General features: G+C 41.6%; 6 protein-coding genes across 7 annotated transcripts; 5 read left to right on the forward strand and 1 right to left on the reverse strand.

Annotated features, from left to right (window-relative positions):
- The first annotated feature begins 4,971 nt into the window (after window positions 1-4,971).
- Window positions 4,972-24,797, forward strand: LOC138214862 (oxysterol-binding protein-related protein 3-like). Its single transcript, XM_069176702.1, has 22 exons — window positions 4,972-5,055; window positions 12,290-12,459; window positions 12,935-13,051; window positions 13,859-13,912; window positions 14,001-14,114; window positions 14,299-14,451; window positions 14,596-14,686; window positions 14,887-14,990; window positions 15,177-15,266; window positions 15,377-15,536; window positions 15,668-15,792; window positions 15,891-16,022; window positions 16,846-16,939; window positions 17,814-18,049; window positions 18,850-18,987; window positions 19,531-19,594; window positions 20,777-20,855; window positions 21,053-21,197; window positions 21,739-21,883; window positions 22,014-22,140; window positions 23,524-23,646; window positions 23,971-24,797. Exons 2-22 carry the CDS (start codon window positions 12,397-12,399, stop codon window positions 24,065-24,067), a joined length of 2,451 nt encoding a protein of 816 aa, XP_069032803.1. The 5' UTR covers window positions 4,972-5,055; window positions 12,290-12,396; the 3' UTR covers window positions 24,068-24,797.
- Window positions 24,798-28,145: 3,348 nt separating this feature from the next.
- Window positions 28,146-37,121, forward strand: LOC138214540 (gasdermin-E-like). The gene is made up of 10 exons (XM_069176247.1): window positions 28,146-28,411; window positions 29,984-30,236; window positions 30,439-30,631; window positions 30,826-31,003; window positions 31,150-31,270; window positions 31,949-32,098; window positions 32,820-32,941; window positions 33,229-33,385; window positions 35,205-35,275; window positions 35,803-37,121. Exons 2-10 carry the CDS (start codon window positions 30,026-30,028, stop codon window positions 36,034-36,036), a joined length of 1,437 nt encoding a protein of 478 aa, XP_069032348.1. The 5' UTR covers window positions 28,146-28,411; window positions 29,984-30,025; the 3' UTR covers window positions 36,037-37,121.
- A 2,383-nt stretch (window positions 37,122-39,504) lies between these two features.
- Window positions 39,505-42,934, forward strand: nup42 (nucleoporin 42). Its single transcript, XM_069176789.1, has 7 exons — window positions 39,505-39,774; window positions 40,379-40,805; window positions 40,917-41,005; window positions 41,109-41,185; window positions 41,446-41,532; window positions 41,703-41,805; window positions 42,210-42,934. Exons 1-7 carry the CDS (start codon window positions 39,621-39,623, stop codon window positions 42,686-42,688), a joined length of 1,416 nt encoding a protein of 471 aa, XP_069032890.1. The 5' UTR covers window positions 39,505-39,620; the 3' UTR covers window positions 42,689-42,934.
- Window positions 42,935-46,595: 3,661 nt separating this feature from the next.
- rims3 (regulating synaptic membrane exocytosis 3) lies at window positions 46,596-88,295 on the forward strand. Of its 2 annotated transcripts, none has more exons than XM_069175723.1 (7): window positions 46,596-46,787; window positions 60,003-60,313; window positions 80,159-80,300; window positions 80,415-80,527; window positions 81,121-81,222; window positions 81,332-81,471; window positions 82,414-88,295. In XM_069175723.1, exons 2-7 carry the CDS (start codon window positions 60,049-60,051, stop codon window positions 82,624-82,626), a joined length of 975 nt encoding a protein of 324 aa, XP_069031824.1. In that variant the 5' UTR covers window positions 46,596-46,787; window positions 60,003-60,048; the 3' UTR covers window positions 82,627-88,295. The 2 variants fall into 2 exon arrangements, with proteins under 2 accessions (XP_069031824.1, XP_069031823.1); XM_069175722.1 differs by having other exon boundaries at window positions 46,597-46,794.
- Window positions 88,296-90,267: 1,972 nt separating this feature from the next.
- On the reverse strand, window positions 90,268-106,497 carry smap2 (small ArfGAP2). The gene is made up of 9 exons (XM_069176316.1): window positions 106,028-106,497; window positions 97,626-97,759; window positions 96,625-96,789; window positions 96,391-96,450; window positions 94,875-94,932; window positions 94,357-94,514; window positions 93,956-94,136; window positions 93,391-93,839; window positions 90,268-93,313 (listed from the first exon to the last, which is right to left on the reverse strand). The coding sequence occupies exons 1-9, from the start codon at window positions 106,131-106,133 to the stop codon at window positions 93,200-93,202; spliced, it is 1,425 nt and encodes a 474-aa protein (XP_069032417.1). The 5' UTR covers window positions 106,134-106,497; the 3' UTR covers window positions 90,268-93,199.
- A 695-nt stretch (window positions 106,498-107,192) lies between these two features.
- On the forward strand, window positions 107,193-112,942 carry trappc3 (trafficking protein particle complex subunit 3). The gene is made up of 5 exons (XM_069176588.1): window positions 107,193-107,364; window positions 108,233-108,330; window positions 109,968-110,067; window positions 111,588-111,770; window positions 111,998-112,942. The coding sequence occupies exons 1-5, from the start codon at window positions 107,323-107,325 to the stop codon at window positions 112,115-112,117; spliced, it is 543 nt and encodes a 180-aa protein (XP_069032689.1). The 5' UTR covers window positions 107,193-107,322; the 3' UTR covers window positions 112,118-112,942.
- Window positions 112,943-144,179: the final 31,237 nt, after the last annotated feature.

A 144,179-nucleotide genomic window follows, 5' to 3' on the forward strand; every position in this document is an offset into this window, starting at 1 on the left:
AGACATTTTTGTATATAGTATATAATATAGCCCGGGTGATGCAGCTAAATTTGATGTTTCACCGTGACACAGGAAGTTGATGTTTAAGGTTAAACGATGCTCCAAACCTCACCAAACTTGCGTCAGGCACCAACTTTCAGGAGTTTTGAAGATGTTAAAGCCGCCAAAGAAAGAATAAGGAACGAGATCGAGAAAAAAAAAGAAAACTGGATCCCCGACATGCAGCGTGCGAGGGCCCGCATATCACTACTTGCAGTTTTAATTCTTTCTTTAATTAGAAAAAAAACCCATGTAAAACCACAACAAGTCATTTATTATATACTTTAGGTTTTTAGTCCTGGAGTCCGACTTGCTGTCGCCTGTTTTCACAATTTCTGCTAAGCGAAGGTAACTGGCTGCTCATGTTCGCTTCATATTTACCATAAAGACATAAAAACAATGTTGATCTTCTGAACCAAATCTGAAGATTTTCCCAAAATGTCGATGTATTTCTTTAAAGGATGGGAGTCTTTCTCCACAGCTAATCTCCAATCAAATAACTGTTTATTTCACATGTTCAATGAGCCAACTACATTTACTGTAACTGTGGCACTTTACTTTGCCCTGACAAATCTGAGTCATATACGTGCACACACATGGTACTACACAAGTGGATAAGACAGGAATCATTTCATATTACACACATATTTACACAAAAATGCACCAACCACAGCAGCACTCGCAGCATTGGGACTAATGAGCCTCACAAAAAAAAAAAAAAAAAAAAAAAAATAGAACCTTGCAGGAAGTCGCACTAGTGGAAACATGTGCATCTTATTGTATCGCGATGCAGAGATCTCAGCCTCTCACTTTTCCCTGCGGGTCTTGTTTGGATCAGAGAGACAATCCATATGAGACTTGTCCTGGTAATGTAACACTGCATGAAAGTTGCTTGAATCTGGGGCTTATCTTTGCAATCAGTGTAGCTGTGTTGAATGAAGATGAACATCAGCTTTGTCCTCCACAGCTCTCATTAATCGGAAATAGTTCAAACAAATAACAGATTGTTCCTGTGTGTGGCAAAGCCAGAAAGCATGTTTGGGTCCATTTGTGCAGACGTGTGTTTTTGCATGTTTATGAGCACATGCAAGTACCGAATTGACTTGATGTATTCTTTTGGTCTTTTAAATAATCTAAATAAATGCAGGAAAGCAAAGCAAAGGGAAGGAAAAGAGGAGATGAGGAGGTGGGATTGTGTGTGTGTGAAGAGAGTTTATAGGAGCAACAGCTGCTGTGATCATTAAGTGGTTTAGCTAGAGCTGGGAATCATAGATCGAGTTTGTCCTCACACACATTAATGATGTGTGTGAGTGTGCGTGAGTGGATGAATGAGTGTGTTTATGCAGTTACAAGGAGATGGTGAAAGAGACGGTGTCTGCAACTGCGCTAACATGTGGCTGTGAGCAGAGATGGAAGACATGCTGTCCACTGTCTGCCATACAGGAGATGAAGACACATTACAGGTGATTGAAGAAGAGGGAGAGGAACACCTGGGCCCCATGCCTGCAAACTTCCACATACCCAATGCTCCCCTGTTCAACTCTCCCAGCTGGTTCCCATCACAGGCAGGAGAAAAGGAGGGAAAGGAACAGTAAAGTGAATCAGGGGGTCTCGTCGCAACATGTAACAGACACTTTTCTGTGTTCAGGACTTTGCTCAAAAGATTATAATAATCTGATAAAGCAACACAAAAGCATGTCAAAAACAGCTGCTGTTACAAAAATGCATCATGTACAAAAGGGCTGATTGCAACAACAATAGCAACGTGGGAAATGCATTTTTACTGCATGCCTTTGTGCTCGGGGAGAGCTGCAGCCTCTGCTGCCTGACCTCCCGGGGTCACATTTTGTGGCTGAGAGCAGTGTGTTGAATGAGCTGGGGAGGGGTGGGGACATGGAGGGGAGGGAGGACGGCTGGCAGAACCTTTAGGATTTCAGTCGACCCTGTGAGCATTAAGAATGGAGGGAACAGAGAAGGGAAAAGGGAGGAAGGGAGGTACTCAACATCTGGAAAGAATTAGAGACCATGCCATTGCTCTGCTGAAAGACTGGAGAGAGTGAAGGGGGAGATAGAGGAATAAGGAGGGTAGTGTGTGTGTGTGTGTGTGTGTGTGTGTGTGTGTGTGTGTGTGTGTGTGTACTGAGAGGGAAAGCCTTTGATGTCTCAAGTTTGATAGAAACTGTCTGCATGCCCATAATCAGCCTCAATCATGTAATGACAATGAGAAAGTGTAATGCTTTAAGATGTTAAGATCACTGAGCAGAGAAGATAATACCCTGAAAACTGATATGGATGCATGGGCACACCAAAAACATGAAAGCAAGCACAGAAACACCCATATGGACATGATCTCTGGTTTAGCAACACAATGCGATCCAAGTCAAAGGAGAGTGCAGAGAAATGTGGCTTCTATGAGTCATTAAAACAAAGTCGTCAGTCAGTAATTTAGAGCGTTCAGACATCTGATCTGCAGCTGTCTTCCCTTCACTGCATGGCTTGTGTGCAACATCGCCCTCTGCAGACATGGAACATCATAGCATATATGGAGACAGTACTGTAATAATGTAACCGAGAGTCAGCCAGGCAAAAGTGGCTCACTGGTCCTGGGCCCGAGACACCCAGGGACCTCAAAGATTCCAGGTCTGCTGAGTTTACAAATAGCTCCATGGATAACATGCCAGTCGCTTGCAACACTGAACCAACTGAAAATCTCTGGATGGATTGCTATGAATCTTTTCACATTCAAGGCCCCACAGTTTTGGTGATTCCCAGCTGCAAAGTTTTCAATTATTAAGGAACATATCTTCACATCTACTACATGGATTGACAAAGAAGTTCAGACAGATATTCATAGCGCTCAGACAATGAACCCGGGGGACTTTTGCAAACCCCTGACTTTTCCTCTAGTGTCATCAGAAAACGTGTTTGTGTACTTACAAAGTCATGTGTTGAATATTGGATGGATGAGCAATGAAATTTGGAACAGACATCATTTTTTACCTCAAGATGAATGCAGACATTAAAAGTCCCTGGATAATATCTTCTCGTGACTGGTGATCCCTTTACTTTTAACTTCATACAAATAACTTGCCACCAACTAATTTGTGAATACGTGTGGGCATCCTAGTATCTTAATCCAGCTGAGGATCAGACATGAGGTTCACTACAGAACAGAAAGGCCCTCTAGTTGATGGGTGTTGTCTCCCTTTATTACCGCCCCCTCACACTTCAAGTGAAATTGCACAGTGTAGCAGTGTAGCACTAAATGCCTCTCATATGCAGTGTCAAACAACATGAAGGCCCTCCCAGTATACTTCAATTTCCTGCATGAATACAAGCTCCTCAGTGTGCAGTAACCACAGCTAACCTATAGATGACGCTGCCATACACAATCTGCTCACACAGTGTGTGTTTCTTTGTGTGTAGTATAAGTGACAGAAAGGGTGATAAGAGATATAAATAACAATTTCTCAAAAGTTTCATGTTTCAGCTTTTATTTCGTGGCCTTGTCTTACCATTTCGTCTTTATCATTTCCCAATTATAAATACAATTTAAATTGTGCTATTAATAGACCTTCTTTAAAAGTCATAGTCATTGCAAGTCTGGTGTATTGTCTTTGCTGTTTCACTGCGTATGTACACAGGCATAATTCAGAGTCTCTCTGCTGAAGGTACACCAGGGTGTGTTCTCTTGTGGCTTAAACTGTACACTCCTTCTGCAAGAGCACAGGATCCATTTACATTTAACAATGAAAATACCTGCGACACAAACACAGTCTGTTCTACTTCCAGCGTCACAGTCCCACTCCTGACGCAATAGGCCTACATTCCTCTGAGCTCCAAACACTGCGATTACTTTTGTCAGGTTCTGAGTTTCTGGACACACCCGGCTCCTGCTCTCCCTTGCAAAGACATTTCCTGCACTTTTCATGTTTTCACTACCCTGTGTTGCCATAGAAATAAGCCCAGGCAGGAAGTGACATCGTCATGCCCATGCAAAGGAGGGAATTTGTTTTGTTGGGTAAACAAATCTACAGCATGAAGGTGGTTCAGGGAGCCACAAGGGCAATAAGGTGGACCGACTGAGCAGGAGCTTCTGAGAGAAAACACCAGGAGCGTCAGAGAAAGATGGGACATTGAGTTGAGACACATGCTGTTCACCCACTCGCTCATTCTGTCTGGGTGCAATCACACAACTTCTCTCACTTACTCATCGTTGAAGTAAACAGTCAGCAGTTGCTGGTAGAGCCATCTTTTGCAACCAAAATGTCTGAGGAAAAACTCATCAAACAATCTGTCATTGGACTATGCAGGGTATTAAGGAGTAATTGGCTCTATTTCTCCTACTGACAGTTGTTTACTTTTAAGAAAATGGTATGTTTGACTTTCTCTGACTTCTGAAGCCACTTAATTTACTCTTGTTTGACACACAGGTAAGTGTGATTGGAGTTTCAGAAAAAAGTGCCCTTCCTGCTTAAAGGAGCTGCCGTTTCTGTTGCCCAAATAAAATAGCACACTGTAAGCTTTGACCACAAGGCCACAATGAACGTGGGGATGTAAAACGTATGTAATTTATGTTATACACAACTGAATATCTCATTTCAAAGTCAAAAGGTGCTGGTAGGTAAAACAGAAACATACAGTGATACTTTAACGTAACGCACACAAAGTTTCACGTGACCTTTACGTCATTTACAGCTGCAATTTACCTGACTTCTTGCTGACTGACGCCAAACTCTCGCCTTAATTGTTTTATCTGTATGACATTTGTGTCTACGTCACACTGTAGTCTGTTCAAATACGCGTCCGCACAATCTCGCACTTCCCGCCTCCCTTGTCTTTCTCTTCGATTGCGATTGGCTCAGCAGCGCGTCACTCACTCCTGCCCACCGAGCGAAACCCCTCCCCGTCCACGACGCTCGGGAACTGAAGCGAGGAGGGAGAGTAGTCTGAAGCGGCCAGGTACTGTACCTCTCCACTATCAGAAGAGGATGCTGTAGCTTTCGACACAGAACCGTAAGCATTTAAAAAAATTTTTTTATTTTTTATTATTATTAATACTTATAACTCCTGTGAAATTCTATCGGTGGTTTTTTTTTTTGGTTGTTGTTGCTGTTAATGTGTACCTTCCGTCTGAATTAAGCGGCTGAGTTGGCAGCGCTCCTGTGGTGTCTGCTGCTGACCGTTCAAGTGAAATATCGCTTTCGATAGAATTATTAATGTCCTCCTTTTGACATTTGCAGCTCAATTAGTGTGCGAGAGTCCTTTCACACTCGCTCACTGTGGTGTCTGGGCTCTGTCGAGGCTGTGTGAGCGACGGATTCACGGCCACATGGAATATATTAGACATTTTGTCTGCGCTGACAAGTTTGAATTGCTGTGCTGGATGTTGGCAGCAGGAACAGAGCAGAGCTGTGAATCTAAACGGGACACCTGCGGTTACTCCCTATGGAGTTTGTCCCCATTAATGAATACCGCAAACTACCATTTGTACATTTTATTCAGCGTGTTCGTGTTAGATATTAAGCAGAGGATGTAGTTGGGTTTTTTTTAAATGTGGATTTAAAGGTGCAGTATGTAAGATTTCTCTTTAAGCGTTCAACAGGTAACTTAAACTATCATCAGAATGGGAAGAAATCACAGTTTCGACACGATGTGAAAGACGTCTATGTTTAGTGTTGCAGAGATATCGCCTAAAGTCAGCATGCTTACCAGCTAGCCCCTTCTTATAATACCATCCCACACCTCAACAGGCGTTGGGAGAGTCACCGTCCCGTCCAGTCGGTCCGCAGTCCAACTTGAGGAAGAATTAGTGCATTCTAACTTCCTGTTATAATGAATGAATTAGTAAACACAACGATGGCTGAAACTGTTGGCAAAACAACTGTACGGTCCATTGGGCACACCAGGACCCAGATCGTCAAAAAAAATTCCAAAATTTTTTTTTTTACCGACATAATTGGTCTCTTTAATGGGTCCTTTACCAGGGGAGCATGCCGCGGGTAGTTCCAGTCCTGATGAGTCCATGGCAGAATTGTTTTATTTGCACACCTCTGTATAACTTTACTGGCTGTTAATAAGTTAAGTTCGCGGTTTGTTCAGACCAGTGAGAGTAGCTGTACTGACCTTGTTGAATTAGCTCGTCATCCGTCTGACAAACAGACCAGGCGTACTGGCCTCGTTTGGACCATTCAAAATGGAATTTTAGTGCAGCTAGTGTCAACGCAAACTGTACCAAAAAACTTTTCATATACTTTTCATATACTGGATGGTTTTGCTGTGGCTGTTTTCTTGCTCTGATGGTCTTGCTAAAAGTGGCGATAAGTAATATTGCAAATGAATTGATCGCTATGTTTTAGTGGCTGCACTGCTGGGTCCATACAATCGAGGTTTACAGTCATCAGTAAAAACTACTAACTACTAACTACTTGCACGGTCAGAATACGTATAATTTACCTAAATTGCCAAAACCGAGAACTGAGAGCAGACTGCCTGGACGCTACAGTACCACCTCTTGTGGCACCAAGTGGTATTACCAGACAGGGTTTAAATCTCTAAGGACTTATATTGCACCTTTTTTAAAGTTGTTGTCTGTTCAGTGACAGTATATGAAATACATTTTGTGATTTTCTTGTACAGTACAGAGGACAGTGTGTTTTCTGGGAGGCAGTTATTGTTGACTAATTTTTCAGAAAGAATCCGGTTTTCCCAGCTTCTCTAATTTGAATATTTACTAGTTTTCTTCGTTGACAGGAAAGTAAATATGTTTGGATCAAACAAAAGTGTGTATTTGAAGACGACGCTTTTGATTCTGTCAACGTTTGATGAACAATTTTCTGTATTTCTTTAAATTACTGATATATTTATCAAGAAATAAATTATCAGACGAGTTGATAATGAAAATAATTGTTGGTTACAGCTCTGCACGCGTTAGTTCATGAAATGATCAGGACTCTTTCAGCCCTTTGACTTCCATGTTGCTTTTGTTGTGCTTGAGTGATTTTGTTTTTTTTTATGATAAAGGAAATCAATTCTTGGCATTAGCAGGTCCTAGTCCCGACAAGATCATTTTATGCACTAGTGGTGATTGCATCACTATCACTGCGCCATTCACAGATTGCCTGTCGGTACACGTATCCAGTCCAGCACTCAATTTAATGTAAACAAAACTGCACCCCTAAAGTTTTGTGTTAACATATCTAAACGGTGGGTGAAGCCGGTTAATAGTGATATTTCAATTGTAAAATATGTGAAGATTTTCTCATTCCGGACTAAAATGGATGAGAAGGATGTAAAATAGGTTCAATTATAGGTCCTATACCGACCAGACAGGCTTTAAAAGATCTACTGACAGTGGCTAAAAAAACATCCAAAACCATTTTTGTTATCAAATTGATTAAGGTTGGAAATACTTTTACTAGCACAAATGTCAGCTTTTCCAACTTCCAGCTTTTCTGTTGGGATGATTTTAAATGAAATACCTTCAGGTTTGGTTCAGCCGACTAACCCGTTAAAACAATGTCACCATGCTCTCCGAGATGTTCCTGGCATATTAGATACCAAACGATAAATCTTTTTAATTGAAAAAAAGATTGTTCTGTGAAAATGGTAATTCCTTGCAAACCTAGACAGCATGACTAGTTGCGATAACAGGACGCCCCCCCCCCCCCCTCCGAAATGAGCAATCTGCACTCCAAGCCATTTCCTGGCATGCATCAGCCCTGTTGAGGTACCCTTGAGCAAGACATTGATTTCCGACCTTAGGGGGCGCTGTTCCTCGCCGCTCTCCCAGCACTCTCATGATCTCTGGCCAAAGGACGATTGCGCTACGCGTGTCAGTTTCTTTTTTTCTTTTTTTTTGTCAAGTCTCAATCAGCTGATCACTGTCCAGCTAAAGCGTTCTTGTTTTGTTCCTGCCGCAACATTTTTTGGGGCGTAAACATCCAGCGTGGCCGACATGACTCACTGGGTTATCTCTGTCACTTTTCCTTTACACAACACCCACTTAAAAGCTGGTATATACAGAGCACTCCTGCCTTGAATAATACACCAAGTGGCCACTCTGAGAATAGTCTGCCTGTGGCTGTATGAGGTGAAAGGATGTTTTTGCCCTACTTCCATTCAGGCCAGCTGGTCAGCACCAAGACTCGTGTGAAATTATGTTTCTGCTGGTAACGGTACCGGTTCCACAAATAGCCACCATGTTTTATGCGCTCAGATTTCTCATAAAGAACAAACAAACTAAATATATTCTCGCCTTTGCCTTGTGTTTTATGTATCCATAGCAACCTCTGATTGAGCAGACGCACAAAGTGTCCCTTGTCTCAGCAGGAAGCAAAAAGACATCTTTTGTGATGCAGCTTTTCAGAAATATATTGGTCAGGAATCTAAAGGCGTGCTTAGTTTCAGGCTTGTTCTCTTTCTGTCTCGTTGTGCACATGAAAATAGCTTGAGTGTTGAATGGCATATTGGGGCTGCTCTGGGTGTCTTTGATCACTTGCTGTTACTTTGTTTTTGTTTTTTACTGTCTGCATACAGGAAACACAGGCACAGTCTTTCTTTCAGATAAAACAAAAAGTTTAAAAAAATAGCTTCAAACACATCAGTGCTATCAGCCATCATTATCATCATCATCATCAGCAGCAGCAGCAGCAGCAAGCAGCAGCAGCAGCCGCCATACACTCAGCCAGACATGATGTCAGAGGTCATACAAGCTAAGTGCTACCAACTCATTCAGAAACATATGCTGCCACACATCCCTTCTGCTATTTTCGTTTCCAAAATTTGGGCTTTGATGGATGAAATAGCCAGATAAATATTGACAGATGTGCGTCCATTTAAAGCATCTCGTGCCGGATGCCTGTTTGATAATCGGTAGATCGTGCCCAGCTTTGACTCAATAACTCTGTAAAGAAGCTTTACCGGGAGATAGTGGCGCCTGATCGGAGGTAGAGCCACAGATGCACCATCTGCGAGGACCTTTTCGCAGCCCCAGTCAACCTGTAATGGCGAGGATGTACAAGCACGTGGACGGTCGGGTTCCTGGCCGTCCGGCTGTCGCACGAATATGTGGCAGAAAGCAGATGGATTGTCTGCTAAGTCAAAGTCTTGTGTGTTTATCGTGCCAGAACTAGAAACTCCAGCCTGACAATTCCTCATGGTGAATAACAAGACTGGCCTTTGCTCTATGAACACCACAGGGCTTTCTGAATGGAAACCGAATGAACGTCTTTACTCAAACTGAAACCGTTTTAAAGTCCAATCTTGAGGAGAGGAGCTTTTTTTTGGGGGGGGGGGGGGGGGGACTGTTGACATTGTAAGGTCTCTAGGGACTTTTTCCCTCCAGTCAAAAGAGAAAATATACTAATGGGTTGACTGTTAGACCACACAGGACTTAAGTTGCAATGTGTTAGCCTCTGATCTAACACCTAGAGACAAATCACAATTCATTCATCATTTGCATTTGTTCTATTTCGTCCTTCTTCTCATCAGCTGATCTCATAAATTCTTACACTTGTTTTAAAAATAGACAAAATAGTCACATTTCCAACACCTTTAAACCTTTTATTCCCTCGTTTGGGCCTGGTGACTCTGCGGCATTGGCCCTTGCCACGTGAATGACCCCTTTCCATCTTAACAGATCATTTACAAGGTGTTGTGTCATTAATGATTGACTCGCATCACGCAAGACCGAGGACAAAACCCCGGCACTTTTAGTCTTGCAAGTGCAGAAGGCTCGGCAGTGTACCATCCTGCAGTAATAATCACTCAGTCGAGGTAAGTGGGGCACGCTGTGGGATGTTCAGGGACTCGTCTCCGAGCTTCGTTTACGGTTTATCTGTGGCAAATAGTCCTCTGTAGCTGTTCAGCTCATCCACAGCTTTTACACGAGCTGTTAAGCCGGTGAGGTCAGGAAGTGTTGTGAGGTAGTGACACTTCAAACAACATCTAAGCACTGAGGCTGCAGCAGCTTTTGAGGTTTTGTTGTGAGGGAGTGTGTTGTTGAGAACTTTTGCTGCTGATTTGTATGAAAGGGATAAAGACTGAGGAATGGAAGGCAGGGGCTGAGTGTGTTATGTAAAAATATATATATATTTTTTTTAATGCAGCTTCTGCCTTTACTCACCACTTATTGTGTTTATAGCCATGATTTGTAGTATTTGGTTGGAGCTGTAAATTCACAACTGAGGCCCCCGGGCTCCTCCACTCACATGGCAATACAATGTTTTGCAGTTGGATGCACCTTTTGTTGTTTAAAGTCGAGACCACATACAGGTGGGTGTCCACAGCTGTGTGTGTGTGTGTGTGTGTGTGTGATGAATTCCCGCCTTGATTTATGTCCACAAAGCTTCAGATACAGTTTCAGACGCCTGGCATGTCGCAGCCTGAGAAGTGCAAACAGAACAGCTTGATGGCTTAATTCAAGCTCGCCAAGTTTATCATTTGAAGCCTTCCTTAAATACGCTGCGCGTCCTTTTAGCCTGTGCTCCAGAGCTGTGAAAGAAGTGTGGGCTGTCCGTGTGTTTCGGCCTGCTTTTGGCCCAGTGTTGACTGTAGCTAGCCTTGTGTTATGGTGTGTCGGGGGTATCGAAGCACGGCGCACATTCTTTCCTGTTGATGACTCATGTCCTGAGCATGGCGCTGACTGTAAGCGAGGCCTCGGGGAACTTCAGAACACACACACACACACACACACACACACACACACACACACACACACACACTTGAACCATCAGAGCCCTGGCAGAGGGTGTTGCTTGCAGCATACTGAAAATCAAAAAGTTTACACACATTTGCGTGCATGCGAGCTCACGCACACAAAGCCCACAGGCATTCCCTCACTGTGTTAATCACCCAGGCAACGATGTGCCTCCCCCCTAACCCCTCTCCCCTCCCTCACATGCATCCATGGAAACACAGGTCTTTGACAGTACCAGCGTACAAAGGGAGTGGCATTAAAGCCCTCATAGAGGCGTAACGTACACAGCCAGGTTGGAGCATGTTATTTGCGGCCATGGGAGGAATGAATGTTACATCACAGAGGGAGGGTGGATGATCCCTGCTAACTCCATGCAGTGTAATTATGTTGGGGCATCAGGCAAAACTCTCAAAAATGCCAAGCAGAACAAAGTCTCTCTCTTTTTAGCTTTTTATTGTTCGTTTGGATTTTTTTGATCTGGGGAGCTGATTTTCGTAAAATGATAACGAAGTGTCAACAAACAACTTTTTTTTTTTTTTTTTAACTTCTCTTCTCTTGAAACTCACGACAAAATTTGAACAACTTATTGCAAAAATAAACCAACATTCTAGTTAAGCGGTGCGTGTCTGATCATGTAATGTTGTAAGATAAATGTGAGCTCACTTGGAAAAAGGCATCACGAGCTTCCTGGCACAGCCGGAGCCGAACAACATTCGATCAGCACACGGAAGAAACATTCAAAGTTCACGTTCAAGTGTAAAATGCTGTTACAGGAGGAGGCTGTGGAAAGCAGCTGGTGGTGTAGCAGCAAGGATCCAGTTCTCTATTTCATAGTGTGCAGATGGAGCGAATGCAAACTGTATGTTTATAGGCTCCTTTGTGTTAAGGAAGGAACACAAGACTGTAAAACACCTGCGCGTGCCTGAACTACGGAACGTTTTATTAAATCTCAACCGTATAAATGATGGGGTCATTTCATCTTCTTTAGTGGAAGATAGGTAGTTTTAGAAATTTGACATAAACAATGTTAAAGTTGCATCTGGAACGTGGAGCACAGAAATACTCTCTGGAATTTTAATATTAAACTTCAATGCCAGTTGTCTTTGTTTGATGCTCCGCTCATCCCAAAGGCTTTTTGCTTTGCTGTATTGCTGGTGCCCTCAAGCTTCTTTACCACTGGACCTTTGATCATAACACTTGTATGGTACTGCCATAGTTATAAATACTGACTGGGAGAATTTTTTTTTATTTTTTTAAAGCCACTCGTGTGTGAGCACATCTGAAATCACATTCATTCAAAGTGTGTGAGAGCTCATGATCGTGATTGTATTCTGGATATTTGTATCTAGCTTCCTTTAAACTACTTTAAGCTACTTTGGACTTTGGGGATTTCACAATTAGTCAGACACTCGGTGACTAAGAGAGTGAGTAATTGGTCCCGCTCCGTTTTGATCTGTTTTGTCTTGTTTACTGCTCCTGTCTGCTGCCACTGTTCTCTTTAAAACACGCCTAACCTTTGTGGGTTTTTTTCCTTCTAACTTTTCTCTGCAGTGCTGACTGTCGGCGTGGCCTTCAAAGGTCAGAGTGATGCTCCTGGTGGTTCTGCCGTGATCTCTGCCGCTGCGGTTTCCTCACGAAGAAAATAACCTCGCGAAAAGATGACATCACCATCACCCACTCACAGTGACAGCAGTGGCTCCTCTAAACATGACAACAACCAGGTATGTATGTATGTGTGGTACGTGCATATATAGTTTGTGGTTACAGCCGCTGTTAATAATTTCAAAAGTGTGTTTTTCTCGTCAGTTAGTATCAGCTGACCTCTGACTTGCTGAATTTCAGTATGTCAAATACTGTGTGTGTGTGTGTGTGTGTGTGTGTGTGTGTGTGTGTGTGTGTGTGTGTGTGGCTGTCAAACAGATGGATTTGCTTTTCTTATTAATGGTTGTTCTCTGTGAGCAAACATTTAATTGTTCCTACAAATGCGAACCACACTCGTAAAACTCTGAAAATACCATAAGCGGAATAACACCGTTCTTACAATGACTGTAATTGTATTTACAACAATTTTGCACTTAAATGGTAGCTCCAACGATGAAGAAATGTGTACTGTTTGCATGCATACCTTTGTTATTTCAATGGAATGAAATCCACTGCCTGTCTCATGCTGTGTTGCCACTCTGTGTCTCCCTTCAGGACAGCTGGGAGATTGTGGAGGGGCTCAGAGGGGCTCCTGCCAACATACAGGAGCCGGAGAGACAGGAGGGATTTCTGCTGAAGAGGAGGAAGTGGCCCATGAAGGGATGGCATAAGGTGAGCACCTCACCAGACATCTTAAAGCCATGCTCAAAGCAGCGGCAGTGAGACACCACTGCAACCCTGCTGCTGTGTCGTATTGAACCAAAGACTTGTGTCACTCTGAACTTTATTGATTTTATTGATTGACAGACAGCGTACCATAAGGTTTTGTGCATATTTTCTGTTTTGTTACTCGAAGCCTATCATTCAGTTAGGTAAAGGAATACTGTAATCGTGGAGTAATGTTGTACATTTTCTTTATTGTTCTCAAATTTAAACCAGCAATACTTCCATTCCTCCCTAAATATCTAACTAGAGACCTGACCTGTTGTCTTTTAATACCTCAAGCTATTTCCACATTTCCTCCTCTTCACGGTTTCAGTCCTCTGTATCTCCTTCTTTCCACTCTTTTTACTCCCAGCTGATTATACTGTAACCCTGACTCATCTTCCTCCCCCTCTTCCCTCTGTGAGTGTTCTCATGCAAACCTGGGAACTTCTGCCTTGCAACATGATGAGCCTCCACTTTAATATACCACATTTTAACTGATAAAGCGGCGTCAACTTCTGCCATTTCATTGTGAAACTAAAGAATGCTCGTAAGCTGCGGTTATGTCTGCATCATCCAACTGATCACTTATTTCACTGCCGCTTGTTGAATTTGAATGGCAGGGTCAAGGAGAAAGCGGTGGTATAAGTGCAAAGTTGCACAAAGTCTGCCTGCTGTTTTTGTTCGTGTTCAACTCTTTGTGTACCAGTGGGCGCAATAATGCTGCTGCTTCTGTGAATGAATATTGACGGAGTTTGTTTTCTTCCCACTTAGAGATACTTTGTGTTGGAGAAAGGCATCCTGAAGTATGCAAAGCGTGGAACTGATGTAGGTATCACCCTAGGAGTGCCATCTGTCTGTCTACACATACACACATGAACTAAATGCCAACCACAAACAAGTTGTTTTTGCACAGATGACGAAGGGAAAGCTTCATGGCTGCATAGATGTTGGCCTCTCTGTAATGTCAATCAAGAAGAAAGCCATGTGCATTGACTTGGACACAGAGGACAACATCTATCACCTAAAGGTAACCCTGGAGGCTCAAGATTTGTTGATTTAATGTTGTTTTGCTGTATGAGACGTGCACATATAAGCAAATGCCTCAACATTTGCAGGCTCTCTCTGTTCTTTCCTGTGCGTGTTTCATACTAAGACTTTCACAGGAGTTTTCTCCCAAGTTTCTGCTCCTAATTTGACTTCATGGCACCCAGGTGAAGTCTCCGGAGCTGTTTGAGGAGTGGATGTCAAAGCTGCGTCATCACCGTGTGTTTCGGCAGAACGAAATTGCGATGTATCCCCACGAGAGGCATCTCTTCCACCCCCACTCCTCGACCTCCCCCTCTCTTAATGACTCCTTTCGAAAAGTAAGTCTTCCCAGCGCTCCCTTGTAGGAGAAAATAAATATGTCTTCAATGTTACCGGGGGGGAGGGGAAGGGGGGGGAAGGGGGATATGTTACGTGAGATGATGTGTATCCCTTCTTTGCACCTGCCTGTCCATCCCAAACAGAGGGCTACTCTCACCAAGCAGGCGTCAGTCCACCAGGTTAAGATGAGCTCCTGGCTCCACTCCTCTGAGGACATGCACAAGTGCTGCAAAGGTGCGTCGCACTTTTATCTATTTCTCTCTGCTTTCTTGACTCACAAATTGTCTCCTGGCTTGCCTGTCGCTATGCCTTCTCTGCTGCTTTTCTGCCAGCGTGTCTCACTGCGGTGACTCTTTCATGCTCTATTTAATCTCTCGTCACCGTGCCCGCCTGCGCCCAAACTTTGATCTAATGATAATCCGTCTTTCACTCAGACTTGGAGGAATGTGAATCCTATCTGCTGGAACTCAACCTGCTGCTAAAGAGCATGGAGGTCCTCCACCGCACATACTCGGCTCCAGCCATCGGTGCACTACAAGTAAGCACAGGCACATGGATTAAGATAAGCATAGTGTTAAATGTGGAGGTGTTCTTAGTCAAACATGTCAAACCTTGTGGGTGTAACAGAAAAGTGGCTGACGTTCCCAGGGATTAAGAAATAACAGAATAATGGAAGTCATTTTGTTCCTAACCTCTAATATATCTACTTCTTGTGGTATCACAGGCGTCTACTTTTGACATCCCGAAAAAGGAGAAGAGGCCGAGGAGATGGCGATCCAAAAACAATGGCAAAGAAACCAAAGCAACACTACAGGTAAATGTTCAGCTTCTTTTTACAGCTGCTGTTTGATATTAATTTACAATCATTAAGCAGTGGGGATTAAGTGGAAAATAATGGCTCTCTTTTCTGTGTTTGTCTGACAGGTCCCGAGCTGTATCTCCTCCAAGTCGCCTCGCCTTCATGCCTCCAACCCCAACCTCTCCACCACTGAGTCAAACACCCAGGAGGTCTGCCCCGAATCACCAGACTCACCCACAGACGTGTCACGTCTACAACAGGACTTCTGCCGACTGGCCAACAACAGTGAGTCCCTGAGGAGATGCATTTACTGCACAGAAAGATGTACTTTTTTTGTGTCTATGCGCTACATGGTGAGATAGTTTCCATGACAACTCTACACTTGCTATCTGTCTATGGCATTTGCTTCTCTCCAGTCCACGTCACGCTGAAGTCCACCTTTAGTTCCCTGGCAGCAGAAAGAGACAGACTGAGGCACACCATCGACATGAAGACCCCCCAGCCAGCTCAGGTCATGGGCCTGAAGACTGCCTATGCTTCAGTGAGTGACACTGTGACTAAATAGTAATTAGTCTTCATGACTTAGCCAGCAATGCCCGCCACCTATCACCACTAATTTCTCTCTTGTTATCCAATCAGGATTGTGCAGGACCCTCCCACTCCCTGGTCCACCAGGCCTCCAATGAGAGCAGAGCATCTATCCCAGAGTCGATATCAGAGTTCTTCGACGCTCAGGAGTACCTCGTCTCCTCTTCTTCATCTGAGAACGAGGTCAGACAATATCTGCTATCACTTTTTCCCTTCTTCTATATGTTCAACAACCAAATGCAGTTATCCATTATTCAGTCAATTTAATAACTCCAAACATCGTGTCTACACAGGAAGTGTAGCCCGAGCAGCATCTTTAGGAAGTGCTCCATCCGTGTGTCTACATACGAGGCATTCAGGTGCAGTGATGAGTGTGGGTCACCTGCGGCTTGGAAGCACTTAGAATTCAATACACAATGACTGTAGTTATGTGTGTAAAACAGAGAAAAATAGACTTGAAGCCTAAAAATAAGCATTCGGTCGCGGCTATGTGAGCTCGCGTGACATGCAGCTGTGTTGTCATAGAAGACTTTTGTTCTGTCAGACATGCGTGACACGGACGACTCAGAAACACTTTCTGTGTAAACACGGTGTTAGTCTTCAAAGTTTGATTAAATCACAGTTACCCAGAGTGCAAAGTTACATCAGCAGACTACTTGATTTGTCAAAACTCAAAAGGCTTATTGAAAATGAGATTAAACAAAGAAAAAAATAGGCTGCAAATTGTTGTAATTAAAAAATACAGCCAGCAAATAGTTTGCATAGCTGCTTGATAACTGACACAAATGATTGAAATTAGTGAATTGACAAATTGTTTTAACAGTCGTCAGACAAATTGTAAAGTCTACTTTCATGGAACTTGCGTAATAAACATAATCTTTTTCTTAATATGTTTTAGCTTTCCTGAAGATGCAAAGACTTTTAGATGTGTCTGTTTTTGTCCTTTGATTCTATAAACTGGTGGCTGACTGACCTTTTATCATTGATTTTTTTTTTTTGTCTCCAGGTGTCCGACGATGACTCGTATATCAGTGATGTCAGTGACAGCGTCTCCATGGATACCTACAGCAATGAGGGCGGCAGTGAGAGACACAACTCCGGTACATGATACAGTAACAAGTTGTGTGTGTGTGTGTGTGGTCATACTAACTCCCTCGACGGACATAGAGTCAGTGTAAAGAAACTGTATGTGTGTTTTTCTGAAAGTCTCGGTATCAAATAAATTACGATTGTCTGGAATATGTGAAATTATCTCACTTTCTGAGAGAATGTGTTGAGCATGACCGCTTTCAACTTCCAGACATGTGCACAAACCCAGCGTGATGTTTCATTATGCAGTATGTGACAAAGCATCTGTGAATAATCATCATTAATTCAATGCTGCAGTTGATGTTATTTTTATGTTTTTACTGCATAAACCTTTGCCTCCAGGTAACGTTAAACAGAAGAAACAGAATTTAATGAAATCCTTCTGTTTCAAATGCAGATGTTGTTTTCATCTAGATTTTGCAGCCTGTGCAAACAAAGGAGAAAATTTGGTTTTTAAAATTTAGATTTAGATTTTGTGGCAAATGGGGTTTCGAAGACTAATGCTAGTTCAATCAATATTGTTGTATTGAAGCTGATAAAGTGCAAAATTTGAGTAAAACTTTTACATTTGTATTGAACAATTATTTTCCCAAAAAACACAACAGAGCAGTCAAACATTTCCCCTAATAATTGCCTTATTTGCATTTAAAGAGCATTCAGACCTTCATGGGAAACCAAAATACTCAGGTCTGCTACTGTTTGTTCACATTGGATGAAAGTGCCTCCTATGGAGCTACAAATGTTTTTTTTCAACATTGAGACTTTACAGTATCTGTCCTTTGGACGAGGTGCATATTCATGAAAGCTGTCTCGCGTTTCAGCTCTAACACAGGCTCTTGTCTCACCTGTCACCTCCTCCTATGTCATCCCATGTCCCTCCTCCAGTCAGCAGCGTGGTGACCCTGCCTCGTCGGCGCTCCACGCTGCCCTCTCCCAGTCCCACCAGCACCGTGAGCCTGTGGAACATCCTGAGAAACAACATTGGGAAGGACCTGTCCAAGGTGGCCATGCCAGTGCAGCTCAACGAGCCCATCAACACCCTGCAGCGGTTGTGTGAGGAGCTGGAGTACAGCGACCTGCTGGACACCGCCAATCAGACGCAAGACCCTTACCAGCGCATGGTGATTACAAGAAAACTTATTGATATTTCATCTACAATCCTGTTACCGTTTACTAATTCTACTGAAACACTTGAGATAGGCCAATGCACTCACAGCCTCATAGGAATACTGATACATTATGGAAGAAAAAAAAACACTCATTTCAGTTATAGTCTGCTGACATGCATGTTTGATAGATAGATATATACTTTATTAATCCCTCAGAGGGACATTTTTTATAAACACTCGCTTGGAAAAAGACATCAGAAAAGCAAAAATGCTGATATGTGAGTGAGTTTTGAGCACAGTGCTCTTCCTCTGGCAGTATTTTGAATGCTGCTCTGATATTTGTCTTTTAGTCTGAGTGTGCTTTTGTCGGCGGCTTGGATGAATATTTCATTTTCTGCAAGGAAGATGTTTTTCAGCCGTCTTTTTGACAGAGTGTTTGATGCTTGCTAGCAGTCAAATCCACACACACTGGTTACAAAGACACGCTAAAGTACATAACAGTGTATGCACCCCCTACATAATGCACACCCAGCACTAAGGTGTATTAATAACACACACACACACACACACACACACACACACACACACAGTTTCTATCACGTACATTAATCTATTTAAATACATTGTTCACACAATATTACCTGCACATACTGTATGTGCTTACAGTCCCATACTGACGTGTCATTTACACACCAAGGCATATATGACAACTCTTTGAGTAAACATATGTTTTTAGAGAGAATATCATGTATTTCTTGTCTGGAAAACACAGAGCAGATGCTGATCTATCTTCCACATATTTCCCTACGCAGGTGTATGTTGCAACATTTGCAATATCTGCCTATGCATCCACCTACCATCGGGCAGGAAGCAAACCCTTTAACCCCGTCCTGGGAGAGACGTACGAGTCCAACAGACCTGATAAGGGCTTCAGGTTTATAGCTGAACAGGTAGACGTCACAAAGTTTACATATGACACTGAATTAGAGTTCGTTCTCGCAAAAGATGGACTACTACATACAACCCTCTTGTAATTTATAAAAAGACAGAAAACATCCAGTCAGATTTTCTTGCTAATTAAATGTGCTGTATATTTGATCTCTTTGTAATTAAGTTAAATGTGCGGAATTTTTTTACACACTGATTTGGAAATCTCAAATTAAATGTGACACCTTGTTTAGGTTGGTTTATGTCAGAAAAATCTGCTAAAACCTTGTACACTGGATGAATAGCGCCCTCTACCTGTTGAAATAACTCAAGTCGTCTTGGGGAAAAAAAACCAACAGTCGAGAAGGGATCACTATAAAGCAGTGAAGACGTGTCTTGTTCGTATACAGTAATTATACTGATCCCTCAAAATACATGAAGCAACAGTTTTATAGCTGGTAAAAAGTTACAGGAGTCACCTTTCAAACCATTTAGCCGATGAATGAATACACTGAAAAACTTTTGATTAAAGGGCTTTCTTATTGTCTTTTCTCTCCACATCCCAGGTGAGTCATCACCCACCTGTGTCAGCATGTCACTCTGATTCAAAGAACTTCACCTTCTGGCAAGGTGAGCATGAGAGAGCATGCTTTGACAAAAACACTGTTTGCTGAGTGTTGTGGGTTATGTTTAAGGTGCAAACTGGTACTGTGGAAGACTTAAATACTGAGTTCCCACGGATCAGGGAATTTCATTGAATATTAGGGAATTTTTAAAACTCTTTTCCAGACAGGCAAAGTCCAGGGATTTTGTCTTTTTTTTTTTTGGGCCAAGTCATGGAATATAAGGCAATTTTGTTTGCATGTTTAAATTTTAGTTGTCATTTACCATCGTATAATATTTTCCATGTAGTCTTTTTTTTTATGCTATATTTTATGTTGCTGTATTGTGTCAGTAGTTTTATCCCCTGTACATTTGTGAACTACTGGCAAGCACTTCAGTAAAGATATGCCTTTTTTTTTGTACCTGCTTAGAAAGGCAAACATGAGAGGAAAATGTCAATTTCAAGAGCTTTGGTTACAAAATGATGACTTCAAAGACTGCGTGATAAAAATAGATGACAGAAAGCTAAACATTTTAAGTTTTTAAAAGTGCTATAGATATATCAAATGTGGAAGAGCGGCTCTTTCTGGCTTCTTACTGCTCCCATTTGAAAAAAAGTTTCTACACTGCAAGTTTTTCAGTGTCAGTGTGTTTATAAGGGTGCATAGGCCTAGATGTGCGTGATCATAATTGTGCAGTAGGTTTAAGCAGGGGAACATTTTGCAGTGAAAATGCCTGTGAGCCTACAAATTAATGGGAATAAAATAATGTGTCTGTTTCTTGTCTGTTCAGCACGACAGCCTCTTTTTCTGTTTATTATAGGTCACTGACTATAAAGCTGAAATTCCGTGAAAGTTTTGGAAAAGTCAGGAAATTGAAATTTCAGTTAGAGTGTGAAACCTGTAGATAACCTCATTTGGCCTCGTGATCACTGTAACTTTCCACTGTGGTAATGAAGTGCTGGATATTTACAAGCTATAACAAATTACTGCGCAGATTTTACTAGTGTGACCTAATTTGTGAATCTGATGCTTTAATCTGTTCAAGAACAACTGGACAGCTATTGACTTTGGACTCGTACCTTGTTTGCGTTTCCCTGTTTACATAAATTCTGAAGCGGAAAAGACGACATTCTTTGCAGATAAACAACCTTGAAGATGTAATTTCAAATAATCTTGCAGTTATTATTTGTGATCATTTTTCTTTTAGATGTTCGATGGAAGAATAAATTCTGGGGAAAATCCATGGAAATAGTTCCCATGGGAACCACCCATGTCACACTACCTGCGTAGGTCCTTTTCTCCGTTACCTATTCTGCGTGGGTGTGTGTTTGTGTGTACATGACTGTGTATGTTTCATATGAGTCTCCACATCATTATGTACAGTGTAGGCTCTATGCGTAGAAAAGAAAAGAAAAAAAAAAGTGTGAAATGAATCGAATGTACTTTCGACACACTAAGTGCTACATCCGTGTGATTTCTTCAGATTTGGGGACCACTACGAATGGAACAAAGTGACGTCCTGCATCCATAACATCCTGAGTGGCCAACGCTGGATCGAACACTACGGAGAGATGGCCATCAAAAATATCAACAGTGACGCCTGCCAGTGTAAAGTAACATTCATCAAGGTCAGGAAACACGGATCCGTAAATCACTGTGTCTGTACTCAATGTGTCTGCTACACCTGTGAATGACAGAAGTGGATTTTTATACAATGACCGATTGATTTTTAGAGGAATGGAAAATTTAAATAAATGAAATTCTTCAGTGCTCCTTCAGAGGATTTCTTATGTATTATACAGACAAACTGTGTAATTATACAAAACTCCACTCTTCTTGTTATTACGGTTGGTTGGAGTTCAGCATGTGTGATTGGAGCGTCATCATCCTCTAAGCAGACAGTTTATTCACAACTGTTAAAAGATTATTACAGTTTTCTTTGGTGCAATGCTGCCTCTTAAAGCACACGTGTACGTTTAGCATGCTGGAGCATCAGTCAGGACAAACAGCGCCATCTACTGGATAAAGGAAGAACATTAAGACAAGCGTTGGAAACCAGGCAGATTAGAAAAGTCTCGATGATACAAACGATGTCTGCTCACATTTTATGTATTACATTTTTTCTATCCTTTAAAAACATACTAATGATTTCCATTTTGTCTTTATTAGGCAAAACCATGGATCTCCACAGTGGATGAGATAGAGGGTGTGGTTACAGATTCAAATGGAAAAGTGGTGTACTCCATTTTTGGAAAATGGCACGAGTCGGTGTTTCAAGGAGACCCACCTTCTGCCACATGTATCTGGAGAGCAAGTGAGTGATTGGTCCCTTGTAATGTCAAGGTTTTACACCAGGGTACTTCAATCGAGCTGCACAGCTGACCGTGACATGACATCACAGCTGTTCATTATTTTGGTTTTTTTTAACATGTGTCTGTGTGTAGACCCCATGCCAGAGGACCAACAGCAGTTCTACGGCTTCACCCAGTTTGCAGTGGAGTTAAACGAGCTGGACTCCACTTTAAAACCGCTGCTGCCCCCCACAGACACACGCTTCAGGCTGGACCAGAGGTCGGCACTCTTAAGCTCTTATTTATCACAATTTCTGTGTGCACACACCATCACTGTCCATTTAGATCCTTTATGCTTTATTTTTTTTAAATTCCTGATTAGCATGTACAATCTGGCCTGATGGTCTAAGCAGATGGTCCTATATAGGCGAAATGGATTTAAAGCTTGTTATTAATCTGACTATTTGGTCCCAAACATTTTTTTTTTACCCTCCATAATTTCCAGATGCCAAGCCTGGTTTAGCCCATGAGTAATGACCATTACCATGGCAACCGATGAAGGGAGTTTAGATCAAACAAGATGAAGTTACAAGAATGCCAATGTATTCTCATAGATTCCAAAGAATTCAGCTTGGGAGAATAACACTGATATAAAAAGTTATGTCATTTAAACCTCCCTCAATGAGTTAAGCCAAGTCAAAATTAGATATAAAGCTCATTTAGAAACAACCACAGCTGACCAAAGTGCTGTACAAACAAAATAACAGAATCCATAAGACAACACCATAACAACAGAAAAAACAGAAAAAGTAAATCGAAGTTCTCACTATGCAAATCAAATAATTAAAGCAATAAGACGAAAACAATAAAAGAAAATTAACTCTCATACAGCCCATGAAAAAAAAAAAGATGTGTTTTAACAGGATTTATAAACAGGCAGTGAAGGGATCAGCCTCACGTTCAGAGGGTTTGGAGGCTTCAACTGCAGTTTGTTCTTGTTAAAAGACAAACTGCAGCATTATGGACCAACTGTATGTGCGAGAGGTAGTCCTGGCTAACACCAACATCAAAGGCATTACATCATAAAAGCATGTATAACCCTCTCAAAACCATTATATGATAAAAGCGGCTTGACTTTGGATAAAAGCCTCAGTCAGAAACAGCAATTTTCTTTGTCCAATTTAAACTGATTGTCCATTATCAGACTCAGATTTTCTAAATGTACCCATATGAGAGGCATCACAGAAACTTCAAGTTTATTCTCATTTAAGTTTTCAAAAATGTAAAACCGTCCAAGCTTCGACGTCCTTGAGACAGAGATGGTCAACACAAGTAGGTCATTATTTTTTATTTTTTAAACTAATCTGGAAAAAAAATAGCTTTTACAATGTGAATGAAATCTGCAGATACTTTACAGAGGTACCAAAGCTTTAGAGTAATTGTATTTACAACGGCATGTTCCGGACAACTCTGACCAAGTGACAATAAAAACCGTGATCATTCATGAGCTACTACGGGACATGAAGTCAGCTGCGACTAACCCTTTTGCGACCACCAATAAGGACAGAAGCCAGAGTTTTCCTACTGGTGTGAGATGATACTCTAGTAGGACCAAGTTTCTTCTGTGGTCCATCCCGACATACTCTCCGTGTTCTTCTTCCAGGCTGCTGGAGGAGGGTAACGTAGAAGCAGCTGAGGAGCAGAAACAGAGGATAGAGCAGCTCCAGAGGGAGAGGAAGAAAGTGCTGCAGGACAACAACACGTCACACCAGCCGTGCTTCTTCAAGTACGCTGCTCTTCATTTGTCTGCAAACGTATGAGTCTGCAATGTGTGCAATCAAACACAGTGTTCACATGTGTTTTTCTATGTAACTGGTCCGTCGCATGATCAGAGATCACCTCCCCAGCAGCCACTGTGCGTTGTGTTACTGTGAACAATAATGTGGCCGTTAAAGGAACTGCTGAGCTCATGACAACAAAATAAATAGATCATTGTTGTAATTTAAAACGCTGAACAGTTCACTGATTTTATTTCATTTAAAATGTGACTGACCCATCATTTAAGCTGTCTCAATCATGATAAACAATTCAGTTTGTGTTGTGTCGACAGAAAGTCGAAGGACGACACGTGGGTGAGCAACAACACGTACTGGGAGCTGCGCAGAGACCCCGGCTTCAGCAAAATGGACTTCCCTGTGTTGTGGTGACCTCCGGATTTAACCAAACCTCTCCTCTCCAACGTACCGCAGAGAGGGAAGTGTAAAACTGAACTGAGACTAGCCTCCAAGTGTCCTGACCTGGTTAACATGAATTGCTCCATGTCATGATAACCTAAATCCATATGGACTTCCTGCTTCCTCCTTCAGGACCGCGGAGAGACTTCTGCTTGTTTTATTTTTGTTGTTTATTATGGTCCTGCGTTTGGGCACATTTTCTCGTCTTTTAACTGTAATTTACACAGTGTCCGTGTTGACTAAAGATGCATATCACTATGTCAGCATTTACCAAAGTGCCTTTTATTGCAGTGCTGCGCTCACTCGATGAACTGCTGTAGCAGTTATGCAAAAAAAAAAACACTTTTATTTAGAGACTAAAAACATTTGGATGATGTCAGTGTGATACTTCACTGGAGACGAAAGCATCACGGTTGGACGTGAACTTGTGCAAAAGGTCTAAACTTGCTCGTGTGTTCTTCCTTTCGAGTCCACGTCAGACTCGAGGAATTTCTGATCACGTCAGCCGTGTGCTGATCAGAGGTTCCATTATAAAACAAGAAGTTACGCCTTTTTCAGTACGCTGCCTTGTTATAATCGGTCATGACTACCTATCATAGGGCATACAGTTGGATACAGTGGATACAGTTTTTCACTGAGGAAAACAGCAATAATACTCCATGTTGAAAGAACATAATAAACTGTACAAAGAATGAGTAAGTAACCTTGTGTCACACTGTGTTTGATATGTGGGTATGCACAAGTCACAAAATAACGCACAAAACCAGTGTGAAAGCGATCACCTCGATCCAAGAAACCCATAAAACCGCAAGATGACGAGCACCAATCATGGCAACGCTACTCGAACACGACTTTCCAGTGATCCAAACAGAGTTGTTGCTTCTTCTTAGTATGAAACTTCACTTACAAAAGAGTTGAAGAGCGACTGGCTGCTTGCGATTTGTGAATGTTGCCACCAACATGATGCTCATTCATTCCTAATACTAAAAATGCATTTATTTGAATAAAAATCTTTGCGATTATAACTTTAAGAACTAATTATAAGGCAGCTGCATCATAATAGTTTTTACCTTTTGGTGCGACCCTATATTTTATATTTCAGAGGGAAATATTGTACTTTTGATTCTAGTTACAATACAATCTATCATAAATTTTTACAACTTTACCTGTTTATCCTTTGCAGGGTTGTGGTAGCTTGAAGTGAATCGCAGCTCACTATAAACTCTGTGGTAGACTGGTGACACTCCCACACAGAAAGATGTCAGCTGGTCGTCAGGTTTTTACTAAAAGCTTCGACCTGTGGCAGCCTAGATTTGATATTTCTCAAATTTCCTCACGTTTTCTTATTGCCTCTGCTTCTTCCCCCTCATCCTTTACAAAATCTTCTCTGTGTTATCTTTCACTGGGATTATCTTTCTCCACAGAAACGTGTAAACACCATTGACATGTTATCATTTTTTTTTTATGTTCAGCTATGGAAAACAATCAACGTATGTGTAGTGCGTATGTACCAAAATATATTTGGAGTTATGTTTCTGTCCACCTGACTTGCATACAATTCAAGACCAATATTTTTGCCTCTTTTAGCTTAGTTTTGGCTCTCTACCATCTCCTGGAGGACAAGTCTGCTTTTAATGCTGTAGTTTTATTCGCCAACTACTGTAGTCGCTAACTGAGTTTCTTTGCTGCTAAGTGCTGAGCAGGTAGTGAACAGTGGCTTTTTTTTTTTTTTTTTTTTTTTTTTTTTTAAGCTTTCTTGCTGCAAACACCTGCCTGCTGCTACAGGGAATACTGTTAGGAAAGCAGTGAGTAAAATGTCCAACTAATAGCAGAACAACGGGATGATACTCACTGCAAAACTCTATAAAGCTGTATAAAGGAGAGCAGATAAATCCTCTGTAGGTTTATCATGACAGCAGCCACTGTAACATTGTCCTTTGGTACTTTATTTTGAAAATCTTTTAGCTGTTTCATTTATTATATATTTATTTCTAAACCCAATCAGGAAGCATTTCTGCTACTAAAGCCACACGAATAACACCTGTGTTTACTGATTTTAAACATGTTTCTGGTTCAGAGACCTTTTTAACACCACATAATTAAATTCAACACCTGTTCACTGACATATTGGCCCAAATATGACTGTGGTTTTTTTTTTTTTATTTTTTTTTTTTTCATCTCTGTCAGCATTGCCACTGCTTGATTTATAACTTTGGGTTTTCTTATGTTTCTCCTGCCCTGTGTTTCTGAGCTCTTCATTTCTCTCTGGATTTGATGTTTTCCACTTCTTCTAAAATAGAGAATAAACAAAGAAATGATTGAAATACTTAAAAACACAATAGAAAGAAAAAAGGAAAATCACTAGATTTAGAATATAAAATTAGCTATTAAAGACACGGTTAAAATCCATCCAAAATTAGCAGATTAGCTGTTTGAGTATGAATAATCTGGTTTGGTCGTTATATGATTTAAAAAGCAAAATAAAGGGAGTTGCATGTTGGTAACTGAAGGATTTATGCATCCTAGCTTTGTTACTGCACACCTCAGCAGAAGAGTGAAGTCTTTGAGTGCACCATGAAGCTATAGTGAGGTAAGTTTGGGTTTGACCTTGATTTCCAAAATGTATGATATATAACTTTACATTTATTTGACAAGTAATATACTTAAGTACAATTTACATTTTTTACATTTTATGCTGCTTTATACTTGTATGCAGTTACTTTTAGTTCACTTTACAATTTGACCCAAACACAGAGCAAATGGCCATCCTGTGATAAAAAAGCATAGTATAAACATTTAAAGATCACACAGTATATCAAAATTAGTTTTAACCAGCGAGAAATTTCAATTTGCATTGATAGATAAATAATAACTGTCTGAAAGTGGTCATTCTGCATAATCAGTACTTCTATTTTAGACACTTCAATGCACTTTAATTGTACAGTTTTAGTAATATATCATGTAAAACCTGTGAATATTTCTTCCACAGTGGTCAGAGAGCTGTCGGCAGACTTGGACCTGCTACGACTGTTTATGTGCATTTGGGTCTTTCTATACATCAGGGGACAGAGGGCCACTATCTCTACAGCTGAGCGACAACTCCCCGTCAGCCTTCAAAGAGTCACGACTTATCACCCCTGGCAAGCATGTCAAAAACAAAGTGCACCCACCCACCCTCACGTACACACATTCTTCTGTAACGGTTAACTTAAAGATGCTTCAGACTGACATGACACCTGAACGTGAGGGAGTCTTTGTGAGTGCTTATGACTGTTGTCATCATGTGTTATTTGGTCAATGAGGTCGCTTGTAATTCAAAGCTGATGAAACTACTGTCTAACCCTAATCTTTAGTGTCATGAATATTATCCTTGACCTCTGCTACAGCTGTACAAATTAGGATTGATAGGTAAGGGTCATGCGTCCATGACAGGTTGTCCTCGTTAATGCCAGGTTGTCATTGCATTAAAAGTGACATAATTGAAAGAGTGAAACTTAATGATATTCATAAAGACTAATTAAGTTGACATGTCAGCCTTTTTCACACCACTTCAGGTTCAGACAGGTTCAGTCTTACCCAGTCTTCTTCAGAATATGACCTTGACATAAACGGATTCCCCCCCCCCCCCATTTCAGAACTGAAATATATTTTCCAAATGAGGTTTTTGATACTTTGCCTCTCTTTGAACTGCACAGGTAATGGTCCTGCTTTGACAGGATGTGGTGGAAATCACACCCTCTAACAAACCATCCAGCACCTTGCTGCAAAATGGTTTCAATGAACAGACGTTCGCAGACATTTCCACTCGAAATGTACCGTTTAAAAAAAACCGAAAACATTAAGCGGGCAAGTCTGCTCATGTCCTGAAAACACACACACACACACACACACACACACACACACACACACACACACACAAACAAACAAATACCAGTCAGTCCACATGATCATAATTAAGTCCAGGGAGAGTGGGAGGAGGAAGCAATCTTTAACCTCCGCTGTCTGTGAGGTTGGTAACTCAGTCAGTCCCTCTCCCAACACTGAAGTACACCTCTGACCGACCAGTGCTGCTTGACAGTGATTCGCCTCTCTATTCCCGTCGCTCTGCAGACCGCATAAAAAAGGTGTTTGCAATCAAATTGCGGGCGACATATCACTGTTAAACCCAGAGCACTAGTTTTTGTCCGCGTCTGGATATTTCGCTCCGCTTTTACGCATGGCATCAGCGGTGACATTCCTGGAGTGACAGCTGGACGCGCAGCAACTTTGGTGGTGCGAGGCAACGTCAACTTGTAGACTCTTTTACGCTAATTTAAGGTGAGCAGTTAATTAATTTATCTATAAGAGAGTCATTTATCTGTGTTTCTGGGAGACAGCAAATCAGTAAAATGCCTCTGGTGTCCGTAAAGTTACCCGAGCTAATGAGCGTGGTGGGTGTGTTATTATTCAGTGGTCAGGACGTTATTTTTTTTTTTTTGACGTTTATGAAGATTTGACACAAGGAATAATATAGCTAACAAACTTTTAAAGTACAACATTATCTATCACATTTTATTTTAACATCTCAGTATATTGGCACGTTTACTGAAGTACTAAAGTAAAAGATCTATTCCACCTTTGAAATTATGTTTATAATCCAAGTCATGCGTATGCGGGTCCTGCGCAGTTGATCTCACGCAGCCAGGCGGGTCCAAGTGGGCTGCCGAGAAATACACACGCGCACTAGCACACGTGTGTGTTTGCGTGCGTGTGGAAATATGGAAAATTTCTATTGCAAATGTTTATATTGACAAAGGGACATTGATGTGTCTAAAATGCTTCAAGACAGTATAAAACTGATGAATTTATTTTTTTTATTGGTAAACATTGTTAATACTTTTATTAAAGTATTGGTTATGTGCTGATTATTTGTTTTCTAGCAACTGAAGTTATAGGCTATTTCTTTCAAACCCAAACACAGACTACTACCCATGAGTTTACATGGGCCAAACCTATAGAGAATTGTTATTGTAGGTCACCTTAACCATGTGTATGTCTGGTAAATAACTTTTCTCACATGTTGAATAGTTATAACTCTTTTTTTCCCCCTCCTTGTTTCCTTGGTTCTGATCACACTAAACAAAAGAGACAATCAACATTTACAAACAGTAGATTTGAGCTTTCGGTATTCAAATTTGGGGTTAGAGAAAGGTAACCATGTAACATTACAACAACTCCTTAATAATTTACCCGAATGACTCAACACACTGAAACCATGTCAAGTCTTGGGGAATTTGTCTCCTCGTTACGTACGGGAAGAGGATGGTCTGGATTTAATTCGGAGATGTTTCAGAGGTCTGAGCTCTCTCCGGTTTCACTTTTTTTCACCCGAACTGGTTTCTTTAGCTGTCCACCAGCCAACGTTCTGTACTTCTGTTTAACTCAAACATTCCTCCAAACCTCCAATGATACAGCTCCAACTCTCTGCTGCTCTTTTTTTCTTCCTCCAGTCATCACAAATCCCCCTCACGCCTGATTACTTTAAATATTTAAGCTATGAAAGCTGAGCCTGCAGAATTAGTCAACCAGAGTGAGTGTTTGTTTGCATGTTTGTGTTCACACTAATATCGTAACATGCAGGGGACTTCCTCCATGCCTAGTGAGTCACTGAATACGGTACGCATGGCACAGAAAACTTTAGGGTTACCTGCGACACACAAACACACACATGGAGCCTGTTTAGCGTTATTGGCACCTCTCAGTCTTATGTAAGCTTTACAGAGAGGGGAAAACTGGGGAGAATACCAACTGGAAATCACCCTTAGTGGTTCAGTAAGCACATCAGGTTTCTCGTCTTTCCTCTCAGTGCCTTCCAGTCGACAAAATAAGCTCAAATTAAAGCCTCAACAGTCTGTCTCTTCCAGCTGTCTGCCGTCCTCGTCCGCTGAGGCCATGTTTTCCAAGGCCACTGCCAACTTCGTCCGTCAGATTGACCCCGAAGGAAGCCTCATCCACGTGACCCGGGTAAATGACTCGCACAAACTGGTTCCCATGGCACTCGTCGTCAAGCGCAACCGCATCTGGATCTGGCAGAGACCCAAGTACCAACCGACAGATTTCACCCTCAGCGACTTGTTGCTGGGTGACAAGGTGCTCAGACCTGGTATGTAGGTGTACACATGCAGAAAAAAAACAGTCTGTAAATTTTATTTTTCAAATTTGTGAGTTTATATGAATATATAATCTAATTTCTAAGGTAGCTAAGGTTTTGTGAGATACATTTTTCACAAATTAGACATGTTTTCTGTGCATAAAGAACTTCTAACACACATCCATGTTTTGGGTTACACCATATGTTCATTCAGAAGTGTCTGAGACAGAATTCCTGACCTACAAGGGGACATTTGGAGACGAACTCTCCGGGAAGCTGGAGACCGAAGCTGGCCCTCTCAGTGCCACGCTGGAGGGGCGGGGCTCTTTCAAACTCAAATCATCTTTTGGCCAGCTGAAGAAAGAGGAACTAGAAGTGAAGAAGCTGTTACATGACTCCAGAAACAGGTGTTAAATAATTCCTGTTTCTACTGTTTGCAGCTTGTTAGCAGTAGGTGACGAGGAGGATGACTTCACTGTTGATGCCATGAACACTAAACACAACATCCAGAGTTTCATTTTACACTATACTGGGTCAGATCATGTGTCTTGTGATCGGCTGTCTGTTTCAAAGCATTACGACTAGCTTCTCTTGTCATCAGATTAATGGACATGCAGCATGTGCTGGTGCAGCAGCTGGAGAAGCGGGTGGAGGTGTTGGCAGTGGTGAAGGAGAGGATCTTCACCATCAATTCCTGCTCCATCGCACAGAAAAAGAAGGAGCAGTTTAGCTTTCAGGGGGTGATCGGGCTGCTGGGCATGCTGGGGCACTCTGTTAAGGTGGGTGTGGTTGAAGTGTCTTTTTTTAAAAAGAAATGGATTCTAAGATGCCATGCTGATCAGATATATCTGTTCTTGTGATATATCCCATTTTCAACTCCCCAGTAATGGAACCTACGTGTGTGTGTGTGTACATGTATTCTCAGGTGTGTGTGAACGACAGCAACAACATTGAGGTGGACAGTGATGTTTCCTTGGAGATCCCCTCTGGTACAGTTATTGCATACAGCATCTTGGAACTGGAGATAAAAAAAAATGGACTTTATAGTGAGTGTATGTGTGTGTGTTGTAAACAAAATGTCTAGAGAGAATCAATTCTTCATTTTGGTTTGTCCTCACTGACCATGTATACAACTAAATCCAAGAAACAGGGCTATGTTGGAACTTTTCACCTCAATTGTGGTTGGGTTTCCCCTTTTCGTGCTGTGGGCAAATTTTAAATGACTAATCTTCATGATTTTCATTTAAAGTCCATCTCCTGGCATATTTAGCTCTGTGATGTATGAAACTCTGGCTGCCCGAATCCGTGTTTTTAAAGTCAAACTGTCACTGCTGTTGCAGCTGCCATATACTCAATTTATATGAGCCAGCTTCAATTTATGTTATCTTTCATTTCATCTCTCATTTACTGTCTGCTGTGTGTCAGACAGAGAGGAGAGGCAGCAGCACAACAAGAAATCGCACCAAAACATTAGAGAGAACAGTTTTTTCCATGTTTATTTGGCACTGTGAAAATACACTAAAGCGCTGTGCCTAAGTCTTATGGTAAGGTATTACTATTGCATGGAATATAATATAATATAAGGATGGTTATGCAAACATCTGTACTTAGTACAATCGTAAGCAATTATATCTTTTTTTCACCAGTGGAATGTTAGCTGTAGTCGTATGTGATGTGTATTTGCTGCACTGTGTGTTTATCTATGATGTTGTGTGTATTTCCAGATATCTGCCTACAGCCTGGTTCAATAGGAGGCTTTGAGGAAGAGTCGGCCCTAAATGACTGCCCATCCGATGATTCCTTAAATACAGTAGACGGCAAGAGCAACGGGCAGAAGGTTCCAGAGGAAGTACCTTCGAGTGCACTCGAAAATGGTTTGTGTCTATTCATTCATACATTTGTCCATTTAGTCATTAATGGGAAAAAACTGAGAGTTATTTAGCTGTCATGAGTGAAACACATTTGTGAGATGATAAAACTGAAGAAGGTTCCCTTTTCTCCCAAAGAGCAGTGTGAATTCAGTGAATTGTTGCATCCAAGTAGTAACAAAAACTAGGTTAGGTTAGGTAGTTAGGTAGTTACTTTATTAATCCCCAAGGGGAAATTTTTTCGCTACAGCAGCATACAGAAGCAATAAGATAATAATAGAACAATAGAAAAAGCAATAAAATAGCAGTAAAATAGCAGTAGAAAAATATAAAATATAAATATACAATATAAAATGCACAGTATATCTATATATATTATATACAAACAACCAAGAAACACAGTCAACAGTGTTATTGTTGTGTGATGGATTTTGCCAGAGGTGAGTTATTGTACAGTCTTATTGCAGTGGGCAGGAATGATCTCCTGTATCTGTCCTTGTGACAGCGGAGCTGGAGGAGTCTTTCGGAGAAAGTGCTCCGCTGTCCCTGCAGCAGGTGGTGGAGAGGGTGGTCAGGATTATCCAATATGGATAATAGTTTGTTCAAAACTAGGACTAAAACTAACTGTAGTACTAATTTATATGGAGTTATGACGATACAAAGGTATAGCAGTCAGTTGGATATGTCTGTCATCAACAAAACAGCAGTATCTCCTGGTTTCTCGCAGCATCACAGGAGATGGACCTGTCTCCTCTGGCAGAGCTCCCTCAGTCAAATCGACGTGCCTTCATGAAGAGGCTCCAAGAGACCCTGAGGGACCGACCTGCTCTGTCATATCTGCAGCGTGTGGTGAGTGACACTGCAGCCCGACCCATACATCAATACACCAGATGTATGTGGTGGTCACTTGTCAGCCTGTGAAAACAGGCCATCTCTGGTTTTTGGCTCATCTTTAAAGGGGACATGCGGATAATTGTGTAACAATTCCTCCAATAGAAACAGTCTCCTAAAACCACTGTGTATTTCTTTTAAATTGAGTACATTGATGCAAAGATATGTCATGCTTCAATGTTAGTTTAACACTATATATTTTTTTTTTTCTATTTCCCTTCTCATCTGTCCTCTCTGTCTGTTAGCTGGAGGAGTTGTGTGATGGCAAAACACTCAGGGAAGAAGAGCAATCAGTGTCAGCCATCCTGGACCAAACAGACTCAGACAGTCACACTGAAAACAGCCAGGGTGGGATCCCTGCTTACCTTGCTGCAGCTCACCTGTTGGTCAGCGCCATGGATGGTGAGAAGAAGCTCCACATCAAAACATTTTCCCCGCTGTGCTCTCAGTAACACACAGTTGTGTTCTAGAAATAGTTTTTATGCCACTGCGACTGTCAGAGGAGGCATCGTGTTTTTTTTGTGTTTTTTTTTAGATTGCTCCAATTTTGTCAATGCAATATCTCAGTAAGGCCTTGTGGGAATTTTTATTTTTTTATTTGGCACAAGTGTTCACTTGGACTCAAAGATGAACTGATTAGATTTTGGGGGGAAAACGTCAACCATCCCTGCAACCTCACTCAACACATTTTTGGCCATAACTCCAGAATTCATGCACTAATTATGAGAACATTTCCAAACAAATGCTTAACACGATAAAATGATGAAGTGATAATATTTTATATCCAAAGGGTCATAGGTCAAGTTTACTCTGACATCACAATGTTTCTGTCCACTATACAGCACCATAGCTCAGGAACAGAAGGGGAGATTGTGACCATATTTCACATTTGGTCAGATACTGAATTGGTGACGTTAGTCTTGTCCACCCTGAACCACTGGTGATTGTATAGATCTTTTGTGCTGTCAGGTTAAAGATGTGTGTGAAGCATCCACATTTTAGAATTTGTAGCTACTTTGCAGCAACATCCATATTTAAAGCATCTTCTCTTGTCATGGCTACAGCTTTGTTCTCTGTCAGAATCAGCTTTTTTGGCCAAATTCCTCCTCCACTGGCTGGTGGATAGTCGTTCGTCGTTCTTCTCCTTACGTAAAGTGATTTGCCTTTTTGGAGGCTTTATCATATTCAAAAACTCATGAAAGTGGATTCACACATTTGTCTCCCGGCGAAAAATTTCATATTCCAGTGGAGTCGCGAGTGGGCGCGGCCAAACGGCTCGAGAGCGCCCCCTACAGAGATGCCCCGGCGGCCATATTTACCTAAATTCACGAAATCCGGTGGACACGTGTATCACACCTGGACGCACAAAAAAGTGACATTGCACCATTACGTCAACTCGACAGGAAGTCCACCATTTTAAATTTAGTCGCCATTTTGGGCGATTCTGACACGTTGTACTTTGTCGAACTCCTCCGAGGGATTTTGTCCGACCGACTTGAATTTAGATTCTATGGATAGAAAACATGTTTGGGATTAAAAATTGTATAAATAATTCGTTTTCGTCGATGTGTGTGCCCGTGAGAGGCGGCCATTTTGAGCATCTCACCATGAAACTGCGAGTTGCTTTAAATCTTATGTACATGGACCGACCTTCTCCAAACATCACAGGTATGATAACAGCCCCGCCCTGAAGACACCTGTGGGGTAATATTCGCTCATAGTCATAGCGCCCCCTGTTGGCCACCGGAAATGACACTTTTCATACTTTCACATTCTACGTCGAGCTGGTTGATCACATGAACCTAAAGTCGGGCCACAATAACCTGAACATGTAGTTGATGATATATTGAGACATTCGTTCGACTTTGTCAATGGGCGTCGCCGTGACGATGCGGCAAAGTTTGATGTCTCGCCGTGACACAGGAAGTTGATGTTTAAGGTCAAAGGATGGTTGACACCTCATGAAACGTGTGACATACATCCGGCTTGGTGAGACAATACATCGGATGTGTTTTGCGAGTGGGCGTGGCCAAACGGCTCGCCAGCGCCCCTTGCTGGAGACAGAAAATGAGACAAAAATAGCAACTTTAAGCGGGTATACGCGGTCCCTCAAGCGCTGCGTGTCGGGGAGACGGCTTCGGGGAGGCGGCGCGTTGGAGTGCGAGGGCCCATACATCACTGCTTGCAGTTTTAATTTGTATTCTGTTTGTCGTTTTTACAGAGTTGCCAGATGAAACTCTGAGTCTTCTGAGCGAGAGCCGTCCTGACTTTCTAGAGGCCTTTGACATCCTGGTTAGTGAACTTGTTTCATTTATCATACAACTGTACATCATTGCATTGATTGTTGTCATACATGTGTGGAAAATTACAGTTGACTTATTTCTCTGATTCTGTCAGGGTAAAATTATTAAAATAATACAATTTTGTGTCAAACGAAGGTCAAATAATCACTTTTGCCTTGTCTGGTTTTTTTATTTTTTTAACTTGTTGTGAAGACTGAAACCACTCTCACATCTGTACATTATTATGAAAATACAGGTCACAAAACCCAAGTACCAGATTCTCTGAAGCTATATCTCACGTATGCAATTCTTATTAAAAATAAAACTTCAAGTCTGTAACTTCAGTGAGGCTAACTATGCTAAGCTAAACTCAACAAGCTGACAAATATAGCTCCATATTTAATGCAAATACATGAGTTTATAATATATGATCATATATTTCAAAATAGGAGGCTTTTTCCTTTAAGAAAAGTAAGATTTAAATCTTAAACCATGACTTTACAACACCTGTATTTATCTGTCCATCTATCTCCCCAGATGTGCAGGTTGAAGGAGAGCATTGAGCCTCTATTCCTGCGGTCTCTTCCCGTCCTGCTGCAGGACAACCAGGCCTTCCAACTGGCAGAACAGCTGCTGAGCTCCACCAAAGTGACTCTGGGGAGAGACACCGAGCGGCTGTGGCTGGAGACAGGAAGTAATGCCCGAGTTCTTCCGCTGGTCCTCTGTCTCAGCGTACATGGGCTCTCCTTGTTGTGCAGTGGACTGAAGTAATCGTGTTGTCTGCATGTGTACTTTTTTTTTTTTTTAATTTTTTTTTTTTTTTATGGATTGTCTCCTCACCTTTTCTTTCTTTATTGTCTAAAAATTTACTGAGTATAAGCTTTCTATAGTTTATTGCAAGACATCTTTATGTATTTAGTATTTTTGCTTTTTAAAATATTGTTTGTTTGTTACGGAACATTTGAGAGTATTTTAATATTATTTTTCCAATATATATTTTTATTATTTAAAGCAAGCACTTAATATTTTTGTGTAAAAAAAAAAAAGAAAAAAAAGAAGAAGATATATACAGTGTTTCAGTAAGTTGTGGGAGGAGTTGTGATACTGTGGTGCAGCTCTGATGTGTCCTTTTATTGTTTGAAAAGCTCCAAGGAGTTTGGTACTCGATCAGGCACCTTACATGAATCTATCCTACAAATTATAATTGTTTGGTAGTTTTATTTCTTAAAGTTTAGCTCACAGTAATAATTTGTTTCAGTTATCTCTGAATACAATCAATGAGAGAATTCAGTGACCCTGGATCATTGAAATAACGTAATGATCAAGCTAAAAGCTGCTCCGATTTCTCAGATTTTTTTTTGTACATTTCAATGATTTTAGTAACATTATTCCCAATGGTTCACAAATAATAACCTGTATATGTTTACAGGGTATGCAGAAAACTGTTACACGCCAATTCTTGCCAGGATTTCTATTCTAAATGACGCTGCATTGTATTGCTATTTGCAGTTAAACTCGTGTTTTTACTTATCAAGATGCATGCAACATTCCTTGGAATACTCGTATTGTGTTAAAATGCAGTATTGATGTTTGCTATTCAGATTATGTGTATTTGTACTTGAGCGACAGGTTTCATGAAGTTCCTGACACTTTCTATATTTATTGTTGTTTGAAAAAGACACTTTATCTGGTATTTATACATTTGAAAAATCTTTGCATGTATGCCTCTGTCATCCCTCTACCAAAGTTGATCTCTTTTATCTTACTGAAAACATAAAGCTTTTTTTTTTTTTTGAAAGATTATGACGCGAAACTTTTATTGTATTTTTGTTGAAAATCTTAAAGATTTTTTAAAATCCCAAACAGCATCCGTCTTACATCGTCAACATAATCATGATCATGAATATGTGATGTTGGGTGCAGCGGGTGTTGTGTAGTAGCTGTCAGACTAATTAATCAGGCGTGTAAACCGAGATGAGTGGGGTGATGCTGCCTGAGGGAAGAAGCTTTAGGCAGAAACCTGCTGTAGTCCTATTTTTACAACACTTCAGTGATCTCAGTGCTTCTTTCACTTTGCTGTAAATTCATTGAATTTTCTAAAAAATGCTTGTCAGGCCTAGTTTTTGCTGTTTTAAAAAAAAAATAATACTTTTAATTTAAGTTTTTTTTTTACCAGACTTCAGAGCCGTGTAGAAAGGTGTATTTACCGTACTTTATGATCTTTCATTCATTGCACACCTGCACAGGTGTTTTCACTGACACTGGATTAGACCTTTTCTCTGTGTTCACAGACCATTAATAATCCAAATCTCTCAAACTATTTGCTGCACCTGCAAGGGTGGGACAAATTACACCGTTGACTGTTATTATTAGGGCCCGAGCACCGAGCGTCGGTGCGAAAGCCCTATTGTATTTCGTAAAAATGTTCTTCTTCTTCTCCTTGCGTAAAGTGATTTGCCTTTTTGGAGGCTTTATCATATTCAAAAACTCATGAAAGTGGATTCACACATTTGTCTCCCGGCGAAAAATTTCATATTCCAGTGGAGTCGCGAGTGGGCGTGGCCAAACGGCTCGAGAGCGCCCCCTACAGAGATGCCCCCGGCGGCCACATTTACATAAATTCACGAAATCCGGTGGACACGTGTATCACACCTGGACGCACAAAAAAGTTACATTGCACCGTTACGTCAACTCGACAGGAAGTCCACCATTTTAAATTTAGTCGCCATTTTTGTCGAACTCCTCCGAGGGATTTTGTCCGACCGACTTGAATTTAGGTTCTATGGATAGAAAACATGTTTGGGATTAAATTTTTTATAAATAATTCGTTTTCATCGATACGTGTGCCCGTAGTGTGGTGGCCATTTTGAGCGTCTCGCCATGAAACTATAAGTTGCTTTAAATCTTATGTACATGGACCGACCTTCTCCAAACATCACAGGTATGATAACAGCCCCGCCCTGAAGACCCCTGTGGGGTAATATTCGCTCATAGTCATAGCGCCCCCTGTTGGCCACTGGAAATGACACTTTTCATACTTTCACATTCTTCATCCAGCTGGTTGATCACATGAATGTAAAGTCGGGCCACAATAACCTAAACATGTAGTTGATGATATATTGAGACATTCGTTCGACTTTGTCAATGGGCGTCGCCGTGACGATGCGGCAAAGTTTGATGTCTCGCCGTGACACAGGAAGTTGATGTTTAAGGTCAAAGGATGGTTGACACCTCATGAAACGTGTGACATACATCCGGCTTGGTGAGACCATACATCTGATGTGTTTCACGAGTGGTGTGCGATTCTGTGCTAGGTTATGTTTACAATAATACAACATATATGTATGCCATATCATATTACTTATATATAGGTCATATTATCAACTATTAATCCTAAGGGGTAGACGAAAGGCTGTGTTTGTGAATGAAGGTGTCAGACTCTACACCTTCATTCACAAACACAGCCTTTTGTCTACACTGTAGATGAAAGACTGTGTTTGTGAATGAGAGTGAAAGTACTGTGCCAAACCAAAAGGTCACAGGAGGGGGTCGGCAACCTGTGGGGTCACATACTGTTGTTCTTTCAGGCATAAACAGGAAGTTGCTGTCTGGAGGACTCCAGGGGGTGAAGGAAGACAACCCCCACCTCCACCAACCAACAAAGGACACATCGATACACATGACTTTTTGGTGTCTGGACTATAAGAAGACTGGGTCAAGGATAGTCAGGAGGTCAGACTTCGTGAACTGACACATACTCTGTTGCGGTCAGGGAAACATAGTCTGGACCCAGAGCTCTGTAAACTGATTATTCTGTTGCTGTTAAATAAATATCTGGAAGCCTGACATCTTCTCCTATTGCCTCATTAAAAAACACGCAGGACTTGGGGCTGACACATGTTGGCTTTGTACTCGCAGGAGCCCGAGTCCAACAGTGGGCGTGGCCAAACGGCTCGCCAGCGCCCCCTGCTGGAGACCGGAAACGAGACAAAAATAGCAACTTTAAGCGGGTATACGCGGTCCCTCGCGCGCTGCACGTCAGGGAGACGGCGCGCGGGAGTGCGAGGGCCCGTACATCACTGCTTGCAGTTTTAATTAAAGTTATGTTTTGAAACCATTGTGGCCGCCGGAGGAACTGCGCGTTTTCTAATGGAAAAAAACAAAAAACAAAGCTGAACAGCTTAACTTTCAACTGCCACACGGGGTCGCTGTAGGCAGGACGGCGGGTGATGACGTACACTTCGTGCGACACCCAGCTCCGACGGAAGCTATTTCCGCAAACATTGCCGAGATATCCATCGAGGGATCATTTGGGAGACGCGAGAAGAAACTTCCACAACCAGCGACTGGTGAAGATGACGGTGTGCAACTTCTTTCTTCAGGGCCGCTGTCGTTACGGCGACAAATGTTGGAACGAGCACCCGAAGGGAGGAAACAGAGGAGGAGGAGGATACAACGACAACTACAACCGCTCCTCCGGTCAGCAGCAGCCCAGAGGAGGAGGTGGAGGTAACAACGCAAACTTTGTTTCTTTAGCTGCTTTCTTGTGCTTGAACTCTTCCCAGAGGAATCACACGGCAGGCGGAAGTCGACTGTCTTTGTTCCTCGCGGGCCCGTCGGGTTGTTTACTTTCGTTTTTAAGGAAGTTTCGGAAAACAAACAAAGCTCGGTAGTGACGTCATGTAAACTCACTCATGCCAAAGACTAAATGATCTCTGAATCACTCAAGAAAATGTAACGGCACCACAAACTAGCCTCCAAATGATCACGAGGCTGATTAAAAACAACACGTTTTTAACAAAACCTCGAGGAGGGTAAAGTTTGGTGAAGTGGTCGACCGCGTTAGCTCGCTGGATATATAAAATAAAATGGCGACCAAGTGAAATAGCCCCCTGTGAGGGTCTGGAGATGAACTCGGTTGGATTTGTGGTTTTTTTTTTTTATGCCAAAAGAAGAAAAAAAAAATTGTCTTGAAAAGGTTGTACAACGTTCTGCGACAGGAGTTTGAAGTAGACCGAAGTTGCAGCATCAATTACAGCATGGAGGACTCCGATGGTCGAAACTTGGCTTCTTTTTGTCAGCTTCGACTGATTTTGTTTTGTGTTGGTTCCAGGGTTTGGGAACAGAGTTTGGGTGAATCCTTCCCAACAAAAAGGAGGCTACATCCAGCCTTCATCCTTCTCCCATGGGAGTGACGACTGGGGACGTGGAGGAGGTGGAGGTGGAGGAGGAGGAGGATCTGACTGGGGTCGAGGAGGAGGTGGAGGATCTGACTGGGGTCGAGGAGGAGGAGGAGGTGGAGGATCTGACTGGGGTCGAGGAGGAGGTGGAGGATCTGACTGGGGTCGAGGAGGAGGTGCAGGTGGAGGAGGTGCTGGACGGAGAAGAGACAACGTGAAGAACTCCGAATTCAGTTTCTCTTCACAAAACAGATTTTCAACTCTTAGTTCCTCCAACGCCTTTGACAAGGGAGGGAGAGGAGGAGCAGGAGGAGCAGCAGGAGCAGGAACACCTGGTGATGAAGATGATGACAAAAAGCTGTGAGTTTGCCTGTTTTGTTTTTTTTAATTTTTTTTTTTTTTATATATAGTGTTACTTTAAAATGAATTTCTGTGTGACAAAAGTACTGAATCCACGTGTATGTCAACCAGGGAGATCATCCAGACGGACATGGACATTTGGGAGAGTTCAGGGCAGTGGGGCTTCTCGTGTTATTCTAACGCCAAGACGTCTCTATCTGGTTTGTAGCAGATTTACATTTTTAATATTCATGCTTTTATTTGTGGTCACAGCACGGCTTCAAGATACTAGACCTGAACATGTGTCTGATTTCTTGTCTACAGGTTTCACTGATCTCTCTCCAGAGGAGCTCAGGCTGGAGTACTACTCCACAAGAGCGTCAGGAGATCTGCAGGGCTACGTAAGTGTCGCAACACTCGTCGCTCAAAATCAAAAGATTTTTTTTTTTCCTTTTGTCAATTTCTGAAAAGACGGACCCTGGTTTATTTTGCGTCGGTCTTTCGAATGGCTGCACGTAGTTTAATAATGATGATGACATCCCAGTGTTTTTGTCACACGATCTCAATTTAGTCTCGTGTTGCTTCGCAAAATGTTAAACAATGAACTACATGTATTTAATAACGTGTAAAAGTCTAAGACACTTCTGTTTTGTGTGTTCAGATTAATGGTATCAGTCAGTTGCTCAATCAGTGGAAAAGCAGAGTCCAGGAACTAAAGATTATGAATCCAGCGACTCGCGTAGCGTTGGTAAGACACGCACGCACGCACACACACACACACACACACACACACACACACACACACACACACACACACACACACACACACACACACACAGTCAGTGTGACAGAACGACTATCTGTATTTCATTTTCACTGAGCAAGTGTTGATATTTTCTTCATTTGCGTTCTTTGCAGCTTGCAGAGTTAAACAGTTCAGCACCTCCGGCGGCTTCAGGCGGCTTCGATTCCACAGCAGAGACTGGATTTGGATCCTCTACGTCCAGCTTTGGAAGCAAAGGTGAAGGCAGAGTATTGTTTTATTGTAACAGTAAAGGAGTGAACAAGCAGTGTTGCACATTGATTTAAGAAATGATTTAAGAAATAATACAAATTCCAATCTGAAAGATTATTCGTGTAAACATTAATCTGCACCATCAGATCTGTTTCCTCTGCACAGAAGCATTCTTTTGTAGTACTTTGCAGATCCTCCACCGAGGTGGATTTTAAAGGGAATGAGAGAATGACACTCCGATCAGTTTATTTAACATTACACCCAAAATACACCCATGATGAATCAAGAGAGCCGTGTGCCCTTCCTTAATCTAAACCCGTCATTAAACCAGCAGAAGTTGATTGCACCATGCGCTTCAGGCTGTGCACTCAGATTGTTAAAAGGATCCCTGAATCTCTCTCACCACACAGGCTTCGGAGCACCAGCCCCGGCCAGCAGTTTCAGCTTCGCCGCGTCAAGTGGTGGATTTGGTTCCGCAGCTGCACCAGGTTTCGGTAGTGCGTTAGCAGCTCCTTCACAACCCGCTCCTGGGTTTGGCTCCTCGGCACCCTCCGCCACACCCTCAGCCTCGGCTTTCTCCTTCGCTGATCCAACCACCGACAAACCAGCAGGATTTGGATCGGCCTCGGGGTTCAGCTTTGGTTTCGGGGCTGAAGCACCTGTCACAACAGGAAGCAGCAATAGCTTTGGACAGACAACTGGAGGATTGGGAGCAACGGCTGCCCCGCCCGCACCAGGAGCCGGGTCTGCTGCGGGGCCGTCTGAGGACAGTCTGTTTTCACCCGAGAGCAAACTGACTGAAGAAGAACTGAATCAGTTCAAGACAAAGAGATTCACTCTGGGCCAGATTCCTCTGAAGCCTCCACCTGCCAACATGCTGGTGGTTTGATACTGTGGGAAGAGCTCACAGGTTGTTGTTGTTGTTGTTTTTTTTAAATGAAAAGATAATTTATAGAAAGTATAGATTTTCTGCTTCATAGCACTTCTGTTTAAACCAAAGTCATTATACTCATTTTCTTTGACACTAATTGTGGCTGATGACTTTAAATTAGTCTTGGCAGTGAAAATTTGCTTGTCTTGTTTACTTAAGTGTACTTTGTGTACAGCTCTACACAATAAACATTTTAATGTGCTATTTTTGAGTTACAGAATGCTTTTTGGGTTCTAAATTTGTTTGGTAATTTTAGGTTTTCTTATTCATAGAGTTGTTGTCAGCAAATTGAGCAGTTAATGAGCAAAGGTTTTGAAGGTTTATTCCAATTATTATAAGATCTAACATGCCAATTGCAATAAATCATGAACATTATATCCTGAACTTGATTGGAAGCTTTAATCTGCACAAATCTCAGACATCGGTTGAGACATAATAACCTCAGATTTCCAAATATATTTCTCTGAATGGTTCCTTTTAGAACAACTTTAATTTCCTCTTACAGCCATACAGTAATATGACATTGACTGATGTTTATTAAAGTTGTAATTGCACACGTCAGTCAGCAGAGGGTGCCACAGCACAAGCTCAAATCTCCCATCAGTTTAAAAAAAAAAAAAAAAAAAAAAAATTTTTAGTGAAGCTCATACAAAAGCTGAAGCTGCGGTATAATTTAGGACCAACTTGAAAAGAGGAGGTGGCCGGCTGCCTCAGGCAACAGATAGTTCTCACTCTGTTGCTCAGATAGTAATGTGGCACAATATTAAACCAATGAAGTCAGTCCAAAACCTTTCATCCACACCAGCTTGTTGGCCCACGTCCACTAAAAGAGAACAAAGTGTGCTTGTGTACGGCTGCTATTCAGTGCGTATTTATCAGGTGTGGAGTACCTGGTCGAGTCCGCAACAAGAGCAACACGGTGACGGCAATAAGGCATTCTGCAGCTATAGAGGCTCTGTCTCTGCTGACCTGAGCATATTTTCAGCTGACAGGGAGTTTGTGATGTGATGCTGGAAGTGCTTGCTGGGTCTGTCTCAGTGTGGGTCTCTGTGTCAGTATCTTATGACCTGGGTCAGAGGCACTGTGGATTGAACTAATGCAGTTTTATGCCGGCCTATTAATGCTCCCAGCACATTAACTGCGAGCAGCAACATAGTCATTTTCTCTCCTATTTCTCAGTCTGTCAGCAGTAACCTCCCACCCACCCCCCGCCAGCAGATAATACATAAATAATTCAACAGATTAATGAACGATTGAAGAAGAGAAGATCTCATGAAAAGGCAGCGTGCAAGTGCCTTTTTCACATTGCACTGAAACTTGTTTAAAATTGCCATCCAAACACATTTAACTGGGAAAATATGGGCTTGTTTCCCCCTTACAGCAAATAAGCAGATGTAATCACTGACTGCTGCAGCATCCGATTGTCAGTCTGCTTGTGTTTATGTAATTTATGCATGAGTGGAGGCAGGATTTTCTTTTTTGGGAATATTTACGCACTTTGGAGTACATTAAATACCTTTGTATGCTTTCATAAATATATCATATTAAAGGAATGATAACATTTCCCTCGTCTGACATGTTGTGATTGTTTAATATCAGTAGTGGAACTGCATTTTGAGAGAGGACTCCTGAATCCACCTGTCATGTCCTGCACTCCTCCTCTTCCTTTAATTCCTAACCTGCCCCGCCCTCCCGGGAAATCATAGCAACCCGACCGCACAGTGTGTACTATAATTCAATTGACTGTGACCTGACTCCAGCAACACGGACCAGACGTACACTATATATGGGCCTCTAATGTATTTAACACACTTTACCATAGGGGGAGGGAGAATGAGCTGTCAGTCTTGTTAATGCCCCATTCAGACTGTACGCTTTAGTCGTGTTTGCATGTTGGTGTTCTGAATGGGTCAGTCCTTTGAATTATGACTTCTGCCTGCAGCTATGAAAGACCCATCCTCCCTCGCTGTCAGTGTTTTTTCTTATCACATGTGCACATTGTTCTCATTGCTATTACACATCCATCGTGGTCACTACATCAGCTGATGACAGCAACAGATGCTCCCACCACCAATTGAATCGCCTCTCTGCAGAATGCAAATGAAGTGATTCGGATTCCGAGCTGGTATAACTGCTCGATGGGGTCTGATTCTAGTCGACCCTCCTTACTGCTGCAACAGAGAATAAGGCTTAGTAATTGGAACAATGAATCCTGGGGTAGAATTGATTGTGTTGTGCCACAGCAGTTTGCCTATGGGAAACAGGGCATTGATTCAAGGCCTCTGATTTATGCCTGTTTGAGAGGCTAACTGCATGGATGACTGAGTGGCACATATTTCACCTAACATATTTACCTGGCTCCAGGTCTGGACCGGGGGCTTTGCTGCCGCAGGTCCTTATGGGTTCATATTAGGATCGATGTGTCCTCCTAACGTACTAACAGTAAGAAAACACCTCAGTGAAGAGAACACACTTCAGTGAAGAGAATATACAGTGCATCCAGAAAGTATTCACAGCACTTCACTTTTTCCACATTTTGTTATATTACAGCCTTATTCCAAAATGGATTAAATTAATTTTTCCCCCTCAACATTCTACACACAATACCCCATAATGACAATGTGAAATACATTTTTTTGAAATTTTTGCAAATCTATTAAAAATCAAAAACGAAAAAAAAAATAAATAAATAATAATATCACATGTACATAAGTATTCACAGCCTTTGCCATTACACTCAAAATTGAGCTCAGGTGCGTCCTGTTTCCACTGATCATCCTTGAGATGTTTCTACAACTTGATTGGAGTCCACCTGGTAAATTCAGTTGATTGGACATGATTTGGAAAGACACACACCGTCTATATATAAAGGTCCCACAGTTGACAGTGCATGTCAGAGCACAAACCAAGCCATGAAGTCCAAAGAATTGTCTGTAGACCTCCGAGACAGGATTGTATTGAGGCACAGATCTGGGGAAGGGTACAGAAAAATGTCTGCCGCATTGAAGGTCCCAATGAGCACAGTGGCCTCCATCATCCATAAATAGAAGAAGTTTGGAACCACCAGGACTCTTCCTAGAGTTGACCGCCCGGCCAAACTGAGCGATCGGGGGAGAAGGGCCTTAGTCAGGGAGGTGACCAAGAACCCGATGGTCACTCTGACAGAGCTCCAGCATTGCTCTGTGAAGAGAGGAGAACCTTCCAGAAGGACAACCATCTCTGCAGCACGCCACCAAAAGACTGTGTTTTGCATGTTTCAGTGTATTTAAAATAAATTAAAGATACTTTTCAGTGAAGCTCATGTCTGCTTATATTATTTTTCCGAGTTGCATCACTTTGATGTGCTGATGTTGTGCAGACTGAGTAAAATTAATGTCCCTTTGACTGTAACATTGTGATGATGACCTACCTGAAGCAAGTTTCAAGTACACTTGTTGAGTCTTATGAAGCACATCTTTCCCATGAAGCTCTGAATCTAAATACTGCATCACCCAGACCATGATTGCTCTCAACTGTCTGGGTTTGAACAGAGTAATGTCACAAATTGGGACTTAAAATTCAATTCATAGTGGTTTGGATGGATAAAATATATATATTTTCACCCTCCTGTGAAATGATCCAGTATACGAGATTCTTACTGTTGAAAACTGACTTGAGCACCATTATTGTGAGTTTAACTTTAGGTTTTTGTATGCAAAGTATTCTCTAACCTCTGCGAGGCCGGATTACAAACATGCTTTCCTAACATGGCCACATGTAGTCGCTGTGCAGTCCGCTCAAAGCAGCCAAGCCTCCTTGTAATCCCTCTCCTCTCCTCTCCTCTTCTTCCCTCCCTCCTCTCCTCTCACCACAGCAGCGCGTCTCTCACCGCGCCTTGGATGCCGTGTGACGACCAGCAGCAGCAGCACTGAGCGGAGAAACCGTCCAACAAGCCGCCTGTCCGCACGCCAGCACAGCAAAAACACAACCCAAACGATGACATTCTTACAGAAACGACAGGAGCAAACATTTATTTGACAACTTCCGAGCCCGCACCTTGCCTTCGCCGCTCCTTGCTGTAAGTGGTGAGTGCACTGATTCCTTTTTTTGTTTTTTTAATTTGCAGGGCTCAGTTTCTGCACAGGGCAATGATAGCGTCAATGGACTGACAGTCGGAATAATGCAATTAACAGCTTTGCAGGAGCATTGCTCAGACTGGCTGCAGTTACTTGAATTTGTTTTTTAATGTTTGAATATTTTGGAATAAATTGCCACTAGGTTAGATTAGCAACTGGGAAGACTTGGTTCGCTCGTTTACATTCTCATCTGACAGGCTAGCAATGCCAGGATGTACTTCCAGTTTACAGGTTCATGCCCCCTCTTGCTTCATTTAAGATCATTAACTGTTTAAAGGGATTGACATAGTCACATGAGATGGTATGGAGAAGATAATGCACATTAAAGCTGTAGTATAGAGAATGTGATGTGACCTAAATACTCGTTGATGTCACTTTCTGCCTATTTTCTGCTTTTATTTTTCCACCTTACGTTGTATTGTTTGGACATTTGAATATCATCTGAAGTTAAAGTTCTGGCATGTCAGAGGTCAACTGTTCACATCTGTTTGTGACCTGGGGAGGGTTGCATGGGCTCAAAAGCAGCTATGCACCACTGCCCCCTTTTTGATTGTTTGTTTAGGTGCATGTCACAGTTGGGATGGGGGGAGGGGGGCGGGGGGGGGGGGGGGTGAATGAGGGAGGAGAATAAGCATATTTTAAGGTGCCTGCGCTCTGCTAGCGCTCCAGTCAGGCCAAGTGCATGCTGAGGTGTGAGATTGTGTCAGATGGCCACACGCACACACATGTATGTACACAGACGCAAACACAAACAACGTCCCGATCTCAGCTCAGACTGTGCTCCCCACCTGTGGATGGAAACACATGACACGGCTCCTCAGCCCCATGTGATTGTCTTTTCAGTCCTGCAATGAAAATATAAAGGTCTGAAAGCTGTTTGATATGTCTAACGTGTAATTGTCAGTGTTAGGCTCCGAGTGTGAAGCACAGCGTAAGTGCATTAACTCGCACTAAAGGAGTGGGCCTTTCTTGGCCCGTTTTAAGGAGAAAGAGAATAATTATCCATGTGCTTAACTCTTGAAATCCTTGCCTGACTCAGACTTGATCCTTTGAATAATCTACTGAGACAGAATTGAGACAGCAAAAGCTGAAAAGAAACTCAAGCTGGTGCTGTGGAAAAAGCGTGCCCCTATAGCCCCATTTGGACTTAACTCAAACATTGAAATGACATTTTCCACAAATTCTGTATTCTAAACCAGTAAAAAAAGAAAGATGAAAAAAATATCCTATTATCATCCTCACACAGCTGCCACATGTCTGTTTATGAAGTATTCATCCACTTTCATCACAGCTTTGCTCCACGTTCGGTTGGGTGTGGCGATCCAAGCGGCTTCGAGATTTGTGGCACATAAGTTAGGTACCAATTCAAAGCGTGCTTTTGTGAAATATTTTCTCGGATGAAATATATATGTGTGTGTGTGTGTGTGTGTGTGTGTGTGTGTGCGCTTGAGTCTGAGTGGTGGAGAGAGATGCGTCACATAGTATCAGATAAGCTGGTTACTCCAAAGGCCAGCCCGACTGTTTTGCACTGTATCATCTTCCATCAAAGAGCTTCTGCTGACACACACACACACAGACACATACACACACGCACACACACGCACGCAGACACACAATTCTCAAAATTGATAGCTGGAAAGGGCAAAGGCAAAGTCCAGTGCTGTAGACACACACACACACACACACACACACACACACACACACACACACACGCTCATAAATGCACTTTTATCACGTAGACACATCTCACCACGCTTAAAATCTGCAGCTGGTCCCGGTGCTCTTTGAAATGAAAATCAAATGAAAACAACCACGGGTCCGAGCAGACACTTACAACCGTAATGAACAGGCTCGGTGCATTTTCACATGTATTGTTGCACCGTATGTCGCTGCATGCTCTCGTGGACAACCATCTGTAAGGTGCAGTTCACGAGCCAACTTGTATGTATCATCAAAGAGGGTGGCTGTGATTGGCTGACAATGGATGGCTGCACGGTGTTGCGCCTCGCTTCCCACTTCAAACCAGACTTGCTAATGAGACACTTTTGTTTTGTATAGGATTATTTTGCACACTCACACAAAACCTCACCGAGAGGATGTTGACCGATACGGATGTGCGCATGCTGTGCTTGACCTATATTTCTGTCATGTTCAGTGCACAATGTCAGGAGATGATCCAGTTGAATGTCAATGTACTTTTTCCAGGAGATGCAACAACAGTTCCTAAAAAAAAAACTATTTCACTCTACACCTGATATGTTTTGAGATTGCAGCTTGGTCGACAAAGGTGACCTCCATTATCAGCATGCTCATACTTGCTTACTAATTTACAACCTTTAAAAGAGTTAAAGGTCTGCTGCACTTCCTGCAAAACGCCATTTCTAAAAATACCAAAATAGTGTTTTGAGTAAGTATTATTGTAATCCATTGATTTGTGCTATATATTTACAATAATAAGCCAACAGTTTGAAGACCGTTCACTTTCTTTCTCAAACTATTCTGAGGTATTTCTAGGTTTGGGCAATACAGATCAATATTATATTGATATTATGATATGGGACAAGAAATCGTCTAATATGTTGGACAATATTATGATGGGATTTGTCTTTTCATGGTTTTTAAGGCTGCGTCACAGGAAAGTGATAACATTTTCAAGCTGTTCTATTATTTGCCTTTATCCACTCAGTCATTATGACCACATTACTAATGATTATTTATTAGAAATCCCATTGTGTAAATATTTTATGACTAATAGTCATTCCTACAATCTTGTTTCAATATCTATATTGAGGTATTTGGTCAAAAGTTTTGTCAAGTCAGCTTTGGTCCATATCACTCTCTTCTTGATGCAGGTCAGTTAAATGTTTCTCAATGTGAACTGCAGGATTAGAAGAATTGAACCTGCTGCAAAGTTTCATGTGCAACAAATCTTCTGAGAGAAATTTGGCATCATAATTGATTTGTAAAGTGAATTTAGAAAGTATAATTGCAAATTATGATTTAAAATACTGACCCTGCAGAGTACGATTTCAATTTTAGATAATAATTAATGCCTTAAAGTACCGTAATACTGACTAACTAACATTCATTTGTACTCAGACACATCAGCACAACAAGCAGATGACGCAGGGCGACGCGTCAGCTGGGTGATAAGGGTGCTTACCACATGGGTGCAAATGTCCCAATCGAGTCCCCGGTTTGATTTGCGTGCAGACATACTTTTACTGGTTTTCATTTCCTGTCTATCTCTACTGTCACAGTACCAAAATGCCCCCCTCCGCCCCTCCTCCAAAAAAAAAAAAAAAAAAGCTCAAGACAAATAAAAACAACCCTAGAAAGAGGTCAGGTATAAAAGGGAGTATGAATACAAATAGCCTAAAACCCTATGATAGAAGTCTTAAAAACATAAGCGAGGAGAGAGATAAATATATGACTCTTATCTTGTCCTCCCGCTGGATTTGACTACGTTCCAGTGCACACATCCCTTTGAGAGGTTTAGCAGTAAGTAAGACAGAGAGGTGTGCTCAGACTGACCCTGGCCGTGTCTCTACAGACCGATTGCAGCTCCCACCCGCCGCACCACACGGCCCATGCAGCCTAAGCTCGGTGATTTGACATGGTAAGTGGGGTGAGATCTCGTGCGCTACTCCGCCCCGGTGCCTGCCACCAGTATTCCAGGTGGGATGGAGGGATGGAGGGGGTGGGGGGTGGTGGTGGTGGCTGAGGGGTAGCGAGAGAGATGTCACTGACCACATTAGTCACCAGAAAAAGCGGGCCATGAGTCAGGAAAGCTCCTAGTCTCATCCATCACACCCCTCTTAACCCACTTTCCTTCCAGCCCAGCCACTGTGACTTTTTATTTTTCTATTTTCCGCTGGCTCTCCATCCCCTTGCTGCTGACAGAGTAACTTTGCCATCCTTCTTTTGATGCTGATGAAAAGGAGAAGAGGGCGCAAAGAGAATGGCTCAGTGCTGGACAGATTGCAGGTTGCGGCGAGAGATGAAGGCGAGAAGAGATTTAGGGTCAACATTTGTAGTGCAGCGAGGGAAAGAGTAAGGAAATAAACACTCTGTAAGCAAACAGCTTTTACAATAAATATAACGGTTAAAGGGAGTGTGTTTAGTCTGTGCCACTGCAGGGACGTAAAGACGATAACATTGTGATATACACTGGTGTGTCTCATTTTCACACCCGAGTCCTATGGTGCTGTGCAGAGAGAAACCCTGTGAGCTGGTGAGACTTCTGTGGGGTGATAAGTGATGATATGAGAAAGGTCTCACTTCTCCAGAAGGCTGCTGGCTGAAATCTGGGTCGAGGTGTTTGATTCATTGCTGCGATGAAAACATAATATTGCCAGTGCGACAGGATTAGTCTGGAAAATGGGAGAAACTGGGAATAAAAACATTTGAAGGATTTCAGAGTCGGAATGTGATGGTTGTCAGTGACTTAGTGCATTTTGCAGTAAGACAGAAAGAAAAAACACCTTCCAAATATAATGATTTATCAATAATACAGTCCATTTACTTAGACATTTTGAATGCAGGACTTTTACTTGTAATGGAGTATTTAATTTAATCTTACTTTATTAATAGAGTATACTGTCAGAACAAACATTTGCAACTTAAAGTTTGTATTTATGTAAATTATGGCAAGCAAATTTTGGTTCTATTTATTGCGAGCACACAAATATGGATATTAGTATAATTGAATAGAATCTGTCCATGACTTATATTTTTAAATAAGAGTTCAAAAGTTTACATTTAATCTACAAACTGTTTTGTAAAACACTTGGTAAAAAATATTAGCATTGCAAAATATTTGATTTTATGATTATAAATTATATGATTAAGATATTATGTTCTTAAATAATATGGTATAGTAGAGTAAAGTGCACTTTCATTTAAAAAAGTATATGAGCATGTTATAACAGCTTGATTAACAAAGGTGGCATGCTAAAATATTAGCTATTAAAGCTGTATCAAAATATTTGAATAATTTTCATTGAGATTTGAGTCAATTATATACAGAGGCTTTGGGAGGTTTTTTTTTAGCCACAGAGAAAGCGAAATATTTGTTTTCTTAAATATGCCACATTAGCCATGACTGTTTTTTGTGCTCCTCAATCTAAGCGCTGTGCATGCTGGTGAACACAACCAGCAGCAGGTGAAGAGTTGCTGTATCAGATGTGGAATCATTTATAAAGTTTTATTATTAAGACAAATGTTTTTGCCATAAAGTAATATCTGCCTTATTATGATAAGACAGTGTTATCCGTTTGTTGACATAACAGATGTGTCCATTTCAATTACAGTTTAGAGAACGTCAGACCTGCTAATTTGACTTGCAACTGTAGCTCTGATAGAGAAAATGTAAATCTTTGCTTCCCTGCCACGGCACATTCGACACGATTCAGGGCAGTTTGTGTAAACATGGTGTGACGGATTTAATTTATGTCTGCTGTCACAAGGTGATGTAGAGGGAGTGACTCGATGACTCGCCTCATTAGAGATTTTATTGGATAAAACTTTGATTGAGCCAATGGGAGAGGCAAAGTGAAAGCTTCTTATGAACTCCTTTTTTCTGTTCATTTCACGGCTGTTGGCGTTTGATTCAGATTTGTGTCTGTGTGCACCAGACATAATATTGCTCTGCAAAGTGTGAAATGGGAAATTTGTGAATATTTGATGGTGCCGTGAATGTATGTGGTCAGTTAGTTTCTGACGCAGTAAGTGAGACTGAAGAAATCAAATCTGTCTCTGAGCTGAGTGTTTTACAGGAGATTTGGATGTTAATTCAAGTCCAACAGCCAAGATATCAGTGTCAGCACCCTCTGTCATTCAATATTTTGGCTCCGTCTTCTGCCACACTCTGGCACGTACATCCAGTACAGCATATGTGTGTTTGCACGACGCTGGGCTCCTCTGTGTGTGATTTTGTGTGTGATCCATTTGGCGCCCAGTCCTCCCACAGCCTGGCACTCTTACTCTTCTCTGTGTAGAGCTGTAAAACCAGCCTTCTGTTTTCTCGCCTTAAAAGACCCCTTATGATCTGAGAGATACAGTAACCCCCCCCCCCCCCCCCGACACACACACACACACACACACACACACACACACACACACACACACACACACACACACACACACACACACACACACGCACACACACACACACACACACATGCACACACACGCACGCACACGCAGCACCAGGCCAAGCACAACGGCAGCAGGCGCCCGGCGACACATGCAGTATCATAACCTGGGAAGTCTCCATGGTAGCTTCAACGGGAAATGCATCACAGCTCCTGCCTGCCCTTGTGCACTGCCGCTGTGAATGTTCATTGTGCATTTCTTTTTTATCTGTCGCTATTCATTCACTCTTGCACACAATGCAAGACGCAAAAACATGTCTCGGACATAAAATGTAAAAAACAAATCTGTGATCAGGAGATGTTGTTATATAAATGCTGTTGATACAGTAAAGATACCCTGACCAGTTTAATCTTTTCAAACCTTTACATTAAATTACAAGTGCTGTGTCCTACAGTTGAAATTTTAACACCAATTATTGTACCTGGGAGAAATGAAGTAAGCACAGCTCCTTAATAAAGTAAAATCTGTCATCCAGGACAGTCTTTATCAAATTAAAAGAGACACACAAGCTCCTCAAGGCTGAAACCTTACATTCAAACTGCAGTGGTGGAAGAAATGCTGACTTATTCTTTGGAGTTTAAAGGTCTATTGACATTTGACTGAAATCAAATGACCAGGCGAGCATTCCTGATTGATAGATCGCCACCCTTCCCCTCCACGGTTAATTTTGTTGTGATTCAGCTCTGTTTACTCTCTTCTGTCCCATGAGGGAAATTCAGCTTGCCGCAGCCAAAAGCACTTGGCAAAGATGCATCACTACAAAGTGATCCGACAGCTAATACAAAAAACATAAAAAAGCAAAACAAAACAAAAAAACAATCAGAAAGACTTACAATAGTAAAAGAAATATGGCAGATGTAATAGGAATAAACAAAATCATACATTAAATTGATGAATGACAACGAGTCAAAACACCATACAATGTTTACCTCTAATTCGATGTATGCAAGTCACCTTGGCTTCAGATTGTTTTCTGATAAACCACTCAGACCTACAGTAAATCCTTATCATCTACTGGGCTGTTAAATTGTAGGTTAATTAACTGGCCAGCAGTGGCAGTGTGGTCTGCATGCTAGAGAGCAACCTCAAAGAGACCATTAATGGATCGCTCAGCCATATCTAATTACAAGGTTGTGGCGTTTGTGTTTATGGGTGAAACTGAAAAGAGAGATCAGGTTTTCAGTGGTTCCGAGCTGAATTTCTCAGACTGCAGACAGTTTGGTTGAGCCCGATGTTAGTTGGTCTTGTACACTGTTGTCTGAAAGTTGGTGTAATTTTAAACCGGCGGTGACTCCAAACATTCAAGGTTTGTGTCATTTAGGGAGAATTTATGGTTGCATTCAGTTTTTTTTTTTTTCCCAATTTAATGTGTGAAATAATAAAATCTAACAAAAAGTTGTGAATTGTTAAACAAATGCTTCAACATTTTAGAGCTGTGCTTCTTCCTCTCCTTTTGAAAGTTTAATGAGAGGATCAATACCACTGTCTTTATCTGTTTGTTGAAAATATAAAGCTACAATTAGCTGCCAGATATCTTAGAACAGAGAGTGGAAACAGGGGGGGGGGGCAGCTAGAGTGGCTCTGGACGAAGTTAAAAATAATCCACCAATACCTACCTTTAAGGCTTAGTACTTGTTAAATAACAACCAAACCGAGTTACAAATGTGTGTCTTTTTCCGTGTGTTTGTAGAGGCTAGCATGTGGAGGCAACTCCATCTTTTGTTTTATCATATTGAACCCAAGTATCTTTTTCTTTCAATTTCTTTCCACGTCCCAAATCTGGATCCTGCTCGCTTTCAAACACGAACACTCATCTAATTTAAGAAGCCATAGTCTTACGCGGGAGGGGTCGTGTGGGGTTGAGACGGGCTGCGTCGAGGTGTGGAGGAGGAGCTGAGAGCCACCAGAACGGGTGGAGGGAGCGGTTTGCTGATGGTAGGAGAAATAAATGAGCTCTGTGATGAGAAGTTAGAGAGCACAGAGACATATGGGGAGGGAGCTGTCTGGCACAGAGATGAAGATGGATGGGCTGCAGGTCTGCCTGTAGGTCCTGCAAAACACTGTATGGGGACAGGTGCATGGTGCCGTGTTCAGCGGTGACACTGTAGATATTAAAGGTTAAAAGACTCGGAGAACGCAGAGTGGGTTTGGTGATTTGGTGAAACTGCAGCACAACAGGCCAAATGGTCCTGAAATGGGCTGTGATAGTTATAATTATCCATGTTGCACCTCCAGGATTTCATTGTTGTCCAGAACGGACAAACCGAACATTGGTTCGAAAGAGGTCCTTTCACGAGTTTTGCAGCCGCTGCGGATTCTCTTTCATGTTGAGATGTGGAGGGGTGCTCGGTTGGTCTGACCTGACTGCTTGATGGCACTAAATCCGCTACACTCCCCTTTTCAGAAAACAGGAAGGTTAGAAACTCTTAGCCTGGTTTTACCAGACCCAAATTCACTGGCCACACCCCATAAGTATTTTTTCCCCCGGTCGCTGCATCCTAATGGGCTTAGACCTCAGGTTTATTTTGAAACTATTGGCACAGCCTTTAACCAATTGGCATTGACCAACATATGTGGCAAAACTCTACAGCTGCAACTAGAAAAAAACAACAACACTTCATTGCAATGTCATCGCACTTAACTACTGACAGTGGTCACTAATTGGTCCGCCCCTCCGAGTGGCTGTGCTACGTTAATGCGAACAGGTTTTTCAGACTAAAACTGAAGCTGATGAAGAAAAAGTCAGACATTCTGTATTTATCCAACTGCAAATCATGACTTTCCCAAAGAAGCATGCAACTTTTGATTAAACAACCAATGCTGTCGCACATCTGGTGAGGACAGGCAGTATATTTTGGAAAAAGCATTCTCTTACCAAGAGTGAGATGAGACGATCGATAGTACTCTGATATCTGTAAAGTATTTATGAAGCTGGAGCCAGATGTTTAGCTACCCTAAACTGAAAACTGTTCACCGACATCTGTCTGGCAGCACCAAAAAAATAAATTTGTTTTCTTCTTTTCACATTTTCATTTTATTGAACAGAGGACATTATTTAGACGGACAGGAAATCAAAAGAGAGAGAGAGAGAGAGAGGGACGTGTGGTATGAAACGAAAGTATGCGATTTGAAAAGAACTGCGGGGGTAGGAGTTGGCTTGGTTGCTGGGCAACCACTGGACACAACCAGAAGTCCCGCTGATCGGGTTTTGTTGCCTGTGGACCGAGACGGGTTCAGTGTCTCTGCAGCTCCCAGTGTTTGGGCAGTGCTAAGCTAAGCTAAGTCCTGTTCCTTCACTGGATCACTCTCGCACACAGAAACAGTGAAGCCTTTGCTCTGTGGATATGAAACCAACATCGTTACCATTGTCAATTGTCAGTGCAGATGTCCCCCGGGCAAAACGTACATATACAGGACACTATGGGCCTGATTTACTAAGATCTCAAATAAAGGGTATTCAATTGCGTGTATTTTCCAAAGGGTTGCACATTTATTTCGCACCCGTTTTGCGAGTGATTTATTAAGAGTATTTGCGTCACTGATATCAGGTGCAAATCGCTGTATTTAAATGAGGGGTTTGAGTGTGTTAATGTGATCCCAGCAATGGAAAACAGAGCGACCGCAAAAAGAAAAGGAAATCTGATCCCATTGAAATTAAGAAATATAAAAATAACAAGAACAAAACGCTATATAGGAGATTATCAGCAAGGAAGTCAATACTGTGGGAAAAAGAAAAAAAAGCGAGAAAAAAAACAGCATAATAATAAAACGCTGGCAATAAAACCGGAGGGATGGTGACATGCTTCTATCAAACACCGATCAAAAGGTGCAGCTCTTTCTGTGATGAGCAGGTGACTTTTCATTCAGTGCCTCGCGAGTGCTCGGGGACCTTTTGTACCTGCGAAGTCTGCTGGACACATTCAGGGCCCCGGGACAGCACACCTGAATAACACAGCGATACGCTGGAATGACCCAGAGGCAGGAAAATGCTGAGTCGTAAGGAGTTTTTTTTAATTGCTGGTATTCCGCGTCCCCTCCTTGTTGTTGTGTAAATCATCATTAAGTTCATTGAATAACTCAGAAATGTCATCGCTGGACAAACGATATGTCATTTCTTTACCACAAACATCTCAGAAATGTTTAAACGCTTGGAAAACCTTGCTCTCGACATATTCTTTGGTTTCTCTGCGTCTCACCACAGTAAGAGCAGCCGTCTCTCCAGATTTGCGCACCTGATTAACAGTCGTACTAAAATTCGCACGCAATCACTTCTCCGTTAGGAGAAAAGGAGGAATGGATGCATGTCTCGGTTATTGTCAGTATCAGTGTCATATCTTCCTCTCTCTCCTCCTCCTGCTTTCACTCTGTAATTTGCTCAAAGATGAGGCCACAGCTCCCCCTCCTCCCCCCGTCCGCCAGGGAGGCGTGTGCATGGGCTGGAATAGAAAAGAGGGAGAGTGGGGAGGAGAGGGAAACAGAAGAGAGGAAAATCAGGTCGTACAGTATATGCTCACCTTGATTTCTGCTTTCTTGCCTCTACTTCCCCTCCCTCCCTCGCTCTTTCCTCTCGGTACCCTTTCCAGTCGTAACAAATGTCACTGCCACAGCTTTTTACAGTACAAAGCGTGCAGCTTTCCTCCTTCTCGACTTAGTATCATGAGTTTTATTGCAAAATGCCACAATCTGACCTTCGCTACATCTTTTCATTGTTTTTCAATAGCTCCCACTTGTGCCACTCTGGTATTGATAAATGCCGGTCAGCAAAGTTCTTTGGGCTGTAAGCATCATGTTTGTGGTGGTGCGACAGAGGCGAGTTGTGACGATGATTTGCGGGGACATCTGAAGCACAGTGCATTTTCATTTGAGTCTTCTGTACCAAAGAGGTTTAAGGGCAAATTGGTTGTGCTGCATATGTATTATTTATGATTTCCAGAGATGTTGGAGTAGCATAAAGCATTCGTGCACCGATCACGGCTGAGTATGTAAAATTGATATCTTATAGCCACGCAAGTGAGACAACTCCATGGAAATTTAAGTCGGTTGTTTGGTAACAGCTGTTGGATGGACTACTGTCAAAATTTCGTACTGACAATTGTGGTCCTCAGATGATGAATTCTTGCGATGATGACGATCCACTACATTTTTCTCGAGCACCACATTGAGGTTTACATTTGTGGTTGTAGGTGAAAAGTCTCAACAACTACTGGACGAATTGGCATGGAATCGAATGATCACGGTCATCATCCCAACGGGATGAATTTTCATAACTTTCCCTAACAGAAAAAAAACACATGAATTTCACATGTGGAAAAACTCATGCGAGTTAGGGTTAGGGTTATGTGTCTCATGAGGTAAACTTGGGAAATGTGTTTTTTCTGTAAGGGTTCCTATCTTGTAACTTTTCTTATGACACCATCATTAAGTCAAAATTTGAATCTGTCCAAACATTTTGTTTATGTCCGAATGCTTGAAAAAACTAGGGGCATTCTCGTTAGTGTCACTTGTACTCATGCTAAGAATAATTAGCAAATGATGGCATGCTAATTTAAGGTGGCCAACACGCTAAACATTATACATGCTAAATATTAACATATCATGCTGACAATGTTGCTCAAAGATCTAGTGACATGATCTTGCGTACTAACGTGTGTTAGTCTATTAGAGCATATGAACCACCCAGGCTGTAAATGTAACATCATCTAAATTTTGCAAGGCCCTTATTAAATTGGCCGCGAGACAGCAGCAAACACCGCTTTCTGTGGAAAAGGAAAATAGTAGGTGACCAAAAAAATAAAATATATATATATAACAGTTGGTGCAAATATTAAAAAGTTACAGTATATGGGAGAGGAGCAGGGAATAAAAAGAAATATTAAAGAGGAGTGTAGAGGCCACTTTGCATCTGCGTATTTGATATACCCTGAGGCTGTCAGTTTAGCCTCAAAATATGGGTGACGGCACTGTTGGTTGCCGCTTGGTGTGAACAGAGTGCAACACAGTGATGCACATGGAGCGGGGGGAAGCAATAACTTTTTTGAGCAAGTATTCGGAGTTACATCGCATGGTCAACATTCAACGCCTGTGTTATACACATTTTTGGGACCACTGGTACATGCACATTTGCGTTTTCACCGTGGACTTGACTCTGGAAATTGACAACAGAGACCACTTTTTGCTCACACCACTTAAAACAATGAAATATATATTGTGTATTTCTGCAAACACATAGCTGCTGTGGCCATTAGTTAGTCTGGATATTTGGCGAGCATGTGTACACACACACACACACACACACACACTGGTCCTCTACCAGGATTCAGCCAGCCAATGATGACTGGAGCTGCAGAGTTTATCATCTGTCACCGTTTTAAGGTCAGACAAAAACTAAGATTATAAAAAACACAAAAGACAAATACCAGCAGACAGGGTCACCCCTCAACAGCAGGACAGCCCTGACATTTGTGTGTGTGTGTGTGTGTGTGTGTGTGTGTGTGTGTGTGTGTGTGTGTGTGTGTGTGTGTGTGTGTGTGTGTGTGTGTTTGTGTGTGCGTGCGTGTGTGTGTGTGGGGACGCAGGTATATCTTACCTCACTTGAACAGTCTGCTGCCATCTGCACTGTCCTCGCCTGCTGACCTTTGTGTTCTTTATTTTCTCAGATTACAAAACTATTAAAAAAAACCCAAAACAAAACAACAAAAAAAAAAACTTTTTACTTTTTCACTTGTCTTTTATACTTTCGGAAGTCATTTCTGCTGCCTCTGCAATAAGTGTAGGATTTGATTGAAAACCAAACTGTTGTCGAAATTTAAACTAGGCATCCTTCAGCCCCGGGGAGCTGCTGCAGCTGTAAGACAAGCTATTTCACTGTATTCTATCTGACACACAGCACATCAAGATGTTCTTTTATTTGACCTGTTCTGCCCCACCTTCAACCTGCTGTCTGTATTTCCGCCTTGACCTTATTTGCTTTCTCTCGTCCTCTCCCGTCTTTCTTTCCCAAGCCCTGCTCCAACTTTCCGCCCATTGGCCCTCCAGTCCAGCGGGACCATGATGCTCAGCAGCTCCGTGGAGGTGCCCAGCCCGGGCGGCATGAGTGTCCTTAGCGGGCTGAGCGCGGCGGCCCGGAACGTGGTGCGCTCCTCCAGCATCTCGGGGGCCATGTACAGCCTGGAGAAAAGTCCCGGCAGCAGCGGCCCGGACTCTTCGTCGTTGGCTGGAAACAAGAAGCGGCGCTCCAGTTTGGGTGCCAAGATGGTGGCCATTGTGGGGTTGTCGCAATGGAGCAAGAGCACACAGCAGCTCAACCATCAGGGTCAGTTTGCAGTCTGAACTACTTCTACTGAATGCTAGCGCCTCAGAATAAGTTTCTCTCTTCTGTCTATCCTTTTTTGCCATTTCATTGTGGTAAATGCAACTTTATGCTCCCTGTGCAACTCTCTTTTTTACTTTTGCCCTTACTTCCCTTCTTCTCACCCTCCTTGTCCTTCCATTATTTTTCTCTTCAGTCGTTCTGCCCTTGGTCTCTCTCATTTTTGGTTTATTTAATCAGTATAAAGTTTGAAGTTACCAGTGTATGTTTAAATTTGGGTTTGGATTTCAAACTGCAAGCCGTCTTCAGTCCCAAATATCGACAGAATTTTTAATAAGTAAGAAATATATAAACCATCACCCTCCCAGCTTGACGTTAACATTACATACTGTAATATTCAGTACCGTCCTGCAGTTGTTAAAATGATACCGGTGTAACGGAACAATGGTTATTTTAGTGTCTGCACAATAACATAAGTATAATCCACTCCAAACGGTATTTGGTGGTGCACTGCCTTAATTGACATACCTTTAATATCTTATTCAACAAGCTCTAAGTGGTTTCATCTTTTGTTGTATTATCAAGCACTGTTGCGAGCATCATTGTGCGTAGAACTCTGAAGTGGGTGCGCAGCAGTAGCAGCAAGCTTGCATGGTGGCTGTATAGCTGTGATAGTGGCTCTATGTTGTAATATGTCTCCCGTGGCGTCTAATTACAGAGCCTGTGCAGCTGCAACAAAAGTGTTTCTCAGTTTGTGCCTCGGTAGCGAACACAAACCCACTCATTCCTGGTGGAAGACAGGAAAAACATGTCACGCACTGAGACTTGGTAAAGGCTGAGCGGCAGGACGAGGAGAGGCAGGCGATGCGACTCATTCCAATGCAGTTAGATATTTTCTTCACTGTCGTGTCTGTCAATAGAAAACACGTTGTTCGTCTCCTCAGATCCTCTTAGCACATTCTGTTTCTCCTTCCAGTACATTGAACTGGTACCGTTACAGAATAGTGCGTGTCCATGTCTGCATGTGTCCTCCTGCTTGCCTGCTCACTTTCTGCTGGTACAGTGTGTGCATCTAATGCACTGTTTAGTCGTAATACACGATTGGATTCTGCATTGTGTAGCAAGCTGGGTATCAATTAAACATTTTTAATTCCTATACCATATCTTTCTGTACCACTGCTTGAATTAGTAGTAATTTTTTTCTGAAAGTATTTTTTAAGCAAAAATGTTAAAAGTACTTGTAGCTTCTCAATTTTGAATATTTGCTGTTTTTATATTTTTTTTAGTGTGAACTTTTGGACAGTTAGTCAGACAAAACAGGCAATTTGAAGATTTCATCATGGCCTCAGGGAACTTTTGATGGATAAAAATTTTAAACCAGTGGTTCTCAACAGGTGGATGGCAACCAAAAAGTCGGTCACAGATGTGCGCATGAAAAAGAAATAAAAAGTTGAGGGAAAAAAATGTCATCTAATGAATTTCTTCAGTAATGACCAAGTGGGCTCTCATTTGAGCATTTGTAAACAGAGTTAGGATTAGATAAGACTTTTAATTACATACAGTATTTCTTAATTGTTTGAAAATCAAATACTGCTTTCAGTGAAATCATTTTAATGGCTCAAAAATGACAAATGTGGATTCCAAATTCATGACTCAGGAAAAATGTGGGTCCTGAGGCGAGACCAGTTGAGAACCACTTTAAAAAAAATTATTAATCAAATGAATTGAGAAAATTATTGTTAAGCAAGCTTCATCAAAATGAAACTAATTGTTAGTTGCAGTTCAAGACTTACCTCCTTCAGATGAGTAAAAACAGCAATAAAATCAAATCTAGATGATGAATCCCTATCATATTACAAAACAAATTAGCATAGGGAGATAACATAACGAATATGAATATATTGCATAATCAATAAAATCACAAAGTCAAACATGAAGGTAATATCATCATTCTAAATAGGATACAATGAATTTCCCATAAACTATAATTTTACCTTATTTTTATTTTAAGAAACACATTTTGTTCAATGTTTAGAAACTATATGGCGGGATTTCATACTTAGTCAGCGAAGGTAGCTCTTTCCTCCTTTCAATTAAATATACATACATCATTTCAATCCCTTTGGTACACTTCTGCAATGACCAGGCAGGTTAGCTTTTGTCTCTTAAATGTCTGCAGTGACAGTTTACTTCATACACGTTGTGGTACCATCTCTGAAACAGTCATTGTAAAAGCAGACGTGTTGCATACAGAGGAACACACAATTATTCATACATGCATTCACCTAAATAAATGTGTTATTATCCTGTATCATTACCTGTTTTTGGAAGCTATCAGCTTCAGATGGCTGTTGTGCCTGTACTCAATACAGACACACACACACACACACACACGCACGCACGCACACACACACACGCACGCACACGCACACACACACACACACACACACACACACACGCACACACACACACACACACACACACACACACACACAAAGAGTTTGCTGCACTCAGGCACAGCTGACACTTGTCTGACGCAGGGAGAGCTGTCGATATTTTCACCACAGGGGCTTTCGTGTCTCTGTGTTTGTGGTGATGAGGAGAGCACAACGAAGGGGAAAGTGTAGATGAGAAGGATAGGAGGGGCTGAGGATGTGGAGAAGAGGAAGGGGAGACGAGGGGTGTGTCTAAATTTAGATGTTCTCAGCTGCCAGAAGAACACGTCGCGCCGGGAACAAAATGACAGTATCATGCACGGCTCCCTCTTCTTCCATCCGAAGCACATCTCACCGTGTTCAAAGGAGTCTTCTCCCAGTGCTGGCAACAGGTTCTTAGATGAATTTCCACAGTTTACCTCTGATGAGTCCAACTTCAGTACGAGATAGAAATAAAATAATCTGTAATCAGCTGATTGACCCAATTCGATAAAGCAGAGTGGCTGATGCGTTACATCTTCTTAACAACAAACCTTTAGCAGCTGAACTGAAAAACAATCTTGTGTAATACAGTTTGTCAAGGCAGGTGGGTCACACTTAGTGGGTAAATTGGTTACATTTGCTGACAGAAGCATGCAGAGGGACATCATTTGTGGACACAGTGGTCATTGAAAGCAGCATCCGTGCCGTATAGATTTTAAATTTGGGAAAAAAAGGGAGCACTTATGTTGGATTGCGGCTCATTATTGGCAGAAACCCTGAGTATCGTAAACAGTCTGATCAGTCCATCTGTGCGCTAAATATCCACAGGTACACTCAGACAGTCAACGGTCCAATCGATTTAATTGTAAATTGAATCACTGTCCTGGTCATTTACGTAAAATTAATTCAAAGATGTTATGTCACCGCACTACTGCTAGGAAGAAGCTTATTTCTTATAACGTTACTCGATTGAGACTGGAAACCCGTCGATGGAGAAAAACAAGGTTGTTTACTCAATGACCCAGTGAGGCAACAATGGGTTACCCCGATCTGTTCCTACCTTGTAATTTACACAAGCTGGATGGCAAAATTAGGTGCATATAATGGACACATAAAGATATACATGACCCACACAGAATAAGAGACTGAGAGACAAACAGAGCGGCAGGTAAACATTCCTTCCCGCTTGGTCGGGTTCGATTAGGGTTCCTTCTCTTCCTTCCTGGCAGTCATTGATGACCTTGTCTGGTCAGCTGTCGGTGCTCCATGTTCCCAGTGACACATGCATTGCTTGGCCGACTGGGTGCGCCGGTCAGGCTGCCGGTCCTCTCCTCTGCTCGGTTGACCAGATGATAACAAAGAAGCCACAGGTTGATGTGGTTCAGAGAGAAGATGGAAGTGGACATGAAGGAAATTGGGACTTTGGAGGCAGGAACAGGAAAAAGAAATGGAAATAATGTTCCACAACAAGCGACAAACTGACCATATCTTCATTTATTGATTGATACCTGATATTTCTGACTGACTTGCTGTTGCATTATGCGGTGTAAGTGAACCTTGAGGGAGAAACACAGACCTAAAGCATTCCACAAAATCTATTCAACACAAGACACTCACTGTTTTGGATGTATTTTGCTCTTTTTATGTCTTGCTAGATTAGATCATAAGCAGCCTTTATCTCGTAACTACAAATCAGTTTCTATTGGAGGGTTTTTCTTTTCTAAATAATACAATTTACAGGTAAGGAATAAACAGAAGGAAAATAATAGTGAAGTTGACTTAGCACTGAGGCAACTGATAAAGTGATCGGAGACGGTGAGGGAATATCTCAGCGACTCACCATTAAAGCGCGATTAGAAGGTAATGTGGTTATGGTGTTGTTATTGTGTCAGAGTTTCTGCAGGGTATGTTCTGGCCGCGCTCCATTTTGTAAATTGGATGCAGTCAATTTACAACTCTCAGCAGAATATCTCAAGGTAAGGTCTTAAACAAGCAAGTAGTGTTTTTGTGGAGATGTCCAAGAATTGCACGTTATTTTCAAAATAACTCAATTTCTACAATCAACTCTAAAATGTAAAGAAGGACAGTGTTCCCTCTCCTGAAAAATAGAGGTGTTAAAACTCTTTGTAAGAAAGGTTTACTGTTTCTGTTTAAAAAGCTGCTGTTGTGACTTCGTGGATATGAAGACATTCCTCATCAGAGGTTCTTAGTCAACTTTGCATTTTTGGCAACTTAGGCTTGATTACTGTCCAGTGATCTGACCTTTTGCAGTGGTCATCATCAGGAGTACAAAAGAATATCTGTAAAGAACCCATGTAACCCTCCTTTTTCCCCTGCCAGACATAAATCTCCCTCCATTGTTCCCTGTCCTTGGTAACGTCATGTTGGCCCACGTTGGGATAATCTTGGCAAACTCATCCGTCATGATTCTACACAAGGCCATTTTAGCCCTCAGGGTGTTCTTTTGCATGATGTAGTCCGTGTCAGCGGAACCTTTTGGATGTGTTGTGCTCCCAGCCATCACAGTTGCCTCTGCTCATTCTTTCACCTATTATTTCCCATTCAAGCTATGATCTTTACTCTTTCTGTAACTGGAGTGACTACAGCACATATGTGGTCGTTTTCATGGTTTTGGTTCCCAAGAACCATCACATTCACATTCACCGTTCACATCTTTTGGCTTCCAGCAGGCTTTCACCACAGGTCATGCAATCATTTGAGACTCGGGTGTTGGCAGCTCTTTGTAATTGTGGAATTAGACACATAATTTTGGGGCGGCGTTGTTAGTGCCGTACACACACCCATGATCTGGAGATATACTTACTCTTCAACCTTGCATAGACAACCAGCTGTGTTGTGAACAAAGTTGTTCACATGCTTGCATATAAACTTTGTGTGTTCCCAAAGGATTCCACCAGAGGGCACACCAGGGATCTAAGGATACAACTTCCAGGTTTGCTGGATGTAAACAATAGACATGATAATGCTATTTGGTTAATTCTAAGATCACAACAGAAAAAGTGACAGTGACGCCATTGTAGGCCCCTAAATCAAGCACATGCTGACAATGGCCACGGCAGCTGTTCTGACAACCATATTTGTCACCTTGTACAGATGTGTATCTGTTAACTTGTCTCCAAAACTTTGTTGATGCTGCATTTGTGCCTACTGACTCTGTCACATTCCCGACACATTCATGTGTGTATTGTATCTGATGAACATGTTAATTTCTGAGGACGTGCACAACCACGCTCCAATCCGACGCACGATATAGCAGGCGGCCAACCTTAACCTAGGTTTGGTGTCTTTTGTCAGTCCCATCACCTGAGACAATTATAGTTGGGTGAAACATGCTGGGAGCTAAACTTTCTTGCGACATTGAGCTCAAGGTCTTTGTGACACACAAGAATCTCCACAATAACAAGATGACAGTATTAGGAGAGTGAAAACAAACTATCTTTGTACCAAACTGGTTTTAGTGAAGAATGAAAATAGAATAGAGAACCTGTCTTTTCTGATTCAAACAATATTCTGTGACTATCATTCAGCCACAAGCTCACAGTTAAACCTCTTTACACATACAAACTGATTTTATGTGTCTAAAGTATGACATTGACCTTTCCAGACAACAGCTGAGACCCTGGTGTTAATAGATGCAATTTAATTGTGCCCTCTGGTGTTTCCACACAAAAACTTTCGGGAGTCATAAACTCATTGAATTTATTCAATTATAATCATCTGTTTCATTGCTCAAAATGCATAGTTTCACATTCAGCTGATTCGTCTCAGCACTTATCTACTAAAGATAACTATGTGAATAAAGGTGTCAAAGTTAGATTGATTGCAGCATCAAAGAGTAGCAATATAAACACAGTACTGATAAAATACAAGTTGTGTAGAGAATAAGGTTATGTAAGTTCCTTTGTGCTGTGTCAAAGCACAACACAGTCTGTGGGTGGTCTTGTTGTATAAGTTGGGCTTCCTTATACAGTATATCTCTGGTACAGGCTATTCTTCTGCCATTTCAGTTTTCCTCATGGTCTTCCATTCATAGCTCCGGCTCCCACTGCACCATTGTCTCATTATTCTGGGTTTTGTAACAGGCAAGTGTTGAGGATGGCATTTTGGTTCTGTCTGTGTTCTATTTATTACCTGCTATTATTAGTATCGGTGAAGAGAAAGCGCGCGCAGAGACACACACACACACACACACACACACACACACACACACACACACACACACACACACACACACACACACACAGAGACAGGCAAGCAAGCGGTTTCCCAGGTTTAATGGGTGAGTCACTCTTCCGCTGAACAAGGTCTTATCTCCTGAGCAGGTTTATCCATGACTGTGAGAGCTGAGCCAGCCGAGCGGCTCACAGTACACGCTCAGTCTACACGGAGGGACGCGAGAAAAAAAGTGCCACTGATGAGATGCAGTGCACCAGGAGAACTGGATTAAAGGAAACCAGGCATAGATATGTGTGTTTGTGTGTGTTTTTGGTGACGGTCCCAGTGAAAGGTTTAACACCTACCACACACACACACACACACACACACACACACACACACCCCTTACCCCCTAGCTTATATATGTCTTTGTGTTTGTGCATGCGTATGTTTTTTTTTTTTTCAAACCCACTCAACACCCATCCTTTTCTCAACCTCACTTTCAATTCCTTTAAATATTCTTCATTCACAATGTCCTTCTGTCTGTTTATTTCTGCCGAGCTGTAGCTACTGCTGGAAGAACACCAGAGACGCAGAAAAGAAACAGAGACAGGAGGAGGAAAAAATATCTGACGCAGGAAGAGAATACTTGTTAGCTTGCTTATTAAACTGATTCCAACTTTGTTCCAGGACCAATAGCAACCACATTTGTGGATGTGCTTTTGTCAGACAAATATTTTGGAGTTGGCTGACTGGAACTAAACCTCCAGGTTGGGAGTGCAGATATGTGAAGGGGCTCACACCGTTGCCAGTAATGTAAAGTACTTGTCGCTCAGTTTTATTTTGTCTTTCAGGAAAATGACACGGGTGTTTCTGTTTCAATTGCCTGGCTAAAAACAGTGTCACAAACTACTGTGCAATAAATTTTTTTGATTTGTTTTGCCAAATGCATAAATGAGTAAACACTAAAGATATTTGTTTCTCTTTGTAGAATAAGTTTACTCCAGCTGTGCAACTGTTACAGTTACAGAAATGGACTCAAAACACCTGCAGAAACTTGTGCCAACAAAATGAACATTGATGTGTGACTAGCCTTAGTTGGCCAGTTAGGACAGAGGTGACAGAAATCTGTCATATTCACGACAAGAACATAAAAAGTCAATGGCAAATTTAGGATAAATTCCCACACAATTATTGTGGATGAAAAACCGTCAGTCCAAACGGTGTTGTGGTTGTTACTCTCATGAACGTAACAACCACAACAAATTCCCCCCACAATTTCAGCTTAGTCTGTGGATGAGTGCACATTCAGATATTTATTTGATGTTATTCTGTCCTTAGACTGTCCACCTCGAAAAAAAATGACCCCACAGGTCTGTTGAGCAAGCAGCTCTTTACGACCCATATTTACATTCTAAAGAACGTATTAAGAATGTCACTGCTGTCTCGAGGATGTGACGCAGTTCAGAAGATATTTTTCCTTGTTAGGAGGAGGCAGGTTGCTTCGATGGTTTGATACAACAATGGACTCGCCTCTCCTTTCTACCATGTTTAGGGACAGCTTTTTAAAAATGTACTGTTGCCATGACAATGAAAATGGTGTTACTTTAAGGCTGCAGTAACTTTTATGCACAAGTAATAATTCCCTAAACAAATGGTTTTTTTTATTTTTGTAGTTTGGTTTTTAATTTTAGAAACACTCCTGTGGGTTCTATTTGAGGTATAGGGAAAAAATATATGGTCGCATGAGTTGGAGAACTTGTTCCAGAATATGATTTATCCTTAATAATAACAGGCAGGGCAATGGTCTCTGTTTTTTTTCCTTTACCTATGTTACCCTATAGTTTTCTTGTCACTAGTTATAGGAACAAGTGTTGCTGTGCTGTCTGTCTCTGACTGTTGACAGCACAGTGTTTAACTAAAACTCAACTTTGATGTTATTTTGATAATAAATTGCTCCCCCACATCGAGACAGCTCTGCTGGACAGGCTGATGTGATGCAGAGGGGAGATAGGATGGGCGGAAAGTCTTCTTTTTCCTATAGTAATCATATTTCTGTCAGCCTTTACTTTATTACTGAAGATGTTTTGCATCATGTTTTATAAACTTAATGACATCACTATTCTTTAACGATCCCATTCTTCATGATCGAGTTTTTTTTTTTTTTTCCATATATTTAGGCGCGTGAAAGTCATCGAGGGTGTTTTAAAAAGAGAAAGAAACCCTGCTATAACACAATGAGAGGCTGCAGATGGTCCACAAGATAAAATAGTCCTCTGCGCTGTATTACAGTGGACTACAGAGCAAACCTGGCATTTTAGTACTCAGGGTATTTTGAGAGTGACTCACTCATGCCCTACTTCCAGCTCTGTTTCTGAGTCACAGCTACACTTCAGGAATTTTGGCAGACAAATTTTGGAGAGCTTACAGTGTTCAGATCCTTCAAGGGGAAAACTCACCTCCAAAGTGAAATTCTTACGTGTCAGGGCAACTCCGAAAAGGCTGAACAAAATGAACAATGGTGGATAAAAAGCGATGAATCGTTGGAATACTAACAATGAAAGTTGTTGAATCTCCGCAGCATCTGAACTGTGGAAGCACTTGAACTGCCCTCTCATAATAATAGCAACTTCAGTGGGTAACTCCACTTGGTTGCTGTTCATATTCACTATGACTAATCGAAAAAGTCTCCCAGTGTCTGTTTAACTGCTATTTCAGTTAAGACCGCTGCTTTGTTGGAGGTTCACCCCACCTCCTGCTCCACCACCTCCCTTTTTCTTTTTAAGCGTATTGAGTCATCGGCTCTCCTGACACATACAAACTGAAACCTTACTCATGTCTCTAAAAGCTTTCTCTTCCCCACCGGTGCTTCTGGAGGCTACCGAACACCAGTTAAAGCTGACCGATGATCACTTTCTCTCCTCTTTGTGTCTCTCATCTCTCCACTTACTGTACTCCCTCGCTGCCCTCTTTGTGTTTCCTTCCAGCTCACTAACATATTCATTTTCCCTCTCCTTTATCTCCCCTCCCCTTCATCTCCATCTCTTCTGCTCTCACTTTCACTCGCAGCGTGTATCACGTTTTCTCAATCTCGCCCACCAACTTGTCCGTGCTCTATTCTTAGCCAGACGGATTGTGGACCAACTGTGTCTTTCTTTGTGACTGTATGTCTGCTGTTATGTTTGTGTGTGTGTAGAACTGCATCTAAAACACTGCAACTAAGCCAGATACTAGATTTAAAGCACTGTGCCTGCAATCTAATGCAACCGTGGTAATCAAAGGGACAGCTTTCATTTTTCAAATATACTTATTCATTTTCTCACTGAGAATCAGATGAGAGAAAGATCAATGTCAATGAAGAATCAATACCAGTGTTGAATGTTGGCTCACTTGTTGCAGTAGTTCCTTGCTAGTGACAGTGAGCACTTGTCTCTGGCAATGGCTGCAATCATCCCTTTGTTCACTCTTTCAGTACTCTAATATAATAGACACTCAGGAGTTTACTGAGTAATAGCTAAGTTGCAATTTCAATGTCTTACCTGCATCGTCATTTTGCATCATTACTGGGTTGTTGAGTTGAGGATTGTACGCAGGAAGTACATTACAGTACATGCCATGGACACTTCTGCTGTGAGGTTTTTAAGTTCTCTGTCTGTCTGTCACCCGCAGGTTGACATTAAAACTAGTGGCCTATATAGAAAATAGTAATTTCAGACGCAGCAGCTGACTTACCAACCTGAGTCCTTCTTTTGTGACCAGGCCTTTACTGCATCTGGTTCCACACACAACTTCCTGTAAAACCACCAGCTATATATGAGGTTTTGACCCAGTTTGGTTTACCTTTTAAAAGAGTGAGGCAACCTAGCCGTTTCCTTCTATGTCCTGCAATAATGCTAAGCTAAGATAAACTGAGCCTACTGGCTACAGCATCCTATCTACTCACAGAGATGTTTTTTTTAGTGTAATTTATTTTTGTTTTGTTAATTTTTTCATTGACAGTATTTGAGTGCTTCAGTAAGAATTACGCAGCCAAATATTACCAGACCCAAATTCACTGTGTGGATATATGGAACTACCCATTCTCCATAGAGAATCGTTTCCACCTGTTGCATCCTACTGGGCGTAGAACTTAGGACGAAATTATTGGCGCAGCCTTTAACCAATCGGTATTGACCACTATACGGGCAGAAACTCAACTGCCACTGCAACTACCTTTAAGAAAAAGAAAGTGGCTGACATCAAAGCGAATGTTAATGCAAACAGGTTTCCAGACTATAATCACAGTTTGGAAAACTGAATCTGTAAGCAATAAGATGCAGAGCCAGGTTAAGAATGATGGCCAATAAAACACACGAAGGACATAATTAAAGTTATTTTAATGTAGTTATTTTATGCTCAGGGGAAAATATACTGAGCTGCAGTCCCAAAACTGACTTGCACCTTTGCACCCCTAAAGAGCTAGAGAGCAGTATTGATCTTCTCAACTTAATCTATGAAGCGGATAAACATTTTTATCAAACTATCACCATTGCTAATCTCTATGAAAATTGTGGAATTACAGTGTATTAAACAGCATATCAGAGCATTCACAAAACAGAGCCAGCTAAGGTGCTATTTCTCATATATTGCTGTCTGATCTGGCAACCCACACTGACACAATAAGAGCTCTCAGATTTGGCGACCTGGTTTGAAATCAAGCGAAAGTCCTTTGTGGCACCCCACCATGGCTTTAATGGGGAGTCTGTGTCACTGAGCTCACAAGTGTGGGAGGTGAGTCACCATGTTGTTTGTGTGTGGACATCCGTGTGTAAAATACCCATAATCAGGGTGTCATTACCATGCCTATAGAGTGCTGTAAACACACACTTACATAGAGCGTACAGAAGCGTGCTGCCGCCTGTCGTATGTTGCTGTGAAAGAAAAGGTGGACGGGGAGAGTAGCTTTTGGTGCATAGGAGCAACACACACACACACACACACACTTGTAGTTCCTTCCCAGCCAGTGCGAACATACAGTCAGATTGATTTCTAAATCTGTTTCATGGCACAGGGAGGCTGCTGCTGCACTGCAGGAAACGCTGAACAGGGGGGTTGGCTTAGTTTTTAGACTTAAATGGTATCTTCTCTGAAGCCTGAGTACAAGATATCTGTGAGATAGAGAGAACTTCCCTTGTCATACATTTTTTAGGGGAATTTTCTCAACTTAAATGTAAGTTTGTTTTTGTTGAGGATGTAATGATACTGTAACCTAAAAAAATTGTTTCATTAGATCAGAAGGAAATGGAAATAGGCAGCAAAGTGGTGCATTGGCTAGAATTGTCGCCTCACAGTGAAAACGTTCGAGGTTTGAATCCGGGCCTGGGCCTTTCTGTGCGGAGTTTGCATGTCCTCCCTGTGCCTGCGTGGGATTTTTCCGGGTACTCCGGCTTCCTCCCACCATCCAAAAACATGCATCTCAGGTTAATTGGTGATTCTACAAATTGTCCTTAGGTGTGAATGACAGCGTGACTGGTCTTTGTTTCTGTCTGTCTCCATGTGTTGGCCGTGTGATGGACCGGTGACCTGTCCAGGGTGAACCCTGAGTGTGGTCTGTTCATGCTGACAGAACCCCGGTGACGGCCACGATGCATGTCACACCTGCCTTTGCCCAAAGTGAGCTGGGAGAGACTCCAGCCCCCCCGTGACCCTGTTCAGGAGAAAGCGGGTATAGATCATGGATGGAAATGGAAATATCTCATTTCACTAGCTGAGTTTTACACTTCATTTATGATAAGAGAGTTTATTGTTCTGTTCTTTCTTTGTCTCTGCGGGTCTGTTGGTGGAAATTTATGTGAGCTGCTTAACATGCAGCTGAAGGTTTTGTGAGCATGCTTGGTTAATTTCCAGCCATCTGAAGTTATCTGTTTCTTCTCATCTGCATCTTCCCAATAAATCGTACAGCCATCTTGCATCATATGGTCATCAGCCCCAGAGTTGAGTAATCAAGAGGAAATTACATCTGAATTAGATTACTCTTTTGCTTATTGTAATTAATTGCCCTTAGATGAGAGCCCGTGTGGCACATTAACTCAGACAGACATCCTGGCACACATCAAAGGTTCAGATTTTAAGAAATCATTTCCTATGCAGCACGGTGCTGAGAAGAGCTAATCGCTTCACATTGGACCACTCCCTGGTCACACTTAACTCTCCGCCATGTTTATTTGTTTCTGCATGCTCTGTTAGAGTTAAATAACTGACTTAGAAAAGTGGGACACTGGCTGTGTCTCAAATGGCTGTTATAGAGAAAAGGATTTTTAAGAAGAACACACACACACACACACACACACACACACACACACACACACACACACACACACACACACATACAGAAAGTAACCAGGAAAGAAACACACACACATAGCAGTCAGACATAAAACAGTTCATAAACCTGATTACTACTGTGTACTGAACTGAACTGTTGGCATTACGTTGTAATAGTAAGGAGATTACGATAAAGATTAATACCACTCTCATACGTATATGGTAAATACGTAGCTGGAACCAGTAGGTGGTTAGCTTAGCTTAGCACAAAGAGTGAAAACGGGAGAAACTGCCAGCGGGGCTCTATCAGATGGGAACATCGACATACCAGCACCTCTAAAGCTTACAATTTAACATGTTACATGAGGGCTGGACAATATAAATCAATATTGTGATGTAGCAGTAGGTATCGTATTCGATTTTGGATATCATGTCGTTTTCCTGGTTTTAAAAGCTGCATTACAGGAAATTGATGCAATTTTATGAGTTTACCAGACTGTTTGAGCTGTTGTATTATTTGCATATGCTAACTTATTAGTTATATCCACATTGCTGATAATTATCAAATGTTATTGTGTAGGCTAAATATTTTGTGAAAGTGCTAATAATCATCCATACAATGTTGTCGCAGTATCGATATCGAGGTATATTGGACTGTACATATCGCCCAGCCCTGGTTACAAAATATTTGTTCAGAAAAACTAAAAAAATCCAATAAATCTTTCAATCCACATAAAAACAAATTTTTTTTAGAAGCATTTAGAAATATTACAGATATGCTTTTATTCGATGAAATGTATCATTCAGCACTGGACGTATAAAACACAGGTCACACCAGGACTATTTATGCTTTTTTTTTTTTTTTTCTTTGCAAGACAAAAATTCACAGTGTGCTGTTCAAATTGAACACATTTCCTTCTGTTTATATATTCTGAGATCATTAAAGCAACTAATAATGATCAAGGTGCCAGTGTCATATGGCCATGTACATCATTTTCATTTGTTTTATCCGGCGGGAGGAAGCAATGTACTGGTTGGGCTTATTCTGCATGAAATCAAAAGAAGAAATCAAAACATTTGGCCTCTTATTGTTGTTTGCGCTTTAATATGATACCGAGTGAGTGCAAATGAGTCTGTATACATCCTCTTAATCAGAGGACTTCAGTTGCGTAGGCGGTCCCTCAATGTGCCCCAGGACACATTCCTGTAAACACTGCATTGATACCTGTACTCAGAGATTGGATAACCCAACATGCTTTAATGCCAGGTGTGAACAGGACCTATGAACTTTCTGGTTTCATTATAGGCAGATTCCCCCAGCCTTCCGAGGCAGGTGAATGGGAATCAGTAAAATCAGAGAGTCACAAACAATGCTGAATTCTCACTGCTGAGCCTACATTTATAGATTTATTTTTTTTTGTGCAGTAAATGACCGGTGCCAGAACTCCAGGAAGTCTCTTTGTCTGGCCAAGAAATTCTCAAGCATTAAGTACACTTTTGTAGTTTTTGTAGAGATTAAACAAACTATAATGTGTTAATTAGTGAGCTTCAGCAATATTGGTAGCCAGGTTTTTTTTTTTTTTTTTTTACCTTTGGAGAGAGCCAGGGTAGCTGTCTCCCTGCTTCCCAGTCTTTCTAAGCTAAACTAACTGTATGCTGGCTCCAGCTACATAATGACTGCACAGACAAGAGAGCTGTATTCATCTCACCTACCTCTTGGCAAGAAAACAAATTTAGCACTTCCACCCAAATACTGAATTATTCCTTTACCACTAAAAAATACTCAAGGGTTTTTTTGTTGGTCAGATTCGATAATCACCAACTAGCCAGTTGATCAGTTGTCATCAGACTCTGATTCAGATGTTGCTACGTTCTGATTGGAGCACTTAAAAATTTGACATCATTTTTTGCAAGTAGAGCTCCACCCAAATCAAATAAGAGCTCAGGAAAAAAATAAATGTCCTGATATGAAACAACCAAAACAGTGGTTTAATGTATTATTAAGCTGATTACGAAGGTTTCCAGGTTTTCAGTTTCCCCGGGCAGTTGATGTGCTCTGTAGCAAAGCAGGCTGCTTATTGTGCTTGATGATATCTGAAACATGCTGAATGTGTTTCCTGGATTATATAAATGTGTTAAACATGCATGTCCTGGAGAGTAAAACCATTAAACACATCTACATAAGTTTTGAATTTGCTTAATAGAGTCTACCCACACGTGTTTGCTGACATGATCCACGTTGAAAGAGATTCACAATACCTGACATAACAAGTGCTATAAATCTGTTTTGAGTTAAAAGTCTGTGTCAGCTGTGTAATGTATGAATATGGCTCTGAATCACAGATTCTGTTTAGTCTCTTGTGTTACTTAAGCTTCTACCTTGAATCTTTCCTTTTTTTTTTTGTCCTAATTTAGCAGGGGTCCGGCAGTAGAGATACCACAACAGATCTTTCATCTCCAACACCCATGCTTGGTTACTGTTGCTATGCATGGTGGGTCGTTGGCGTCACTGGTGCATCCAATAGGCATGTCGGCGCAGCCGGGGAGTCTAAAAACAGCATTCTATATTACAGCATATAATGAGAAAGACTTCATCAGTGTTCTCTCCAAATGTCAGAGCAGCTTTAATGATCTGCTGTGCACACATACACGCACATACACGCGCACGCACACACACACACACACACACACACACACACACACGCGCGCACGCGCGCACGCACGCACACACAAATTATATTTCATATGTGAGTGTGCGTGCAGTCGCTGTGTGTGGCTCTTTTCTGCATTGTTAGCGTTTTCAGTAATCCCACCTTACTTTATTTCCCTCTCTGCTATTAATTCTCACCACTGAAGCTCTTCAATCTCTCCGGCCACACCACTTCTATCTATCTCCCATCCACATATTCCTCCCCATGACATGATCTTGCCTTGCCATGGTTATCAAACATGTGACTTGCATAAGTAACTCCAAGAAATTGTCGTTTGTTCGTTTTTTTTACTCAGAAAAAGAAAGTTTTGAGTGTGTGATTGCTCCCCAGGCTGCACATTTCTGTGAGATTCATGTGCGTGTTTCCAGGAACGATGTATTACTCATCATAGTGAAGCCAACAGGGGACACTTTAACAGCCTTGGAGCACACAAAGACCAAGAAACCCTCTCCTCTACCACAATAAAGCAGAAAAGCTTATGTAATGTTGTTATTTTAGCTGCTCAGGTGGCATATATGTTAGATAACTTCTAATTACCTCTTCCAGGATGTGTGTGTATTTTATGATAGAACCGTATACCAAAGTTAGTTCACCAGCAGGACAGGAGGAAATACACTAAATAATTTATGGGATAGAGTGGGAAATAAGATAAGAGTTGTGTGTTAAAGATGGACGGAAGCCAAAGAACTGGAAGACTGTGAGAAAAGAAAAGTGGGGGGAAATAGAAGTGAGAGGGAATGATTCAGAAAGACGGACAAAGCTAGCAGAAGAAAAAGGAATTGGTGTGTAAGGAGGGTAAAGAAACAATGGAGCGAGGATAAGAAAAAAGATAGCAAGCAAACAAAGAGCTGGAGATAAAGAGCAAGCAATAAAAGAAAGAGGAGTTTTAGGAGATGTGATTCAAAGATGGAGAGAGAGAGAAAAATATAGCGGTGGCTGATTAAAGAGGGGAGACTTGTGGAGAGGACAATATGAGCAGAGAAAGACAGAGTGAGGGGAAAGGCTTATGAGCGAACATGCCGGCCGGGGCTCTTGGTGCAATGCAGAAGGCATTGCCATGGAAACGAATGGAGGGAAAGCGCAGACGAGGAGGAGGGGATTAAATAGGAAGGAAGAGATCACTGCTTCATGTAGAGGGGTGGGGGGTGGGGGGGTTTGATGAGAGGGGAGGGCCTGCAGACAAATGAGTAACAAGTGTGGATAGTTATATGAAAAGCTTTTGATAGTTTTATACTATACAATGTCCCACTTGTGCGTATGAACTCACTCACAAGGATTTGTTTCGATAGAGTCATTACCACAATAGACACGTTTGATACTTCAAAAACACTCGCAGCCTAATTATGTTTCACACAATACTCTTCAACAGGCCTGTGTGGCTCGATTATGAATAAGGGCAGAGTTCAGGTTGGCGTTGCTGTGAGGGCGTTGGTCCAGGTTGAAGTCTAAAGTGCAGGAGTTCCAGTCAGGTGTTACCTCGATAAATTCATTTCAAAAAAGGTAATGGGGGCTGGGGGATGAGCCTGTCGCCATGGTGCCAGTTGTCTCAGGTGGCATTGTCTGGGTCCAGATCCGAGGGTGGTGGTTGTCATGGCAGCAGGAGTGCATGGAGTTTGTCTGGGTGTCATGCTACAAACACACACACACGCACGCACACACGCACGCACGCACACACACACACACACACACACACACACACACACACACACACACACACACACACACACACACACAAGACTCCCCTTCTGTCACACACACACACACACACACGCACACTCGCACACGCACACACACACACACACACACTGTCTGTTGGAAATATTCTTCACTGCAAGATTATAAATAGAAGGCAGCAGAAGGCAGCACCCCTCTCCTCGTCTCCAGCACCCATGGGACCCTTTCATTCTCATCTTCTTCACCCATCGCTCCTCAACACTTGCCCTCTCTCCTTCGTGTCACTCTTCATCCCTCTTTCAAAGCCCTCTGTCCTCTTCTGTCTTTATCTCTTCAAACCTGCCAAAGTCTCATACAGTGGCTTTGTTTGCTATTTGTTTATGCCCATAGTGATGGGGATGATGCAACTATGCGTGGTTGTCATGGAAATGAGACGGGCATGTGAGGATGCTTAATGAGATTGGACTTGCTCAGGCTAATGAAGTGGGACGGCTGTACCTGGGTGTGCGCTTAAGTGACAACAATGAGCCACCGCTTGTTAAAAGTCTCCTCTGGTGACTTCCCTGCACCACTGAACTATCTGAGATGTTTGAGTTTCTACAGCAACTGCAGCTGCAGGCATAATGAGCCGCCCAGATGCAACGCAAAAACTGAAGAAGTTAAAACGGTCACTGGTCTTGTTGTTGCTTTGATAACCAGTGATTTACCTCAGAATTAACAAATTCAGTGAAGGAGGAAAACTTTTAATCCCCGCTGCAGGATTTAAGAACATATGCGTGTCCAGAAGGCTCCTGTCAAAATGGGTGTCCCAGAAATTAGTCAGAGACTTTGTCGAGGTCTTTATAAGCAAGCTTCGCTGACATGATGGCTCAGAGCTGCTTCCTCATCCTCCTTTGTGACTAAAAGGTCAGCATGTAGCCCAGACTGCTCACATGCAGACTGTGTGAGGACATGATGGCTGCCGAGTGTGAGCATGACCATTTTGTGTGAATCTGTGTCTCTTTAGATTGGGATGTTGGTGTGAAATTGAGCACATTCTCCTTTGGTACTTTGTAAAACGGGTGTACGTAAACACAATTGATTACTCAAATGTGATCAATGCATCAATATAAAGTACTAGGGCTACAGTTAACACCATTTCATTATCAGTTAATCTCCTCTGATATTTGCCTATTAAATGTCATATAATAGTTTGAAATGGCTACAATAAACCCCAATGTGTCAAGGAGACCAAGGTTAACGTCTTTGTGTTTTCACCATACAAAACATAGATACCTAGGTTGCTGTAAAATGTGACAAAGAAGAGCAACATTTTAAAATCGGCTATCAGCGAATATTTGACTCTTTTGCTTAAAAAAACGTACTGACATGATTTCTCTTATCAAAACAGTTGCTAATTAATTTGATCTCTCCTACTCATCGATAAATTGACTTAAGCTGGCTTCAGATTCAGTGTGTATATGTATGTAAAGTGGCCGGAGGTGCTCCAGTGAGGTCTTAGCCTGCATTGCCATGGTGGCTCTTTGGACCCGAAGAACTGTGGGTAATGTTGCAAGAAAGAAAAATGCGGCAGTGATTGAAGAGTTCAGGTTGTCTGCTAAAACTGCACGAGTGCACAACCTCACATGTCACATCCTGAATTCCAAATCTCTGCAATTGTGCCTGACTACTTTTTCAGCCTGTCAAGTCAGTCAGAGATACAGTCTGTCATTAGAGGGTATGATGTCCTGAAAGCTTCTTCAGGGGTTAGCAGCTCTCCGGCTTGCTCTTATTCTCCTAGTGTCAGCAGAGCTGTAAAGCCTAAATACGCCTCCCCCACCCTCATCTTCTGCGCTCAATCCTCTTGACTCTCTTTCTACCCTGCCACCCACAACACTCCTCGTGCTGCCAATTTGTGTATGTGTTTCTGCCTCCCAGGTTGAGGCTCAGGAGTCCCCCTAAAACGTTATTGCCCCCTATACTCGCGGCAGCCGTTGCAAAGGGGGCTCTGCACATTTAAAATGGACTGTAGTAATACCTGCGAAGTGGAGACTTTTCAACAGTGCAGGGACATCCCAGTGGATATTAGGTGAGATTGCTTTCTCGCCTGAGTGAACTTGCTTCAAAATAAATAGTGGAGAGATGGGTGTTCTCAAGGCAAACTTAAATTCTTCCTCATTTCGAGCAGGTAGATTTGAAAAGGCAAACATCTTGGATAGCACCTGTAAAGCCCATCTCACAGACAAATACATTTGAGAGAAACATCCATCCTCAGTCAGTTTCAGGTATTTTTTTTATAAAACAGCAAAGCATTTATACAACAGAGAACTTGCCTAAGGAAACTATTATTTATTATTTTAACATCTGCAGAGCATGTAAAAGCTCCTAAAAGGTCACATCATTTCATATCACGTTTGTAAAGTGCACGGGCAGCAGGTCCACATGAATGGCATATCCAGCAGGCCCTGTGTAATACCTGATTTCCTTATCAGACAGCTCTGTGACTTCCTCTGATTATTATGCTCAGTGGATTACCCTGATGAAATAAGGGCACTTAACGAAGGAGATGTGACACGTGTGTCTTTCAGACGGTGGGACGAAGAAGCTTCGCAGCACCATCCGACGGAGCACGGAGACCGGCATCGCCGTGGAGATGAGGAACCGAGTGACACGGCAGGGCAGCAAGGACTCAACCGATGGCAGCACCAACTCAAATAGCTCTGATGGAACGTACGTGTCCGACCAAGACTTAATCCATCCATCCATCCATCCATCCATCCATCCATCCATCCATCCATATACAGTACCCATTTATCCATCATTGTTCTGTTTCTTGTCTCTCAGGTTTGTCTTCCCCACCACACGCCTCGGGCCTGAGAGCCAGTTCAGTGACTTTCTGGATGGACTAGGCCCCGCTCAGATCGTAGGCCGGCAAACACTAGCTACACCCCCCATGGGTATGCCACCAGCATCACTTCTCATTCTCCTCTAGTACTTTCAGTTTAAGAGGATTCATCTGTTATGTTTGGTCGTATTTGATTGCACAAATGTAGGAGAAAGATATATTTGTCAAACATCTGTAAAACACAGCATATCACACATATCACTACAGTCAGGTAATTAAAGCCGCAAAACAAGATAATCTAAATCCTCTATGGGAGGATGTCAGGCAGTCACATTCTCGTCTTTAGCTTTTTACTAACTTACAACCTCTTAGATGCACAGCAGAATCTAAAAATACTACACAATACTAGTGTGTTCGCTCAGCACGGATGAAATTATTCTTGCATGAGGTATAAATCTTTCATGCAAAGGTCACTGGATGTGAAAAAAAACAGCAAAACAGAGCACTGGGCTTCACCATACCTGGTGGTGAAGACGGTCTTGCAGCTCTGTGTGGCCCTCTGCTGGCAGACATCGACAGTTGCATCTTCAATTCAAGCTCTCAACAGATGGACTGAGCAGCTCCATTTGAAACTTCACTTTTATTTAGATTATTGTGATCATTATAGGACTGTTAGAAGTGGTGTTTTTTTTTCTCTCCCTGCAGGGGATGTCCATGTAGGCATGGTAGACAGAGGAGGGCAGCTGGAGGTGGAGGTCAACCAGGCCAGAGGGTTGATCCCCAAACCGGGCTCCAAGAACATACCAGGTACTGACTTCAAAACTGATTGTCTGTTGACTTTGCAGCATGTACAGGAGGTTGAACGTTTTTTATTCTTGTGTGTCTGTGTGTGTGTTTGTGTTTGTGTGTGTTTCAGCAACCTATGTGAAGGTGTATGTCCTGGAGAACGGCATGTGCTTGGCCAAGAAGAAAACCAAAGTAGTGAAGAAGAATCTGGACCCCACCTACCAGCAGGCACTGTTGTTTGATGAGAGTCCTCAGGGAAAAGTCCTACAGGTTGTTTTTGCTTTCCTCTTTTCCCACTTCTTTTGATTTCCTGCTGACCATTCCCACACCTGATAAACAAACATAACGTTCATAAATGTCCACCTTCTGTCGTTTCAGTTATAATTGGGAGTTAAAATGTTTCAGTTTTACTCATTTTAAAGTGTAAAATCACCATGTAACATGATCTGAAAATGCTTTACAATTGGAAAATACAGAAAGTGCAACAAGCAAAAAATAATAATAAACAAACATCAATGTTAGAAAAAAAAAAAAAGTATCAACCTAGGTCTTTAACAGAATAACTAGGGAATGATTCAAGGTCACCTGAGCCAGCACTAATTGTAAGCTTTATAGAAAGGACAGCTTTAAGCCTAAACCTACAAATATAAAGATTTGATTTGACATTAACTAAGCAACAGAGGTCAAAACTCCAGCAACACTTGTGAAATATATAGAAACTTTAATGTTAGACCAACACGTATCAGTTTGTGGCCGTCATCAGAGCTCTGTTAGGGTGGTGTTGTTCTTGTGTTGTGAATGTGTCTCAGACTCGCAGGATAGGGCCACAAGCTTACCTACGTCAGTCTAACATTAAAGTTATTCTTCGTACTACAAGTGTTGCTGGAGTTTTGACCTCTGCAGAGTCTTATTCCTTCTCCAGGCACCTTGGTAGTAGATTCATTTGTGTCAGAAACCCCCATCCTGCTTCTACATTAACCAAACAACCCATCAACTGTCAGCATAGTCTGATTCAAATTCTTATTGGTGCATCATCTTTTTTAGAAATGGTCCAACCACTTTACACCAGTGAGCATAGATACAAAATAAAAAATAATTTACAAAAATCTCTCATGCGAAATGACCAAAACTGTTTAAACTTTGGCAAAGAATCATGTAGGTCCCCCTTTATTCAAACAAAGCTGATGGGATTTACTGTCATCTCTCCTCCAGGTAATAGTGTGGGGGGATTACGGGCGTATGGACCACAAGTGCTTCATGGGAATGGCCCAGATCCTTCTGGAGGACTTGGACCTGTCTGCCACAGTCAGCGGCTGGTACAAGCTGTTCCCTACCTCCTCTCTGGCAGACCCCAGCATCGGACCCCTCACCAGACGCCTCTCACAGTCCTCCCTGGAGAGCGCCACCAGCCCCTCATGCACCTAGACACCCAGGAGACACCCACATGCACGAGCACAGGCAGAGTCATGCAGACACAGACACACGTACTGTAAATACACAGCGACTGTATTTGAAGCGCAAGACAGATAGGCATACACACACACATGCATACATACATACATACATACATATATACTCCCATCTGTGCAGGAATACATACAGGTACCTGATCTCACCCACATTAACACACAAACACGCTGCCACAACCTTTACTGGACACTACTGAACGCTCATATTGTCACCCACTGATCAGTGTTAGTTGACAAAACCGTCAGCAACTCAAAGTAATTAACCTGAACATGTAGCATTTTCTCACCCACCCATTTCAACATTTCATACCCAACAAACCAGGATTCATCGGGTGCCATGTTCTGCATTCCAAGTTACCAGATTTCTGTGGCACGACTCATCGCAGGGTCATCCCAACGTCCGTTTCTAAACTCTCTATGCCAAACTAAGAAAAAAACACTTTATTTTTTAAAACCAAAGCAATTGTTATTGTTGTTATTATTACTATAAGTCGTAGGTGATCTAGTATACAATATAAAGTATGGATATGTAGCAGAGTCAATGACTTAGATGTAATGCAAAAAAAGAAGATACACTTTACACACACAGACACGAGCTGAGAACGGTAGGCCGAACACATGAAACACACCTGGGTATTCACATAATGGCTATTATGTGAGGTAGCAACACTGCTATTCTATCATTTTCACAGGGCAGAGTTTATACATAGATATATATATATATCTGAATAGATAGATAAATACTTATTTGTGTTTATATATGTATCGGCTGCATTCTGCATGTTTGCTTGCAAGACATTTTAAAGTGCTTCAATCTTTTTTTTTTTTTTCGCTTGCCTTGGCCGATGTAACAGGAGTATAGTGCCACTTTATTTTGCGATTTGTCCTGAGAAACGAGCACTGCACTGAGTTAGGGAGAAGGAGAGGGCTTCGGCAACAGGGAGACTATCATAGCTATCTGCAGACGAAGAGAACAAAGTAGTCAGCCAGCCACGCATTTGCTAATGAACACCACATTTAGGATCCTGCCTTCACCTGTAGAGCATCAGACTGTCGTAGCACAGGGCGGTTAGCACAAAGGCGTTCTGGGAAATGTGACCAGCTCTAGTCTGGGGTTCTCGTGTCCCACATCCAGGGGGTGCCACAGTCCCACTCTCTCTACCAGCACCTAGACTTGTTTGAACTTCCTGTCGATTTCCCCCGTTTTGATGTCATCATCTCTTCCTATTTGATGAAGGATGCAGGAAGGTGGCGAGCATGCCTACGCCTCTCTCCACTTCTGGCTGGATCACAGCCAGACACACAAACACAGGCAGACACCCACACAGCTGGTATCAACTACAACCTTTAACCCTCCTTCCTTTCTCTCTGGTCGCACCTCTCTGTCTCACGGACTGTAACTAAACCAGTTGTAAATGTGTAAACACATATTTGATTCCAGATGAGTTTTTCTTTTAGTTATCTGACTATTATAGCAGTATTACTTCGCGAGCATATACAGTAACCTGCCATACGTGGTAGTTTTACTTGTTTCAGGTGCAATATGTCGGTAACATCTCCCTCAGCATTCTTCTATTTACTGTCAGGCAGTGAGTTTGTGTTTAGGACAGCACTTTACTGTAAAATATGTATTATTTTTTAACTCTGAACTTGCAGTGGTTGACTACGTGTTAATTTATTTTTATTTCATGTTGTCACGCTGCACTTCAAGTCTCTGAATTTTTTTTATTCCAGCATGGAAATATAACTGAGAGTGTATTTTTAATTGAAAGTCTCACTAGAACAGCAGAAACAGGTCAGTTTAGCAAAAATTGTACAATTGTACATCGTTATAAATCTTGTACAGTATAGGCTTAGTCCAAAACATTACATTAAAATCACATTTGAGGCTTAAAAATAGTCCATTTGGACACATGCTTCTTTTCCTGATCTAAAAACGGTAAGACAGACCTGCTGGCTGTTAAATGTGCAATGTTTGGGTCTTCACTGACAGTACAGGAGTAGCACACCAAACTGACCTACTGGAGTTTGCTGCTTTCTTTAAAATTAAGGTCTTATCTGTTTCTTCATTGTTTTTGTTTTTTTTGAGTGTTTTGAATCTGTCTGTGTAGAGACCAACATCAAATCTTGTTTATGGGTAAAGACACTAAAGACTGTTGTATTTTAGCTGCGTAAAGAGAGTTGACAGTTTGAAGCTATAGCCTATTAAAAGCTCGCATGTGTTTATGAGCTCACATTGGGTTTTATCACCACCATATGTTCTGTAGTCTGCTAAGAGCTCTGTAGCTCATTCCTCTCTTCATCTTTTGACAAAAAGGGAAAATCTGAGACATTTAGACTTCTCAGCACCTCAGACCAACATGATTCACATTTCAACGCTCTTTGAACTTTGGATAAAGGGATGTCTGGCATTCTTGAATTTGTTTGGGAGGGGGGTTGATGGTCGTTTTTGACCCCTCCCATCATGTACACAACCCTTTTTAGAGTTAAGGTCTGGGTTCCAATTTGTTTTATGTTTTGGAGCTATTCCTTGCTGGATCTGTATTTGTATGGTCACGTATATGAAGTAATTTTATGTACCTTATTGATTTGTATCTATTTTTCGTGCACAGCTGGCATGATATAAAAATAAGGATTTGCACACATTCTCTTTAGTGTGCGCCATTTATGAAGACAAAAAAGCCTAGTTGACAAGAAAGAAATTAAAGAGAAAGAATATAAAACAATTTTGTTTTTTAAGAAATCTAAATGAACTTTTTAGACATATATTACTTCTCTGCTGAATGTTCAGTTCCCAGTAAACTCTTTAAAGTACTGTTAATATGTAATTTCCAAATGTTTTGGAGCTTTTATGAGACTGTATGTGTCCCTTTGCTATATATTGATTCTCCGCAAAAAAAAATCAACCGCTTTTAATGATTGATAACAGGAAAAAGAGATGATGCAAAGAAATGTATAGTTATGATACAAGAAGCGAATTTATGGCAGGCAGAGAGCATTTGCCAAATTTGTCCAAATCGTTTGATTCCTTCAACCAAAAGGAGAAATAAAAAATATTGCTTTTTTTCAAAGTGTAGCGTGGGTGTATGTCGATTAATGGGGTGCATTTAATGTAACGTGTGATGCGTAATGAGTGGCAGGGCAGCAGGATGTGAGTGAGAAAGAAAGATTTGAATATGTAGATATTGATTGAAAATCCACCTTTAAAGTTGGGCACCACAACGAGGAGAATCTGAGAATCAGGGTTTTTAGATATGAACGTAAACGTCTTTTTCTCTTGTCAGTGCTTTTGTCACGGATTAGAAAAACATTCCTTTATTGTCCCATGATTATCATGCATCGTCTCACACAGGGTCATTGTATTTATTTGGACATTTATTTGAAGTCCACTGACTTTATTGTGTTTAAGAAACTATCACAAGGTGGAAAAGGGGGTTGAAGCCTCATAAAAGCGGCAGAGTTTCACTATGGCAGGATAGAGTCACAGCATGTTGTCAAGAGTCTTCAGAGTTATGTGAGCTGAGCGTTGCATAGATGTGAAGTTAGACGCATAAATCGTGTGGATTCATCAAAGAGTTGGTTGGAGCAGTTATGTGGAAACAGCACAGAACATGTAGAGCTTGACGTGGCTCAGCTGAGATTTGAATGGAAAAGCTGTGGATGCTTTGAATGTAAATCCCCATAGACTTGCTCACTTCTCTGTAAAACCCCAATTTTTTTTAACCCAGTTTTATTGTGTGCGAAATGTTAATAATACATCTTTAATCAGCCTGAAGTATCTCTTGGGTACAACGTTGAAAACGTATCTTATTTTTGTAAGGACAGACTTATTATTCAGAGAAGGAGGGGAGAGAGTGAGAGAGGCGCTACGGGCAAAACCTGCCTTTAGATATTTGCAAAAATGAGGGCTTGTTCAATTTACAATGGCCTTACTTTGTGTCGGAGACATTGCTTTCACTATTGTAGCACACAACTGAAAGTTTTGAAAAATGTATTTTGCTTGGAATATTGTACTGAAGTTATATATGTGTATATGTATAGTTTTATGAATGTATTTCTAAATCCTTACACCAGAATGGAGTGCAATTTTTTCGTCATCTTGTTTGCTATATTGTCCCTTTGAAGACTTTCCAGGGACCTCGCCTGCACCTGTTTGGGTGGCCCCTACTTTTACTGTATTGTATACTGTATGTCTTATTATTTGTGTTTAAAAAAACAAAACAGCTGTGTTTGAAACAAGCATGAATTCTGTCTGGCGAAATGCATTTCTTATTTATTTAAACCGCCACGATGGGTTTGGAGCGGAAAAGGATTGCTATTACTCCCCCTGCACCGATTAACTTATCGATTTATCTATCGAGCTGATGGAATTGTTCTATTTGTACTTTGAATTAGAAAATGTTTGCCGCATGGTTACTCCGAGAATTTTCTTGTATTTAATCTTTATGGTGGTATGAATATGATGATACTAATTATGAGAAAAACAAATTAGACCCAGTACAATATCAAAGGCAATTCAATGAGGTGCAAAATAATTGTCAAAAATGCTGTATTTTAAAGTAGCATGGACTTAGCCTTATACTTCTGAACTACTTCTTCTGGCAATAACCATTGCTGTAGCCTCTACTGTATGCTGGGGCCTTAACTCTTGGCCTCCTACTCATTCTTTAAAGTTGGGGATGTGGTTTCAAGCACTAGAAGCAATTTAGACTCGACAGAGCATGCAATGCATCGTGAATACCTGGTATATTATGATAGCCCTCATGAGCAACAGATTTTAGTTTCGTTTTACCTGAAATATGCCCGTTTTCCAGTGTAGCAGCTGTCGACGAGGACAAAACAGACATCACTACTGTAGCTGAGCAGCATATTAGAGGTTTGCTGCTGAATGTTGTCTTCATTCACATTTATAAATGTCGGTAATCACAGCACAAGTTTCCTGAGTAGCCATTCTGTCCTTTCTCGCTGTGTGTCAGACTATATTAAGGCTATAGTAGCTCCCCTCCCCACTGTCAAGACAACCTTCGTCTTATCATGCCCAGCACAGCACAAAATACAACGTGAACTACTGGTTTAACTCAAAGCCTCTACATGAGGCAAACCGTTTGGGTAATTAAATAATTTTTAATGGACCACAAATACATTCCCAAGCACATGTAGTTGACTGATACCACAAATGTGGTGTTTCAAAGCATCTAGTAAAATGAACAAATCATTCAGCCCAGTTTAATTGGCTCGCTGGTGTTGGTAAATGAGCGGTTGTCTTTTCTGAACTGGCCTTAAACTTTCCACAGAGGAGTGTTCACAGAGTACATTTTAAAAAGGGCGACGCGTAGCAGGCCGTCTGATGAAGAGATGTGGTTTATGGCAAAGAGGAAAAAGGGAGCTGTAATTTTATACCTGTGCTTTGTAAATGTTTTCTATGTGCAGTATTTGATAATGTAAAACTGGTATTTTTGTGGTTTGTACGCTGCAAAATTGATTACTTAAGGTGCACGTAGTTTTGTAAGAAAATAGAACCAAACTGAGGGGGAAAAAAAATAATTATTTGGGATTCAGAAGCCTGTATTTGCATGCCCTTTGACATCTGGACGCAAAGTCAATAAAGTTTATTTGAATCACAAATATTTCTGTGTATTTCATTGGGTGCATTCGACTTTATGCGGCTTAACGTGATGCATGCTGCCCTTACAACGTTGCATGATGGTTAGAAATTTCGTCCAACATTAGCCGGCATTGAAAAACCTCGTGACGTCACATGATATTAAAACCTCGCGGGTGAGGCAGCTGCACTTTTCTGAGTCAGGCGCTGCAGCTGCTCTTCTCCAGCTGCAGAATCTCCTCTGTGAGGACACTCTGTCCTGATAGGTTTTAAGTTTTGCCATAAACCAATGGGAAAGCAGGAAAGAATAGACCAATCAGAAAGCAGGTTACAATAGACCAATGGGAAAGCAGTATAGAACAGACCAATGGAAAAGCAGGATAGAAAAGACCAATCAGAAAGCAGGATAGAATAGACCAATCACAAAGCAGGATAAAATGGCCCAGAAAATCGACCAGAAAATATGCACAGCTGCTTTGTGGTTTGTATTTTAAGCATATACGTGTAAACCTCAATATTTCAGACTGATGAGCTGACACTGTTTATTCACCGAAATATGTTGCTCTCTAAAAATGTACAGACCAGACGCAGTTTACATCAGTGTTGGACACATTAAAATTAAATCTAAGTACGTTTAATAGAAACAACCTTTTTTTTTTTTTTACAGCTTTCTTGCTGGATGTAAAACTAGTGTGTCTGTGTCCAGATGTAAAACCTGAGCTGTAGAAGGAGCAGATCAATACATTAGGAGAAATAACTACAGGTGATAACTCCCCTGAATGTCTTAGAATAAAAACAAACCACGTCATGCGTATCGGTGAAACTTTAAACCTATCAGGATAAAGTAGTGTCGTCACAGAGGAGGTTCTCCGCCGTTGCAGCCGGAGGAGAACACCTGCAGCCGCCTGGCTTCTGCGAGGTTTTAATATCATTCGATATCAAATGCACCCAAGGTGTCCGACTTGACGGCAGATTTTTAATACTCAACCATCAAGTCAGACGAAGTCAGCCGCAGTTGAAGTCGAGCACCCATTGTCTTCAGGTGCAGGCAGACTGACACTGCAGTAATACACTTGTTTGGTCACTAGGGTGCAGTGGAAACGTGTTTTACAGCATTAACATCTTACCACTTTTTAAGTTTGATGGGCTTGTTAGTAAACCACTTTCATGTTAAAGTCCTGTAAATACTGACCAACTTAAACATTTGTCTGTGTGTCTTCTCAGTAAGTTTTACTTAAACAAGTGACCTTTCTGACCACATAGGGATACACAAACATCAATATGATGGCAAATTTTTCTTGTAAGGAACTTAAAAAGAGCAAAATACACAAAATCATGCATAAGAATCATTTGAGCAGGAAGCAGTATGTGAGACTGGTAGAGTTCATAGTGTAATAGTAGAGTCGAGGACAGGTAGAGATAATGCCAAACAATCACTTCCTGTTTCATTTTGGAATCCTCCACCTTTAGTGCCCACATTGTGCTTTATTTCTTGGTTTTGTTTAGTTTCCCGCCAGTTTTTTGTACCCACCTTTGTCTTGTTTTTCAATCAAGGCCTGGTCACCTCACAGTTACTTGATCATTATGTTCACAAGTACCTGTTTTCTGGTCTTTATCTACTTGTTAGTGTTCCTGGATGTTGCTTATTTTTTGGATTCTGCTCCAGCCTGCATCAGCTGTTTTTGTTGGACTGCTGTATTTCTTGTGAACCAGCCTTTTTGTAAGTAGAGCTCACTTTTGCTTTGACTACCAGCCTCAGTGTCATGCCTTTGGGTCCTCCTCTCCCTTCTTTTGAACCCAACAGATAAGGCACACGAATCACAATTTTTTTTTTTATAATTTATATATTAATATATAGAATTTAATCAAAACAATATTTATTTTGTGCTTCCACCGGGACAAGTATCATACATATTGTTAAATTGTATTGAAGTTGTGTAGACATGAAATCCAAAGGGGCCAACCATGTGAAAAATGCCAGACTAATATACAGAACATGTTCATCAATCCGCTTTAAGAAACAATATACAGAGATATTCTGATAAAGAGTAATATTCAAAATATCTTGATTGACAAGTACATAAAAAGATACATTCCTTTCTTTATTTGCTTTTATTTCACAGAAAACATACCAGACAAAAAAAAAGGAACTGCTTACAAGCAACTTAAAGTTGATCACAAATGAAAAAGGTGAGGTGAAGTCTTATTGCCCATAAAGATGGGTTTTTACTGGCTTTCTAGAGACTTCTCCTTGTTATAAATGACAAATGAGCTGTTACAGCGCAGAGACGACACACTCTTATGATAATATTGCTCTCTCCCGCCAAATGAGCTAATTTTGAAAGAAACACCTGTTAGAAACAGAGGACGACTTTCAGAGATGTAGGCTGTGCTGCTCGGTTATTGGCAGAGTCTTATTATGCCACTGATGGTCATTTATTTATCTCTTAGTGGCACCTTTTTTTTTTTTACATTGTTACTCCTTACATGTAAAGCAGCAGCAGCTTACAAAATGGAAAGACTGAGATTATTTACACGAATGGCTTCATGCAGTAATAAGAAAAGGGCAGAAAGACTTGAAGAGAAATCAGGACAGAGAGGTGGTGTGTATGTGTGGGAGAGTTGAGGAAAGGTTAACTAAAGCATGGAGAGGTTACAGATTGTGGTCATACAATCCTGCTTCTCTTCACAATGTGTTTTGGCCAAATTGTAAACGCTCCCGAATAACCTGAAAATGCTTCAGCATGGTCACAGTTTGCTCCTAACCAGACGGTAAGACAGTTACAGCAAAACTCAGACGAATGAAACATTTCACCAAAATATGTGACGGGACGCCGCTGACCACAGAACATTCAATAGACACACAAAGAAGATTTAAAAAAAAAAAAAAAAAAAAAAAAAATACCACAAACACATCTCAGCAATACTCAGGTGTGTGTGTGTGTGTGTGTGTGTGTGTGTGTGTGTGTGTCCAAAAGGTGTCCGGTACAATCATAAACAACATTCATTGAGATTTTTGTTGTTGCTGTTGTTGTTGGTCTCGGTCAAAGACTGATCGACACATTCAGAGAGACACATTCAGAGAGACACATTCAGAGACACATTCAGAGAGACACATTCTTAATAAACATACAGAACATACAATCAGAGCGAGATAAACATTCTTTTCATGCAGTTCAGTGGAAGCATCTGAAACATGACTCGTCTGTAATCTGAAGTTCTCTTTTGTCTCCGCCCCCCCACCGCTCTCTCGATTTCTCTCTTATTTACAGACATTCAGCATTATTTGAGGCCTCTATAGTACAAGGTAGATTCTTAACTTGAGGTGCGTGAGCGCTTACGTGATGACACTGCATGCAAGTGACTTCTTTACAATGAAGTGTCCCACCTTTGCTGAGGATATAACACAGTGAATTGTAAGAGCGGGTATTACAAAACATACTGTTGGACTGCTGAATTAATTTTTTTCTACTAATCACGAGTTAAGTGGTTATACAGGAAAACGTATTGGAATACTGTACAACCAAAATAAAGCTTGTGTTGATCTTTGGTCTCCCAAAATCCAGTTTAGGCATCTTGACACTTAAAAATTTAGATGATTGGTTTCTAAAAAAAAGCCCTCTGTAAATTGAAATGCAGACATCGTAGGTAAGGGCTGTTCAGGTAGGCTCTGTTGCTGCTCTAACCTGTGATACAGTGATCTAGAAACACTTAAAGGGATTTGTTGAATTTAAATATTGTGGGACAGGCAGGTTAAATAATGTATTTAAGGGATTTTTTTTTCAGATTTTTTTTTATGAAGCACCAGAAACATCTATTAAAGGGAACCTATTATGCTCTTTTAGTAGTTTCTGTCCTATAGATCATGTTACAATGTCAGATGTTCATATCAAACATAGCCATAGTTTCAAATAAGGATGTGAAAGTAATTCCTTTTGAGAAAAAAGCTCAGGGTTCAAACTACTCTGGAGTTCGCACGATCTGACATCATCTCCGATTTTTGTTTTATGTGGTCATCTGCTGGAGAAGTTAGCCAATCAGAGGGCAGTGGGCCCCGAGGGAGGAAAGGTCTTAGAGACAGGAGCTGAAATGGCTCGTTTCTGACAGAATAAATAGAGGGCCTGATTAAAGGGCCATTATCTGATGAATTTGAACTGTGTCATAGCAAAGGTATCCTAGTGAAGGTCCAGAATAAAAATGTAAAAACCTTGAAATTAGCAAAATAGGTCAACTTTAATGCTTGTGTGCAGCATGATGCGGATATTAGCATAGCTTAGCCTGGCCTATCTTAACTTGATTCCTGGATGTTTATATAAATAAAGTAGCAGCAGCTCCTTTCACTTGAGGGGAAATAAACTTTTAAAAAGATACTCTACTCAAAGTCTTTTGGTTATGAAACTCTTAACCCCTCTTATGCTTAAAAAAAAAAATGGCTGAAATAAGGTGTGGTTGCTACTTTACAAATATGGTTGCAGCTAAAACATAGCTACTTCTGTTGAGTAGACATTAGCTGAGAAACACAGTTCAATTTAGGGTAAACATGCAGCGGATGTGTGCACGCAAACTCTCACAAAAAAAAATGTCTAGGTAAAAAAGAAGAAGAAGAAGAAGAAGAAAGATGTGGAGTCCTAAGCAGTGGCCTCTGAACCCTGTTGTCTTGGTCATCATACCAAAATGTCCTGAAGGCAAACACGGAGATCTGCAGAACATGGCTATGGATGAGACGGCAAGAGGAAGCATGGGCCGAGAGGAGAGAGAAAGAGAGGTAGTAGTGGCTTCTCAAACCTTCTTCTTCTTCACACCTGTCTCCTCCTCCTCCCTTGCATCAGGAAATGTTTCATGGAGAGTCTGATCCACAGATTCCTACGACTGGTTTCCCTCTCTTTCGTGGGTTGTTGGCATCCCATCACTTCTTGGACTCATGAGCTCATTTCCAGACGTGTGCTGTCATGTGTGACGAGCTTGGTGTTGTTGAACCTCCCATTTGTTGACTGCTGTATCCCATCATGCTGTTGCTGTTGTACAGATTCATGCCGGTCATCTGAAAGGCACAAAACACACTTTGTTAGGAGCGGCACATGGTCCTTGTATGGTCCGAAAACAACCAGAAACACACACCTGGGCAATGTTCCACTGTAGCTGCTGGGTCTGCTGCACTCCATAAACCTGCTGGTGGGGTAACGTGGTCAGACCTCCAACCTGCTGCTGTCCCACCATCCCACTCTGCTGCTGGCTCATGATGCCGTTCTGCTGCTGTACCATCATTCCACTTTGTGGCTGTCCCATCATGCCCTGGGTCATCCCTGTCATGTAGGGTGATGCCACAGCGCCGCCAGACTGGGTCATAACGCCCTGAGCACCCATTAGGCCGTTCTGCTGTCCCATCATGCAGTTCTGTTGAACTCCAATCATGCTGTTTTGCTGAACCCCCGTCATGCCGCCCTGTTGCTGTCCCATCATGGACATCTGTGAGATCATCATGGCGCCTCCCATTCCACCCGCCTGGGCTAAAGAATGGTATGAACCGTACGGGTGCGTCGGGTATCCCATTTGGTTCATGTACAAGCCTGCAGAAAACAATCACGGATACCGTTCTGGCAGTTGGTAACCGATAATGATGATGAGACTGTCAACATGTAAATATCCTTCAACAACATCTGAGGGTAATCTGTCTTGTTCTCACCGTGTGTCACCATACTGCTGGCGTGCACTGAGGGGGTGGAGGCATATAGCGAGAGAATAGAATCCTTGGACAGTTTCTTCACGGTGCCCTCCTCTGCTTTGGGTTTCGGATCCAAGAACAAGCTGAGGTTCTCAGGCACTGAGGCAGTCACTCTGCTTTGAAGCATGGAGCTGGAGACAGGCTGGAGGATGGCAGGCGGCATGGACACACACACACACACACACACGCACACGCACACACACACACACACACACACACACACACACACACACACACACACACAAGGCAAAGAGAAAAGGCTGTCAGAACGCAGGCAATTAAAAACAGCTACAGAGGCAGATTTTATCGACCTTTATTACAAAGCAGACAGTAAACAGTATGTACAGTGTGTTATCCAGTACCGTGGTTTTTGTAGCGGAAGCGGAGGAGGGGGCTGGGAGGGAGCTGAAGAGATCCAGAGCAGAGTGTGCCAGAGCTGGATGAGACACCACTGGGCTCTCATTACTGTCTGGAACACATCCTCTACCATTAGACACTGCTGGGCTTGGAGCAGGCGCATCTAATAGAGAGTAGATGGAAGCATGATTATGATAATGACTGTTTCAGGTACAACCCATCTGCTTTATCTAATTGAACCTCAAATTCAATAGATGCTTGGTATGCTTGTTTGCCTTTATAGGATGCAGACAAGCAGCACAAAAGTACTTCTAAGTTGAGACAACAGTTCCCTGTTGTTTAATTTTTGGACTCATGAAGCATTTCTCACATTGTAATGCAAACTAAAGCCATTTTATACCGCTGCAGCTAAGCTAAACAATAGACCACTTGATGTACTTGTTAACAACGCATCACAAAGTTTTTAGCATTTTACTGTTAATGAATGTTCGTCCATGTGTATATGTGCGTGAGAGTAAAATACCTAGTCCAAGCAAGTCTGTTACCGACTGGGAATCTGTCTTCGGGCTGATGTCTTTTTTCTGTCACAACAGAGAAAATCAATGCAAGTAATGCAAGACGTCTGCACTAACAAATGAGCGTGAGTCCAGAAACTGTTTTTCTCCAAATTCCCTGGAGGTGAAATGACTTTTCCACTCTTTTCCCAACAGCGAAGTTACTCTCAGTTTTCCTCTGACTCATGACTTGAAGAAGCAGTTCAGGTCACCTTCGTCTCACTGACTGACACTTCCTCTCCTGCACTCATTTAATCTGCATGAGAGTATCATCTAAACAATAAGCAAATGGCAATCTCCCAAAGTGACATTTTAGGATAAAACTACCTTTATGTTTGTCCCCTGAGCTGCAGTGAAATGATATTCAGGGGCATGTTAAACTGATTGTAACTTTGGAAGATATCAAATAGATTTGTTTGAGTTGAATGTTTGATGCTTCACGTAAACTTTTAAATATATTTCATGCAGGTGGTGTATTTACCCCCCCAGGTTTTGAGATATCTATCTCTTTTATAGTTGCTATCACTGTGGTAAAATGGATGTCAATGTAATTTTTAACATGTCTTTCCAGAACCAGAGTCACTTCTTAATCCTTTGAAAAATACAAATTAATTCAAATTCCCTTCAGTCATTTTATTAACGATCGAGGCAGAAATACAAAAACTGGACAAACAAAAACCCAAACTATCTGCTGTTGGAAGTCAAACATATAGACAATAGGCCTTTATCAACAAGACATTTGGACAAGTCACATCAGGAAATGCCGAGGTGTAGTTACTTCAATTTCAAGGTCTCGCCATCACGGCTTATTGGGACATTTGAAAAGAATGGAGCCACCAATAATGCCATTAATGTCACAGGGTATCCCACATTGATATCATGTAGACTTGTTTGTGTTTCATCTTGTGGAATTTGTCCACGAACAAAGCAATTGTATAAAATCACGATTATTCACTTAAGTATTGCATTACAATGATGTGAACACATACAGCGGAGGACTCTTTCCTCAATCAAAATGCTGTTTTGTGTTTTATGTTGCCTTATTGTTGCCCACCTACCCAAGTGTTTTTCCAGCTCTGTTGCTATGAGGTTGTTGAAATACACACCCAACCCTTCTGATGTATGTACAATTGTACATATGCATAAAATACAAGTGATGGCACAAAAAGATATGTGGCTCTTTTCCAATAAAAGAATCTGAACACAGCCATTTAACATCCTGCCATTACGTCTTAATGGTAAAAAAAACAAAAAACCGTTTGAAATGACCCCGGCCTAATAGCACATGATTGATTTCTCAACTTTAAAACAGACCAGTTCTGTAGGTATAATTTTTCTCTGAGTAAATGCACAACTCAAAAACATTTCTAGCTCAGTATCTATCAATCTATCTATCTATGTTTAGCATTTAAGGAAAAGCTGAAGTCAGTTCCATTATATTAATGCTCTGATACAGCCAGTATGAACAAGAAATAATGTACTTACCAATTTCATTTTCTCAAATACAACAGGCTCCTTGGGTATGTTGTCGCAACTCTTTTCTTTCTGTATGGAGGAAACGGATAGTTTTGTTTGAACATGTAGACATCCAAGGGTGAATGCCGACTCTCAAAGGTCGAGATAAGACCAAAAAAAAGTCTCCCCCAGTGTTGTTTCCTGCTTGAGACACAAGCGCAAACCTTTTTTTTTTTTTTTATCTGCGTGTGTTTGTGGACTCACCCTGAGCATCTGGATGTCAATGACCTTATCTATGTACTTCTTCTTGTCATACTTGTCCCTGATGAAGATCTCTGCAGACTGGTCTGTCTCGGGGCGCTGGAAGCACTCGGGTAAAAAAGCCTCGTAGAGACGTTTGGCCTTGGCATTTCCCATCTCTTGAACACGCTGGGGACAGCGAAACAAAACAAGTCACATTGTTAGGGAGTGTGACAATAGAAAAAAAAAATTGTCTAAGGCACTGCTGCATTTCCAGTGATGGAAATAGGAAATTTGAAATCTTATTGTGAAGGATAAGAAAAAGAGAAATGAAAAGTGCTGACTGCAGAAATGTCATCACACTGAGGCACATAATGCTGACTTTCTTGCCTATCAGACCCAGACAAGACGAGCTGCATACTAATGTGAAAGTGAATACTCAGTAGAGGGAGAGCCTCAACTTTATGTGAACATACAAGTATTAATATTATGCCGAAATCCCACAAGGACTTGATAAATGTGTTTCGCAATATTACTACAAATTAGTTTTTTTTCCCCCTATCTGGTTAACAGCTGCTCTGACATTACATTTTGTGTTATGATGCTGTTGGTGTAATATGAATATGCTATTTGCACAAGAAATGGCTGTAGTGAGCAGTAAACTTATGATTTATTTTTTTTTATCTGAGAGAAATCTGATTTAAATTTCAATGTACTTTTCCATTACAAGATTGTTTTTAGTAAAGGAATCGTTTGGCATTTTGCTAAATATGATTATGTACTTTCTTGTTGAGAGTCAGATGAGATGATCAATACCAGTCTTAGATATGAGTGTGGTATTGATTTTTCTCATCCAACTCTCAGGAAGAAGGCAAACACGAGTTTTTCTTAACATGTCAAACTATTCCAATAATAACTAAAAATACAAACTACTACCTCCCTTTAGCTGCTGTTGCTTGGTGACACTTTTTGGAGTTGGACCTTGAAGGATTTAGGTTTGATGTTGTAAATTTAAGTACTCTCACCTGGACCTGCTCCTGTGTCCACTGATCCAGGTTGACGGACTTGACCTTGGAGATGTGGACCCCCAGGTTTCGATGGATCCCAGCACAGCGGATACAAATGAAGATGCCTAAATTCCAGGACGCCCATCTTGGACCTGTGAGAGAGGGAGAGGGAGAGGGGGAGAGGGAGAGAGGGAGAGAGGGAGAGGGAGAGGGAAATGGAGAAGGAGAGGGAGAGGGAGAGAGAGAGAGAGAACGTGTTAGATATTTAGAGGTAAGAGTCTTCACAGAGCGGCCAATGAAAGAAGCTGATGAGTCAATCTCTAGGTATAACACAGGGGTAAATTGAGTGGGAGAGAGGACTAGGTGAGGAGGCTAAAGAATGATGAGAAAAACTCTGATGAATTTTAGTGCAATTATAGAGAGACAAGCCTGAAACCTCAATTATGAGTTTGAATTCAGCCGGGAACACATCTAATCCTGTGTAAGTCATGCGGTGTCCTGACACATAATAAGATCTAGAGTTAGCCTACATAACTGAGACTGAGAGGAGAGAGGGGGAGTACAAAGTCACACAAACACTCACACACACACACACACACACACACACACACACACACACACACACACACACACACACACACACACACACTCAGAGCCTGGATACCTGCAGGGATGATTACTCATTTGGTCATAAGCCTATGTGTGGGAGCAATGCTATCTGAGCAGGCCATTTTGGTACATCTTCCTGCTTTAGACTTTTGTGTAGCCATGTTCAATCTTCATACTGTGTTTGCTATCATAGTGTTGTGTGTGTGTCTGTGAATCTCCCTTCTATTTGCAGTCGTCAAGATCATTGCCTGAGCAGGCAACTCTGAGCAGGGGGGCAAATAAAAACAACACTGACAGGCTATTTTTCTGCTCAAATTACGCAACCGTCCTCTTCAGAGAATACAGTCAGCTTCAAAGAGAATACTTGTGCTTCTCTCTCCGTCTCTCTCCTCCTCCTCCTCCTTCTCTTGCCTCCATCTCTTCATGCTCCCCCACCCTTGCTCACTCGTGCTCGCCAAATCGCACTGTCTCAGTCTCCACCTCCCCACTCATCTCCGTAGTGAGTCTCTGCTCGCAGCCTTGCTACAAGTTGATGCACTGTGGCCTCTGCGCCACTAGGTGGAAAAGTAGCTTTTGATTTGGATTTGTCTCTTCAGCTGGAGTCATGGGGCGGCCTTTAAGAAAAAGCCATTCTGTGCAAATGAAAAGGGGAAGGGGAGTATCAGAAGAGAAAACATGCAAAACCGTCCACGGTTTCCGCGGCAGCTGCGGAACAACTATGTCTGGGCTCAGAGTCAAAGAATAGCCTCTTGTCTTGGCTGCATCCTGAACTGTGCATGCGAAACAAAAGTGTGTTCGCATTGTTTAAGAGGCGATCACTGGGCTGGGTGTGTCTGCTTTTCTCAATTTGTGGGTTCCATTTTTAAACTGGAAAATGGGACAGACACAAACAAACAACAACAACAACAACAACATTAAAAAAAACAAAAAAAAAAACAGAGCAAACCAGTAAACACAAACTGAGGGTCACCAGACAGACAGAGTACGCCCATCATCCTGACCGTCTAGCTACAGCATTAGCTGTCATTGCTGGCTAATAATAGTAGAATTACTCTGCAAAGCCTGCTTAACTGCTGTAAACACTGGCACTGACACACAGAGAGAGAGGGGGGGAGGGGGGGGTGGACTGTCAATTGTGTGGAACTCCCTGAACACCTGAATTAGTTTGTCCCCCATCGTCCTTATTTGAAAGCTCCCCCCTATGATCTGTTCGCCATTTCTTATCTTTCTAATTCACCACCGCTGACTCCCTCCTCTTCTCCCTTGTCGGTCCATATCTCTCTCACGCAGCTCCGTTTCGCCCACTTGCGCCTGCTAATGCCTTTTTTTTTTGTTTTTTCTTTCTCCGCCTATACCTCTTTTTTTTTTTTTTTTTAGCCATGCGAGGAACATGGCTGAAGGCATTGCAATGTTTATCTATTGGGCTTCTGTTTTGACTGATGCATCTAAAGCCTGGGTAAAAAAAAAAAAAAAAAAAACAGGTGATCATGGTGCCCAGAGGATAAAGCCTTTTTTTTTTCTTTTTTTTTTTTTTTTTGTTGAACTCCTGACTTTTTCCTTTGTCGCAACTATGAGGTTGATAAATATACTCTTACCAGCTGAAAAGCCTCTACAACAATTGGATGAATTGCCAAGAAATTTGTACACAAAATTCCTCCTCAGGATTAACCGTAATAACTTTGACTGTTTAACTTTAATCACCAGGTCAAATGTCCGTTTTTCCAATATTTTTGTTTAAAACATTCAGAACGTATGACAAAACAACCTGCTTTGTACTTTGAGCTTAGCGTTAATGAGTAAATGTTTGTGCACGCTAACACGCTAAACTGGTAAACATGACTAAAAATCAGCAGTATGGCGTTGTAGCGGTGAGAATGTTCGCATTTTACGCCACATCACTGCCATGGAGCTTCACTGAGCTGATGGCATGGCTATAGAGTCTTATTTCCATGCACCGCTGTGTATATTCGTCTCTGTGAACCGTGTGTGTGTGTTCCCCGTGTCGGCCTATTCTGCTTGAGGCAGGGCATTATGAACGTGCGGAGACCTGGAGCTCCGGTGTGTGTGTGTGTGTGTGTGTGTGTGTGTGTGTGTGTGTGTGTGTGTGTGTGTGTGTGTGTGTGTGTGTGTGTGTGTGTGTGTGAACCACGGAAGTAGAAAGAGGACAGAGATGAAGGTTGGGAGATTTTACAGACAATCACGCATGTACACTGCATCGCAGCAGCCTCTTTGGTTCCAATCAACGCAGTAAGAACACATGCAGTACAGCATGTCTGTTCAGCAACAGTGCACACCTCCAGGTACTTTGGACAGATATAGTAGGAAGAGAGTAGGAGGAAGACACATCTAAAAAAAAAAATAAAAAAAAAAAAAGGAAGAAAAGATTGAACAAACACTCTCTATATATCTGTTTCTGTCAGGGTTGGCACTGCAGTGTACATTTCTTCACTGTTAAGTGAGAGTGGCAAAATAAACTTTTTGGATTAAAGAACAAATGCCAACACCAGTTTGAGGTATAATTAAATTCTCCAAGTCTGAATAATAAATCTGTCTTGTTCTAGTTTTTATAGGGCGAAGTATCTTAAAGCAGAGGGTTTGCGTAAACAGTTGATGAATCACTCTGGCTTAAAAAAAAATAACTGGTTGTCAAACATGCAGGCTGAAGCTCATTAAGGGTGACGGAGGCCGGATGGAAGTCAAAAACACGAGCAGTAGTTTTTTTTTTTATAGTCTACAAATGGACTTTAGCTGTTTGATGACCTGCTGGGATGTACGGGGTGGGGGTGTGACGATCAGCGAGGACAAACGGAGATCTACGATCAACTTCTGTGCAATTTAAACACACACTTTTATTATTATTTAAACACTGATGAGCACAGTTACCGGCTACTTATATTCTTTACCCCCTCATCCCCTACGCCCACTGACTCTCTCACACAAACACACACACACACACACTGCATGAGCAGGTACATATGGCTCATTAGCCTATATCCCACAAGGATAAATAGCGCTCTCTGCGTGCACCCAGTTAATCCCACAGAGCCTCAGTCATCAGTGGATCCTCCGCCCTGCTCCGCCACCACACAAACACACACTCGTGTGCGCACACACACACACACACACACACACACACACACACACACACACACACACACACACACACACACACACACACACACACACACACACACACACTTGTCCCGTCCTCTAGCCCCCTAGCACCTAAACCAATCCAGCAACCCTCGAGCCACTCAGTGATCTATTCCCAGTCAGAGTGAAGCAGATGGACCCCTATCGATAATTTACTAATACTCGCCCACCATCTGTGTGACCATGCAAGTGTCACGACTGGTGATGCTGCAGGTGAGTCACTGAGGTTGAAGAGGATTATATCCAAAGATGAGCAAGACACTTCATCACTTTAAATTTAGAATCTCCTCAAAACTGATTTTTAGTCCTGCTTTATATTTCATTTGATCTTATTGTTCTTTGTAATTATTAATACTCTAGGAAAAATATTGTCTCTGCAATGTTCGAGTGCATCCTTGTAATGAATATTTGCTATATTGCATGGAGCCATCCCTACATAAAACAATAAATTAAACACTTTCTACAGTACCGTATATGAACTCATCCTAAGACCCTATGTTTTACTTGAGAGCGACTGCTATTGAAACAAAAAGATTGACAACATAATAGTGACAATACACTATACCCTGAAATAACGGTTACCTTTCCGAATACGAGTAGTTTAAACTCTGTGGTCATTTTCAGATGGAAGTACTCGCTGTCTTTAGGCTGTTCCTGGTACTTTGTTTGTTTCCTGTGCTGGCAATTTCCAGTTAAAAGGCACAGCAGACCGATGTTTGACCTTATCACACTTTTTGTGTGTTTTTCTATTATACAAGGCTAGATTACAAACTAGGCCGGCCAGGCAACTCTGGGGCTCCCAGCAGCTAGGCCCCACTGCTCCCTTTTGACACGCTTAAAGCACTTACACCCAATCACCTTCTTGTTTCAATGGAAATCCCTGCCAGCTTGGTAACAGAGCTCATGGTGATGGTGGTGGAGAGGGAAGGCATGACATCGCCAGGTGATATCTCCACGGCAACTGGGGCCCAGTGTGTGTATAAACACAAGTACAATGGAGACAATAAAGGTGTGGTTTTATGCAAACTCACACACACACACACACACACACACACACACACACACACACACACACACACACTCTCTCTCTCTCTCTCTCTCTCTTAGACACACAGCCCCTTGAGACTGAAGCCAGAGGTGGAAGGGATGACTATATTATGCACCTGCCTCACCCTCTCTCTCCCCCATCTCTTCATTATTTCCCAGCAGTATAGAGGATTTACAGTAGATGCGTCACTTTGTGAGGAAGTGATAAAACAAACATACAAAACACAGGAAACGACAGGAAAGTTAGGAAGCACAGGAAGTAAACTGCAGTAAAAAAACAAACAAACAGAGATACAGTTTCATTTCTGCAGTATCTACGCAGTAAGACCAGATAGAGATGGTCTGATAGCAGTGTTTTAGTGTTTTCACGTGCTGGTGCAAACATGTTCTTGGCTCCATGCTGCACAACACTTCCACTTCGATCACCCCGAGGGAGGAAGGTGATAAACACACAGCAATCTATGTCAACGCAAACAAGATCAGGCCAAACCTTCTCACAAGCCATATGGCCGAAAACCTGACTTGACAGCGGGAAGGGGAGGGCGAAACATTTGCTTGAGATGTGCACGTGTGTGTGTGTGTGTGTGTGTGTGTGTGTGTGTGTGTGTGTGTGTGTGTGTGTGTGTGTGTGTGTGTGCGCCAGTGTGTGGTTGGGAGTGTGTGAAAATGTGCTACACAGCAAAAAGGTAAAATACCTCTCTTCAAGAATCCACCTAGATTGTAGTCAGTTTATTCATTAGCAAAGATTCGGGGGGGGGGGGGGGGGGGGGGGGGGGGGACTGAGAGCGACATGTGCCCTCTGAATCGGCATTGATCCATTAAACATGGTGACATAATAAACGTAGAAAAGACATGTTTTGGATTGTAGTAACAAACTAATAAATGAGGCAGGGAAAATGTCATTTTTATGAAGTTCAACTTAAAGCTGGAGAATCCTCCTTTTATGTGTGTGCTTGCGCGCTATTTTCTCCCTCAACCTCTAATCTCATCTGTAGTCTAATTAGACCAGTCTGCTGCCCATCCAAACCAGTCACGCTAATAAAAAAACAACAACATGCAGACATGCTTGATGACCACTAGTTTGAGTGTGTCAGATGGGACAAGTATCAAATTGAAGAGGGTTGAGCGGAGCAGCAATCAAACTTATGTAACTGATTTAAATGCCTTTTCTCTCTATATATGTCTCTGTAAGATCAACTCTGTCACGAACACAAAAACAATGTCTTCTTATTTATCCTCTTTGTGCTTTTGAGGACTGCAGACAATTCTAAGAAGAGTGATGTCTTTAGAGCCTTTTTTTTAAAAAAGGACTTCTCTACAGTCAAAGGTGTATTTGCCTGAAGTCTAACATCTGCATCAGTTCTATTTATATCTTATTAAAAACAGAAACAAAACTTGTATTGTGAAACCAAGCATTCGCTGTGTCCTGGTAATGTTTTAATCCAACCAACACATTAAAGTCACACATCATCCTTATCAAAGTAAAGTACTAACTTTGTCACTGTGCATGAACTGTGTTTGTGTAAAACCAGATTTAATGTTGAACTTTTTTTCAAATGGAGAAGTTGTTTTTTGGTGTGTTTCAACAGAAAAATGAAGCAAGAAAACAGAAAAATGTGTACTGAGCAAATGTGTGGTGAATTTACATAACACTTGTTATTTTATATCGTTGCGTGTTCAAAGAAAAAAAACAATTCTCTCTATTGTACATATCCACTTTGACAGTTGTTGTCTTTTTCAGCAGCCACCTGAGCCACTTAGTAATTCTTATGAAATATTTGTGATGACTCAGCACCCCAGAATATTTTTACCTGCATTTGACAGTTGAATGTGATGTAGACGTGTAGACGCTGTGTTGTAAATGAACAGAGGGGCTAGAGGCAGACAGAGAGTGAGGATGTTAAATGAGACAACGCGAGGAGAGCGACGGCCTTCATTCAAATGAACAAGCACAAACTGAGTGGGAGCCCTGAGACTGTTTGCTCACAGAGGTCAAAACACTGTCTGTCTGCAGCACCGCTCTACATGTTTGTATAAAACATTACATGTGTTTCCTCCTGTCATGACACAGCCTTGAACATTAATCCAGACAACAGCTAACATAGTTTATTGATTTCCTCCTTCTGTCATGAAGCTGGGGTTTACTTGCCAGCAAAGAAATACAGATTAAAAGAGGATTTTGAGGCTTAGTAGACTCAGTATTTCACTGCTGCTGTTTACTTGCCACCTTTATACAGTGTCTACCACCTATTGCATCTTGCTTCCTGTTAGGTATGAAAAGTGCTCATTCATATCATTCATGACGTTTATTGAGAATTGTCCCCCCCGTTTGACAGAGTGCAGTGATTTATGCGTATGCGAGGCGTTCACTTGAGAATTTACGGTGACTGGCATGCAGCTGCACCGCATTTCTCCGATAAGGTATGATGTCATAAAGCCAATCTCATCAATCTCAACACCAAGGTACATCAGTGTGTATGTTTATAAGCTGGACCACTATTCATAGTGGTATCATAAATTCTATAGGTCTCATAGCACCAAAAAGTATTTCAAATTTCCTACCAAAACCCAAACAGCTTTCATAAAAAAAAAAAAAATTAAAAAAAAAAGCATAAAGGAGATGTAACACCTCTTTAATAAACACAGGATGGGACAGCTTTATCAACTTAATGACAGTTCAACCAAAAACAAAATGAAGATACATTTTTGGAGACTCTGCTTATTGATTTGTTCTCCAACTCAGTGTACTTGGGACCAAAAGAGCAATGTTTACCCACCGGTGTGGCAAAACGGTTTCAGCAAATAGCTGATGACACAGTTTGAGGCCTCTTTGAGGCTCCACACAAACTGGCTGGAGGGTCACGAGACACACAAAAACACATACACCCAGTGATTATTGTCCATTGTACATAAAATAAACCCTTTTAAGACAATAAATACAGGATACTATACCAAAAACAATGAAAAAAAAAACATACCAAAAGCTTCAACCAGCTCACTAAATAACTGTATAAGTAATCACTGAGAATAACAGCCTTACAATGTGTCTTTTAATTCAAGATCACTGTCCTGCCTTTTAGGTCTCCCTGTCTGCACTCAGTCAGCAGGAACAATCTGTCCAGGGCGACTCAAAGTCAGCACAGGTGTCTCCCTGTCCATCTCTCTGTCTGCTTACTCCTCCAGGCTTCATTATAGGCATCGGCGAAACTAAAAGATCTTGCAGGGGCCCTAATAGTTAAGAGTAATTTTTTTTTTTTTTTTTTTTTTTTTACTGATGATCACATTTTCTCACTTTCATCCCGTGATGTAGTTCTCACGAAACCCTTGTTAGATCCCCTCATTAAATCTTTATCCAGTGGCTACCATTATGAATATGTTGTTACTTGAGGTGGCTTGGCATGATGTAACTCCATGCCAAGCTCCAGCATTGTGAGAATGTGGCCCCGTGTCTTGCACCATAGTACAACGCAATTGGTCGAGGGGTGATGAATGCAATGCCGCATTTTCCAGCGTAGTAAAGGATCAAGAGGGTCGATCCATGCGCTGGAAACCCGCCGGCGTGACCAGGGTGAGACGGGGGGGGGGGAACATGACTCTGACAGTCTACCTACCTTTCGATTCGCAGTCAGCGCAGAATTTGTTCTCTTCCAGCGCCAGTAAAGAGTTGAGGACAGCCTGGTATCTGTCAACGTCTTTCACAGATTTGCCCGACATCATTGCGCTGGTCCACCTCCTCCACGGCCCCTACAGCGCGTGCCGGCTATTGTCAAACAGTCCCCCTTTAACTTCACAAAATGAAAGCAGTGCGAGCAGAGGCGACGCGCTCCGTTCCTCTTCCTCCTCCTCCTCCTCCTCGATGTGGAGCACGGCGAGTTGGTGTCACCACGATGGGATGATTGCCTGTCGGCCAACCAGCATGCGGGTTGTTGGAGGTGCAAATACCCCAATCAGGACGCAAGGCGGAGGAAAACACCATGTGATTTCTTCTAGGATTCAAAATGTGATGTCGACTTTGGAGCACATCTGTAACCTATCACTGACTGGTACAGTCCTCCCGCTCCTCTCTCTATCTCTCTCTCTCTCTCTGTTAGTCACTCACTCGCTTTCACACACACACACGCACACACGCACACGCACACACACACACACACACACACACACACACACACACACACACAGAGAGAGAGACTACACACTGTACGATGTAACTAGTTGTTATTAAAATAGAGCTGTCTGTGTGTATGTGGTCGCTACAGTTAAGAGCATTTTTGTTGTTGTTGTTGTTGTTGTTGTTGTTGTTGTTTTGTTAAATCCACATTTCCATCTTTATTATAAAGAAATGTAAATTGGTTCGGCTTCTTTTCTTGTAAACATATTACCTATGCTGCCATCCTGTGGGCAATTATAAGACGACATTTGAGTGACTGGTTCTCTGTTCCCCTCCGGGACGCAGGAGGGCGTTACGACTACATTTTATGGAGCCGATGAAAGCGAGACAGCTGACTGAAGAGCTGCGTCGTTCATTTCCCAAACAATTTAGGAAACACGAGGCTCTTGCATTCAAAATAAAATGCGAAACGTGTTTTCCCCCCCGTAAAAGCTGTTTGTGCAAAGCTGTAATACAAACAGTAAATTACATATATTTCCAATTTATATATATATATATTAAAAAAAAAACGGCTTGTCCTTTAAGCTCTGCATTACTCACAAAAATAATTGTCATCAAAATTAATTTTAGTGTGAAGAGCGACCGGAAGTCCGCGTTTGAGCCTCGCTTGTTTCGACGTCGACGGACGTGCGCGACTCTGCGTTGACGATCACGGGAAAACAACTGCTCGGCCAGAAACAAATAAATAAAGGATTAATATCGAGTCGCCACCTGTGTAAGCCTGTAACACTGTCCACAATGTCCAGGCAATCCAACCGGACGACAGACAGCAAGAAGATGGTAGGCGACACCCGCAGGATTAACATCAGCCTCACCCGGCGAGCTAAATGCTAACCGCGGCCAAACAGCTAACTTAACATTAGACTATATTTCTGTGAAGTAAGACGCGTGTCAAGTCACGTGTCTCTTGACACGCGTGGCCAGATTTCTGAAAGGCGCTCGGACCGGTTCAATTATGTATTTCATTCATTGTTGAGTAACTCTCGCTTTCGACAGGAAGTGGATTTTTGTTGTTGTTGTTGTCGTAGCTGACGAGCTAAATAGTTAGCGCCGCTCGGGAGTCGCGCACGTTTTCTCCTTCCGTCGTTTTTAAGGTACTTAATACAGCAAACAGCGTGCTGTTATAACACTTATCGCGAAGATGGGTTCATATTTTTTTTTTGGCAAATAGAAAGACGTAATTGAACTTATTGGCCGACTGCATCGTGAGGCGCGGTTTTCAGAGACGTGATGCTGCACGGAGATCATTGGCGCACCTGTGGCGTCAGTCTGGACTTAGTTTCCGCTATTGCTTTTATGAGCACTGCTGAAATAACATTACAGCATTACTGCTGCAGCGGAGACCCAAAATATTGCTGCAAACCACTCGTATAACGATGCAGTTGTACTTCATTTTAGGACCAGGAGCTGTCCGGAGCACGACACGTTAAATTCCCCGGAAGTAGCTCCCTGCATCTGTTTGCGAGCCTCTTCCACACTGACGGATTTGATTGTTATTATTTTTGAAATTTAAAATAAATGACAAAAATAATCTACGTGGGTGTTTTCAACCTGCTTTTGGCCGTCAGTGTTTATTACTAAACTGACTGCTTCAGATGTTGTCAATCGTGTAATTGATATTTCTGTCGTTTTTTTTTTTTTTTTGTAGAACTCTGAGCTGTTCACGTTGACTTACGGGGCTTTAGTCAACCAGCTCTGTAAAGACTATGAGAACGACGAAGAAGTCAACAAACAGTTGGACAAGATGTAAGTGCTCCATCTGCTTTCATTAACCACATTCACACCCAGCTGGAGTTTGCAAATAAATGTTAATTCCTTTAGATGCACTTTACAATGCGGAACAAATTCATAGTTTAGAACATGAAATACATCCAGAAGTAAACACTCACCCATCATTGCTTGTACAGATTTGCCCTTCATTTTTATGAATTGCGTAAGTTGCTGCTAATTAATTAGAACTGCGTACTGCCAAGAATCAGGAAGACTGCCATACTATACGGTATCTGCTGTCATAAAACACGCTGTCTCAGTTTACCTTGTTACGTTGGAGTGGAAGAGTCAGATGGCTGAAGATAGTTTACAACTCTGCCATCAAGCAGTCAGGAGTTTGAAACACAACACAAGATGAAACACTGTCTGCCACAATTTTTGAATATAAACTGAGTTGACTCTTGATACAGTGATTTTAAGAATCGCAACGATATTACAAAACATAACAACACAATACTCAAGTGTATTGGTATTTTCTTACACGCATAAAACAAATGGTATCATTCAACCGGTTTAATTGGATACATCTTAAGTTAGTCAAAAGCACGTGAACTTGGATCTTCTGAGAGGCCTCTCTGAAATCAGGTATTAATTCACTTGAACAACCACACAACAAAGCTGGTGAAACTTGTTCCCGTATTGACTGTAAAAGCACATCATCATCACACAGCCACAATGTAACAAACATCCAGCCATTTACATTACATACTAAACATCATACATTCATTTATTCAATAAAATATGACAGTCACTCTTGATACATGACTGAACGTACAATATATCAATGTTTATCTGTAAAAACATGCAAGACTGCCTGTGATAATGAGTGCATGAACCAAGTTGCTGCTCTCCAACATGTTAAAATTGATCTTTTGCTTGTTGAACCAAGGCAGTGAATGGATTTTTTTTTTTCTATCTTCTTGGATGTCTCCCTTTAACTCGCATTACTCTGAGAAATTATTCTGTTTTCAGTTCCTAATATATCCTGACACAAACTGGAGCAGAAATGTGATCTCCATAAGATTTTATTTCTCCCATTTCTAATTTATGGGGTCTTTTCAGGCAGCAAACTGATATATTTTTTTAAGACAGGGAAAAAAAGTCTCTGGAAGACCAAACTAGATACAACTCTGTCATGGCAAAATAAGGCGAAGACAAAACGATTATAACATTTATAACTTAAAAAAATTCAAAACATCCTGTCATGCTGACAGAACTTTGGACTGGATGTACTTTGCTCCTCCGGTTGTGCAGCAACCCAAAGCTCCTCTCCAAGTTAAGTCAGGATGAGGCTCGTCTTACCTGGCCTTAGAAGGCAGTGAGTCTGCACTGCCCACTCACTCAGCTGCCATCCAACTGGTCAGAGACAGACCATGTTAGGATTGGGACGCATCAGTTGGCTTCAGACTGTGCAGTTAGAAAAGTGTGTGTTGACCCTCTAATCAGAATTATCATTATTTGCCAAGTGTATGAACCCAAAAATATCTTGGAGGATTTGGAACTGTCCTTCATCTCTTTACGGTGCTCTGCATCTTTTTACTTCTCTGTGCTTTTTCTCTACTTTTAAGAGGAAGAATGACTTAATCCCTGTCGGTAATTTCTGTCTTTCATAGGGGTTATAACATCGGAGTGCGTCTGATTGAGGACTTCCTGGCACGCTCCAGCATCGGCAGGTGTCAGGATTTCCGAGAAACAGCCGATGTCATCGCTAAGGTAACCGGAAGGTTCCAGGCCAATCAGAGCGTGACGGTGGACTTCTCCCAAGATGGTGGGAGGAAGAGGGAGGACAGAAAAAACAGATTAGAGCGAGCGATCTTGTTGAAACATCTGAACAAACGATGGGGGGAAAGGAGAGGTGGATGTATGGAGGGGTGTGGAAAACGGGTGACTGTGACTGAGTAGATCAGAAAAGCTTAAAGTTACAGACTGAAGGACTCTGCATTTTTCTAAACTTTAGCCCAAGATCACATTCCTCTTTGCTTGGTGTTGTAATTACCTTTTGGGGAACGAAACGTAGTCTCATCTCTCAAAAAGGTGATGAAAATTCAGTCGTACCAGGTCTCTGGTTTACTGTCTGTGTCCTCCTTTTTTTTTTTTCTTTTTTTTTTTTTTAAAGCTTTTAAACAGCAGACAAAAAGATGCAGGCAGACCAGAGAGGCGGCTCTCAGACTGTATTCAGCACTCCAGCTGCTTTCAAGGTGTTACTGCTTCTTTCTAAGGGAGTCGTTCCACAGATGTAACTCCACACTAGTGCAGGGAACTGGCTCATGGTCATGAAGAGAGGGGTCAAGTCTGTAAATGGAGGACCACAATGGGACAGCGGTTTGGAAGGTGCAATGAATGATTGCTTTGCCTCAGGATATCGCGTGACCTCGAGCTAACCTCTAAAATCCCCTCAGCCATTCTTTAGTTAGATATATGCGGACGAAGTCTGTAATCTGGCCAAAACCAGACTTTCTACAGCTGCGGATCTTCAATATTTTCATTATTATTCTGTGTTGAGAGCCGTTAATAGACGTTTATGCAAATGTAAGTCTGGACGACTGAGCACAACCATTTTACATCCGAGTGAAAGTCTGCTCATTGCAACTTAATGTTGTAATTGGTTGGACTGGTGCGAGTGAAATTTGTCAGCGATTGAGCGAGCCTGCCGTCCCTCCTGTGACAAAGAGCTGCAGAAGAACAGGAGCAACAGATGGCATTTATCAGAAAGCAGGTGTGTACAGAAAATACTGTTAGCATTGCTGGTGCTTCACAAGTGAAGGCTATCAGCAAAGAGTACAGATTTTAACTGAGAAGAAACTAAAGGAAGTACTGATAGTTACTGGATTTTGTTGGTGCATCAGTTAGTCACTGGGTTGGACGGTGATGGTAGGCTCAGTTTTAGAAATCAGTGTTCTTTATTAAAAAAAATTGTTCCACCTGTTGGTCTTGTGCCCAAGATAAAAGTGTACTTAAAGAGAAAGATGATCATTTAGTTTTTTTGCATGAGCCCAAATTAAATAGTTAATGTCGTGACAGAGTTTAACTCCTGTTTGTACAACAATGCTTTCATTTTGTGTAACTAGTAACAGATTAACTGAACAGCTGAAAAATCATTATTCTGGTGTCTTCAAAAGTTGGGGCACTTCAGCTGATTCAATACACGATGAACCATCAGTCTTCTCTCTTGAGTAACCTCTGCTCTCTTTTCTTTTCTCTCTGCCCCTTCATCACATTGTGGTTGCTGTTAGGTTGCATTTAAAATGTACCTGGGAATCACCCCCAGTGTGACCAACTGGAGCCCAGCAGGAGACGAGTTCTCCCTCATGCTGGAGAATAACCCACTGGTAGACTTTGTGGAGCTGCCAGACAACCACAGCACGCTCATCTACTCCAACCTGCTGTGTGGGGTCCTCAGAGGAGCTCTGGAGATGGTACATTCAACATTTTTACATGGCTGTGTTGTAAGGGAAGACTTAGGATTCTGTGTTTGTAACTGTGTAATAAAACACTGCAATAACTACTGTTAGAGATACTAACAAACCATCTAGATACATCAGGAGTTGCAGTAGAATTGTACACAAGTGCAACAACCAGATAAAGATGAATTCTACCACGTGTTTTGTCCACTGAAATATAAATGATCCTGAATGTGATTCAGGTCCAGATGGCGGTGGACGTGAAATTTATCCAGGACACTCTGAGAGGGGACAATGTGACAGAAATCCGCATGAAGTTCATCAAGAGGATCGAAGAAAACCTTCCAGCAGGAGACGAGTGATGGAAACACAAAAAATAGATGGCTTCCCTCAGAGTCTCTTTAGTCCAATGGAGGGAGGACTCATTTATACAAGGAACACTCTCACACTTTAACAAACTGAAAGGATGAAAACATAATGCCCACCATCGAACTGATCTTATCAGCCTAAGGGATGTGTAGTTTCCTTACAACTTAACATGTCTGTGAGTTGATAAAACACCAGAAGCCTGATGATTCTTTAAACAAAAAAGTCTGACATTAATCACGGCTGCAGTTTAAAAATAATTCAGGGCATTTTCAGCTCCTGTTACCTTCTATATCTTTGCTGGGGTGAGTGGTAGACATAAATTTGAAGATAAAAAAAAAATTCAGATTTGAGAGAAAAGTAACATTTTTCTTTTTAAAAAAAACAATGCAAGATCATAACATGGCCCTGCTGCCTTGAATATATAAACAGATTATCGGTTTACTCGGCACTGATCTGTGGTCCAGTTTAAGGGAAAGAGTTTTGGGGTCGTGTGTCTAAATGACACTTGTCACGGTTAAGATAATTCCTCTGACCATTTATCTGTCACTAATGCACGTTTAAAAAACAACTTTTTCTTCAGCTCATGTTTATGTCCTGTATGTCGTCAGACGGATGAGTTTTCATTTCCCCATGTATAGTCTGTCTTTTTTTTTGGCACAAAGCAGGAAATTCTGACGCTGAACTATTTGTCGTTTATTTCTTTCTTTTTTTTTTTTTTTTTTTATGAAATCACTTTCTGTATTGCTGCCCGTTGTCTGGCATGTTAATTTATGTAAATGTCTATGTCACGTAAACATTAAATATTTGATGTAATGCTTTCCTTGTGTGTTTGTGAGACTTTATATTTTATAACATGCCTGCTAGGGTATGTGAAACACTTTCAACCACACACACACACACACACACACACACACACACACACACACACACTGTGTCCTCTATACCACCTTGTCATTTCTGCCTCAGTGTCCTGTGGCAGTGTTATTTCTTTGCAGCTGTTGTACACAGGCAAACAATAACAGACCTAATGCCTCTCTTATGTTTGTTCATGGTACATGGAAGTAATCTGTGTATGTTTGTGTGTGTGTGTGTGTATGTTTGTGTGTGTGTGTGTATATGCTTGCTTGTGATTGTCACACCTGTGAATGGCTTTATGTCACCGAGAAGTAATGAACAGAACTTCTCAGTTAGGCCCACTGCACACCTCGTCAATAACTGAAAACACAGGCAGCCATTCACACACACACATACAAACACACACACAAATCATTCCTGGAAGAGAAAAATCTGGTCTGGATATCACGACAACATTAGCCATGTTTTTCTTATTCTTTGTCTTTTCTGTTTTATTGTGTAACAGAGCAATAACATCAGTACCAAACTCACGAGTCTGCTGAAAGCACTTAGAGGATGAGATTGTCAGATAGGGATTTCCTTTTGGAGAAATCTGTCAGCTATTAGCTGCTGGAAACCCTGAGGCTCTACACATCCTATTTTATAGCTGCTATTACATGAGCCCATGTCTGGTTTTACAGTTTCAGTAGGCTTGAGATAAAATTCTCCAAACAGCCACCAGAGGTTGCTGTATACATTACGTTGCTCAGCTGTAAGCAGCATTGCTCCCCAATTTATGGCTTAAGTTAGGTACATTTAGCATTTTTGGCCAAAAATGGACACTGTGGGAGAAAAACATTCCCTTATTTGTGGGAGTTTCGGCTGGAACTGCCAGCAAACATAAATAAAGGGTCTTTTTCAGATTATGAATATGGAAAGACAATCCACCGTAGTCGAGCACAGTGGCTGATGCCAATATGTGGACTCTAGCTCTGATTTGGCTTAAGATTAGAGAAATGATGACAACATCCCGTCTTTGTACTTTATAAAATGTATTAGGGTGAGATTTCTTATTATTATTTGCTGTCTTAAGCCTCTGCCCACTCCTGTCTGGGATAGCGCTCATTTAAAAGGATTAAGAGTGGAAAGTGGAAGCACCGCGAGGGCCGACGCTGTGCAATAAAGTCGGCGGGACATTAGGCAAGTTCTCAACACATTACGTGCACATATCTATGCACCCCGTAGGCCTGTGATGTGGATGTTGGATGGAAAGCTGGGCAGGACATTTTTTTTGTGTGCAGAAGCTCAATGTAAATGACTTGGCAGGATTGGAGCCGTGTACCTGGGGGATGGACGGACAGCTGGGTTTGTGTACTTGTGAGAACCTGTATCCCTCTGCCATATGCTCGCAGGAATTTAGCTCGACAAATGCACAGACGCATATTCACACGTGCTGCACATGGAAGCCAAAGTGAGGATGAATTTATTACCACCACTGTACTCACAAATAGGTGTTAATACACACTAGAAGGACCTTGTCCAAACACGCAAATAGGCCGTTTTGTTGCCCAGCACTTAATGTTCTACCGATATGTCTGGTGAGTTTTGTGTTGAGTATTTTCACAGTTTTACCCATTAAACAAGAAAGCATGAAGACTACAAACTAACTAACTAATGCTCCATTACAACTTCACTCCTCATAACCTGTGCATCTGGGATTTCTATTCCCTTTGCAAGACTGCAGATGTTGTCACAGAACGAAAACACTGGGGGAAAAAAAAAAGTTGTTGTTGAGGCACTTTAGACTCTCGTCAAGCCATGAGGAACTACTTTAAAGATGCTATTTTTATCTATTGTTTTCCTCCTCCTCCTCTCCTTTCTCTCTCTCGTAGTCGTTTAAACCACACACTCTCAGAGACGGACACAGCTTCACATCAAGGTGCTTTAACAAAAAAAAAAAAAAAAAAATCTTATTTGATTAATATTATTTATTACAGAAGCCTGTATTTTTCAGAAAACTTTATTAGGACAAACCTGGAAAACAAGTAGCAAATGTTACGGGCTCGAGACAGCATGCGCTGATCTGCTTTAAGCCAGCTAAACGTTTCCATGTGGCCTTTATTGGAAACAAATGGTGAAAGGCACGCTGTGACAGTAAAGCCCAGCACACAGCCTGGTATTGACCTGCGCTTATTGAATACAGCATCCCTTTCTTCTACCTCCACTTCATCCATTCCACCCACTGCTTCTCGTAGTTTACTTTACTTTCTTACACCTAGTCATTGTTTAAATCATTCGCTCTTTTTTTTTTTCTCCATTTACTTTGTAATATTTTGCTGGTGAGCTAAAGGTAAGCCAGAACCCTCTGAATCAGAGGAAAGGATGTGCGATCGTCAGTGTTTTTGGCAATGTCCTGCATGTGATGCGAAACGTGCTGTCTCTCAGGTGAGGGGTAAAGACTGACTGAACATTCAGTCACCCGAGCATTTCCAAAGGTTTCTGGAGTGCGTTTTGCGTCTGGTCGGTGGAAAGAGCGCAGATGACAGCAGGGTAGGACAGCACTCTATAAGAGGAGAATGCATTGGGTCAGCAAACAACTACGTAAATGGTAAAAATCCCAGACACACTGAATAATGTTCCCTGGCAGTGAAGCGGTGGAAAGAGGTGGTTGATTTAATGAGCATGTCTCCGGTGCACACCTGTAAAGATGCTCACATGAACACAAGAGTCGGAGTTGCATAATTCACTGGACTCACACCCTGTTGTTCGGTGTGATTTAAGCGGTTTGAAGGGGATGTTCTTCCGGGATTTATATAAATAAACACCTCAGTAAATAAACGTGGATGTGGTTTTGAGAAGTAATTATGACTTGATTTGGTATTCAGTCACAGCGCGTACCCAATGAGATCGGCTGCAGCATCTGCAATCCATTTGGAATATGAATCATCACCTACTTCCAGACAAACTGTTGAGCACTTCCTATAAATCTAATAACTCATGCTTTGCTCACCCATTTAGCATGGGCTGCACATCCAATGGAAAATGAAAAGTTATTAGGCTTCCCGAACTTATGTTTGGGTCATCAGGAGTGTTGGCAGGAAGGACGAAATGAGAAACAAAACTAGTAAAACACAACTCTCCATTCTCAAAATTAATATCAGATCCATGTAACCGGTACAGTAAAATCCTGGATCTCCAGTGCCACAAGAGATTTGTGTTTTCGTCTTTTGACATGTCAGGCTGAAAACAGTCCAAGGTTGGTTCTATCTTCTGTTTCAGCAGTGACCTGGCTGGTTCCATGCGGGCCCTGGATGATGCCGAGCCATTTAATGCCTTGTTTTCAGTTTTTGCTTCTTCCCTTTCTTCCCGGCTTTTTGGATGGGAGCTGCTAAGCTGCCTTCACTCTGCTTCCAATTTCCTCCCGCTCTTTTGTTCTTCCTCTTTTCTCCAGGATCTGATGAAGAGGAGGTTTTAGACGTTCTCCATGATGCAGGTTTTACCCATTCCAGATCCTTTTTATCTTTGTGCCTCATTTTCCCACAATACTCTTCAACTTTTGTCTTTGTTTTTCATCCTCTTTTCTTCCTCCTCTTTTTTTTTTTTTTTGACCCCTCAGCCGCTCAAGCTGGAGTTTATGTAACAGCGGCAGAACTTTCCAGCTTGGAACAGCCTCACTTGAAGGTAGAGCGAGGAGAATGAGAAAAAAAAAGTGTCATGTATAATTTTACACCGGCTAGCCCTTGGGGCAAACGGCTTAGACTTCATTATTCCAGAGTCTTTTCCTCCACATTCACATATGTAAGCATGTGTTTATATCAGTCTACCAGGCAGTAACAAATATGTTAATTCCAATTGAAAAGCAGGAATTTGAAAGTCCTGGTTTGCCCTGGACTAAAATCAAACCAGGCTTCCCTCCCTGAGCACAGGGCTGCCTGGAGGCTGCAAACCAGCTGCACTGGACGGGATATCAGTGCTCACCACTGCCAAGCATGAACTGACCGTGTGTGTGTGTGTGTGTGTGTGTGTGTGTGTGTGTGTGTGTGTGTGTGTGTGTGTGTGTGTCACATTCAAACCTCTGGAGTGACAAAACACACACCATGCCTTGATTAGAGCAGTGTACTTCAGATGATGCATATCTCCTCAGCAGCCCATCTATCTAACTTTTAAAGCACGATATCCAACCTAATATCTAGACATGAATGTAGACACTTCCTCTGAGGCTTTATGTTTTCAGTAAGTCATTTATTATCCGCCAACTTCAAGCACGTCACACACGTCAGTGCGAATGTGAGGGCTCTGGATGTCCTATTATGCAGGCTGGACATTTCAGGTCTGTGAGTGTGACTTTCCATTTTAAGCAACTCAAGCTGTCACTGGAAAATCAGGCTGACCTGAACTCCAACGTGTGAGGGGCGTGATGTGGCATTATTATCAATATTTCCATTCAAATGTTGATAACATTTCATGGAAATGTTGCAAAAATAATTAAAGGTTAAGTGTGTTCCCATTCAAATATTCATGTTTTGCATATCAGAGGCAGTTAGACAACATACCCAAAAATTGCAAACTGAGTTGAACAATTTAATAATAACAGACAGCTGCTGACAGAAAATGTTGGTAAAGCTCTCAGCTTTTTTTTTTTTTTGAACTGAAGAAACTACATTTGGAAAATATTCAGTGCACCAAAATGGTGCAGCAAAAGTGGATTATGGAAGGTTTGATAGGGCTGACGGCCGTTTAAAAACTCATGAACAAATTGCAGATAACATTGAATATATTTTAAAATTTTAAAATAAAATGCTTTTCACTTGGTTCATTCATGTTGCTTTCACTGCCTCAGTTGCAAGCAAGCTAATAGGTGAATGTTGACTTGTTTTTGTGGTAAAAGTAAGGCCAGTCTTTTGAAAAGATAACAAACAACCTTGTTTTATATTTCATTTTTTGTAAAAAAAAAAAATGCCATGCTAGCAGCTATTTGAGGCTGTACTTGGGAACTGTGCTGCTTTGAGCTAAATACTAAAATCACAAAACTAACATGCTCACAACAGCAATGTTAACATTTTGTGTAGCAGGCAATTTTGATCATGGTTACCATCTTGTTGTTGTTGCATGTTAGCATGGTGACTTTTATTAAGTATCAGTAAACGGCTAAGGAATAGTGGAAATGTTGTTAATTTAGGTAAAAAACAAAAGTGCTGGATAAGGTTACATTTGGACCTGTTTGTGGTGTTAATGAAATATTCAGGGGACCAACCAAGTCCTTAGGATTCTTCCTCTCACTACTTTTAATGTACTCAATTTAAATATAAGCCATCCCATAGTTGTCGAGACATTTCTGTAAAAAACTAACAACAACAATAATAATAATTTGTGAAAATAAACTTTCTACTCGGCTACTGAAGGTCTAATCATAACTTCTGCTCTTTAACCTTTTATCATTGATGACAAGACCAGAGTATTGTTCACTTTGTCACTGTATTATTTTCATCAGGTGTAGTGTTTCTCCATCCCATTATTGCTGGAGTCTGTAGTGGTGTGTCTGCCCAACTGTAAAGTCTTCAAAGTCTTTTTATTGTTGCCAAGTTCAAGTCCTCTTGTTCATGCAAGGCAGAGACACAAAGGTTGCGGTGTGATGAGAGATTTATGTAATGGATTATATTTATAAATCAGAGGTCAAATGAGAAGAGACAGGGTAGATTTGAAATTCTCTGTGAAAGATGTAATGATCACACATTTAGCACAGGAAAAAAACAATAGTCATTGCCATTTTATTGCCTGTCATGGGAGTCCTGTTCTTCTAGCTTTGTACTGGAACAATATGGGTATAACAAGATGTAGCAGCACTATGATGTATGCTGACAATGTGGGTTTTGAACAGGTTAGGTTAGGTTAGGTAGTTACTTTATTAATCCCCGAGGGGAATTTTTTTCGCTACGGCAGCATACAGAAGCAATAAGATAATAATAGAATAATAGAAAAGCAATAAAATAGCAGTAAAAAATATAAAATATAAAAATATATTTTTATATATATATTTATGTGAACAGCCCATGAGAACCAGAGAGCATGTTGTCAGTGAAGCTGTACTCCACTATGTATGTGTCTGAGAGGGCAAGAGGGCATGTACTGTATACCTGCATATTTCGTCCTCCCAATTCAACACATGCATACATATATTTGGGAGGCATAATGTGAGCGTATTCTCAGATGACAATGTTCGTGCCAAACATGTGTAGCTGAATGTTCGGATTTCCCATTTCCTCGCTCATGTCATTCAGTAATGTGAGTGCCGAGCCAAAGGTTCTTCTTAATTTTCATGGACTTGAACATGTGATATTTTTTGTGTGTGTGTGCATGCATACTGTGGGGGATTTATCCCTGCACACGCGTGTGCATGTGTGCATCTGCTTCACCTGCGTGCCTCCCTCTGTGATTTCTTTTCTCATTCAATGTTGAGGTGCTGAAAGCGCACTCTGTGGGCCTCATACTGTACAAACCTTTTTCCAATTAGCTTGGCCTGGTTTGGCTGAGCGGTGCATAGATCTGCTGTGGATCTGACACAGGCAGAACACCCAAGGGGTACGGCTCCAAACGGACAGATAGAGGGGCTGTGGAGCATTTTATTGGATGGTTTCCAGGCCTCTCATGCTGCAGGTTGGTGTCTGGCCGTCTGACTGTCAGCATCCACATCAGTTAGCCAGTTAAAGGAATTTCAGAAAAAAATTAAAAAAAAATCTGTGGCCAAGTTACAACCGCACATGCAAATATCAAATGTTTTCTCTCTGCGAAGACTAGACCAGAAGCCTGCCTCATGTCAGCACAGGGGTCCCTTGTTTTTAATAAACAGCGGGTAGCTGAGTGTAACCAGTCGAGATTTTCTGTTTCCAGCCACCATCCTCTGAGCGCTCTGCGGTTTCATGTTCCACGGTAACTTCGAACCAATTTTGTTGTTAATATATTGTGAGACCATGTAATCACTTTCTATTCCCCCCCTCTGCTTTAATTCTTTCATAGTGTTTCTTTGATTCAGAAATCTAACCATAATAATTTAAACCAAAATTATGTTCCACAGAAACAAAGGAAAGTGAAACATAATCACTGAAAACAATCTGTTTTCAGAACACCACATTTGGTTTCTTTTGCACTCGGTATGCAGCACACACCATGGAGACATTTTCAGTGGAGATAAAAGCCACGAGAGCTGACCTGGATGTCCTTGGAGATGGGTTTTGGAAGACAAAAGCATGACTTGAACTGTGAGGGAGCATCCAACATTCACAATGTTTCTCTTTTCTTGTGTTTCTTCCTCTTCCCCCCCTCTCTGTTTTATCTACTTCTTGGCAGATGTGAATGAGTGCAAATAGATGAGGCTGTGAGAAAAATGAGGACATGCATTAGTCAAGATGAAAGTGATAACACTTTCTTTTCAGCAGTCCACTTATCTGACATGAGCAGTTCACATGTCAGTGAAACCAACATTTTTCTTAAGCGCCTAAGATTCTCACAAATCAGTGTTTTAACAAAGGATTTCCCTCTTTACATGTCTACAGAGTATTTTGGATTATTAGTCCTCTTAACGTGTTAAATTATTTGTGATTTAATAAATGGTAACATCCAAAACTAAACGGTGAAAATGATAAACAATACTTGCTAAACATTAGCATCTTAGATTTGCCATTTTAAAGCATTTTAACATGCTAACTTTGGCTTAATGCTAAGTTGCTGGTTCCAAGTACAACCTCACAAATCTGCTGTGACTGTTGACTCTTTAGACTTTATTTTAATGATCTTAGCGAATGGTCTAAACTTTAGAGTATAGCCCTAAACTTTAGACCATTCGCTAAAGTGTGGCTTCGCTAGTTTTACAGTGGACAATCTGTGCACAAAATAAGGCACATTGTTCAAAGGGGTTTTATTTAATCTCTCAATTAATCACATGTTTTTGGTGTGACATAAAAATAAACCAATCAACTCTCATTCACTTTAAAAGATAGGCCTACTTGCACTTTGGCGGACTTCTATTATAGCGTAAGATTTGCCAAGTCGTAGGAAAGAACTCCTCTCTGCAGAGGAAACAGATTTTGCAGATTGATGTACAAAATAATAACAATTTTAAAATGTCTAATCTTTTTCATGTTATTGCACTGCTTCATGTCCCTGTGTTTGTAACAAGTACAGTAAGTGTACGTGCAGTTTTCACCCATCTATGAAGGCTCATATTACTATCGTAAGAATGCGCTTTTAAAATAATAGCTAAATCCTGCACACCTATGATTAATTAAGACACTAAGCATCAACCCTTTGAACCACACCGTCTTAGTTTGGCTCCGATTATCTACCATTAAACTAGCAAAAGTGGGTTTTGCACATACCCTGAATGCACTTGCACTGTATGCTTTAGACCGGATGCTTCAATTGTTAAAATAGAGCCTCAGTTTTGTTTGGTCACAATCGCTTTCCGGTGCCTCAAGATAAAAAAAATGTACCTGACTACACTTAATTTTAAGATGGGTTCAAGTACACTTGCTACTTAAACAATATGGTTGCTGGGCAGGACACAATAGCAAAGACACATACGTTGTGCCGCTGTGCCGCTCTTGTGCCGCTCCTGTGCCGCTTCGTGCCACCTTGTTTTATTAGGGTGCTGTGTTTAATGTTATATGTGAATATGTAATATGTGATGAATATGCGATATCTTATTGCAGTACTAAACAGACCAACTTCTGATTAGCATTTTCTTAGAGCAACCTGTAAAAACTGCAAATGATGAACTTTAAGAATTTGAGTGCAACAAAGTTTAAGAATTCAAAAGTTTGCAACTCTTAATTCCTTTTTCATAATAGTTACAAGGAGGACGTGGCAGATTTATAAAATATCAGTGATGCTGATCTTGTTTACAGTAATATAGTGTGCTGGAAACCTAAATTTAGTTGACTCCATTCTGACACCTGAGGCCAGAGGCACCAACCAGCCTGATGGTGACACCTCTACCTTGAATGCTCGATCCGCTCGGGTGAACCTGGCAATGGGAGCTCAAAGGGTGGACTGTTCAGAGACATTACCCCCTATTCACACCCAGCTCCGGTGCAGCATGGTCTGGTACAACTTTACAACATGGGGAGAGGGTGGGGTCTTAAAAACACACCCTGTCACTACTCAGCCTCCAAAAAATGTCACTGATCCACACACACGCACACACACACACACACACACACACACACACACACACACACACACACACACACACACACACACACACACACACACACACACACACACACACACACACACACCTGCGCATGGCTCACCAACCTGACATGTGCTGGAAGGAAGGTGGGGTCGCAGTGGTAGCGGGGTATTTATGATATCATGACATCATCAGGCCAGGTGATGGAGTGCTGTGTCAGGCCTTGTTTGGTTTTCCAGCACTAACCGTATTAGCAATAACATCAGTTCTGGAAAAACATGTCAGTGGAGGATATAACTGAGATTGGCACACAGGAGAGTAAAATAAAGCAGGGGGGTGAATGTGTTTGTAAGAAATCAGAGGTTGAACATAACTGTGTAACCATACAGTAACAAGCTGCCGTCAATCAAAGCCCCTGCTCCTTCTTCACACCTCAATGACCCCTGACACCTCCTACCGCCCACAACACTAACACTGTGCTCCTTGTGACACATGAGGCCTCTCTCAACACCTTCATACCCACGTATAATACAAAAATCTGTAGAGCCCAATGAACCCTAAAGGCACATTTAAAGCTTTAAAGGACTGTGCTAGATGAGTTTTAGCCCATTTGCGTCACATATATTTGTTTAATTTTGGAAGCATTTAATATGTCATTAGTTTAATGTTTTGGATTTTTTTACTTTTATGAAAGTCATTGATTTATATTTTTAATGTGATGCTTTTTTGGGGTAAATTTATCTATTAAACTATTAGATTAGATTTTTGGTCACAGTTGAATTAACGTGAGAAAATTAATGATTTAATTTTTTTTTATATAGCGACTATTATATCAAACCAGTTTAGTGAGAAGATTTTTGCATAATACATAGAAAGAGTTAAACATGGGAGAGTGAAAGCCTGTGATAGATAGAGGGATAGAGTTATGGGTTGTCAAAATGTAATACAGTCATTATACAGTCACTCACCACACAGTAGAAGGCTAGAAACAGAGTGGCCGAACATGGCCACTTGTGTTTATGGTTAAGGTGATGAAAATAACAGAGTTACTGTAGTCAGTAGTGCAAGGTGTGGACACAGCAAGGAAAGAATGACAGGAGCAGTAGAGGGTTTCATGAAATGTGAGTCATTCGTTAGCACCTTTTTATAGACTTGTGTACCTCATTTATTTAAAGAAAAAAGGGTACACTGTACCTAAAAATAGAAGAACAGAATATGTTTGGAAAACGGCATCTGATATTTCCATTTTCACATTTTGGGCACTTACATAAAGTGTGTGACGTGGGTCAAACCAAAATGATGGTGGTGTGATGTATTCACAGGCACATCACACCACCTGTAGACCCGCCCTCGCTACTGGTGTGCTAAAAGGCCAAGTACAGGCCAGGGGCACCAGCCAGCAGCTCCATGGAAATACATGATTGCTTTAATTTCCTGACATACTTAAAAATCCCTTCACCTCTCTGTGTGTCTGTGTACAGTGTGCGCTCATGTATAGACCAATGAATACAACCACATGTTGGAAGGTCCGCGGGATGGTAACAGTGTTTCCTGTCTGATGTTTCCATTTCAGGTTGCTCACAGATGGGAGGAGTCTCCACGCCTGCCACGGATGACAGATGAGGTCACTGTAGGAATTGGAAGTGGGATGCAGTTGTGTGACCTGTCAACAGGGCATAGGAAGTGTGAATCGTCATCTGGGGCCGTGTTAGGCCAGGTCAGTCTGTCTGTCTGTCTTTTTTTTTTTTTTTTTTTTTTTTTTTTTTTACTCTGTTCAGTGTTACTGCGGTTGACGTGTTTGGGTGTTGTTCAGGTGTTACAAACCTATATAACACAAAAAAATCTGTTACGGACCCCACTTGATTGTGTCAGTATCAAACCTGCCCTCCTCTACATGGGTGCCTCTAATCTAATTTTAGGTCCTGATTGGCTACTCTTGACAAGCTTTGGTGGGAATGTATCTGTTGCACAGATCCCTCTAAAGTAATTATGAAGTCAGTGGCGCGATATAATTGACTTCTATTATTCTCCTGGATGACTGAAGGCAGACAAAGCTGTCCTGCAGTCATCCCTCTGCCCTTATTAACTAAGCCAGTTTTGAGGTGAAACTGGAGAGGATATTTCAGGCCGTGGAGGATACTCATTTTACTCTGAACCTGCCATTTGCCCACCAGTCCCTTCTCCTTTCTTTCTTTATTACATTACCTTACATTTCATTTAGCTGACGCTTTTATCCAAAGCGACTTACAATAAGTGCATTTCAACCATGAGGGTACAAAACCCAGAACAACAGGAATCAAGAAAATACAATTTCTTCAAGAAAGCCAAACCACAAAGTTCTATCAGTAAGTGTCATTTTAAGCGTTACTAGAGTGCTACCAATTCAAGGTAAAGTCGGAAGAGGTGTGTTTTTAGTTTGCGGCGGAAGATGTACAGCGTTTCCGCTGTCCTGATGTCGGTGGGGAGCTCATTCCACCATTTAGGAGCCAGGACAGCAAACAGTCGTGATTTTGTCGAGTGTTTAGCTCGCAGCGAGGGAGCGACAAGCCGATTGGTGGAAGCAGAGCTGAGGGAGCGGGCTGGGATGTAAGGTTGGACCATGTCCTGGATGTAGACTGGACCCGATCTGTTCGCAGCACGGTACGCAAGTACCAATGTTTTGAAACGGATGCGGGCAGCTACCGGTAACCAGTGAAGGGAGCGGAGGAGCGGTTTCTTTAGTCTGTGGTTGTTAAATGCTTCAAGTGTTAATTAGTTTCTCTCCTTCCATTTTATGACTTTGTTTGATTTGAAATTGATAAGTTTTCTTTTACTATTTGTGCGCTACATGTTAACTAGCATTAGACACTACATGACCAATGTTCCCAGGTTGGTGCAGTTTCCACCCCTTTTGGTCTTGTAATCTGAGTTTTATTTAAGACCAGGTAATATATTTGAAAAAGTATGTGTAATATATGTTTTCAATCACGTGACGCTACACCAACCAGTCTTCATTTACCTGACCAGCATCACTGTTACTATTAAGGTGCTCTGCCAAAACTGGCAATATCAGTTATTGGTTTCAGATTCTCATGTTTGTAGCCTAAACGGCCATCTTGTGAAACGTTGTAGCTGTTTTGAGTGTTTTCTCAACTATGTATATTGTATTATCATAACCATTAGCTGGCAGCCGAGCTGGTAATTAAAGCTTGGAGCATGAAGCTCGTGAGCCGTGCAATGAGTAACAGTGCCCTTCGTCCATTAAGTCATCCCTGAGTATAAACCACTGATTATTTTTCCGAGTTTCATGTCTCTCCTCCATCCTCATCTCTTCTCACTCAGCGTCTCCCGGCATCATTTTCACTTTGTGGTCTCATGGTTTCAGAGTGATAATTCCAATTTACCTTCACAGCATAAATCTTTTTGCTGGTCTTCAACATGACTTACCGCTGCATAGCAGCCCAAATGCACTCTCCTTCATAAACCTCTTGATCTTATTTCCCAGACTATTATGCTTGCATATTTCAATCAGCATGGAGCGCAAGTGAGGGGTGGAGGAGGAAGGCCGAGAGGGAGGGGGGAGCGGGGAGGAATGAAAAACACAACGAGGTCAGCGAGAGACATTTCTTTCTTTCACACCATGTGTTACTGTAAGATATTCATTTCCTCTGTGATTCCTCTCCCTCCCTCCGGCCCTTTGTTTTTCTTCTCCATCACTGTCAGTGTGCACTGGGTGAGGTAGTCCAGGTCGCATCGAGTCCACTGGATCCCATCTCTATCTTGGATCAATCCCTCCAAATCAGTTTCCCAAATTGAACTGTGCAGAGTGCAGCTGCAGTAACCCGAGAGCCTTCTGTTGTAGTTCTGAGCTGCCAAAGCTCATTAAAAATGAACATGTTTGACTTCTGAGCCTGGTTTAGTGATTGAACTAAAAGAGCAATTTTATTTATCAAATTGAATGGAGATAGAGATCTGTTGAGCCAGCACCAACTAGACCTGCTAATACCTTTGATGTGCCAGTGACATGCTATTAATTAATTTGATACATTAATTTATAGATTCTTTAACTATCAAGGAATATCAATCTTAATCAAAATGAGTTTTTCCTCCCTCATTTCTACCTCTGGCCTGTACTGCCTCTCTGGTATCAGTTATGATTCAGCAGAGCAGTGTGCCTTTGAGTTCATACATTCTCATCATAAAATCATAAAAACATGACTGTGGTTGTACTTCAAAATGCAAAGCATTCTGGTGCTTCAAGACTGAATATAAGTCATTCCATGGTGAGGCGAAGGGTTTCTGAGGCCGAAAGTGTCACATGCTGCTACAGCAGTTCAGATGGACAGTAGCCAAGGATCTTCATTAAATCATGTATTTTAATTTAAGTCTAAATATGCTGTCAATAACTTGTTCGATCATTGGAACCTATCAAAATATAGCACCTTGATAAGTAGATACAAGTGGAACTGTTGCTCATGGCAACCATACCAAACTCTCTGTCCTCCTCCTCTTCCTCCTCCTTCTCCGCCTCATAAACCTTCTCTCAGATCATTTATGTTCGTGGTCTTTTTGTGTGGTCGGTGAGGTTCATGTCAGAGCACTCTCTCTAACTCAAATAAAGCAACCAGAGCCATCCATTGTTCAAGCTCGGTTAAACTACTTATCGTCTCAGTCACGTTAGAAACAGTCAAAAAAAATTTAGTTTTGAGGTTGTGTTTTCTGCCTTCGTTGTGTTTCTATCACAGTCAGTTCACTGCTACTCCCTTCCTAAATTGCCCTGCTCAGCAGCAATTGTCCAATCTGGGCTTGATAAATGCAACTAGACAGAGGAAGCCTGTTGAACTCTGAAGTTCTCCGCTTTGGTATTCAGGAAGGAAGTTTTTAGCCTTTCAGGAGTTTGGAGGGTGTGTCTTTATGGACACAAGGAATGCTCTGAAAGGTGTATTTATCTGTTCAAATGTCACAATAAGGTAGAGAGCAATGATAGTGTTGCTGAGGGTGGGAAATTCAAGCGTTTTCAACTTGCTGTGAGTGGGTACGTTTTCATATTGGAATTCCAAAGTGCTATAGCGCCACAGTTCAGGCCAAACGGCTCTGAATATTTTCCCTCAGACGCCACAGAGTGTCTCAGTAGAACTCGGTGTTGAAAGTCTGACCCTGTGGGAGGATTTCCTAGTGCATAACCCTATGAATGTTAAAGAAAACCAACCTGTTGCGCTTCCGATTTGACGCACCTTCTTCTGTCTTGAAAAGCGATGACCTGCTCCTCTTGAAACACGAATACCACTCAGAACGCCTCACCCTGCTTATGGCTTCATTGTTGTTGGCTTTCTGGAGCATTTTAAATGCCTTCTTTGTCCGTTTCCTGAGTTTAACAAAAAATTTGCACTCTATGCCCACAGTAATGGTGAAATCACAAATGCTCATGTGCCCATCGTCACAAAAATATGTGCAACAGGTGCTGATGTTGATCAAGCAACTTAACTTGGGATACTTCCTCACAAAAGTTATTGCTTCCCACTTCTCCATGCAGAGTACTCTCCTGTCCGTTTGTGTGCAATGAGCACAATAAGCAGAACATGGTCATATAATGAATACAGTCGCGTGTGCTTTGGATGTCACCACAGCATTGCAGCGATAGTTTTTACCCAGGTGCTGGATGTGGATCGGGAGACTTTTATTGAGCTCAGTGCTTTATGGATTCCATATCCCTCCTCGGCAAACTCTCTTTGGGATCAGAGCAGGAATACAGACGCCTGCCTGCACAGTGTCCCTCAGAGAGTGACAGAAAGGGGAAGATGGAGTGAAGAAGTAAGACCAGGACACAATGACGAAGAGAGCAGAACGAAAGTGGATACCAGATATAGACAGAGACAAATGCCCCGGTGTCTGACAGTCACAGTTAAATCCGAAACCTACCAATGTTGCAAATCAGCCCCTCTACTCCTCTCAAACAATTTATAAGGGCGATAATCACATTTTGGATGGAAAGAGCTCCATGCTGCAGTGAAGTAGAACAAAAGACCTCTGCTAAATTCCTGCCTTTGGAATTTGCATTCTTGTGTTTGGAAACATATGCTTTATATACGAACCTTGAACGGGGCCAACACAGCACTTTATTTTCTTAACAAGACACCCACTGGCATGTAACGTAACTGTGGTCAAACACAGGGACAGGCTTCAGCAGTGTCCATCGCCCCACCCCACCAAACCGCCGTCCATGCACGGTGCCTCGCCCCACGTGTTCAGCTCGCTCGTATGTGTCTGCGAAAGGGAGAAAGGCTGAGAGATTTCAGGAAGGAGAATAATAGGATTTGGGCTCTACCAGCGGGCCACCTCAGCGGCTAGGGTTACCTCAACTCATTCTTCCCTTCCCTCTTCCCTCCTTTTTTCCACATGAACAGGAAAACCCTGGCTCTCCCTCCCTCTGAGTAGTGGTGTATGACTCTATGAGAAAGAGATGGGGAAGGCTGGATCTGCTTGGCCTTGGGAAAACCACATACTAGAGTGTACTCAGCCTACAACACGCTCCCCACCGAGAAATGCGCATCAGGGACGTCGATGTCCCCCTCATAAAATCTGCACCACTCTTTCATGTTCACTGTCTTTCTTGGTTTCTACGTGTTTCTCCAACACTTTCTTTCTTGTTTTTCTCAGGTTTCACCAAGTTTTGCATTCTTCCCCTCCTTCTTTTTCAAACGTGCAAACATGTCAAAGGTAATTCATGTTGATAGCAGCCCTTTGTCCAAATATTTCCACTGTAACTTTAACCAAGAAATCAATGGTAAATCCTTTTAATCGAGCTGTTTGCTGAGGTGGCTGTGAAGTCCTGCTTTCCTTGGCTAGTTGGCAGCGACCTGTTTAAATATACGCCCGTTTTCTGTTTAGAGTGGAGTTTTGGATTTAACCCCTCAGCCCGCCAGTCATCACACCTGATGGGAACAGATAGGCTGAATCTGCTTAAGCTGTCAGTCAGAGTTGGTCTTGGCTGCAAGTTCAGCATGTGTGGGTGGTGTGTGTGTGTGTGTGTGCAATGAATTTACAGTGTGGCAGCGTGTGTTTGTATTGTGAATATGGATTTGGGAGTGCAGCACATATAGAGGCCGTATGTGGTTCATTGAGATGTGTATGAACTCAGCATGCTGTATGTACATTTATATGTCATAAATTATTTATACATTATTGTGAAGTCTGTAGAGTCTGTCATTTTTACAGTGTCTATTGTTTGTGTTTGCACTGTGTGTGAACTGGGTCGATAGTGTCGACTTACACTAAGCACAAAATGGGTTCAAAGTTTTATAACCCGCCAACTGTTTTCATGTATTGTTCAGTTTAAACGACTGAAACTGCATCTTAGTCCATCTTAAAGGTTCAATGTGTGGGCTTTTATGGGCTCAAATGACAGAAATGGAATATTATATTCATTATCATGTTTTTAATTGATGTATATTCACCTGGAACTAAGAATTGTTGTTTTTCGCGCCATTAGAATGATCTCTTCATATCGACATAAGGAGTCCATCCTACTCCTCAAAGCCCAATATGATGCACTGCCATGTTTCTACAGTAATACAGAATGGACAAACCAAACCCTGAATTGAAAGGTGGCCATTGGCGCTTTCTTGTTACCTAAAGGCGACCGTAGATTCTTTTGCATGCTTGGAAAGAGAGCTGTATTCAGTTGGTTATAATCTATAACCTCGCCTCTAGATGCCACTTAATCCTACACATTGCTCCTTCAAAGGTTTGTCTCGGTGGTTGCTTGTCAGTTAAATGTTAACATCGGCTGCCTTGGTTTTTCATCTTGATGGTGACAAGAAACTAATCATGTTTGGGGTTTGGACTATTATTCAAACAAAAGAAGTATTTTGCTGTAAATCTGTTGCCTCGGACTCGGAGGAATAGTGGTTTTCTCTATTTTCAGACATTTTACAGATCAATCAATCTACTCATTGCTGCATTATTGCGAGATTGACTGATAAAATCAACTAATACCGATGTTTAGGTGCAGTGAGATGAATGGATTAAGATGTGTGTTTACAAATGCAATCATTAAAAAAAGCGGTTGCAGACAATATAAGAAAATGTATAGCCAGTGTTCTGCTCTGAAAATGGGAAAATGTGACTAAAGACACACACACACACACACACACACACACACACACACACACACACACACACAAATAAATGCACATGCACACACACATTCACATACCTCCTTTTTGTCTCTTTACACACATGATCCCAATTACAGAATTACATACTCCAAACAGCCTGACTTTCCCCAGCAACTGATGACTGTGGGATTTTAGAACTGTATCACTTAATGGTGCGCGCGCACACACACACACACACACACACACACACACACACACACACACGATGATACAGCGACAGTAATACCTCTAATTAGGTGTCCACAGAAAGACTTCTACATGTTATGTGTACATGAACTTAAACGCTGTTTAACATAAATCATAACCCACTACCCATCTATTCATCTAACCACACTCAACCACAATCTCTCTTTGACACACATGCGCGCGCGCACACACACACACACACACACACACACACACACACACACACACACACACACCGTGCAGTCTGTTCTCATCTGCAGTCCCAGTCCACAGATGTTCCCTCTCAGGGTGATCTCCAGGATTTGGGCAGTGTTTTGAAGTGTTGGGCCAATGACGCGCTGCAAAGCCCCGGAGATTTTAGCGGCGGGTCCTGAAAGAGAATTTGCCCTACCTGCTGAACTCCTCAGAGATGCTGAGCTGGTGCTGACCATGATAACTATAGGGGAGCAAAATAAAGTGCGTAATGTACACGTATAAAGACGCATGAATTTTCAACTTTATTATACAGCATATGTAGCAGAGCAGTCGTGTGAGCCTTCATTCTTGATGTTTGTAGAGCTTTTTTTTTTTTTTATAGACAGACAACATAACCTACCTCTAACACATGTGTTTACGAATCTGTTTGTTTTGGTCTGCAGCACACTTTGAACTTTTATTTTATATCAAAATGTTTTTATGATCGTTTCCTCACCAGTGGGAATGACACAATGCAGGCTTGTTCTTTATTATACACTGGAAGAGTAAGAGAGAGTTTCAGTGGTATTTGTCATGCTTGCCTTGAGGTTCATGGATGAAATCATTTATCCAGACAAAATTTGCACCATATTACCATTTTGTTCTTTGTGACATCATGTCTACATATTCAAATGGGTTTTCTTTGATAGTTCCCACACACAGAATGAAATGACAAGCAAAAAAACATAAAACGAGTCCAGACTCAACACATAGTTATACAAATTTCACTTAAATTAGGCCTTGAAGGAAAATCTGTGACTGATTTTACAACTTATTGCAACACAGATTCTTATCAATTTGTGCTTACTATAAAGTATTTCACAACAGGAATTATGGCATAAGCAGAGGCCTGCGACAGCAACAACAATCTTCAGTCACGCTAGCAGCTTTGTCAGGCTGTACTCACGACTGGGCAATACATCAGAGCTTGAACGGTTTGTCCAAATCAGAATTGTTAGTTGTCTGGATGGGCACACTGAAAGGTGAAGCTACCTGTTACCTGTGGATTACATCAGGCCCACGTCTGTCATGTTACAATTGTGACAGAGTTTTATTCTGTTTTCTGCATGCCTTCAAACTAGACTCGGAGTGCTTCCGAAGCAAAGCGCTTTGTTTCTGTGATTTTGTTGACCTCGTAATTTGGTAATTTTTCTTTTGCCTCCTATTCATATTACTTTATTAACTTAAATCAACCATTAAAACCAGCAGTGCAATTTCAGCTTGAAATTTGCTGAAAGTAACAATGTTTAATTGGGGTTGTCACTGTAGAAAAGCGATTGTGAGCTTGGTATTTACGCCAACGTGTAGTGGGAATCAACTGTTGTGCTGCCAAAATCGGGTTGAACTCGTCCTCTCAAATTTTCGTTCTGGCAGTGCAAGTATGTCAATCTTAATAGACTTTAGACAGTGACTGTCACTATAACTGAACCAAACATTTCATGACGTACCAATGCACCCCTACACAATGTTGTTTAAATATGGAATATAAAGACACATTTCCAGACTTGTTGTTCACCTTAAAAGTGCCACAAATAGTTGTTTAACAAATGAAAAAGACAGCAAGAGCAGAGCACCCCGGATGTATTCTCACATTCACACTGCTGGCCAATCACAGTGAAGTGGGTGTGCAGGGTGTATTGTTACAGAAATCATCAAACACAGCCCCTCCCCCTAATCTGACCAACAGACAAGCACTTCTTTCATAGTATACTGGCTGCTTTACAAGGACAACTAACTGCAAGCATCAGCACTCACAATGGCCATTGTAACACGTCAATGTTCATCGACGGCTGATGCATATTTCCTCCCTTTTGCAGGTCATAAACCAAAGTAATGGGTGAATTTGTGATGGCACGAAAGGACACGTGTTTGGGATTGACACAATTATAACTACGCATCCTGAGTGGAATGTCTGCACCAAAATTCAAGGCAACCCAATTGGCCAGTAGATATTTCACCATCAACGGCAAGCTCACGACGGCAGGAGGATGACTTAGGAGGTTAAAAAGTAATTGGGCCTTTTCTCTGGGAACCATGAATATCTGTGAACATTTTTTACCAATCCAGTAGATATTCGGATATCCCCCTGGATGAAAGAAACCCCTGACCTGCTCGTGACGCTAGCGGACCTGAATGAAAAGTCAGGCGATCACAAAAGACAGTAGACTTCATTTTCTGTTGATTTTAAATTTCAGACAATCCATCTTATCGATGCTGAGATATTTCAGTTTGGTCCAGAGTGCTGGACAGACTAGCACATTACCATTGCAATCTCTTACAATCACAAGGGGACAATTTCGAACAACAATGTAATAACAATTAAAACTGCAAGCAGTGATATGCGGGCCCTCGCGCGCTGCACGTCGGGGATCCAGTGGGTCGTGGCTGCCAGCTCCCCGACGAGCAGCACGTGAGGGTCAGCGTATTCCCCCTTGCAGTTATAATTTTTTTTCTCGATCTCGTTCCTTAGTCTTCTTAAAAAAAACATCTTCAAAAACTCATGAAAGTTGGTGCCTGACGCAAGTTTCGTGAGGTTTGGAACATTGTTTCACCTTAGACATCAACTTCATGTGTCACGGCGAAACATCAAACTTAGCCGCATTGCCCTGGCTATACTATATACTATATACTCTATATTCTATACTATATACTAAATACAATACACTATATACTCTATACTCTGTACTCTGTACTCTGTACTATATACTAAATACAATACACGATATACTCTATACTCTGTACTCTGTACTCTATACTCTATACTCTATACAAAAATGAATTTTGGATCACTTTTTGGACGACATGCTGGGATGACTTTTTTGAATATTTTGGATAACATAGTATGACTTTTTTTTTTTTTTTTTTATCATATTTTGGAGTATGACCTTTTCTGAACTGACATGCATGCCTCAAGTTACTACTCACTGTGAGGCAACTGCTCTAACCAGTGCACAATGAAAAAAATAGTCTCTTTTGGACTTTTATTTGTTTGAGTTTTGTATTGTTGTTGACCTTTGGTTTGTTATTAGTATGACTGCAAGTACAAACACGAGTGGCTTACCCTTAGAGGGATTTACATTAGGAGGTCTCGCCCTCCGTGAACCATGTGGCTTACCCTTAGAGGGATTCGCCTCAGGAGGTCTTGAAAACATGTATATCTACTATCCAAAGAATGTCTGCGGCAATTTTGGTTGCATTTGAATGAATATTTATGGACGGTGGAGTTATAGGTTGCAGTGAGCCAAAGATTTGTCACAATGCTGTCTAGCTCCTGGGAAGATTGGTGGCGCAGTATTTAGCACTGTTGCCTCTCAGTAAGAAGTGTGATTCCTCCCTTTGTTATGACTTAAAAAAAAAAATCATACTATAGCATGTCATCCAAATTATAAAAACAAAAGTCATAATATAGCAAAAACTGACCTAAAAGTTATTTTTTGGTCACTTTTTGGACGACGTGCTATAGTATAACTTTTATATCACATTTTGGACGACATGCTATAGCATGACTTTTGGGTCACTTTTTGGCCGCCACACTACGGGCACACGGATCGACGAAAACAAATTCTTATGATAACTTTTAATCCCAAACATGTTAAGAGTGCGCAGACTAAAGTTCAAGTCGGTCCGACAAAATCTGAAGGAGTTTGTTAAAGTACAACATGTGCGAATCGCCAAAAATGGTGACTAAATTCAAAATGGCGGACTTCCTGTTGAGTTAACGTAATGGTGCGTTGGAACTTTTTTGTACGTCTAGGTGTGATACACATGTCCACCGAATTTCGTGCATGTAGGTAAATGGAGCGGGGTATCTGTTTAGGGGGCGGTAGCGAGCCATTTGGCCACGCCCACTCACGACTCCACTAAAATACAAAATTTTTCGCCGGGAGAGACGGGTGTACCAACTTTCAGGAGTTTTTGAATATGATAAAGCCTCCAAAAATGCGGTTGTTTACAGAGAATCATAATAATCGCTTGGATAACAATAGGGCTTTCGCACCATTGGTGCTCGGGCCCTAATTACCCAGGCTCTGAATCAGTACTATCAAGCTTGTTTGTTGTCCGCATCCCCTGCTCTTCTGTTGTTTGCCCTTGGTAATGCGGCGTTGATACACATGATAGATGATGGTATAAAAATGAGACATGTTTTGTGTCACTGTAATCCTGGTTTATGGCAAAATCATTTCTGCTGTATGGTTTGATTTTAATCAGATGCAAGCAGAATGAGATTGTATACAGCACAGTCTGTGGTCGATTTGGCTTCTTTCCCTTTTGAATTGAATGGTGAATACAGAGGACATTCATGATTTGATCATTCCCACCATTACCATGGGAAGGCAAGACGAAGTGGCCGTTGTCCAACTGTGGCTGTGGACACACAGAGCCAAACTGGCGGCGCAGGCCTTTTCCAGACCTTGATTATATCCTGCAAACTCCCTGAAATGAGCAAAATATCAGGGAAGATAATAATACTTAAATGCCAGAAATACAATATGTAAAAGTTTTCTCACAGCTGAAAGAAATAGAACGTCTGGACTCGAAGCGAGGCCGTCACGCAACGGAGACGACCAGGGGCATTTTGTTGCCCTGAGACTCTTGGTTTCGCAACTTCCTTATGTAACTCTTTCTGATTCAGCAGTGCTCGCTGCTGATGAAGAATGTACACAACTAAAAGAGAGCTGGATCTGTACCGATGTTTCAATATGTTTCCATTTTGATCCTCCGAACCCACACTGGAAACACACGGCTACAGCCAAGACCATTTTTGAGCATACGAGTGAATGTTACAGCTTACAAACACGTTTTCTCTTTTTGCAACATACAGAATGGAAAAGGAAATAGCAAAGCACTTTAGGACTTACTACTAAAAGCTGTCTTTAAATAGATCAACTCAAAGGTCAGGCTTTGCTGCTTTGAAAACAACACTGTTGGCCATAAGACCACTTCAAACCTTCTTCAGCTTTTTGGTGTTTGTGCACAACAATCCGGTCTGGGATTCAAACATATTAATGGAAAAGCATGAATGAGGCAATTTTGCTTTGTATCTCTTAGATCAATGTCTCTGCACACAAGCAGATATGTTTCCTCTGCAGAGTAACGTGCTTTCTCACTACTCGGCAAGTGCACCTGGCTCTTAAAGGGAATGGCAGATGATAGTCTGATTGGTTTATTACACCCAAAACACAACTATGATTAATTAGGGCACTGCTTAGATGATATGCCATTAAACTAGCAAAGGTGGATTTGGAAACCTCCTAGATGCAATTTTGCTACCCTTAAGACCATACGTTTATCACATTGATAAAATAGAGCCCTAAAAGGTAAATGCTCATTGGTTTCCATGTCTCCCTTCATTATCAGGACGTTGACAAGTTCATTTACTATATATATATATATGTATATATATATATATATATATTTATATTTATATTTATATTTTATATATATATATATATACATATAAGTTCTATATAAGATTCTACCAAATGCCTCTGTTTCTGTGGTTCTGAAATTTTCCACTGAGTCGACATAGAGTGTAACCATCTCTCCAGGCCATGGTGTGTGTGCGCCTGTGTGTTTTTAAAGGATGAGGATGGGATTCATTGAGGTTTGAAATGGGAAACAGACTCGCAGAGACTCTTCCAGGGGTGATTATATCTGTGGGATAGTGGGGTCCATCCAAATGTGTGTGGCGTCTTTGCCTGGTTCCCTAGTGCCCTTCAGGGCTGCAGATGAGTGTGAGACTGGAGGGTCACTGCTTCGTACCGCCGTATCTCAAGATCAGTCATTACTGTCCTCCATTGAATTGACTTTTTTCGTTCAATGGAAAGATTTAGTAATCTGTTATGTCTGTGATCAGACCCATTATTTACATAAACAGAATATTTGTACCTTACTGTGCCATGGAAATCAGAGGAAATACCAACAAGCACTTCAACAGAATTCATGAAATCATTACTTTATAATTGAGGTTATCTTAGTAGAAGAAAGGAGGTGAAGTATACTGACAGGGAATTTTATACTAAAAGATGCACATCTATTGATATAATTGTGTTACTAAGAGTGTTGGTTTTTCTAACTTCTTGTTTATTTGTCCACATGATGCTGCAGGTTGTGGATTATTACTATTATTTTTTAAATTTTCTTTCCGATCAGAAACAGGCCCTCTAATAGTCCGCATACACCCTTGCCACTATTAGGAACAAATTCAGAGACTACTTTGCTTTGATTGCTTCAAGATGAGAGTTTGTGACTAATCTGTGTTACCTGCTTATCAGTGGTGCGTGAAACAAAAACATAGATCATTATTCAGGAAGAGGTGTTCCTGAGCCCTTACTTCTTTTTTGCAGTTACAAAAACCATGAAAGCAACCTTTCCATTGCCTGATAAATGAGACTTGATTACATATGATTACATGTTGAGACAAGGTGTATGCTGTTTGCAAATGACAGCTGGCTTTTCCAAACAGTTTATTTAAAGTCAGATGCACACTGACCTTGTGTTATACATTGGGGGAGGGGGGGGAGGAAAGGCTGGCGGGGGAGAGAGCAGGTTTTGTTTGAGTCTGCGTCACAAACGTCCCTTTTTTTTTCGAGAGCACTGGATTGAAGCAGTGTGATGATGTTAGTACCTGTGTGCTGTTTGTTCACTCTTGTACCACGCTGCCAGCGGTGCAGAACGTTGATGCCCCCTTGGATGCCTCCAGCCACTCAGTGCCAGCTTTCTTTGGATTGACACACGAACTTCTCCTTTTAGGATGTTCATGGCAGCGATTCCTAATCTGAACCGCATGTCGGAGTCTCGGTTCCATTCGCTGCCATCCTTATTCCTCTCCTCTTTCATTCTGACTTCCTCTGACTCGCTCTTCCTGACCCCGCAGCTGTTTTCCAGGAATATTTCCTTTGTTTCTCTCGTCCTCCGTTTGATCACAGCGTCTTAACATCTTACCTGGTCGAAGAGGTTATGTGCGATGCTTATCTCGTTCCCTCACTTTACGTCGTCTAAAAACCTCCCTCTTCATTTCCCAGCGAGTGTGTGCAAGTGTGTATGTGAATACGCGCACGTGTATATGTTGTACTCCATCTATCCACTCTGTGCGGCACATCTGTGCCGCAGCTGAACGCTCCTCCGGGCGATGTCTGCACTGTTTGGTTTTCAACATTTCGTATGTGTGTGTGTGTGCGTGTGTGTGTGTTTACGTATGCTCTATAAGATAAGACGACCTTGAACAGGATAAGCGATTTAGAAAAGGATGGATGGATGTCTTTTATGTCTCTCCAAGTGCATGTGAGCTGTTTTTGTTTTTTTTCTTCCTACTTTACACAATCATAATTACAGTGTGTTTGAATGTATGTGTGCATGTACGTCTTGCATGCATATACAGTGTGCAGGATACAGGTGTATGTCGTGAACTCCGTCACCCCGACAGCTTCCATATTGTCCCAGCACCCTGCAGAGCTAATATTTTATTCGGTAATCAGACACAGCCACTATGGGAAAGAGCTGTACATTGCAGACATCGCAATCTCTTTTTATTTTTAGCTCATGGATCAGACCACAGTCAGTTGTGATGGGTTTTTGAGAACGACTCATACACGCTGCAGCTTTAAGACTCTCATGCAAGCTCTGAGTCTTTGGCAGGCATCAAGGCCTGTGTGAGCCGAGCCAGGTGATTGTCTTTTTGCCTGTGTATTTTCTCTGCATTCAGGTATAAATATTTATTATACGGGGAAACAGAACAGAAGAGGTTGTTTGTGTTCACTACCTCGGCCCCAGATGATTTTCTTTAATCATATGTTATGGATTTTGCTCGATAATTCGGATTTGTTAACATAACTTTAAAATGATAGTAGCAGTACAGAACGTGAGGGCTTTGCTTTGTGTTTGTTCCTTATGAGATTGTGAAGAATATAGTAACTTTGGAGCTGATTTGGGATCTGGCTGGTTCATACAAACACACAAGTGGCTTGTTTGCTATGGTTGTTGTGGGATGTTTTAAACTTCCTGGCTGAATTAGTGACATGTTTTGCATCAACAGTGCGTGATATTGTGTGATTTGTCTCAATTTTCACACTTTTGTGTTCCCTTGTGAGTAAATGTCTCAATTTCATGGCCTCATTTTCCTGTTTAAAATACAAATGGGGAACAAAACAAAGCTGCAGCGAGCATACATATTTGTATGCAGCAACATTTTCACCTCAGAGTAAAGTTGGGACGAGTTTTCAAACATGTAAGTGTGCCAACTCTTTTTCAGTGTAGTTCCACGGTTGGCCCACTGGTCTGGTTGTTTTCGTGTCTCACTTTAATCACACAGTGTTAAAGTCAAACTGAATTTGTAATTTGATTAGTGTGAATCTGTGTGGGGACACACTAACTAGCCTTCTGCGTCAGGGCAGAGACATGATTGTCCAAGTGGATTTCATGAGACAATGTGCCACACAGATGCAGAGTTTTGTTAAGGACAGACATATTAAAGCAGCAGATAACCAACACGATGTGTGTTTGTTGAAAAAACAGAAAAGAACATCTTGTTTTAACATTTGTCGTCCATAGAAACTGACATGCTCATAAGTTAATAGCACATCTCCAAGGGACAGCGGTTCTCTGATGTCATGGGAGGCCAACTGAGAGGCTTGAAGCTTCAGCTCTGTTACCACAGATATGTCCGAAAGCTTTTTTTTTTACTCTTTTGAAAAATTTAAAAACAAGGACAATAGACGCAGTATCCTTATATTTCCTTAAAATAATGTTTGAGAATTTCATTTTCAGTTTGACTTGCAGATAGATAGATAGATAGATAGATAGTTCCTTTATTAATCCCACAAGGGGAACTTTTTTTTTTTGCTACAGCAGCATTATAGATACAGGAAAAGCAATAAAATAACAGTAAAAAATATTAATTATAAAAATGCACAATATATACAATAAAATTGAATAATATTAAATGAATTTAAACTAACTAAACAATAGTGCAAGGATTTAAACAAACAAGAAAACAAACAACCAACGGTGTTATTGTTGGGTGATGGATTTGGTCAGAGGTGATATATTGTATAATCTTATTGCAGCGGGCAGGAATGATCTCCTGTATCTGTCCTTGTGACAGCGGAGCTGGAGGAGTCTTTTGGAGAAAGTGCTCCTCTGTCCCTGCAGCAGGTGGTGGAGAGGCTGGTCAGGATTATCCAATAGAGATAACAGTTTCTTCAGCGTCCTCCTCCACCACCTTTTCCAGACTGTTAAGTTTACAGCCAATTATGGAGTCGGCCTTCTTAACCAGTTGGTTAAGTCTGTTGGTGTCACCGGATCCAATGCTGCTCCCCCAGCAGACTACAGCGAAAATAAAATTATAGTAAGTGTTAACTGCTGAAAACCATTAAGAGCAGCAAGACAAAGACTGTCCCGTACAGCAACATGACAAACTGAGTTAGACTGAAGTTTAAAACTCCCTCCTGGAGATGGCAGGCCATTTATTACCAAGTCCACACTAGGGTCATGTTTTCCATCTGCAGTGCTGTCTTGTTTCTAACTTGTCATGTTGACTATTATTCCTCAATCTAGCATTTCTTGCTCCCGTGGCAAAGCAAACTATGGAGCGACGGATGTGAGTGAAGCAAAAGATAAAGGAACAAGAGGCAGAGCGGACAGAGGGGAAAAACTGTGAATTTCCTGAAATGATCCCTTTTGCTTTCTACACATGATTCCAGTGATTTATAGGCGGGGAGCATAGTGATTTGGTGTAATCGAGGTGGCAGGAATCACTGCTCTATACATCCAAATTGAGATTAATGGAGGACTCCATGTACTTTGCTGAAAAGGTGCCCTGCACTACCTCATGGGAAGGCTGAGCTGCTTGCCAGGATTCTGTAAATAAATACTGTATTTTAGGACATAATGTTGGCCAAACTGCACAATTCATCAGTGCAGGCCTCTCAGATGAATTCCACACTTATATTTTGTGAAAATATATTATGTTTTAAGTTTATGGAATTTTTCTAAGTGGCCACTTTTCACATTTACTTGAGTAATTTGAATTCCTTTGACTCCCACTTTGGTTTATTTTTTTAAAATCTACTCTCAGCTCTATCTTAAACATGTACAGAATTTCTTGATGGTCCTTTTCATAGACTTTTTTTCATATCTAAACATATAATATCACATATTTGTTTAATCTTTTCAAAACTGTGGGAAGTTGAAGATTGATGAATGAAATTATGAACTTCTGACTGCAAGGGAAGCTGCTGTATGAGGAAGTGTAGCCGGCACACGTATGATGTTATTTCTGTTATCGCTGTCTGCGTCTGTGTTGATAACGTGCTGCTCGGGTCAAGAAATAAATCACTGAACTGCATGATTAATTCAGACTAAAATGTATGACACAGTGGGTTTAGTTTGGCGATATCAGTCAGTCCTGGATGTCAGGTATTCATCTCAATGAATGTCACAGAGTCCCACGCACACATACGCACACATAAACTTTCAGCACAGTAAGTGGTCAGAACACGGGAATGTGAAACCAAACAAAAAAGAGGAATTCTGGGAACAGCAGGGAAAACAAGCCAACAAAGCAATAAACTGTAAATTACGAGTGTGTTCTGACCACCGGATGATGGATGCAGTTGCAGTGTTTGTATTTACCGGAGTATTGAATGCTGTTTATGAGCGATATGAGATCAGGGCACGGGGGTTACCATGGGAGCAGACAGACCAACCGAGAATTGTATGGCGAAGGCCCCGGGGCACTCTGTCATCGCCAAGTGGAGCTCTCTGCTTTGATTTCCTTTATTAGCTCCCTTATGTTTGCCTCTGTGTCTGTGTGCATATGTCCCTGCGTGTTTCAGGGTCGATTCACTTCATGGATGCTTGCGTCCTCAATGATTAATTTAACTGTGGAATTTTATCCATAAAAGTTGAGTGACATGTCAGAGCGTCGTTAAGTTTTTGAGAAGCTTCTGGATACAGAGCAGGCCAATCAGAAATCAGATCACACCAGACTGTAAAAAAATGACCTGATTTTAATTTGTTGTAATGAATTTGATGCAAAAATGTGCATGCTTTACTGTAGAGTTTAACTCTGGTGAATTTTGACGTGCAAATTTGCATTTTGGACCTCTCACCTTGTTGCTAAAGCTTTTGTACTTGGTGGTGTCCTACTTGGGTGTATGAGCGAAGCATGCATAGTGTTAGCATAGCGTTCTGTGACTTAGTGATGTGTTTGGTAGTTGAAGACAGGTAGTAATATCGAGTCAGTTGACCCTTGCTGTCTTATTTCGCAGTAATATGGCACTTAGTGTGTACTTTAAAACCAGTTTATTGACACCCGTAATTTTTGGAAATCATAGGGAACCAGGAACATTGATTGAGCAATCATCTCAGTTATATTGGATCTTTCCATTTTTTTATTGGCTTTAACTGCAAAATGAGATGCAATTCATTCTTTGTTTACATTTACATAAACAAACTACCTGCAACCAGTGTTAACTACAGCATTACTGTTTTCTGACCCATTTTCTAAGCTTCTAGCATCACCACCAAGCTGAGGCTCAAGAAAGCAGAGCCCACTGACACTGGCACATATGCCCTTTGCACCCGCCCTAAAAAAGCTTCAGCTCTTACCTCAAATCTCATGTATGTCACAGGCATCTGGCACAAAATTGAAAGTTTTAAATTACTTTGCAGCTCGCAAGCAATAATGCTGCAGAAAACCCTCGTGACAGATTGTTGGCATTAAGACCTTCCATTTCCAAATGTTTTCATAGTCAACATTGACGGTCTTGCTTTACCATTAAGCATGTCAGTTACATCATTTGAATATGCACATTCCTCTGTCCTCGGCTGTGGCCTCGGCTAACTGCCAGATGGGGGGGACGACAAAAATGAGACTTCTCATCAGACTCATGGGAAAGCTGTCCAGGCCACACAGTCATTTTAATTTCGACATTGACTTAGTGTAACTATCTACTGTTACAATCCGCACTGTTAATCACTTGTCAGTAACAAAAGACTGAAAAACTGAAGCTTACTTAACAAAGTAGTTGATAAAAAGGTGTTAGCAAATGTAATGAACTCTAATCTAGTTTCTAATCTAACATCACAGTTATGTTGTTCTGTGAATTACTTCAGAACAGTATAGCCATACCATCTTGTCTTTTGTCCAACATCATCCGCTTTGTTTCACTGAATGAATTTTGTCCATTTACCGTATTTACTTCTTCTGTCTTTCTGTTTATTAATATTTTGACTTTCTGCTTTTTCTGTTTTGCTGTTAGAAAACTTCTTTGGCCCCACCTGTTGAGCTTTAACTCAACCAATGAGATCCCTCGTCTCTCAGGGGCAGCCCTCTTTGTGTAATGAAATGCCCAATCTGCTGTTTGTGCCTGAGTGCAGACAGGATATTATGAGAAGCACGCTTTCACAAACAGGAAGCATTTTATCCCAAGCGACAGAGCAGTTTATTTTGATTCAGATTTGTTTAGAACTCGGCAACATTTCCCCCAACAGTATTGTATGCAAATGCCGGATTTATTTTGATACACTTTCCCTCTACTCCAAGTGATGAAACATGGATGCTGGATCCATTTAATGTGGTGAAAGCCGCCTTTTAAAGTTTCTTTATCGTACTGTTTTGGGGTTTTTCTACTACCGAATATAGAAAAAGTTCATTGTTTTGTTGAGTAAAGGTAAACGCTGCTGGTGTTTTTTTCCCCTGGTTTTATCTTGTAAAAACATTTGAAATGTGATATTAGGAGTATTTTTTCATATCAAAATGTCAGTGGAAATCCGCATGCAAACATTGATGACTTGAACATGTACGGTACTTTTCTAGACACATTATATTGCTCCTTGATTCTTTCTGTCAAAATAGCTTTAAATGGTAGTCCCTAATTATTTCACTCCATGCTATTACACCAATGCATTTTGTGCATGTGCACATTTGTGTTTCTGCTCTGCTTTGCACCACTGCAGCAAAGTTGATTTCCTCAAATTGTCTCATTACACAGCGAGAACAGGAAGCAGGAAGTGTTTGTTGCCATGGTCCAGCGTGAATGTTATGTTCTGACAAACACTGCCCAGTGACACTTGGCAAGGAGCGATGTTGCCGTCTGGACCGCATTGCGAATGTGCAAATGCGTGTGCGTGTGTCCGAGTCCGTGCGAGTTTTCCTGCCTGTAATGCGTCGCTTCCTCCGTCTATTTGTCTTCTCACAGACAGGGTGGCGGGTTTAGCAGAGGTGGAGCTAGCTCTCACTCCAGCTCAGAGAAGCTTAATCACTGATACCAAATCAGTAGTGAGGATGTGCTCCTTAACGTAACTGTCATGCGAGATCTGTGTACTGGAGCTGGGAAGAGGAGGCTGCTGTGGGGAGTTACAGGCATCATAAGATGGATGAAGTGTGGGCCCTCCATCCTCCTTATCGCTGGAAGTCACCCGTAGCTGAGGCCCTATTTGTTCAATTCACATTTG

The sequence above is a fragment of the Embiotoca jacksoni genome, unplaced genomic scaffold (genome assembly GCF_022577435.1).
Source record: "Embiotoca jacksoni isolate LCO1_2020_lvr unplaced genomic scaffold, fEmbJac1.0.p SCAF_7, whole genome shotgun sequence".
Taxonomy (NCBI): domain Eukaryota; kingdom Metazoa; phylum Chordata; class Actinopteri; family Embiotocidae; genus Embiotoca; species Embiotoca jacksoni.

Coding starts and splice junctions, on each gene's coding strand:
- LOC138214862 (XM_069176702.1), top strand. CDS start 12,397: ATGACATCACCATCACCCACTCACAGTGACAGCAGTGGCTCCTCTAAA. Junction 18,050..18,849: donor AAGACCCTTACCAGCGCATG/GTGATTACAAGA, acceptor TTCCCTACGCAG/GTGTATGTTGCAACATTTGC. Junction 19,595..20,776: donor GAACTTCACCTTCTGGCAAG/GTGAGCATGAGA, acceptor TTTTTCTTTTAG/ATGTTCGATGGAAGAATAAA.
- LOC138214540 (XM_069176247.1), top strand. CDS start 30,026: ATGTTTTCCAAGGCCACTGCCAACTTCGTCCGTCAGATTGACCCCGAA. Junction 30,237..30,438: donor TGACAAGGTGCTCAGACCTG/GTATGTAGGTGT, acceptor ATGTTCATTCAG/AAGTGTCTGAGACAGAATTC. Junction 31,271..31,948: donor AAAAAAAAATGGACTTTATA/GTGAGTGTATGT, acceptor GTGTATTTCCAG/ATATCTGCCTACAGCCTGGT.
- nup42 (XM_069176789.1), top strand. CDS start 39,621: ATGACGGTGTGCAACTTCTTTCTTCAGGGCCGCTGTCGTTACGGCGAC. Junction 40,806..40,916: donor GAAGATGATGACAAAAAGCT/GTGAGTTTGCCT, acceptor TATGTCAACCAG/GGAGATCATCCAGACGGACA. Junction 41,533..41,702: donor CAGCGACTCGCGTAGCGTTG/GTAAGACACGCA, acceptor CGTTCTTTGCAG/CTTGCAGAGTTAAACAGTTC.
- rims3 (XM_069175723.1), top strand. CDS start 60,049: ATGATGCTCAGCAGCTCCGTGGAGGTGCCCAGCCCGGGCGGCATGAGT. Junction 60,314..80,158: donor ACAGCAGCTCAACCATCAGG/GTCAGTTTGCAG, acceptor TGTGTCTTTCAG/ACGGTGGGACGAAGAAGCTT. Junction 81,472..82,413: donor CTCAGGGAAAAGTCCTACAG/GTTGTTTTTGCT, acceptor TCTCTCCTCCAG/GTAATAGTGTGGGGGGATTA.
- smap2 (XM_069176316.1), bottom strand. CDS start 106,133: ATGATGTCGGGCAAATCTGTGAAAGACGTTGACAGATACCAGGCTGTC. Junction 96,790..97,625: donor GGACACAGGAGCAGGTCCAG/GTGAGAGTACTT, acceptor CGCTGTCCCCAG/CGTGTTCAAGAGATGGGAAA. Junction 96,451..96,624: donor TTGACATCCAGATGCTCAGG/GTGAGTCCACAA, acceptor TCCTCCATACAG/AAAGAAAAGAGTTGCGACAA.
- trappc3 (XM_069176588.1), top strand. CDS start 107,323: ATGTCCAGGCAATCCAACCGGACGACAGACAGCAAGAAGATG. Junction 108,331..109,967: donor AACAAACAGTTGGACAAGAT/GTAAGTGCTCCA, acceptor TGTCTTTCATAG/GGGTTATAACATCGGAGTGC. Junction 110,068..111,587: donor CAGCCGATGTCATCGCTAAG/GTAACCGGAAGG, acceptor GGTTGCTGTTAG/GTTGCATTTAAAATGTACCT.